This window comes from Manihot esculenta, chromosome 8 (genome assembly GCF_001659605.2).
Source record: "Manihot esculenta cultivar AM560-2 chromosome 8, M.esculenta_v8, whole genome shotgun sequence".
In the NCBI taxonomy this organism is placed as follows: Eukaryota; Viridiplantae; Streptophyta; class Magnoliopsida; order Malpighiales; family Euphorbiaceae; genus Manihot; species Manihot esculenta.
This window is the reverse complement of record NC_035168.2, coordinates 4,616,560-4,760,738: the sequence shown is the minus strand read 5'-3', so window position 1 is coordinate 4,760,738 and position 144,179 is coordinate 4,616,560. Positions and strand designations below refer to the sequence as shown.

General features: G+C 33.2%; 9 protein-coding genes and 2 long non-coding RNA genes across 14 annotated transcripts; 9 read left to right on the top strand and 2 right to left on the bottom strand.

The window, feature by feature from the left end:
- The first annotated feature begins 61,234 nt into the window (after window positions 1-61,234).
- LOC110620227 (receptor protein kinase-like protein ZAR1) lies at window positions 61,235-65,398 on the top strand. Its single transcript, XM_021763871.2, has 2 exons — window positions 61,235-62,804; window positions 64,499-65,398. The coding sequence occupies exons 1-2, from the start codon at window positions 61,487-61,489 to the stop codon at window positions 65,137-65,139; spliced, it is 1,959 nt and encodes a 652-aa protein (XP_021619563.1). The 5' UTR covers window positions 61,235-61,486; the 3' UTR covers window positions 65,140-65,398.
- A 6,192-nt stretch (window positions 65,399-71,590) lies between these two features.
- LOC110620023 (transcription factor bHLH130) lies at window positions 71,591-73,974 on the top strand. 2 transcript variants are annotated; one of them, XM_021763572.2, is made up of 6 exons: window positions 71,593-72,483; window positions 72,646-72,974; window positions 73,053-73,223; window positions 73,410-73,475; window positions 73,559-73,627; window positions 73,708-73,974. In XM_021763572.2, the coding sequence occupies exons 1-6, from the start codon at window positions 72,084-72,086 to the stop codon at window positions 73,777-73,779; spliced, it is 1,107 nt and encodes a 368-aa protein (XP_021619264.1). In that variant the 5' UTR covers window positions 71,593-72,083; the 3' UTR covers window positions 73,780-73,974. The 2 variants fall into 2 exon arrangements, 1 of the variants encoding a protein (XP_021619264.1); XR_006351742.1 differs by lacking the exon at window positions 73,708-73,974 and having other exon boundaries at window positions 71,591-72,483; window positions 73,053-73,247.
- A 1,610-nt stretch (window positions 73,975-75,584) lies between these two features.
- Window positions 75,585-78,330, top strand: LOC110620720 (ras-related protein RABA4d). Its single transcript, XM_021764546.2, has 2 exons — window positions 75,585-76,247; window positions 77,643-78,330. Exons 1-2 carry the CDS (start codon window positions 76,024-76,026, stop codon window positions 78,085-78,087), a joined length of 669 nt encoding a protein of 222 aa, XP_021620238.1. The 5' UTR covers window positions 75,585-76,023; the 3' UTR covers window positions 78,088-78,330.
- Window positions 78,331-88,169: 9,839 nt separating this feature from the next.
- On the top strand, window positions 88,170-90,271 carry LOC110621383 (3,9-dihydroxypterocarpan 6A-monooxygenase). Its single transcript, XM_021765660.2, has 2 exons — window positions 88,170-89,207; window positions 89,500-90,271. The coding sequence occupies exons 1-2, from the start codon at window positions 88,185-88,187 to the stop codon at window positions 90,127-90,129; spliced, it is 1,653 nt and encodes a 550-aa protein (XP_021621352.1). The 5' UTR covers window positions 88,170-88,184; the 3' UTR covers window positions 90,130-90,271.
- Window positions 90,272-94,469: 4,198 nt separating this feature from the next.
- On the top strand, window positions 94,470-96,349 carry LOC110621733 (cytochrome P450 705A12). Its single transcript, XM_021766019.1, has 2 exons — window positions 94,470-95,422; window positions 95,687-96,349. The coding sequence occupies exons 1-2, from the start codon at window positions 94,493-94,495 to the stop codon at window positions 96,317-96,319; spliced, it is 1,563 nt and encodes a 520-aa protein (XP_021621711.1). The 5' UTR covers window positions 94,470-94,492; the 3' UTR covers window positions 96,320-96,349.
- A 5,215-nt stretch (window positions 96,350-101,564) lies between these two features.
- LOC110620420 lies at window positions 101,565-107,374 on the bottom strand. 2 transcript variants are annotated; one of them, XR_006351592.1, is made up of 4 exons: window positions 107,110-107,374; window positions 106,759-106,909; window positions 104,630-104,735; window positions 101,565-102,109 (listed from the first exon to the last, which is right to left on the bottom strand). It is a non-coding gene; the product is annotated as an uncharacterized LOC110620420 (long non-coding RNA). The 2 variants fall into 2 exon arrangements; XR_006351591.1 differs by lacking the exons at window positions 104,630-104,735; window positions 106,759-106,909; window positions 107,110-107,374 and adding an exon at window positions 102,192-102,333.
- On the top strand, window positions 101,860-103,834 carry LOC110620419 (3,9-dihydroxypterocarpan 6A-monooxygenase). The gene is made up of 2 exons (XM_021764147.2): window positions 101,860-102,771; window positions 102,956-103,834. The coding sequence occupies exons 1-2, from the start codon at window positions 101,860-101,862 to the stop codon at window positions 103,598-103,600; spliced, it is 1,557 nt and encodes a 518-aa protein (XP_021619839.1). The 3' UTR covers window positions 103,601-103,834.
- Window positions 107,375-111,176: 3,802 nt separating the features above from the next.
- LOC122724456 lies at window positions 111,177-111,605 on the top strand. The gene is made up of 2 exons (XR_006351831.1): window positions 111,177-111,261; window positions 111,405-111,605. It is a non-coding gene; the product is annotated as an uncharacterized LOC122724456 (long non-coding RNA).
- Window positions 111,606-113,618: 2,013 nt separating this feature from the next.
- LOC122724385 lies at window positions 113,619-115,694 on the top strand. The gene is made up of 3 exons (XM_043959122.1): window positions 113,619-114,933; window positions 115,323-115,573; window positions 115,677-115,694. Exons 1-3 carry the CDS (start codon window positions 113,619-113,621, stop codon window positions 115,692-115,694), a joined length of 1,584 nt encoding a protein of 527 aa, XP_043815057.1.
- Window positions 115,695-115,719: 25 nt separating this feature from the next.
- On the top strand, window positions 115,720-117,445 carry LOC122724404. Its single transcript, XM_043959324.1, has 4 exons — window positions 115,720-115,911; window positions 115,999-116,313; window positions 116,394-116,493; window positions 116,564-117,445. Exons 1-4 carry the CDS (start codon window positions 115,751-115,753, stop codon window positions 117,206-117,208), a joined length of 1,221 nt encoding a protein of 406 aa, XP_043815259.1. The 5' UTR covers window positions 115,720-115,750; the 3' UTR covers window positions 117,209-117,445.
- Window positions 117,446-121,261: 3,816 nt separating this feature from the next.
- Window positions 121,262-128,127, bottom strand: LOC110620640 (bZIP transcription factor TGA10). 2 transcript variants are annotated; one of them, XM_021764447.2, is made up of 11 exons: window positions 127,674-128,127; window positions 127,412-127,512; window positions 126,806-126,882; window positions 126,584-126,697; window positions 126,336-126,407; window positions 126,164-126,223; window positions 125,970-126,047; window positions 125,642-125,720; window positions 125,289-125,560; window positions 123,856-124,095; window positions 121,262-121,615 (listed from the first exon to the last, which is right to left on the bottom strand). In XM_021764447.2, the coding sequence occupies exons 1-11, from the start codon at window positions 127,958-127,960 to the stop codon at window positions 121,466-121,468; spliced, it is 1,530 nt and encodes a 509-aa protein (XP_021620139.1). In that variant the 5' UTR covers window positions 127,961-128,127; the 3' UTR covers window positions 121,262-121,465. The 2 variants fall into 2 exon arrangements, with proteins under 2 accessions (XP_021620139.1, XP_021620140.1); XM_021764448.2 differs by having other exon boundaries at window positions 127,412-127,509; window positions 127,674-128,125.
- Window positions 128,128-144,179: the final 16,052 nt, after the last annotated feature.

The following is a 144,179-nucleotide window of genomic DNA, read 5'->3' as shown; positions in this document are numbered from 1 at the left end:
GTTTGCATTAGAATTCACGAATATGCTGCATTGCATAAATTGATGTTGATGTGGATGGTTGTTGGGTGATCCATAGTCCTCTGATGTTATGTTATGATGATATGTTATGGAAGACCAGCGAGGCCCATTCTACGCCCCTGGCACTATGTAAGAGAAAGACCAGCGAGGCCCATTCTACGCCCCTGGCACTTTAGAATGTTATGTTGTGTAAGAGAAAGACCAGTGAGGCCCATTCTACGCCCCTGGCATTTGGAGATGTTGAGGACTAATGGTGACAATACCATCCTTTATGTGATTAGCTGTGATGTGTTGCATTTCATGAAAGCAGAAAAAGAAAAAGAAAAAGTTAAATAATTTGATGATAAGAAATAAAATAAAATGAATAATAATAATAATAATAATAATAATAATAATAATAATAATAAAATGAATAATAATAATAATAATAATAATAATAATAATAATAAAATGAATAATAATAATAATAATAATAATGATAAAATGAATAATAATATACCTAAAAATGGAGGAACTAAAGCAAATGTTTTTATTTTCTGCTCACTGGGCTTTTTAGCTCACCCCCTCTCCCCTAACCCCAGTCTTGCAGGTGCGGAGTAGATAGAGAAGTCAAGAAGAGTAAGAGAAGTTTATGTAATAGCCTAGTGGTGGACATGGTTTAAATGTAATGTAAAGTATGTTATGTAATGTAATGAAAGTTTAGAAATGTGCTTGACTAGAGTTGTTTTAATCCCTGGTATACATGGTTTTCTTTATGAGATATAATGTTTTTATGATGTTCATGTAACCCAAGCCTGCCATATGTTATGTGCCCCATTGGAGTATTTGATGAGGACTCCAATGAGGGGTTTATGTTATGATGTGTATGCACAGGTTAGGCTTGGTAAAGAAAAGTTTTAATTTTTATGTATGTTGTTAATCATGTATGGGATTAAACAGGTTCACAGGATGTATGTTTGGCTTGCTACGGGTTCCGGCGGCCTTAAGCCGACCTGGATCCTAGCGCCGGTAGCGGTCCGGTTTCCGGGTCGTTACAATAAATCTATCCGAGCTGGGAGCTCGGCCCCCCCCTTTTTTTTTTTTTTTTTTTTTTTGGGCGCTTCTCTTTCCGAGGTCGGAATTGGATTTTATAAGTTGTTCCTGTGGAGAAATTTTTCCTTTCGGGAGGCTCTTAAGTCCTTCACCGACCTAGGAGATCTTACGGGATCCTGTTTTTCTTTGGATTTCCGGGACGACCTCGGGGCCTCGCCGGTTGTTTTTGACTTCAGGAGATCTTACGGGATCCTGTTTTTCTTTGAATTTCCGGGACGACCTCGGGGCCTCGCCGGTTGTTTTTGACTTCAGGAGATCTTACGGGATCCTGTTTTTCTTTGAATTTCCGGGACGACCTCGGGGCCTCGCCGGTTGTTTTTGACTTCAGGAGATCTTACGGGATCCTGTTTTTCTTTTGAATTTCCGGGACGACCTCGGGGCCTCGCCGGTTGTTTTTGACTTCAGGAGATCTTACGGGATCCTATTTTGAATTTCCGAGACGACCTCGGGGCCTCGCCGGTTGTTTTTGACTTCAGGAGATCTTACGGGATCCTGTTTTTCTTTGAATTTCCGGGACGACCTCGGGGCCTCGCCGGTTGTTTTTGACTTCAGGAGATCTTACGGGATCCTGTTTTTCTTTGAATTTCCGGGACGACCTCGGGGCCTCGCCGGTTGTTTTTGACTTCAGGAGATCTTACGGGATCCTATTTTTCTTTGAATTTCCGGGACGACCTCGGGGCCTCGCCGGTTGTTTTTGACTTCAGGAGATCTTACGGGATCCTGTTTTGAATTTTCGGGACGACCTCGGGGCCTCGCCGGTTGTTTGTACAGAATTCAGGCTTATTGGCCTTACTGTCGCTTCGTCATCTCAGCTGGTTTTGTGCCTGGCTGAGGCCTTGTTTCATGTAGGACGTTATTCATAAAGATAATCACATTGTATAAACGATCTTTATTTTCTCATGTCTGTCACAATACAACGTTTTTCTTTACGAATATTTCAAGGAAAATACCTTTTTAGGTGCTGGATGTTCCAAGCGTGGGGCTCGGGGTTTCCTTGCATATCTTCGATTCGGTATACCCCGGGCTTAACTACTTTTGTCACCTTGAATGGACCTTCCCAGGTCGGTGCTAGCTTGCCTGCGGCTGCTCTTTTTCCTGTAGCTTCCAGGTTTCTTAAAGTCAGGTCTCCCACCTTCAAGCTTCTTTCTCTGACCTTTTGATTGTAATATCTTGCCGCTCGTTGTTGATAAGCAGCAGTTCGGACTTGGGCTTCTTCCCTAACTTCCTCAAGAGCATCTAGGTTGCTTCTTAATTTGTCCCCATTAGCGCTCTCACTAACGAATTGAACTCGATGAGTGGGGATCTGCAACTCAACTGGGACTACAGCCTCTGTGCCATAAGCAAGTGCAAACGGGGTTTCTTGAGTGGGCGCTCTGGGAGTGGTTCGGAGTGCCCATAGAGTGCTATTGAGTTCTTCTGCCCAATTCTCCTTTGCGCCATCCAGCCGTTTCTTTAATCCTTGAAGGATAGCTCTATTAGTGACTTCCGTTTGGCCATTAGTCTGAGGGTGAGCCACGGAGGAGAACTTATGCCATATGCCCATGTTCGTCGTAAAGGCTCTGAAAGTGCTGCAGTTAAATTGTCTGCCGTTGTTTGAGATAAGTACTATTGGAATGCCAAATCTGCAGATGATATGTCCCCATACGAAATCTATCATCTTGCGAGCTGTGATTGTGGCTATTGCTTCTACCTCTGGCCATTTCGAGAAATATTCCACAGCCACCACTACGAATTTCCTTTGCCCCGTAGTCTTGGGGAAAGGTCCCAGGATGTCAATTCCCCATTGTGAGAAAGGCCATGGACTGGATATGCTTGCTTGAGGAGTGGCAGGGGTCCTGATGGCATTAGCAAATCTTTGACATACGTCACACCTCCGGACAAACTCCTCTGCTTCTTTTTTAACAGTGGGCCAGTAGTATCCTTGCCTGAATATTTTGTTAGCTAATGTCCCTGCTCCCTCGTGAGCCCCACATAGGCCTCTATGTATTTCCTCCATTACTTTTGCAGCTTCTTCCGGATTCACACACCGGAGCCATGGGCTGGACTTCCCTTTTCTGTATAAAGTTCCCCTTATTACTTGGTAATTGGCAGCTCGAGCTGCTATCTTTTTGGCTTCAACTGTATCTTCGGGGAGTTCGCCCTTTTCCAAGTATCTCAGGTATGGAGTCATCCAAGTTGGGCCCTGCTCCACCTGCAGTACTGTGTTTGTCTTCTTGAAAGCAGGTGTGCTGATATGCTGTATGTATACTTCATCAGGGAGCTGCTCTAACTCTTCTTTGGTTAGTCGACTAAGCAGGTCTGCCTCCTCATTTTCATCTCGAGGTATCTTCTGAAATCTCGTAGTAACTCCTCGGCTTGTGAGGTCGGCTTCCACAGTTTTTACTTTATCAAGATAACTCTGCATGATGGAATCTCTGGCCTGATATACTCCCGTCACCTGGTTGATTACCAGCTGAGAGTCACTATTTACTTCGAGGTCGGTTACCCCTATTTCCAAAGCTACCAACATTCCGTTCACCAAGGCTTCATATTCGGCCACATTATTAGAAGCTTTGAATTCTAGCCGTAAGGCATAACATACTTTAAAGCCCTCCGGCCCCTTAAGTATTATCCCAGCGCCACTGCCCTCAGAGCCTGATGCTCCGTCTACATATAGCTTCCAGCTGGACTCTTGGGAAAGCTCTTGTAAGACCCCGCTCGTTCAGACATCGGAATTCCTACCGTCCGGTGGAATCTCGGGTGTCGGATCCTCTTTGGGGGGTAGAGCAAGGGTAAAGGAAAGGTTTTCTAAAATGTTTTTAAGTGTTTTATGGTTTTAAATAGAAAAGAGTTTAGTTGTTGAAGAGAAAGACCAAGGAGGCGTTTGCCAGGTTCGGCCGCCGAAAGTGAAGTTCGGCCGCCGAACATGTGAAGGCTTCGGGAGCGCCTTTGGCCTCCGAAAGTCTTGTGGGAGCAAGCCAAGGTTCGGCCGCCGAAAGTGAGGTTCGGCCGCCGAACATGCATGAGTTTAGGGGGCACGTTAGGCTGCCGAAGGTTGATGACCAGGCCACCTATAAAGGGCCCTCAGATCGGAAATGGGCGAGTTTTCTCCCCATTCTCGAACTCAGGTGAGTTTCAGCCCTCCCTTGGTTGCTTGTGTGTCTTCTCTTCAAAATCCTTCAAGTTTTCATAAGATCTACCCTTGGTTTGAAGTTTTGAAGCTAAAATAGAAGTTTTGGGAGCTTGGAGCTTTTGGAGCTTGGATTCTCCACACCTCCGAGTTAGAGATCGCACCAACCCTCGATCTTCAAGAGGTAAGTGTAGATCTTGGTTCCCCTTGAGTTTTTAAGAAGTTTTAAGTAAGTTTTATGGAGGTTATATGGTTGAGTATGGGTAGATATGCATGTTTAGGCTTTTGTGGGTTTTATGCCCAATGTATGTTATGTGATGATGTGTTGAGGAGTTTAAGTTAGTTTCTTTGCTCTCTTTGCTTGTGGGAGTGTGTATGCATGCTTGGGAGAGAGTATGTGAGGTTTGGGGCTGTTACAGTTGGTATCAGAGCATCGGTTCCTCGAGAGTACGGTGTTTTGAGGCGAAGGTGCTCAGACATCGGAAAGAGGTTGTGCTAGATGTTAGGAGGGCAAGCACATTAAGAAAGATTGAGAGTAAGATCATGTCCACTAGGATAGGATGAGGAGTCCTGTCTTGCATGCTGATGTGTAATGCCATGTGTGATGCATGTGCATTTATGTTGTATTATGGATGTTGATAGTCCCTTAGCTACAAGATGGCATGATATGTACTGATATGAAATGAGCTGAGCGACCAAGAGTGTCCCTTGGCACAGTTGGTCATGGCATGTTCTGCTATGTTGTAGGCTGTAGGTGACAGGTTCATCCATGATATATGTTGCTTGAGGGGTCATGTGTTTATCACATGGACCATATGATATGATGACATGCTATGTGATGTGATGCTTATGTTTGCCTGTGTGCTTGTGTACCTGTTGTGTTTCAGATAAGCTGAGATGCAAGGTGCTAGGAGCTCTATGGAGTCAGATCCATCTGAGTGGGAAAGCGAGTCTTTTCCCCTTGCAAGGTCAGGTGGAGATGACAGAGCAAGCGACCCTGAAAGGTCTGTAGAAGTCTGCAGAGAAGTTATGGTACAGAGGAGGGATGTTAGTTTGCAAGTGAACATGGATGAGGAAAGTATGGAAAAGTCTAAGGATTCTAAGAGTTCAAGTTCAGGAGAAGTTGATCCCTCCATGCTGAGTACAGCTACCAAGAGAGGTAGAAAGTGGGGAAGAGCCAGAGCCCCTAAGCAATGGGGCAGGACTAGGAAGGGTAGGCTATGGAAGAGGTTTAGGCTTGATGCTGAAGATGGCTCGAGTTTTGACCGAGGTCCTACAAGATGTTTGAGGTGCGGAAGGTTGCACAGAGGGCCTTGTCGAGTTGGGACAACGGCATGCTTCAGGTGCGGACAGGAAGGGCACTTCGCACGTGATTGTCCTACTGCGCCCAGGAGGGTGTGGTCCCAGCAGCGAGCTTTAGGTGCTGTGGCTCAAGCCAGTGTTCCAGGAAGGGGAGCAGACACATCGAACGCAGTGATGCCAGGTACGCTCACTTGTTCATGTTCTGATGTGTGTGTTTGTGCTCTAGTGTGTTTCCCTTTTCTGTTGTTGCTCTAGGAGCCTTTGAGAGGTTGAGTTGATAGCTTCTGGGTGTAGAGTGTTCTCTTTGGGTTAGTAGACCCGGATAGGATCCATCTGTAGCTGAGATTCAGGCCAGTGTCCGATGAGGGTGGATGCCTTCCACCCGTGCATGAGGTCCTAGACTTGAGTGTCTGGATGTCAGCCGGGGGATGGATTGGTTTTCTACTTGTGGAGCTGGTAATACTTGCGTCTGCAGCGCAAGGTGGTCGGGATCGAAATGCAGAATGGGTCTGAGGTAGGCTTCAGAGGGGACCGTGTAGGATGCCTAGAAGTTTGATGTCAGCTGTCAGTGTAACACCCCTTACCCTATCAAAGAGTAGATAGAGCAAGGAATGTCACAAACTATACCTTTTTAGATATATCAGGACTAAACAATTTCTTTTATCTGTAAATACCAAGTTTCATCAAGATTAAAATAAGCGTGAGATTTTTAAACCAAAATTTTCGGCAGAGTTTTCTCTGTTTTATTAGCACTTTAACCTGTAATACATATGAACATCACACTTATAATAACACTAACAACTGTCACTTGATATCTTACTATTCTTTGATTTACATAACCTTCACAACTCACTCTATTTAATATGTACATGCCAAAATAAAACTGTACTATGACTCCGAGACTCAAAACAACCAGCTATGATGATGGCCTTGATATCTGATGTAGATCTCTGATAACTTCTGTTGCCCTATTTTATCTACAACCTGCGTGAGGTAAAAACCAACACGCTGAGCTAATGCTCAGTGGGTGATAGCAAACAAATAACAAAATAGAGCAAACAAGTTCACGTATACAGATAATCGGAATAAAAACATCTTCTTTTTCCGTTATTGCACATTTTCTATTTATAATAAATTACCACAGCTTAGGGCATGTAAGAGATGCAAACATATTAACACTCACTAATAAGTTCACAAAATCAAGTATCAATCTTAATTAAGATCTTAGCCCTTATAAACACATAGTAGGATCGACTAGGTAGATAAGGAGTTATAACGGTAGGCACAGAGTGCCGAACGGTAGGCTCAGAGGCCAGAACTGTGAGAGCAGGGCTCTGTGACCGTGCTTATGATGTCCCTGATAAAAATCATGTATCGGTAGCAGTACTGCGAACTCTGTATGTTTATATGGCATGCCATACCCTTAAGCTAACCTCGACTCCTATTACGTTTACCAGGGCCAAGTACCATTAATTCAATGTATCAATGTAAAATGCATGTCATTTGAAGCTATTTGAATTCATTTTCCAAAGTCCATATTTACAATATGGAAAACTCATGGCAAATAGTGCAAAACTTTATCAACATAGCATTCCAATTTAAGAAAACTACATTCTGCCATCTTTTGCATAAACTTTTCAAGTAGCTTAGAGTCACAATTTGACTTCAATTTCTTCATAAGAAATGTAAATTTATGTCTTATCTTTCCAACAAGATATGGTTCATGCAAATCTGATCATCCTATCTTAAGTTATGAATTTTTCTTTATAAGCTGCTCCATAAGGTCTTAATCAGTCCAGAATTAGTACCGGTTTATAGTATCACAAAACTTATCAGATTCATGAATTTCCATACTAATTCAAGCTAAAGTGTCTTCTACAAAGTTTTAGGTATACTTCTTAAGATTCAATTGGAACTGGTCTTAACAAATTTCACTGAGTACAAAATTAGTTATGGTATCATCAATAGACTCTGTTCCGGATGCACTACCACTGTATCCAGTTTAGGTTCACTTGCAATTTTCATCATCTTAAATACAGATTTCGAATTTGGTCAATTCATAAAAGTTTTAGATCTTTGTCTTATCTTTCATTTGGTATATCTTAAGACTAATTTAAATAAATACACAATAAGTTATAAGGCTTCCAACACTGACTGTCCTGTTAGAACCTATTCTGGCAGATTTGCACTTTTAGCTCTCATGTTAAATTTCTTTACTCTAAGCCTTTCAAACATCATTTTAACATTCATATAACATATTTATACAGTCAAAGCAACATTTCCAGCAAGTAAAATCAACCCCTAATTTCACTTATTCATGGCAGAATCCAAGGAAAACAGAAAATCATACAAACACCAAACCTTTCTTGAATTCCTCCTTTCTTTTCCTCTTCTAAGCTCTAGCTATCTCCTTTCCCTTTGATGTTCCTTCACCTAGGTCAATTTATGTCTTAGGAAAGGATTGAATAAACTATAAATTAAAGCTTTATAATTCAAATCCATGCATGAAGAAATGAGATGATGCTATTTCCTACTCATTTCTAAACTTACCTTTGATTTTCAAGCTTGGTGTATATGGAACCCTAAACTTTTCTTCTTCAATCCCTTCAATATATGGCTCTTCCTTTAGATCTTGATCTTAGGATGAATTTTGGTTAAAGAAAGAAGTTGATTTGGTGAGGTTTTGGCTTGGCTTTGGTGGGAGAAAGAAAAGAAATTCTTTGGTTTCCTATGGTGTGAGCTACGGCAAAGTGAAATGGAGAAGATGACAATCCCTTTTTCAAATTGCTTGGTCATTTCTTCATCCAATAGCTAGGTGACACATGGAAAGTAAAATTTGACTTTTATATTTTAACTTTCCATATTTATACTTTAACCCACTAAACTTTTTACCATATTTCAATTTAGTTTTTAAACTTTCAATAATCATAGATTGACCTACTAAAATATGCTTTTAGCCTTTAGAAGTCCTTTCCACTTAAGCAAGCATGACGGATTTAAAACAAACACCTCAAGCAAGCACGTCAGAAAACCCTAAGCACCTCCCAAAAGTGACTCGTTCCCGACTCGCTAATCACACTGTCTACTTTATTTCTGAATATGTCCGTTTCTATATTTGAGTTTTCTATAATTCAGTTATTAGCAGATTAGAGTTATGCTAGTACCTCCCCTAAGTAGCTCGGGGTAAGCTAGCACCTCCCCTAATGCCACTTACTTTAGTAGTGAAATAGCCTAACCCATACCTAGTGATGTCACTGCTCTAGCTATGGGTTTGAGGATGTTACAGTCAGGCTCGTAGAGTGTATAGGAATGGTTAGTAGAGAGTTTTAGTTGAGTTTGAGAGGGCAGCAGGCAGGTCTAGGAACCAGCCCTAGTGCCATAGATGGAGCGAGTGTTCAGAGGTTTCAGGCTAGTGTCAGGTTTACCATCGGTCAGGGAGGTAGAGTTTGGTTTAGAGGTGGTACTTGGTACCAGAACCGTTTCTCTCTTTCCTTACGGGATGGTACCTGCAGAGAGTAAGAGTATAGCAGAGAAGAGTAAGAGTAGAAGAGAAAGCAGAAGAGAAGAGTAAGAGCAGTGAGGAAAAAGAAGAGAAGGATCAGAGTAGCGCAGCAGAAGCTTGTGGCGTTCAAGCGCAAGTTTGAGGTTTTGTTTGTTTGTTTGTGTTTTTGTTTGAACATTCGGGGACGAATGTTCTGTAAGGGGGGAAGAATGTAAGACCCCGCTCGTTCAGACATCGGAATTCCTACCGTCCGGTGGAATCTCGGGTGTCGGATCCTCTTTGGGGGGTAGAGCAAGGGTAAAGGAAAGGTTTTCTAAAATGTTTTTAAGTGTTTTATGGTTTTAAATAGAAAAGAGTTTAGTTGTTGAAGAGAAAGACCAAGGAGGCGTTTGCCAGGTTCGGCCGCCGAAAGTGAAGTTCGGCCGCCGAACATGTGAAGGCTTCGGGAGCGCCTTTGGCCTCCGAAAGTCTTGTGGGAGCAAGCCAAGGTTCGGCCGCCGAAAGTGAGGTTCGGCCGCCGAACATGCATGAGTTTAGGGGGCACGTTAGGCTGCCGAAGGTTGATGACCAGGCCACCTATAAAGGGCCCTCAGATCGGAAATGGGCGAGTTTTCTCCCCATTCTCGAACTCAGGTGAGTTTCAGCCCTCCCTTGGTTGCTTGTGTGTCTTCTCTTCAAAATCCTTCAAGTTTTCATAAGATCTACCCTTGGTTTGAAGTTTTGAAGCTAAAATAGAAGTTTTGGGAGCTTGGAGCTTTTGGAGCTTGGATTCTCCACACCTCCGAGTTAGAGATCGCACCAACCCTCGATCTTCAAGAGGTAAATGTAGATCTTGGTTCCCCTTGAGTTTTTAAGAAGTTTTAAGTAAGTTTTATGGAGGTTATATGGTTGAGTATGGGTAGATATGCATGTTTAGGCTTTTGTGGGTTTTATGCCCAATGTATGTTATGTGATGATGTGTTGAGGAGTTTAAGTTAGTTTCTTTGCTCTCTTTGCTTGTGGGAGTGTGTATGCATGCTTGGGAGAGAGTATGTGAGGTTTGGGGCTGTTACAGCTCTCCCTCTCCTTCTTTTCTTGGTATCTCCGAGGACGATCCTTCCTTCTCCTCGTTGAATGAGCATTCTGCTATGAAGTCAGCCAGCGCTTGAGATTTTATAGCTGTCCGAGGTCGGTACTCCAGACAGTAAGGGCTGATTTCCACGGACCATGCTAACATCCGTCCTGAAGTTTCCGGCCTACGTATGATCTTCTTTAAAGGTTGGTCCGTCATCACAACTCCTTGGTGGCCTTCCAGATAAACTTTGAATTTCCGGACTGCTAACAACAAGGCATACGCCAATTTTTCGATGTTTGAGTATCTGACCTCAGTGTCTCTGAGTACCTTGCTGACGTAGAAAACAAGTTTCTGCTCCCCTTCTTCCACTCTTACTAGTACTGCGCTGACTGCTTGCTCTGAGGCTGCCAAGTATATCAGGAGTTCTTCCCCTTTTATGGGGCTGCTGAGCACGCGAGGCGAGCTGAGGTATTCCTTAAGCTCTGTGAAGGCTTTTTGGCAGTCTTCTGTCCATTCAAAATTCGGGACCTTCCTCAATTTTTTAAAGAATGGCAAAAACTTTTCTGCCGACCTTGACATAAATCGGTGAAGCGCCACCACTCTCCCGGTTAATCTCTGGACGTCCCTTACACAGGTCGGCTCTGGCATATTTAATATGGCTTCCACCTTCTCCGGATTGGGCTCAATGCCTTTTCCACTCACCATGTATCCCAAGAACTTTCCTCCCCGGATGAAGAAAGCACACTTTGCTGGATTCAACTTCATCCTGTATTGATCTAATACCCCAAATATCTCCTTTAAATCCGTTATGTGTTGTTGAAAAGTTGAACTTTTAACCACCATGTCATCCACATACACTTCTACATTCCTACCAATCCGGTTCTTAAAGATTTTATTCATTAATCGTTGGTAAGTTGCCCCGGCGTTTCTTAATCCGAAGGGCATAGCTCTGTAGCAGTAAGTCCCGTCTTCAGTTATAAATGAGGTCTTCTCCTCATCCGTCTTTTCCATTGGGATTTGGTGGTAACCGGACATAGCATCCAAAGAAGACATATAATCAAAGCCGGCCGTCGAGTCGACCATCTTATTAATATCGGGGAGGGGGTAACAATCTTTAGGGCAGGCCTTATTCAGGTCGGTAAAATCTATACACATCCTGTATTTGGCATTGGCTTTTTTGACCAACACAGGATTGGCCAACCACTGTGGGTACATAACTTCCCTAATAAAACCTGCCTCTTCTAGCTTCTGCACTTCCTCCCGGGTGGCTTGCTGCTTTTCTCTTCCCACTACTCTCTTCTTCTGCTTTACAGGCTTGGCCTCGGGGAGGACATTCAATCGGTGTGTCATCACTTTGGGGTCAATTCCCGGCATGTCTGAGGGCTTCCATGCGAAGGTCGGCGAGTGACTTCGGATCAGGGCCATGGCTTCACCTTTTTGTTCTTTGGTGAGGCCGGCATTGAGACTGAAGACCTTACTCGCTTCTTCTTCTGATAGAGAGAAGGTCTCCAGCTCTCCTACGGGTTCTGTCCGGGCTTCCTTTGTCTCATCCCTGACCTCCAAAACTTCCGAATCAAGCGCTTCTCCGGTTGAGTTCGGTTCCGTCACTGTGGCCAAGTATACTGCCCTTGCTTCTTCCTGGCTGCCCCGGACCATTCCCACTCCTCCTTCCGTTGGGAACTTGAGTGCCAGATACCTGATGCTAGTGACAGCTTCGAAGTTGAACAACGCCGGCCTCCCCAAAATCGCATTGTAGCTTAGTGGGAGTTTGACCACCAAAAACACCTTATGATGGGTGCGAGCCCTGGGTGCTTCTCCCAAGGTAAGGGCCAACTTCACCTTCCCTTCCACAAGTACCGGTGCTCCTCCTATCCCTTTGATGGGTGACTGGTCCCGAACCAGCTGTTCCTCTGGGATTCCCATCTGCTGGAAAACCCGATATGGCAATAAATTGACCTTACTCCCATCATCCACCAGAACCTTCTTCACCCGAAAATTATGAATGACTGCTTCAACGACAAGCGCGTCATCATGGGGCATCTGAATGCCCTGTGCATCCTCCGAAGAGAAAGCGATGGTCATGGGAGAGTGTTCAACGATCTGCATAACCTCGCCATTGCTGGTCTCCCCTTCCCGGTTTCTCTTCTTTCCTCGACGGTTCATCCGTCCTCCAGTTCCTCCAACAATCATATTAATAGTCCCACTGGACCCATCATTCACTGGTCCAGCTCCAGTTCTCCTGGGCATCTGGGCTGCCGGACCGGGTTGAGGCCTCTGCCCCTCTGGTTTCTTCACAAAATTTTTGAGATGCCCCCTTTTTATCAATCTTTCAATCTCCGCGATTAACTGAAAACAGTTATTAGTATCGTGGCCATGCGTCCGGTGGTATTGACAATACTTGTCAGGATTCCTCTGATCTGCTTCCGACTTCAAAGGTGTGGGCCACTGGAGAAACTCCTTATCCTGGACAGTCATGAGCACTTCGGCTCTGGACGCATTTAATGGAGTCGGTTTCTCCGGGACCCAAGGAGGGAGCACTCTTGGTTCGAGAACCCGAGGAGGAGGAGGCCTTTGATCCCTTCTTTCCCAGGCCTGCTTGTACGGCTCAGGCCTCTTTCCACGCTTCTTCTCGTGCTTCTCCGACCTCCCTTCCTCTGGGGCTTTCTCTTTTCCTTCCACCCCTTTGGCAAATCTACTCGTTACTAAGGCGTCATCCTGCCTTATATACTTTTCCGCCCTCATCATCAACTCGGCCAGTGAGGTCGGAGGTTTCCTGCTCAGAGAGCCAAAGAACTCGGCAGAGGTTGTTCCCTTTTGCATGGCCTCTACCGCCCTTCCTTCGTCAAGCTCGGGAATCTGCAGGGCCTCCGTATTGAAATGGGCGACATACTCTCTGAGGGATTCACCAGCTTTTTGTCTCACTGTTTCCAGATAGCTCGTCTTCCTATCTGCTGGCACCCCGGCTACAAACCGGCTAATGAAGCGAGTGGCCAGATCTCCGAAACATTGAATGCTTCCGGCCTCCAGGCTGTTGAACCATGCCCTCGCTGGTCCCAAGAGCGTTGTTGGGAACACCTTGCACATCAGAGCATCTGACAGAGTTTGCAACTCCATGAAGGTCTTATAGTTCATGACATGCTCTCTCGGGTTACCAGCCCCATTATAGGCTGCCATCGGCGGCATCATAAATTTTTTGGGAACGGTCTCCTGCTGCATTAACTTTGAGAAGGGAGAAGAAGTAGGCAAGGAGGTTTGACTCTGATCTTTCTTACCTAGCTCGGCTAGGAGCTGCTCCTTCAACCTTTTCAGCTTTTGGTTCATTTTCTCGTCTTCCGGGCTGGATCTTTTGCCCAAACTACATTCTTCCTCCTCTGTTTCAGTTCCCGTTTCCCTGGTTGTTTCAGCAGAATAGTCATTCACCTCTTCATTTTCTATCCACTCTCTTGCCCTTCTCCCATGGATTCGGGCCTCCGGTTCTTCCTCTTCTCTGGCATTGTGGTTGTTAGTTTGGAGGCGGGCAGAGGTAGGTTGGGGTTCATCGGTTCTGGGCTCCTCCACTACTGGGAGTGCGTTTACTGGGGTGCTAAGTCCCCTTTGTTGCATTATCTGCCCCAACCAGTGGGCAGTGGTTTGTAGCTGGAGAGCCATGGTTTGAATGTCGTGGTTAGACAGGGTCATGGTGGGAGTATTCCCTGCCAGGCTTGGCGAGGGATTAAGAGAGATAGGTGTTTGGTTATTCAACGTTGTAGGGCTAGAAAAGGAGAACTGCTGCCCATCTTGGGCAGAGCTCAGGTCATTTGGAATATTAAGGTTACTGTCTTGGTGGTTTGCCATCGTGGATCTCAGTGGGTTGTGAAAGTGAAAACTCCGGTGATGAAAAGATCTCCTTCGTTCCCATAGACGGCGCCAATTGATGATCTGAGATCCAATAGAATAGGGTTTTACCAGGGTTTTTCTATTACAGAATAAGGCTTAAACTTTCTGAGGAGGGGACTCCTCTTTTATACATTGTCTTGCTTGCTGGTGACGTGTAAAGGTCTCTCCAGGATTGGGTCACGCGTCTCTGCCATGCGGATTCGGAAGTACTGGGGTATCAGCCGCCTGCTCCATGCGTAACGGCCTCTGATTCTCCCCGTGCGTACGTTCGAGCGGATCTGCCAGGTTGTCTGGTGAATATTTTTCTGGATCCTGGGCTGGACCGAGAGTTGGGCCGGATGCTAAGCCTGAGTGGAGAGGGCCTGCTCCATGCGGACCGGGCCGGCTTGAGTGAGGAAGATGGGTCGAGCCCGGCCTTGAAGGTTGGATGAGCCAGGCTTGTTATGTATATCAGGTGTGTGGGCCTCTACGTCATGGGCCTTGGGCTGTGGTCAAGCCCCTGGTCCGGGGTGAAGGAATCCAGCAGTCATCATATATATATATATATATATATATATATAAATATATTGAATTGGAAATTGAAGATGGGATAATAAAATTTGAAATTCAGAGATCTATTTAGATATATTTATCACCAAATTAAGTTTGTGAATATATATTTTATATATTTTTTAAAATTTTTTTAAATTAATTATAAAATCAATTTAAAAAATAAAATTATTATCTATTTTAAAATTAAATTTTAAATAATAAAATTATGACATTCACATAATTAATTTAATAATAGAATTAATTTAGTAATAAGTGTATTTGTGAAATAAGTATATATCTAAGAAATCTCAAATTTTACCCTTTCAATCCCTAATCATCATTTTTAAAATAATAATAATAATAATAATAATAAAATTATCAACTAATTAAATTCTAATGTGAATAATTTAAAGTCTTAAAAACATTATGAAAAATCCTATTATTTTCTCTCAATCCACTTTTATATATATTAATTTTTTTCAACCGTATTGTGCACTTTGTTTTACTCATTATGAAGATTATTTATTTTTTATTAGTAAAATTTAATATTTTATTATTATTAATTTTTTTTATAAAAAAATATAATATTAATAAAAATAATACAATATTAATAAATTAAATTAAATTTATTATAAATTTATCTATAGAAGAGCTATTTAAAAATTTAATGATTAATATAATAATCAAAGAATTAACCCAAAATATCACTAAAATAACGAAATAAAATCTTAATAATATATTAGAATATTAGTATAAATAACTGTTAAGGATTTTAAAATTTGTAACTATTTTATAAAATTTTAATATTTAATGTCATTTTTATAAATTAAAAACAAATTATTAAAATTATTTAATATTTTATTAATATGTTTTAAAATATTAGATAATGTTGTTAATTATATTTAATAAAGATCAGATCATTAACCTAAAGTTTATAAATTTTATCTCAATCTATTAAAATTAATTGAGGAAAAAATAACCGCTTATTATGTAATTAAACTTAATAATTTTTTTTATATTGTAGAAAATTCAATTTATAAGAAAATTTTATTTATTTTTTAAACTGAAATTTTTATCTAATAATTTAATATTTTTAAAATTAAAACTTATTTTAATAAATTATCTCAAAAATTTAATTCTATTACTATTTATATATAATTTTCGGCTGCAAAATACCTAATAGCTACCAAAACTGTTAGTACTATGGAACATGCGCTTAGTTATTTAATCACAACCACACAGGCTTTTGGTTCTGATTCAGCTTTATGTAATTTTGATATGATTTTAATTTTTATTTCAATTCTATTTTAATTATAATTTCTATTTAAATATTAATTTTTATGCATAAAATTATAATATTCTTATATTCATTTAAAATATAAAATTTTCTTCCCTGACGCTCTGCTAAGTCTCGAACTTTTCCTCTGGTGATTCCGAAAAGCTCGTTCTAGGGTGAGCTGAGGGGGACAACGAGAGTGAGCGAATGTGTGTAAACCCAGTCAAACATGACTGTTAAAAAAATATTAATACTAAATCTAAAATAATATTAATGTAAACATTATATTATATATAATTCTTAGTAAAAATACATACATTGATATGACCGTAAATGAAGCTGAATTGCGATCGGTCAGTCTGCAAAAGAAAAAGAATGAGGTAATTGACGCCTATGCATAGCCATTTCAATAGTTAAATCGGTGAATTGTTAAATGGGCAAATGTAATAAATTGCTTTAAATAAGAATGTGTACCTTAAATTATGTATACCAAATGGACAAATGTAATAAATTGCTTTAAATTTAAAATGAGTGTATAAGAATGTGTACCTTAAATTATGTATACTTTTACTTTTATACGGTAACAAAATAGAGTTGGTTATTAAATCTCTTGAAAATCCGAGTGGTACCGACCAGTGAATAGGGAATCCCGTGATTATAGGTGTAATGGAAATCCACTAGATTATATCTGTTAACAGTAAATTTTCATGAACACTCGACCTACTCAGGAAAGGGCGAGTTTTGGTGAAGTATCGAGTATTACGGTATCCTGATCTTCCTTTCTATGGGTGAGACTTCTGCGACCGCGTGTCAATTTATTAGACTCTTACCACGTAGCCATGTCTTATGGTTATGTACAGCCATTCTGATACTCAAGTCAGTGAATTGTTAAATGAGCGAATGTAATAAATTGCTTTAAGTTTAGAATGAGTGTGTAAGAATGCGTACCTTAAACTATGTGCACATTTGCTTTTATACTATAAGAAGATGGAGTTGGTTATTGAATCTCCTAAAAATCTGATTAATACTGGTTTGTGAATAAGGAATCCAGCGATTATAGGTGTAATGGAGATCCACTAGATTATATCTTCTAACAGTAAATTTTCATGAACATTCGACCTGCTTAGAAAAAGGCGAGTCTTGGTAAAGTACCGAGTATTACGATATTTTGATCTTCCTTTCTATGGGTGAGACTTCTGCGACCGCGTGTCAATTTATTAGATTATTGCCATATAGCCCTGTCCTATGGTGACAACTCATGTCTTACCTTTGGTAATTATTATGTCGTATGAAAGGTTCTCTATTGGTCTCCGACTCTTCAAATTCAAAATTTACAAGTGTCTTTATGATCTTGGGCACGTGGCACGTCTAGTCTTCGTCTGTTCCTGGTCATAAATGATGATAGTTTGCTTCTCAAGCCACATTTAAAGCTGCTGTCGAAATCTCAGTATGAAATCTATTCTTCTCCTTCGATTACTACTTTTGCTCACAATTGACCTCTGCTCTTTAAAAAAAACTCAACCGCCTAGCCTTCTACTTCCACTTTTACTTAAGGTACTTCCTCGTTTCTTTTCAATATTTTCTGAGATAAATATCTCCTCTTCGTCGTCTCTTTTTGGTGGAACCTCCACTTAGGCTCTTCTTCTAGCGGCCCCATTTGTGCTCCGGCTCCTCTTGTCCTGCTGAGGGTGATTCACCACAATGATAGCCTCTTGGTGAACGACATCTCGTCTGTGTTAACAGAAAAAAGACATGGATCGTCTGTACAACCACTACCAGATATCTTGAGAACTCTTCTGGGGTCATGCTCCAAAACCGCGCATTTGTGTGGATGACAAAATCCCTGCAAAGGACACCATCATGATTTCTGAAGAGCAACTGAAGGAAGGTCTTTGGTTTCCTATGGACCCGTTCTTCATTGAAGTTCTCCACTTCCACAAGCTCGCAGTCACCCAACTGCATCCCAATAGCTAGCAGATTCTAGTGCCTTTTCGATTTCTTTGTTTCAACAACAATATCGAGCCGAGTGTTGGCACTTTTTTTCTAACTGTACCAGCTGGGTACCTGGAAGAATGAAGAATCCTAGTTTTTCAGCGAAAAAAAAAGCGTCACTCTCTTAGACCGGATACCCTCTTCCCTTAAGTACTGGAAGAATAAATTCTTTATCCTGCATCACGAGGTATCCGAGAGTTTTGGGCGTCTCCAAATTGATTGGAATATTCATATGGAGCTCAGGAAGAATGGAGTCCAGCCACAGTAGGATGAGAAAGAGGTCTTAGAGTTCCTCTAGAGAATTGCCTCGACCTAGAGGGTTGATATCAACGTTATGGTAAGGAACGCCATTTTTTCCTGGCAAAGTCATTTCCAGGCAGAACATGCTCGAGTCTCTCAACCATAGAGTCTTCAAAACCCTCGAGAAAACATTCTCTGTACTGTAAAATAAGGTATTTTTCTTTCTATCTTTCTTTGCATTTTAAACTGTCTGACTGACTCACCTTTTTCTCTATGCAGATATGGCTAGTAAAGGGAAGAACAAGTTCATCGAGGTGGTAAGTGCTACTCACAAGGGCAAAGCTGTTGCTGGATCATTCGACCCACCTCCTAAACAGGCTCGCCGATTGGAGGACATCATTATGCTGCCTCCTCCCCTTTCTCCACCTACAACTCAAGAAACAACCCCAAATCAACCCGAGTCTTCATCAAGGGGCACTCTGCATTAGTTCCCATCCAAACTGAGCATTCACAAGGAGAGGCTGGAGCTGAAGTCATGTGGCTTTGGAATGCAACACCTGGCGTTGGCGCTGACTCGAAAAACCTCTCTTCTCAAAAATCCCCGATTGTCTATTCTCATAGCCAAGAACATCCTGAAGCCTAGATATTATCATCATCTGAATGCTGGCGAGACAAACGATCTATACGACAACATCATCCACTCCACAATGGAAAGCGCCCTATGCACATACATGACCAAGAAGCGAGACAAGGCTCTAAAGCAAGAGTTCGAGGTACACAAGACAGATAAAAATCTCCTACAAGAGGAGTTCTCAAGGTTGAAAGCTTGGGTTGAAGAGATGGAGAACACCATGAAGGAGATGCTAGAGTCCGTGGACAAACTCCAGGCGGACCTGGACGAGATTAATACTTCAAAGCTCGCCTCTAAGAATCGGGCTAAAACTATCGAGGACTAGGTGGCTACCTTTTAACATTAAGTCCAGGAGCTGCAGTCTCAAGCACAAAAGGCGTAGCTGAAATGGAAGTTGAGTTTCAAGAGATAGACTCGGAACAGGGAGATGTTCATCCAAGGTCAGGACTTTATCAAGAAGGAGTTGGCCAAGTGCTTTCCTATTGAGGACTTCGCCTAGATTGACGATATCTTCCTAGAGGAGAACGAGAATAAGGACAAGGATGGGCAGGATGAGGAGAGGTCAACTAAAGACAATCCCTCCAACTCGACTTCTAATATAATATCTATAGATAAAAATTTAATAGAAGCTTGGGAGGAGACCACTGATGACGTTCATCCTGCCTTGTAATTATTTTCCTTTTAATCAAAACTTTTCTTTTCAACTTGTCTTTATTTTCACCAAGTAATATGGGATCGGTTCTCGACCATAACTCTCATCTAACTATCATCAAATAAGACTTAAACAAATTGGAAAAAATGATTAAATGGAGTTAACACCCGGTTAAATATCCGGAAGTACTTGCCTTTCGATGTAAAATGAATTAAATAAAATTATTAATGGGACTTAACATCCGGTCATCAGTCTGGCGGATATCCGCTTTGTGGTTTTGGTATAAAATAACTTGAAAAAATTAATAGAACTTAACACCTGTGAGCTTAGTAGATACTCGCATTGTGATATTGGCATAAAAATGCCTTAAATAATTTCAATAATTAAGACTAACACCCGGTCATGAGTCTGGCGGATCTCTGCCTTGTGACCTTAGCATAAAAATACCTTTAATAATTTCAATAATTGAGACTAACACCCGGTCATGTGCCTGGCGCATCCCCCTTGTGGCCTTAGCATAAAAATATCTTTAAATAATTTCAATAATTGGGACTAATACATGTTCATGAGCTTGACAGATATCCACATTGTGACTTTTCATACTAAGAAAACACTTGGATCAACGATCTTTAACTTTGGTAAACCATCGTTCCTCATAACTGAATAATACAATACATGAAAAAATATATCGTTAAATGTTATTGATAGAATTTGCATAAATTATAAATGTTCTAAGAATGAGGAATGATTCGGCTATCTAACTTGGCCAATGATTCGGCTATCTAACTTGGCCAACTTATAAGACTCAGGGCGAATAACTTTCGAGACCCTAAACTGTTATTTTTAGTTTTCACCCAACTTAATAGACCCGACAATACCACCTGTTATATCAGTTATTTTAAAGACTAAATATCCTATATTAAAGACATGTGGTTTGATCCTATTGTTGAATATTCAAGATATCTTGTTCCTGTAGACAGCCACTCTGATTGCAGTCTGTTCTCATAAAAACTTGGCTTGATTTAATGAATTGCATCTCCTCGGGATCTCTTGAAAACTCGGGATATTGTATCCTAAAACTATTTACTTGGACCTCCACGGAAATTATTGCCTCAGCTCCATATACAAGGAAGAATAAGATTTCCCCGCTATTCTTAGGGTTGTTTTGTATGCTCAGAGGATGTGAAGTAACTCCTTGGACCAGTTGTTCTTGACTTTATGTAGCATTTTATTTAATCCTTGTAAGATTGTCCTATTTATCACTTAAGTCATGTCATTAGTTTGAACTAATGATGGTATGCGAAGCTGAATTTTAAGTCAATCTCCAATTTCCTATGGAAATCTTTAAATTTGAAACTCGCGAATTAATTTTTAATTTTTTAATAATGTTTATTAAATATTAAATTCATTTTAAATTTTTATATAGTAATTAACTTTTAAAATTAAGGATGGAACTGATTAATAAATTTTTTAAAATTAAAAAATTAATTAATAAATTTTTACATATAGCTGAAATGTAGTAATTTTTCCTTTCATTTATTCTATTTCCTTTTTCTCTTTTTTATTTTTATTTTTTATTTTTTTATCTTTTTCCATTTTCTTTTTTATATTCACTTTTTTCCCTCTCATTTTATTCTTCTTTGCCATTTCTTCAATTTTTTCTCGTTTTACCTATTTTCTTATCTCATCACAATTTATTTTCTTTCTTCTCAAATTTTCTTTCACTTCAATTATTTTATCTAATTCCACTATAAAAAAAATAAAAAAAATAAAAAAAATAAAAATATACCAATAAAAATTTTCATGGATAGAAATTAAAATTTCATGGCTAAATAAAATTATCAACACATTAATGATGATATGTGAGTTGTTGATATTTTGCTCATAACTAAACTTTATTGTGAAATAGTTGATAACTACTCGCTAATAGTCGATAAACCACTAGCTAACATACTCATTTGTTCCATCACGAAGACTTGCATCTACTATATTAAATAGAATTTTAATTTATCTAACTCATTATTTATCTCATTTCTTATCTCATTCCTTATTTTATTTTAATTTTTTAACTATTTTCAAATTTATTTTTGAGTTTCTCATGTTTTTTACTCTTTTCAATTTCTTACGGTAAATCATTAATTTATTAGGTTAAAATAATGTTTTGTGCTCAACTTACAGTAAAGCTAACAGATGTAGAAGATGAAGATGAAGGGAGGTGAGGATAAAGCATTGAAAACTAAAAATCAAAACCATATACCTTTGACTTTTTGTTACCTCCGACTGCATCTATACATGATTATCATCAGTGTCATGATTGCATCATCTCCTAATTCTTAGAGAGAAAAGTTTTTACATACGTGTGTGTATATATACACGAGTATGATTGTAAACAAATAATTCAGTAGCTGTCACTATTTGATCCAGTTCTTTCTTCTAAATATATATATATAAAACATAATCAATGTAAATTTTTTTTAAAAAGATAGATATAAAAATGATATTCATCAATTTATTAAATATCTCTATATAATTAATTGATCCATAGATAATTTAGAAGCGTTTACAGTATCACAATAATTTTAAAAATTTTATTCTGAATAACGAATGAATAAAGAATAACCGTAAAATAATTCCAGTGTTGTTCCCATTTTCTCTATATTTCATCATTTATTAATATAGATTTTTTTCCTTTTAATTTATCAACTGATTTAATGATGGTATTGAATTTATTAGTAAATTTAATAATAAATTTAATCTTTTTATTTTTTTATTTTTATTATTTTTTAATAGATTTAAAATTTATTGATAAATTTATAAATATTCAATTTTTTATTTTTTTTATTTTAATTAATTTATCAATTAATTTTTTATTAGTAATTCATTGATAAATTACCAGTAATGTTTATAGTAATAGATTAAAAGTCTGTTGGTAAATTTATTGTCAATAAATTTTTATTAAATTATCAATAAAAATTGTTAATAATTCAAAAAAATCTCATATTATCAAATAAAATATAGAAATTTAATAGTGTTTCATTCGGGTTCTAATTGCCCATTACGAGTGATCACACTTTTTTTTTTTCTCTTATCAGGATTCAAAGTTTGAGTGATTAATGATTTATCAAAGTTTCCATAGTTTTTCTCTTCTTTTTAATTATAGTCATTAGATTAATAATAATAATTTAAAAATCTCTACATCTAAATGTAATACCGATTTAATTATTTTTTCACAATAAAAAAATATTGTTAAAATTATAATTTTATTAAATATAAAATAAATTTTTTATTAAAATATATTATTATATATAGTAAAAAGTAAATTTTTAAAATAATATTTTTATTGCTGCTAAACTGTTATTTTAATATAACAATTGTGTAAATATTGTGTAAATATTATCGTCTAACTTTATATTATAGTAGCATAAATAGTTATTTCCCAATGAAAATATTTTAAATTTTTTTCATTAAATTTTTTAAAATATTAAAAATATTAAATATATTTTTAAAAAATAAAAGAGTTATTTTTAAAAAATAAAAATACTAACAGAACAGAACTGTAAAAAGGATGGGTCATCGGCTGAAAGTGACTGTTTGGATCCCGTAGAGCGGGGACCGGGCGTGAACCGAAGCCCGACATGGCTTTTATTCAAGGAAGATGACCCGTCTTTTTCTTGCATTTATAGTCAACCAAATTCTATTTTTATTTTTATTTATTTTTATCCTTTTATTTCAGAAATTTCTTTTGTACAGATTACCTTTTTTTCTTTATTTATTTTTATTATTAGGGTATTCATTTTTTCCTGAAATTTATGATCCTCATGTAATTTTCTTTTATCTTGAGACCATGAGCCATACGTGTTTTCTCTTTAAAGAAAAGTGCTATTTTAAAATTGATTAAATAATCCATAATAGAGATGAAATCTCTATAAATTCAAACTTTTTGAATTTAGATTATTTTTTTACTTATTTGCCCTCACCTTTAAGTTTTTTCTTTATCTGTTGTCTATGTTTTTTGACTTGTTTGTCGACCTTTAAATCATTCATTTACCCTCCATTGTTGCATTCTGCCCTTTAAACGATGTCGTATGATGGCATGCTTTTTTGACTTTTTAATTCTTTATTTACTCCCTTCACCATCGCATTACTTTTGTATTTTGTTGCTTCTTTCCCTTACAATACGTTGTCGTATTGTATTGGTTTGGTACAATTTTGCAAGCTGGCTTTTTTACTTTCCTACATGTGTGGCTCTTTCTGTGCAGGAGAGTGAAAGAGAGAGTGTAAGAGAGAGACAGAGAGAGTATCATGCTTCTAAGACTTATTTTTGGTGATTCTTATCTCTGATTAGTGAGTTTTCAGTGGCTTTCAACTCTTTCAACTCCTTTTTATCTTTCAATAAATTCTACTGTTCACGTTAATTTTGCATACAGAATGGTGATATTGTATCATCTCTGTTCCATTGATGTCTCTCTCTTGCTTGGTGATCTTACAATCAATTCTACTGTTCTCATTAATTTTGCATACAGAGTGGTAATATTGCATTATCTCTGTTCAATTGATGTCTCTCTCTTGCTTGGCAATGACTATGTTTCTTTTACCATTTTCCTCCTTTTTTTAACATGCATGCTTAAATTTTCTTTAATTTTGCTTGATCAATTTTTTTCCCATTTCCATTGGTTTAGTTATATTAGTTGTGTACAGTAGGAGAAATTGTTGTTCATGCATATATATCCATTCTATGCATGCTCTACGATAGTACCTTACTCTTCTCTCGACTATAAGTAATGATGATTTTGGATTAATTTGATTTGACTTTTAATCGCTTCTTCTATTACACTGCCAGATCATGAGTAGATTTGGTAAATGGATCTGATAGTTAACAACTTATTTATTATGTAGGATAACCTTTCTATGCTTTCTTTGTCTCTTACCCAACTTTTCTTTGAGTTTCATGTGGATGTGTTAAATATATTCCCTTCATTAAATAACAGCTAGATTTTCCATCTGCTTTGGATTTTCTCACATACTCTTTAGCTCTTAGTTTGCCTATAAATTGCAAAGAAATCAAGTTATTCTGCACATCGATTTTCAAGCTTCATTTTTGGTAAATCCCATGTTTCTTATTTATTTAGCTTTCTTATTTATTTTTTATTACTTTGCAGCTGTTACTTTGTTGATTTGCCGAGGTTACTTAGTTCTTGCTGATTGCAAAAATATCAGTTTTAGTTTGCTGGTGGTGCATCAAGTTTCTTTGCAGTTTCTATTATTTGTTTTTGTGTTTTATTTGATGGTGTTGATCTTGCTCTTTATTTCTTTGGCTTGGAGAAGTGTTGGCCGAGAGAGCATATGTTGGTTAGAGTTTCACTTGAGGCTGTGCTCAAATAAATCCTTCAACATTTCAATTTACCTTATGCATGCTACCACGTACAGCCTTCACAGATCGTATTCACTCCATTAAACTGATATTCCCGCACACGGATGTTGATGGAAATAAATTTATATATGAGAGAATAGGTGTTAGTATTGTTAGCATTGATAATGCAAAACATCGTGCTATTATTTAGACTATAGATCACTTGAAAGCTTTGTATGACTTTGGATTAAAAGATTATAATTTTAGAGACATGGAATTATATCGAGATGCTTACACACAGTGCCCGAGTCAAATGAATGGAAGTGAGTTGAAAGCTCTGAAGCAAGAACATGATGCTTTGCAAGAGAAGTATCAAGCTTTGAAGAGATTATATCGTCAACTATCTAGAATGCTAAAAAGGGTTGGCTCATACTGAAATTAAAAAACCGAGAATCATGCTAAATTGAAAAAAAAAAAACAACAAAGAATTGAACTAGAATAGTATGAAAATTTCAGTTATGTTCCAATTTCAAGGTAAACTCCAATTCGATACCGAAACAAAAAAAATCCTTCCATACAATATTGAGATTTCAGATGGAATTACATATATTTCTTTCTTTTGCATACTGTACTAATATCTTTTAGCATACTTAACAATATCACTTCCTTCAAATTCTACCTTTAACTTCTTTTATACTTCCTTTGAATTTTAACATGCCATTATCCTAGTGAAAATAACTTCTGGCACTCTTAAAATTAATACAAGTGAATACCCTTGGTTTTCTTTCTATCATCTCTTTACAAATTCTAATCTAAGCCATGGTTGGATTTATTTTTAATGGAGGAGGATCATCATCAACTTCAACTACTTCCTATAAATTTAGAACCTTCAAGTATACCTTCATTTTTATCACCTCTATGTGATAGTTTTCAACTTTTTATCCCTAAACATTGGAGTTCTCGTTTTTGAAAAATTGTTTGCAAGACATTTTTATTTTATTTTCTTCTATATGAATGTTTGATTTCTTTTATTAAACACTCAGAAAAAACTATTTTTCGATAACTCACGTGTCTTTTAAAAAGAGAGATTTGTTACTGATTAAAATTTTTTCTTTTTTTATTAAGCGAATCTTACAACACACATTTTTAGAAGAGAATATAAGAGTACATTTATCTATATATTATGATTAGATATATAAAGTCAAAGAACAAAAATAAAAATAACACTATGTATACTCCTATTTAGTGAGAGGATGATAAGACTCATAATTAGATAGTAAAAGGAGACTCTCCTCTTTCTGATAGGGATAGAGAGACCGTATGCTAGAGACGGAAGTAGAGACAGCTTGAGAGGTCCTATGCCGGGATGGGAGTAGAGACAGAGAGGGGCCATATGTCGGTTACCGGAGAAGGGAGAAGTTATAAACGAGCAATCATAGACAAAATTGTACCTAAAAGAAATGGTAAAGTGTAGGTGAAATTATAGCCATGAAGCTGTTAATTGCATGGCCAAGGGGACCATTCTGCTGTTCAGCTACCCACCATAAGCTATTATTTGGGCATTAAAGCTCAGTAAAGACAACATATGTACTCACCATAATTATTCATGACTTGTAAATGAAGAAGTACCAACAAATAATACAATTAAAAGCAATAGGAACCATGGGATTCATTCATTGGAGATTACTTAAAAAAAAACTAGCTACCACATTTATTTGATTTTATAAGTAGTTGCATAGTTTCAATGATCTGAAATTAATTAACATCCTTTAAAAAAAAAGAAATTAATTAAAATCCAATAAATGAAGACAACCCATCAAGAATTGCAGGTCACAGTGTGGGTAGCTATGGCAAAATCAACCTATTTTTCAGCATCATACGAGGAGGGTATTCATAGGGTGGGACCAATAAATATTAAAGCATAATAAATAAATATTAGAGCATAATAAATAAATAAATTTAATGGGAGATAGAAGCAGCAGTGTTGTACTGCTTCTGTTTTTTAATCTTTACCAAGAAAATTGGGTACAGCTATTTTGGACTTTCCAATCAATTAAGCTGCAGAAGATAATTGAACCTACTGCTAGCTGGTAAATAATTCACAACTTCTTATAGAATATGGCAAATAAATATAAAAAAAATTTTAAAATTTTCAACTTTTAATAAATTTGCTCCATATTTTTTTAAGCAAATCTACTCTGTATTTTAATAATTAATTTATCACTGAAAGGATTCTAGATTTTAAGTGTCTATTGATGTGAATATTAGTGTTTTAATTATCATAAAAATTTTAAAAATATATAAATATAATAAATAATTTTTAAAATTATAAAAATAAAGTTTTATTATATAAAAATTATTTTTATTATTAAAAAATAATATTATATTATATGAGAGCTTATTTAACTATTGAATAACCGTATGAAATTTAATTAATTAAAAATTTTAAATTGAATTTATTTGACTCTTAAATAAAAGTACATAGATTTAATTAGACTTATATCAAAAAATAATTCAGTATATATGCAGGCATGACTCTTGAATTAAAATTCTCTCGAAATGCCTCATAAATTGATTTTTTGAGATTTTATATTAATTATAGATGGATGCATGTGTGAACTTTTACACCATTAAAGAATCTTGTAAAAATTTATATGGCTTTTAACTTGGATCAAATGGTTATAGTTGGTGAGTGTTCTAACTCTGATAAAAAGCCTCAATAATTTAAAGATGAATAAAATATGAGATCTCTCAGATTTATTTTAATGCACTTATCACCAGTATAATCTGTGAGCGCAATATATATATATATATATATATATATATATATATCAAAATCAACAGAAATTTTGATTCTTCACTTTACTTATTTATTAACTTAAGAGATCACCATTCTTATTCTATAAGAAATTACGGTTTAAGATATGAATTCTTTATTTTTTTTATTTTTTATAAACTTTGTGTTTTTTTCTCCATAAAAAAAAATCAATTGTTGAATCTCTTCCTCTTTAAATTCTAGTCCTTTTCTTCCTATTCTTTTTTAAAAAATTATGGACTTCTTCTTCCTCTCTTAAAATGTTTTCAAATTCGTGTATTTATTATTTTCTCTTCATGATTTGAGAGCTAAGAGTTGAAGCTTCTCACTCTTTTCTTATATATCCTTCATTAAGTTCAAGAATTGCAATCTCTAATTTGTTTTTCTTCCAAAAGGTTATGGATTTGAGTCTCAAAAGCTTTCATAAATCTTAGAAAATTAATGAAGATTTTATTTTAATCTATAACAAATTATAATTCAATCCTCTCTTAACTCGCCTCATAAATTAAAGAGTATAGTATTAATAGTCTTGGATTATATGCTTATAGTATTAATAGTCTTGGATTATATGCTTATTTGATACTAAATTTATTATGATCAAATAAATTTACACACAAATCACAATATAGAAAAAATAAAAAAAAATAAATTCAAAATTTTTGTTGAAAAAATACACAAGCGAAAAGTTTCAATATCTTTGAATTCTACAAACTCGTAGTAACTATTTTTTCAAAACAACTATATTTTTTTTATTCGAAGTAGACACAAAGATCAAATATAATTATTAAGTTACAAAATATAAAACAACATTTTTTATTTTTACCATGAAAGTAAATATCTTGGTGATACGGAGTAATTAGCTTTGAATTTTATGGTAGACTTAGACCAGTCTTAACTTTTATTATCGAGATTCGATAGAGATTCATGATAACTTTTCGGAAAGAGAATTTCGAAACGCACGACTTTTAAAAATGTGATGAGGCCCGAAAGTCTGTCACAAAGTTCGAGACAAAAATTTTACCGTTTAGAAGATCAATTTTATATTTTAATTATTTTTTTATATTGTTGTAATTTTACATATTCGAGTTTTTTTCTATTATAAATAGTTTTTCATTGTCTATTTGAAACACTTTTCAATCTTTCAAGAATTTCAATAAGCATTTTCGGCTTTTAGTCTCTCATTTCTATTATTTTGTCTTAACCAAACCTTATTAGTTAAAATTTCTAACGGAGTCTAATCAATCATATACCACTCAGAATAAAATACCCATAATTAGTTAAAACAAAATCATAATCTTTTGGTAATAGGTAAACTTTACTTAGGCCAATTCCCACACAAATCACAGAAACTTTTCAAATTGAATTGCATTTGAGCTAATAAATCCATCTTATCTAAATGTGAGCCAAATAATAACAACTTTCTTCTTTTATAAAGTCTGCTTTTCCGATTTAGTTGAAAATAGACTATTCACTCTATGAAAATATATTTGATTTAGATTTCATTTATTTATGAAAAAATATTTTAGTTTCTTGAAGCCCTAGAAAAAAAATTTTATACTCTTTATTATTTGGAATTAATGTATTAAACATTCAAATTAAAATAAAAATCTATTAAATACCTAAACTCATAAAAATCTTATCAACTAAATATAGATTAGTCATATGCCATTAATCACTTGCCAAAAAAGTCTAATATTTATTATTGCTTATTGATGTTGTTCACATCATAATTCTTCAGAAATGATATTGTTCACATCATAATTTTTCGAGTATAAACCTGCAAAGTGAACATTGGGTGGGTTAGTTTGGTAACCTCTCTGATACTTAAGTTAGTATATGTAATGCATAAATTATAGAATTGACTTTTGGAGAGAATAGCGTACCTGATTATGGAGGTTGTGAGCTCCTTATATAGTATGTAAGATAGAGTTTGGATATGATACAGAATCCTAGATAAGATAGGATATGAAGTATTTAGATAGGATATAAAATCCTATCAGATAAGGATAATATTCTAATATCAATAATATCCCGTTGTGATTAGAATTCTACCACCTTATTCGGAGTAATAGGATATTTGAATAATTGACGTGATTTGGGTTATTAAGACCCATATTAATACATTTTAATAATATTAATCTACATCAGTAGTCCCTCTACATTGGTCGAATCTTTAGGTTCGATATTGGATTATTCCCTTTGATGAACTTGTCGCTTTACGGAAAATTAATGACAAATCACTTTGGTGATTGTCTTGATTTTTTTCTTGGCGAACTTGTCACATTGTGGGAATCTAGTAATGATTTGCTTTGATTTTTTCCCTCATGAAATTGTCGACTTGTATTTTGACCTTGGAGGCCATAGTTTATTTGCTACTTGTATTTTGTGGTAAAGATGTTTTATGGGTGTATTTTAATCTAGATGAGAGGACTAAAGTTATCAATATGTAACTAAAAGATAAGTGTTTCAATATATGGACTTGTATGGTTAAAAATTTTACCTGACTTTTATTCCCATTTATTTTGATGATTTGACATTGATGAGATATAATATTATATTGCCATCATGAGAAGTTGCATACACATCAGTTGCTGATCAGGGCGTACAGATTGCCTAAAGGGGGCAATTAGTTCCTAAAATGGCGCTCTTATATTTCCTAAGTGGGCAATTAGTTGTTTGAAATAGCACTCTTATATCGTCTAAGTGGGCAATTAGTCGCTTAGGGCCGCTCTTACATCGTCTAGCCTATGTTGCCTAATGGGCAATTGGTTGGTTGAAAAGACGCTCTTACGTCGTCTAAATGGACAATTAATTGTCTAAAAGGGCACTCTTACGTCACCTAGGAGCGTTTTTACATCACTTAGGGGCGCTCCTACGTTATCTTGTGGTGCTCTTACATTACCTAAAGGCGCTCTTATGTCACCTAAGGGCGCACTTACGTCGCCTAAGGGCGCAATAGGTCGTTTAAATTTGAGGAAGAATCTTTTGATAAAAGGAGCGTACTATCACTTTAGAGTTGTGTACCTCTTTTATAAGTGACATCTTTTGATAAAGGAGCGTACTATCACTTTAGAGTTATAAGTGACATAACTTGTTATTGTACAAGATATAAAAGTAAAAAAATTGAATTTGCATAAGATGACCTATAATAACATGTGGTCCTAAAGTTAATGCAAAATTCAAATAGAGGCATAAAATAAATACAAAAGTGAAAAGTAATTCTTGTTTAGCCCTGGTTGTTAAGTACATAGGATTACTTGATTGATGTGCATAATATCACCATATTGCAATAAGATAATTGCTAGCTTTTATTTATCTCTTTTTTTTTTACAATTAAAGTCTCTGTTTAAGTCATGTTACTTGTAAAAAAAAACTTAATGAATGACTAATACTAATGGATTTTCATGCTTAACAAGAGTTTGAGAAATAATTAGAGTAACAATGCATATCATTTAGCGACGGCGAAGTTTCGTTGCTAATTACAATGGTGATATTATTAATTTCATCACAAATCTGTCACATAAGTTTTTTGCAATAGAAAAAATCCTTTAGCGACAAAAATTATTCGATGTAGGAATTCAAATTTCTAATTGTTTGATCATGATCTCCTTTAAAGAATAATAATAAAAAAATTTAAGAGAAATACATAGCTTTTCGTATCGGTTCCCACAGACAGCGCCAATAATATTGTTCACATCATAATTTTTCAAGAATAATGTTGTCCACATCATAATTTTTCGGGTATGAATATGCAGAGAGAACGCTAGATGAGTTGGCTTGTCAACTTTTCCCATACTTAAGTCAGCATGTGATGAGTAAATTATAGAATTGACTATTAGAGAGAACAGTGTACCTAATTATGGAGGTTGTGAGCTATTTATATAGTGTGTAAAATAGAGTTTGGATATAATATGCAATTTAGATAAAGATAATATTCTCATATACATAATGTCCCATTATAATTAAGATTCTATCACCTCATTTGGAGTTATAAAATATTTGAATAGTTGACATGATTTAAATTATTGAAATTAGAATTAATATATTTTAATATTGATTTAGATCCCTTATGTCGTATGTTTTAATAATTAACTTTAAAGCTTAAGTTCTAATTCTAAAATGATAAATTTACTCCCCATCTTACTTGAGAGCTACTTTAATTTTATGAAAATCTACAGAATAATAAATAAAATTTAAAGTATAAACCGTGAAATAAAATTTTCTTATTTTATATTTTTTAATAAATTTTCTTAACATAATTCAGGTCCTGTAGAATAATACTAAATAATGTTTTCGAAAACTTTCTTTTATTTTATATATCATGATTTTTTATAAGCAAAAACTTAACAATGAGTCTTTTATGGTTTAATGGTGCATAAAATTCAAGCCTTTTCGAGTTTTTACATTTTAATTTATTAGTTTTAATTTTCTTTAAATTTTGAATAAATTTTATTCAAATTAAAATTTTAATTTAGGTAAAGTGTATTCCATCGTAAGTGATATACTATACTTTTTTTTAATCGTTAAAGATGTCATTTTAAATATCAAGAAGCAATTTTTGATTTAATTTTTGATTTAATTTTATTTTTTTAATAAAACCAAAATAATCAAACCAAACTAATTTTTAAAATTATATTATTTTGTTATGTTTTATACATACAAAAATATCTTAATCTTAATTCATCACTCATCTAATTTTCTTCTACTGTCGCTGCCTCTCATTCTTGGTGATGTTGATTTGAGTGCAAGCAAAATTTCTTCACTCCATGCATGCCTCCTTCGAGAAACAATCAAAGGAGGAGATGTTTTGGTGAGCAGCCAAAGGAGGAAGAGTAACGGTGAGAACAAACTCCATTCATAAATAAGGAACTTTGGAGGAGAGAGAGTTTCAAACCTCCGCAATGACTAGATGATTATTAGTAATATTTGAAAAAGGATTATCGTTAGATGAGTATGGCTTCTTCTGGAGATTGTCAAAGAAATATCAAATCTCCAAACATGACGATGTTACTTTGCAGCCACGTAAAAGAAGTGAACAGTAATTGGAAAAAAAATTGAAGTTTTAGAATTTATGACAGCTACCTATAGACTACAGTCCCTCCTAGTAATTGAGATAAAAAACATATTTTACCCGTAGATTAATAATTACATAAACTTTTTTTAGTCCAAATAAATCCTTTCAAATTAAATAACCACTTTAAATTTCAAATAAGTAATTTTAAGGTATAAATTATTTAAATTTTAAGGTACGTATAATAAGTAATTTAGCTTTTAAAATAAAATAAATTATACTGATTTATAACTTGCTTTTGATTTAGATTCGATCAATATTATGCATAAAATATTTTGGTATATGAAGTCGTCATAATCTATTGATATAGGACTTATTAGAGTCTGTTAGAAATTTTAACCAATGATGTTTTGCTAAGATAAAATAATAGAGAAGAGAGGTTAGAACCGAAAAATCTTATTAAAATTCTTGAAAGATTGAAAAGTATTTTAAATAGTTAAGGAAAAATTATTTATAATAGGAAAAATCTTAATATGAAAAATTATAAAAAAATATCTAAAAAATAATTAAATTGCAAAATTGACCCTCTAAACGGTAGAATTTTCGTTTTAAACCTTGTAACTAGACTTTCAGCTCTCGTCACATTTTTAAAAATCATGCATCTCGAAAATCTTTTTTTAAAAAATTATCGTAGGTCTCTATCGGATGTCAACAATAAAAACTAGACCCGGTCTAAATCTGCTGTAAAATTCAAGACTAATTGTTCCGTATCATTTATATATGTATTTTATTTGTAATAATAAGATGTGATATTTATTGTATCCTAAAAAATATAAATAAATTCTTTTTTATTAAATGATTAAAAAGATTTTTTGTGATTTCATTATTTTTATTATAATCATCATCACCAATTTAATTATGATATTATGAGATTTAATTTTAATTATCTTGAGATAGAAAATTCAAAAATTGAGGGAATAGAATGTGAGATCTCTCAGATTTACTCAAATGAACTGCTAAGGCTTTGAGTGCAATTAATTTTAAAATTTAAATGGTTTATTTAATATATTTTTAGAATTTGAAACACTTATGTATCTCTCTACGGCTAATTTGAACTATTTTTAAAAATTAAATGATTTTTTTATCTATTTTAATAATTAAAATAGATAATGAAATTAAAAAAAAGATATATATGATTATAACTTCATACTTTAAAGTTCAAAACATGCCTTTTATCTAGTAATTAATTGGCCAATTTATCCAAAAAGCTCAATATTTGATATATTTGTATTTTAATCTAAATTTTTTAATTTTAATTTAATTTAATTAGTTTAACCTTTTCATTTTGGACTAATTTTAAGCGATTTATAAATTTTTAAATTTGATAATTTATGTGATAATTTAATAGTTTAACTGACATATCACATATATTATTATTATTAATTTTATATATAAATTAATAATCAAATGATTGAAAGGGATCCTAACATTTAAATTATTGTGCATTTTAATCTAAATATTTAAATTTTGATTTAATTAGTTCAACGTTTGCATTTAGGTGTAATTTTAATTAATTTTTAAAAATTGAAATATTTTTTTTCTTTTTTTTTCTATTTGTAATTGAGTTATTTCACACCTATTTTCAAGAAAGTTTGATGAAATTATTAAACTGAAAGTGGATTTTAGAGTGCTGTTATAATCGATTCCAAACTGAAATTAGTTAAGGAGGGGATGAATTGAAAATGCAGAATTTTAATTAAGCACAGTTCTTTAATATCAATTTCGATCTTTTTAAATTGAACCAAATAATTTTTTTAGATTTGCTTTGGTCCTTCTCTAGTTTAATTTGATTTCGAGTAGAATTTTATATAACCAATTCTTTATAAGAAAGATAGGACTCATCTCTAATAATAAAAAAGATAAGTGATATGTGATATGACATAATATTCGTTCAAAGTGTCATAAGTTGTCACCATAAGAGAGAGTCATGTAGTAAGAGTCTAATAAGTTAATACGCGGTCTCACTCTTGGAAAGGAAGACCCGGACACCGTAGTCCTTGGTCCTCGCCCTCTCAACTACAAGGCAAGATCTCACAGAAAGTTATCGTTATAGAGCAATCTAGCAAATCTCCATCACACCTATAATTACGAGATCCCGTATCCACTAGCCAAGGCTAGTCGGATTTTCAGGAGATTCGATAATCATCTCCATCTTCTTACAATATAAAAAATGATGAACACAGAGATTAATTTACACATTCTTACACAATTACACTTGAGTTCAAAGCATCTCATTACTGTAACGATCCGGAAACTAGACCGCTACCGGCGCTAGGATCCAGATCGACATAAGGTCGCCAGGACCCGTAGCAAGCCAAACATACATCCTGAATACCTGTCAAATCCCATACATGATCACACATATACATAAACATGAGAACTTTTTCTTTTCTTTTACCAAGCTCAACCTGTGCATGCACATAAACATAAACATAAACCACACACTGGAGTCTCATCACATGCTCCAATGGGGTATCTCATCAAACATCAAGTTTGGTTGAACATAAACATCATAAAACATAGATCATGTATATACATGGGATTATTCAAACATACTATGGTCAAGCGCAATTCTAATCCTCAATATCAATATTACATAACATGACTGATCATAACCTTACATCATTTTACAAATCATCATGTCCACATCTAACTATTACAAATCACAAGACTTTACTCTTCTTGACTCCCTAAACTAGCCCGTACCTGCAAACCTAGGGGATATAGGGAAAGGGGTGAGCTACTAGAGCTCAGTGAGCAGAATACTAAAATATTTAAAACATATGCCATCATGTAATGCATCATATCACAGAAAAATCACATCAAGGGTGAACCTGTCACCAAATAGTCCCAGCATCATATCCGTGCCAGGCCGTAGAATGGGGTCCTAGTCTTCCTGTCATATCATAGCATTACTTACCATTGCCCCAGGGCCTCATCTGGGCACCTGGTCTTCGCGTTCCATACCGTGCCAGGCCGTAGAATGGGGTCCTGATCTTTCATACCGTGCCAGGCCGTAGAATAGGGTCCTGGTCTTTCCTCAGGGACTAATTGGATCATACAGCATTCACCCACATCCATAACAAAGAATGCAGTGCAACATATTCGTGGATTCTAATGAAACAACCTATTATATCACATGGCATTCGTGATGCATGATTCATGCTAAAACTTGCATTAATTTAAAACATAAGGTTTATTCTACTCACCTCAGGCTAACTCTGACAATGAACTGAAGCAGCTGACTCACTGCTGGGGTCCTCGGTTTCTTGGGTCCGAACCTACACAGGTGGACTCAAATAAGGGACCAAACATACTAGAACATGACTCTAAAAATATCCCCCAAAAATCCCCTAAAACACCTCAAAACAATAAAAGAATTCATGCAAAGGAGGGCTGAACAGGGCACTTTCGGCGGCAGGTTCGGCGGCCGAAAGTCCCTCCAGAGCCGAAAGTCATGCACCTTCGGCGGCACTTTCGGCGGCCGAAGGTTCTCTCCAGAGGCGAAACTCATGCATGTTCGGCGGCACCTTCGGCGGCTGAAAGTCCCCTCCAGAGACGAAAGTCCACTTTCGGGGGCAGGCTTCGGCAGCCGAAAGCTTGCCTCCACAGGCAGGTTCGGCGGCCGAAAGTCCCTTCGGCTGCCGAACCTGAGTTTCTCCCAAAGTGGCAGAAACTTGGCTCTTATGCACATTTGCCTCCCAAACCTTCAATCATGCATACAACTTAACCAAAACATGCATAAACACATACATAAGCTCCTAGGGGCTTCAAACTATCCTAAACCCTAACTACAACACATCAAAAGTAACTCAGCAACCTACATTATCCATAAATACAACACAAAACCTAACAAAGCTCAACTAACCTAAGCATGCATTTCTACCCCAAGAATCAACTTGAAACTTGTTTAAAACATATAATGAGCTCAAGATCGACTCTTACCTCTTGAAGATCGAGAGGAAAAACGATCCTAGCTCGGAGATGGGAGAGATCGAGTTCCTTAAACCTCCAAGCTCCAAAACTTGCTATTTGCTTAAAAATCTTCAAAACAAAGGTGAAAACTCATAAAAATCATGGAAGATTTGAAGGAAGAACTCAAGATCGGCATGAGAGCGGCGGAGACTCACCTTGGCCGAAAATGGGAAGAAAAAGCTCACCCGTTCGGACATGGGGACCCCTTTATAGGTGGCTGGCCAGGCCACTTTCGGGGGCCTAACGTGCCTCCGCATGCATGCCATGTTCGGCGGCCGAACCTGGACTTCCCTCAATTATGCCTTCGGGGGCCTAAAGCACTCCCGAAGCACATGCATGTTCGGCGGCCGAACTTGAGGTTCGGCGGCCGAACCCGAGTTTTCCTCCAATGCTATCTTCATGCAAAAACTCATTTTCTTTCTTGCTTAAAAACATAAATTACATTAAAACATTTTATAAAAACATGATTTTACCCTTCTAGAAGTCTCCGACCCCGAGATTCCACCGGACGGTAGGAATTCCGATACCGGAGTCTAGTCGGGTATTACATTCTCCCCCCTTAAGAACATTCGTCCCCGAATGTTCCTCAACTAGCACACACAAGGCATATACACATCAACAAGGGCACAATCATTTCCTCCACTTCTGATAGTGGATAAAACACTCCATCAATGGTCAATGAGGCTGATCTGAGCAATCTAAATAATAAGCAAATGTTTTAATACATAAAAAGATTATAAGCCACTCTCGAGAAGTATAAAACTAGGGACGAGACCTCCTTCAGCTTCCATCGACACCCTAAGGACTCGGACAGAGGCAATCCAAACACAGTCCAAAGGGAAGGCCAAGCTGGAGAAAGAAGAGTCGTCGAACGAGACTCTAAAGGATGTCGACTAGAAGCTGATATGAGCTGTGCAGAGGTACCAGAAGGAATGGGAAGAGGACTATGGCTTGGACAATGCCTCGCCCCTGTCAGAAAAAATCTCAACAGAGACTTTTTTTGCCAAGTTTAAACTCTCAAGTTTGGAGAAATACAATGGAACAGTAGATCTTAGGAGTCACATGGCGATCTTTAGAACAACTATGTAGCTCCAAGATGTCAACGACTTTGTATTCTCTCAAGTATTTCCATCAACACTCAGGTTTAGCTAAAAAATAGTAATAACATTTGAGTCCAGGTTCAATTCAGAACTTTACACAATTCGTTATGTTATTTAAACCCAGGTTTATCACTTGTATACCTCCTAAAAAATTCTCCTCTGACTTGCAAAAGATCCGCCAAGGAGAGAGCGAGTCTTTAAGATGTTTTATCTCACAGTTTAATGCAAAAGCAATATAGGTGAAAGAATTAAATTATGAAATAGCATGTGAAGCGTTGAAGAAAGGAATACGAAATATCAAGTTTATGGATTTGTTGATTAAGAATCTCGGCGCTACCTATCAACAGCTAATCGATAAAGCTCAGAAGTATATAAGGCTGGATGATAAAGTCCAGACATTGAGGATAGATAAGAGGACAAATCAAAATAAGACTCAGAAATTAGATAAGCAAAGCTACGAAAGTAAAAGGAGTTATCCAGTGTTACACAGTAAAAATGACCGAGGTAAGTTTAGAAACTATACTCTATTAAATGATTCACGAACACACATACTTATGTGGATCAGGAAAAATGGCAAAGAAGTGAAATGACCCGCTAAGCTTAACTCGGACAAATCAGGCATGCAAGACAAAACAAAACATTATCGATTTCGTGAGGATCATGGGCACACGACATAAGAATTGTAATACCCGGCTAGACTCCGGTATCGGAATTCCTACCGTCCGGTGGAATCTCGGATGTCGGAGATCTCTAGAAGGGTAGAATCATGTTTTATAAAATGCTTTCATGTTTTTAATGGTTTTAAAGTATGAAACTAAATGAGCTTTTGCCTGAAAAGTCCTTGGAGGAAAACCCAGGTTCGGCCGCCGAAAGTCAAGTTCGGCTGCCGAACATGCATGCGTTTTGGAGGCACGTTAGGCCCCCGAAAGCATGAGTTGGGGAAGTCCAATTTCGGCCGCCGAAAGTCAAGTTCGGCCGCCGAAAGTCAAGTTCGGCCGCCGAACATTGCATGGATGCGGGAGCGCATTCGGCCCCCGAACGTGGCCTGGCCAGCCACCTATAAAAGGGGCACTTAGCCGAAATGGGTGAGTTTTCTCCCATTTTCGGCCACAGCAAGCTTCCGACCTTCCCTTTGCAAATCTAGTGTTTTTCCTCCAAATCCCCACCATTTTTCTTGAGTTTTAAGCTTGCATTGAAGGTTTTGGACTTTTGAAACAAGTTTTGGAGCTTTGGGAACTCAGGAGCTCATTTTCTTGGATCTCCAAGTTTAGGTCGCCTCTCTCTCGATCTTCAAGAGGTAAGAGCCGATCTTAAGCTCAATGCATGTTTTAAGTACGCTTTAAGTGATTTTATGGGGTAGAATGGCATGTATAGGGTTGTATGAGTTTTTAAGCAAATGTTAGGTTTTATGTGATTTTTGGACAATGTGGCTTGTTTGAGTATGCTTGAAGTGTTGTAGTTGGGGTATTTGATGTTTTGAGGCCCCTAGGAACTTGTATGCTTGTTTTGGTTGAGATATATGCATGATTGGTGAGTTTGGAGGCAAAAATGCACAAAGGAACCGAGTTTCTGTCCTTTGGCAGAAACCAGGTTCGGCAGCCGAAGGCACTTTCGGCCGCCGAACATGGCTGGGGAGGCAGGCCTTTCGGCTGCCGAAGTTGCCCCTGAAAAGAGACTTTCGTCTCTGTCTGGGACTTTCGGCCGCCGAAGGTGCCGCCGAACCTACCCGAGTTTCGTCTCTGTCTGGGACTTTCGGCCGCCGAAGGTGCCGCCGAAAGTGCCTGACTTTCGGATCTGTCCAGGACTTTCGGCCGCCGAAGGTGCCGCCGAAAGTGCCCTGTTCAGCCACTTCATGCATATCTCTATGTGATATTTTCAGGATGTTTTAGGGGGTTTTCGGGGAATATATTAGAGTTATGTTTATGTGTGTTTGGTCCCTCATTGGAGTCCACCTGTGTAGGTTCGGACCCGAGGAACCAAGGACCCCAGCAGTGAGCCAGCTGCTACAGAGTTTGTCAGAGTCAGCCAGAGGTGAGTGGAACTAAACTTAACCTTTTTAAATTGAGAAATGAAATGCTTTTATCATGCTTCATGCATCATGATCATATTATAGGATGTTTGCATTAGAATTCACGACTATGCCGCATTGTATTGTTGTGATAGATGATAGTGGATGGACATTAGGATGATTCATTAGCCTTCTATATACGAAGTCCTGTGGTGCCCATAATAGGGCCGGGCAATACGAAGTCCTGTGGTGCCCATAATAGGGCCGGGCAATACGAAGTCCTGTGGTGCCCATAATAGGGCCGGGCATGGAGTTGAGGGATTTTTTTTGAATCAGTCCATCCGTGATGTGATTTGTTTGTGCAGTGACGCATTTCATGATAGCATGTTTTAAATATTCTTTTTATAGTTCTACTCACTGGGCGTCTAGCTCACCCCTCTCCCCTAACCCCCAGGTTTGCAGGTACGGGATAGATAGAGAAGGCGAGACGAGAAAAAGTCATATGTATGTAATAGTTAGTTGTGGACATGACAATTGTATTATGATGAAATGTAAAAATATTCAGGATGTTATGTAATGAGGTCATTGAGGATAGAGTTGTGCTTGACCATAATATATTGTTAATCCCTTTTGTATATACATGGTCTTATATTATGATGTTTATGTAAACTAACTCAACACAGGTTGTTTTGCCTTTAAGGCTTGATGAGATCCCACAGAGGGACTATGTTATGTTTATGATCAGAGTATGTACAGGTTGAGTTAGTTGATGACAGTATGTATGAAGAAAAGTTTTAATTTTTATGCATGTTGTTGATCATGTATGGGATTATACAGGTTTACAGGTTATATGTCAGGCTTGCTACGGGTCCCGGCGGCCTTAAGTCGACCCGGATCCTAGCGCCGGTAGCGGTCCGATCTTCGGGTCGTTATAGAAATGGTATCAGAGCCCTAGGTTCATAGGATCGGACCTAGAGTGTCGAGCTCATAGATGTTATAGAAGGTCAAGCACAATAGGAAGGGTCATGTCCACTAGGATAGGATGTGGAGTCCTGTCTTACATGATGATGTGAAATGCCATGATTTTGTGCATGTACATTAATGATATGCTATGCTATGTGATGTATGAGATGAGGGTTCATGTGTGCCCACATGAACCATATGATGCTAATGTTTGCTTGTTCTGAGCTGTTTTTCAGAAAACAGGATGAGGGGAACTCGTCGATCTGCGCGATTGACTGGAGTGCCACCTGAGGATGAGGGCACGAGCGCCCGTCCTCCTACATTGCCTAGGGCAATGTCTTGTAGAGCCAACAGAGAGAGAGTGTCAAGGGACCCTAGAAGGTCTTTTGATGCTAGCAGAAGGGGGACAAATAGAGGAGGAAGTTCTTCAGATGTGAGGGAGGTTATGGAAGAGGATCAAAGGAGGGATGTGAACCTGGATGTGAGCATGGAAGAAGAAGGGACAGGGGAGTCTCAGGGAGGCGTTCAGGCCTCGGGGTATGGTTTTCCACCCCATTATCCACCCTTCCCACAGGGTTCAGGGTATCCGATGGGAGGTACATCGGATTACTCCAGCTTTAACCCCTACCCTACCTACATGCCTTATCCACCTTTCTATCCACCTTACACACAGTACCCAGCTTATCCACCCTCACCTTTCTATCCAAACCCGGCAAACCCCACCTCGGGGAATGCTGCACCTCCACCTCCACCACCTACAGAACCAGCAGCCCCAGTTACTCAACCTCCTAGACCTAGCTCAGTCGATGGGAGCAAGGTAAAGATGACGGATTACCTTAAGCTAGATGCTCCCAAATACAAGTCAGGGGATGACCCCTTTGAGTATCTGAGAGTGGTGAAGACAATAACTGATGAGCTAGGGGCAAGTGACAGCAGGGCCATCCAGATGGCAGGGTTCACTTTAAAGTGCAAGAAGGCACGGGAATGGTTCAAGTGTTATGTGGACCCGAGACTAGACGGTATGACATGGGAGGAATTTGCGAATGAGTTCGCTGGATGGGCTTTTCCAGACAGTTCTAGAGAACTGAAGATGATTGAGTTTGAACAACTGAGGCAGTCAGAGCACATGGGTGTAGAGGAGTTCACAGATAAATTCTTGGAGCTATTGCCTTTTTCAGGGCAAGCTCTAGATTCAGATACGAAGAAAGCCAAGAAATATGTTATGAAGCTGCATTCCAGGTACTCCTCGTTGGTTCAGTCAGCTGAGAGAGAAAGTTTCCACACTGTGGTGGATATGGCTCGAAGAATGGAGGCAAGTGCTATAGTTGAGGGGTCAGTGAAGCAGTCAGTGACCCAGTCTTCAGGGGTTAAGACCCCAAGCAGAGGAGGACCAGGTTTCTCTTCTCAGAGCTCAGGTAAGAAGAGGTGGGATAGTACCACCAAGAAGCCGAAGAATAATAAGTTTTGGAACAAGTTGAAATCCGGTCTGGGATTTGGCGGTGGCTCGAGCTCAGGCTCAGATGGTACAGAATGCCAGAGATGTGGAAGACCGCACAGGGGAGTGTGTCGAGCTGGGACTAATGCATGTTTCAGATGTGGACAGGAGGGACACATAGCTCGGGATTGTCCTAGAGCGCCTTTTATGGGCCAGCCCCAGCAGACAGCTTCTGGTAGTGTGGCACAGCCAGCAGTTCCAGCCACAACTCAGGGCAGTGGCAGAGGTAGAGGGAGAGGGGCAGCCTCTTCTTCTGGTTTCCGAGGTGAAGGTCCATCAGCTCCAGCCAGGATCTTCACCATGACTCAGCAGGAGGCTAACACATCCAACACCGTGGTGTCAGGTAATCTCGTCATTGGGTGTTCTGATGTGTATGCATTAATGGACCCGGGTGCATCTCATTCATTTATTGCTCCGAGAGCCGTTGAGAGGTTAGGTCTGATAGTCTCTGGGTTAGAGTGTCCCCTATGGGTCAGTGGACCCAAGTGTGACCCGTCAGTGGCAGTGTCAGTCTGCCAGTACAGTCCAGTTTTTATTGAGGGAAGATGCCTCTCCGCCGACCTTGTGGTTCTAGATTTGACAGACTTTGACGTCATTCTAGGGATGGATTGGCTATCTACCCATGGTGCTACCTTGGACTGCAGGGACAAGGTAGTCAGGTTCAGAGATCAGAACGGGTCAGAGGTCGTCTTCAGAGGAGACAAGAGGGGTACACCTAGAGGTCTGATATCAGCTCTTCAGGCTCGTAGGTTGCTTAGGAAGGGATGTCAGGGGTACTTAGCTCATGTGAGAGAGCTAGACAGTCAGGTCAGGGAGCCGGCCTCGGTGCCAGTTGTCAGAGAGTTTCAGGATGTCTTTCCTGATGAGCTTCCAGGTTTACCACCTGCTAGGGAGATAGAGTTCGAGATAGAGTTGGTGCCTGGCACTAGACCGATCTCTATCCCTCCCTACAGGATGGCTCCAGCCGAGTTAAAGGAGTTGAAAGAGCAATTGCAAGAGCTGGTAGAAAAGGGTTTCATCCGACAGAGTACCTCACCTTGGGGTGCTCCGGTCTTGTTTGTAAGAAAGAAGGATGGATCCCTTAGACTTTGTATCGACTACAGGCAGTTGAACAAAGTCACTACCAAGAATAGGTACCCTCTGCCAAGGATCGATGATCTATTCGACCAGCTAGCAGGAGCGGGTTGTTTCTCCAAAATAGATCTAAGATCGGGGTACCATCAGCTAAGGATAAGGGAAGAGGATGTGCCAAAGACGGCTTTCAGGACCAGATATGGGCATTTTGAGTTCCTTGTGATGTCGTTCGGGTTAACTAACGCCCCTGCAGCATTCATGGATCTCATGAACAGAGTGTTTAGCCAGTACCTGGATCACTTTGTTATTGTCTTCATAGATGATATCTTGGTGTATTCCAGGAATGCAGAGGAGCATGCCCATCATCTGCGGTTGGTCTTGCAGACTTTGAGGGAACATGGCTTGTATGCCAAATTCTCTAAATGTGAGTTCTGGCTGAGGAGCATTTCGTTCTTGGGACATGTAGTGTCAGAGAATGGTATTGAGGTAGATCCCAAGAAGACAGAAACTGTGGCTAACTGGCCTAGACCCACTTCAGTGACGGAGATCAGGAGTGTCCTGGGTTTGGCAGGTTACTACAGGAGGTTCGTTCAGGACTTCTCGAAAATAGCAGCTCCTCTGACCAGACTGACCAGGAAGAATCAGAAGTTTCTGTGGACCGACCAGTGCGAAGAGAGTTTTGAAGAGCTTAAGAAGAGGTTGACTTCAGCACCAGTGTTAGCTCTACCATCTAGTGGAGAGGACTTTACAGTCTTTTGTGATGCGTCCCGTGTGGGACTGGGTTGTGTGCTTATGCAGAATGAGAGGGTGATTGCTTATGCTTCTAGGCAGCTAAAGAAGCATGAGTTGAATTACCCCACACATGACCTTGAGATGGCAGCAGTAATCTTTGCACTCAAGATGTGGAGGCACTACCTCTATGGGGTAAAATGTGAGATCTTTACAGATCATAAGAGCCTACAGTACATCCTGAGTCAAAGAGATTTGAATTTGAGACAGAGGAGATGGGTGGAGCTGCTGAGTGACTACGATTGCAAGATTCAGTATCATCCGGGTAAGGCGAATGTCGTGGCAGACGCCCTAAGCCGGAAGTCACTAGGCAGTCTATCCCACATCGCGGCAGAGAGGAGACCAGTGGTGAAGGAGTTCTACAAGCTTATTGAGGAAGGTCTACAGTTGGAGTTGTCTGGTACAGGTGCCTTAGTGGCCCAGATGAGAGTAGCACCCGTGTTTCTGGAGCAGGTGGCTCAGAAACAGCATGAGGACCCGGAGTTAGTGAAGGTTGCCAGGACTGTTCAGTCAGGCAATGATAGCGAGTACAGATTCGACAGTAAGGGGATCCTCCGCTATGGGAGCAGACTATGTGTACCAGATGACATTGGGCTAAAAGGAGACATTATGAGAGAAGCTCATAGTGCAAGATACAGCATTCACCCCGGAGCCACCAAGATGTATCGAGATCTAAAGAAGGTTTATTGGTGGCCAGCTATGAAGAAAGAAGTGGCACAGTTTGTGTCAGCCTGCGAAGTATGTCAAAGGGTGAAGCTGGAACATCAGAAGCCGGCTGGAATGCTTAACCCGCTACCTATTCCAGAGTGGAAATGGGAGAATATAGCTATGGACTTCGTAGTGGGGCTACCGGCGACGTCCAACAGATTGGACTCCATATGGGTGATTGTGGACAGACTCACCAAATCTGCTCACTTCATTCCTGTCAGGAGTGGCTACTCTGTGGACAAGTTGGCGCAGGTGTATGTGGATGAGATAGTCAGACTGCATGGGGTTCCTGTTTCTATAGTGTCAGATAGAGGGCCCCAGTTCACCTCCAGATTTTGACGGAGTCTGCAGAATGCCATGGGTACTAGGTTGGATTTCAGTACTGCCTTCCACCCCCAGACTGATGGACAGTCAGAAAGGACCATCCAGACTATCGAGGATATGCTCAGAATGTGTGCACTAGACTTTGGCGGTTCTTGGAGGCAGCATCTACCTTTGGTGGAGTTTGCCTACAACAACAGCCATCATGCTAGCATCGGGATGGCTCCATATGAAGCTTTGTACGGAAGGAAGTGCAGATCACCTGTTTGCTGGGAGGAAGTTGGAGAAAAGGCCTTGGCAGGGCCTGAGTTAGTAGAGATCACTAGCAGGGTGGTACCCATAATCAGAGAAAGAATCAAGACTGCTGCAAGCAGACAGAAGAGCTATGCAGACGTCCGCAGAAGACAGTTAGAGTTTCAGGAGGGGGATCTGGTATTGCTCAAGGTGTCTCCAATGAAGGGAGTGGTTCGCTTCGGGAAGAAGGGTAAACTAGCCCCACGATACATCGGACCCTTTGAAATCTTGCAAAAGATTGGGAATGTGTCGTACAAGCTGGATTTACCTGCTTCAATGGAAAGAATCCATCCGGTTTTCCATGTTTCAATGTTGAGGAAGTTTGTGTCAGATCCAAGCAAGGTTCTTAGTGAGCCTGATGTGGAGGTCCAAGAGGATCTCACCTATGTTGAACAGCCAGTACGGATCATAGACACCCAGATCAGAAAGTTAAGAAACAAGGAAATCACGATGGTGAAAGTCCTGTGGAACCACCACAATTTAGAGGAATGCACTTGGGAGACACGGGAGTCTATGCTCCAGCAGTACCCTCATCTCTTTTAAGGTTAGATCCCTATGTGTTTATATGCCTTGTATATGTGTTATGTTCCTTGCCATGCTATGTGTGCTAGTGAGGAACATTCGGGGACAAATGTTCTTAAGGGGGGGAGAATGTAATACCCGGCTAGACTCTGGTATCGGAATTCCTACCGTCCGGTGGAATCTCGGATGTCGGAGATCTCTAGAAGGGTAGAATCATGTTTTATAAAATGCTTTCATGTTTTTAATGGTTTTAAAGTATGAAACTAAATGAGCTTTTGCCTGAAAAGTCCTTGGAGGAAAACCCAGGTTCGGCCGCCGAAAGTCAAGTTCGGCTGCCGAACATGCATGCGTTTTGGAGGCACGTTAGGCCCCCGAAAGCATGAGTTGGGGAAGTCCAGTTTCGGCCGCCGAAAGTCAAGTTCGGCCGCCGAACATTGCATGGATGCGGGAGCGCATTCGGCCCCCGAACGTGGCCTGGCCAGCCACCTATAAAAGGGGCACTTAGCCGAAATGGGTGAGTTTTCTCCCATTTTCGGCCACAGCAAGCTTCCGACCTTCCCTTTGCAAATCTAGTGTTTTTCCTCCAAATCCCCACCATTTTTCTTGAGTTTTAAGCTTGCATTGAAGGTTTTGGACTTTTGAAACAAGTTTTGGAGCTTTGGGAACTCAGGAGCTCATTTTCTTGGATCTCCAAGTTTAGGTCGCCTCTCTCTCGATCTTCAAGAGGTAAGAGCCGATCTTAAGCTCAATGCATGTTTTAAGTACGTTTTAAGTGATTTTATGGGGTAGAATGGCATGTATAGGGTTGTATGAGTTTTTAAGCAAATGTTAGGTTTTATGTGATTTTTGGACAATGTGGCTTGTTTGAGTATGCTTGAAGTGTTGTAGTTGGGGTATTTGATGTTTTGAGGCCCCTAGGAACTTGTATGCTTGTTTTGGTTGAGATATATGCATGATTGGTGAGTTTGGAGGCAAAAATGCACAAAGGAACCGAGTTTCTGCCCTTTGGCAGAAACCAAGTTCGGCAGCCGAAGGCACTTTCGGCCGCCGAACATGGCTGGGGAGGCAGGCCTTTCGGCTGCCGAAGTTGCCCCCGAAAAGAGACTTTCGTCTCTGTCTGGGACTTTCGGCCGCCGAAGGTGCCGCCGAACCTACCCGAGTTTCGTCTCTGTCTGGGACTTTCGGCCGCCGAAGGTGCCGCCGAAAGTGCCTGACTTTCGGATCTGTCCAGGACTTTCGGCCGCCGAAGGTGCCGCCGAAAGTGCCCTGTTCAGCCACTTCATGCATATCTCTATGTGATATTTTCAGGATGTTTTAGGGGGTTTTCGGGGAATATATTAGAGTTATGTTTATGTGTGTTTGGTCCCTCATTGGAGTCCACCTGTGTAGGTTCGGACCCGAGGAACCAAGGACCCCAGCAGTGAGCCAGCTGCTACAGAGTTTGTCAGAGTCAGCCAGAGGTGAGTGGAACTAAACTTAACCTTTTTAAATTGAGAAATGAAATGCTTTTATCATGCTTCATGCATCATGATCATATTATAGGATGTTTGCATTAGAATTCACGACTATGCCGCATTGTATTGTTGTGATAGATGATAGTGGATGGACATTAGGATGATTCATTAGCCTTCTATATACGAAGTCCTGTGGTGCCCATAATAGGGCCGGGCAATACGAAGTCCTGTGGTGCCCATAATAGGGCCGGGCAATACGAAGTCCTGTGGTGCCCATAATAGGGCCGGGCATGGAGTTGAGGGATTTTTTTTGAATCAGTCCATCCGTGATGTGATTTGTTTGTGCAGTGACGCATTTCATGATAGCATGTTTTAAATATTCTTTTTATAGTTCTACTCACTGGGCGTCTAGCTCACCCCTCTCCCCTAACCCCCAGGTTTGCAGGTACGGGATAGATAGAGAAGGCGAGACGAGAAAAAGTCATATGTATGTAATAGTTAGTTGTGGACATGACAATTGTATTATGATGAAATGTAAAAATATTCAGGATGTTATGTAATGAGGTCATTGAGGATAGAGTTGTGCTTGACCATAATATATTGTTAATCCCTTTTGTATATACATGGTCTTATATTATGATGTTTATGTAAACTAACTCAACACAGGTTGTTTTGCCTTTAAGGCTTGATGAGATCCCACAGAGGGACTATGTTATGTTTATGATCAGAGTATGTACAGGTTGAGTTAGTTGATGACAGTATGTATGAAGAAAAGTTTTAATTTTTATGCATGTTGTTGATCATGTATGGGATTATACAGGTTTACAGGTTATATGTCAGGCTTGCTACGGGTCCCGGCGGCCTTAAGTCGACCCGGATCCTAGCGCCGGTAGCGGTCCGATCTTCGCGTCGTTACAAGAATGTTGACAACTAAAAGATGAAATTGAGAGATTGATAAGGGACGACACGCCCCAAAAGTTTGCTATAAAAGACAACAGCCAATTCTGATGAAAATGAACTCGTGGAGGTTATTCACGTAATTACCGGAGAACCGAGTGGTAATAAGGGCCTATAGAAGTAGAATATTATAAATATTCAGCTCCTAACTCAAATCTCGAGTTTTAAAATTAATCAAGTTAGATGACCAAGTCTTTTAATTATTCTTAAAAGAATACTTATAATTTATGAAAATGCTATAAATGAAACTATGATGTATTCTTCAAACCCTTTTGGATATCAGAAATGCTAGATGAATGAAAGTATGGAGACAAGAACAACGCCACAAGGTGGATAATTGCTAGGCAAGGGCACAAGGCAAATATCCGCTAGGTCCATAACTAGGTGTTAGTCTCGTTAAGGCGGGTATCCGCTGTAATACCCGGCTCGAGTCCGGCCTCGGAATTCCTGTCGTCTGGTGGAATCTCGGGTGTCGGAACCCTCGAGAAGGGTAAGACATATGTTTTCATGTGTGTTTTAAGAGTTTTGAATGTTTTCAAGTGTGAAAGAAATTGAGTTTTGAAAGAAAAGCAATAAGGGAGAAATGCAAAGGTTCGGCCGCCGAAGGTCACTTTCGGCCGTCGAACATTGCATGGTTTCGGATTCACGTTCGGCTGCCGAAGGTGGTCTGGCCAGCCACCTATAAAAGGGCCAAAGGTCGGTGGAAGGAGGATATTTCTCCTCCACTTGCAGCCAGAGGTGAGCCAAAACCTTCTCACGTTGACTTTGATGATTTTCATGTTTTTCACCAAATCCTTCAAAGTTTTTAAGAGTTTTGTTGTTGTTTTGAAGATTTGAGCAAAATAACCAAGTTTTGAAGCTTGGAGCTGTGAGAGAGGATTTCTCCATATCTCCACGTTAGGATCCTTCATCCTCAAGTTCCTTAAGAGGTAAGTGAAGATCCTGAGCTTCTTTGAGGATTTTTGAAGGTTTTATGCAGGTTGTGTGGGTAGTATGCATGTTTAGGTTTAGGTGAGGTTTTTGGTGATCTTTGGTGTTCAAGCATGTTTGAGTGTTATGTGCTATGTTTGTTTGGGGTTTTAGGTTAGTTTTAGACCCCTTTGTGCATATATATGTGTATATGCTAGTTGGGAGTAGTTGATATGCATGTTGAGAGGAGTTGGGGAAAAGGTTGCATGAAACAGAGCAGGGTTCTGCCCAACGGGCAAAACCAGGTTCGGCCGCCGAAGGAAGGTTCGGCCGCCGAACCCCTTGTGGAGGCAGTTTCGGCTGCCAAAGCTTGCCCCCGAAACTTGGGACTTTCATCTCTGGAGGCAAGGTTCGGCCGCCGAAAGTGCCGCCGAAGGTTGAGTTTCGTCTCTGGACGAGACTTTCGGCTGCCGAAGGTGCCGCCGAACATGCATGAGTTTCGTCTCTGGAGAGGGGTTTCGGCGGCCGAACCTGCCGCCGAACGTGCCCTGTCCAGCTTTCTTTTGCATGTTTTATGTTATTGTTTGGGGATCTGTTAGAGGGTTTTTAGGGAGTTTCGTAGAGATGTTCTTGAGTTAGTTTGGTCCCTCTTTGAGTCCACCTGTGTAGGAATGGACCAGAGGAATCAGGGAAGTTAGCAGTGAGCACTGTTTTAGAACCTGCAGAGTTAGTACAGAGTCAGCCAGAGGTGAGTGGAACTTCTCTTTTCAGACTTAAACTGCTTTGAGCATTATCATGCATCATAATGAGTCTAGTAGGATGAGTGCATTAGTTTCACGAATATGATGCATTGCATAATACGATGCGTATGAGGCTGTGGATAGACCAAGGCGACTCCAATAGCCCAAACTCTGTTATAAGACCTGGCCGGGCCAGGCAGCCATCTGTAGGTAAGACCTGATTCGATCAGGCAGCAGAGATAGTAAGACCTGGCTGGGCCAGGCAGGCAGAGTGTAAGACCTGGCCGGGCCAGGCAGACGGAGGTTGTAAGACCTGGCTAGGTCAGGCATCCTTGAGTGGGATTGTTGGTGGTCATGTCTGATCCCTGAGATGTCTGATCCCTGAGATGATGTGATGTATAAGACCTGGCCGGGCCAGGCAGCCATCTGTAGGTAAGACCTGATTAGATCAGGCAGCAGAGATAGTAAGACCTGGCTGGGCCAGGCAGGCAGAGTGTAAGACCTGGCCGGGCCAGGCAGACGGAGGTTGTAAGACCTGGCTAAGTCAGGCATCCTTGAGTGGGATTGTTGGTGGTCATGTCTGATCCCTGAGATGATGTGATGTAGTGCATTCCATGAGATCATGTTTTTAACTCATGTTTTATAGTTCTGCTCATTGGGCTTGTATAGCTCATTCCTCTCCCCTATCCCCCAGGTTTGCAGGTTCAGAGTCCAGAGGGAGTCCAGCAGGGTTTGCAAGAAGAAAAGTTATGTAATAGCTAATATGGACATGTAATTGTAAAGAGATAGTGTACAGTGTATAGACTTGTGCTTGACTTAGAGAGTTGTAATCCCTTGTTGTAGATACATGGTCAGTTTATGTATGTATGTTTCCTTTATTGATGATGTCTATGAGAAAACCAGGCTTAACACTATGAGTTGATAGACCAGATATAGTGCTTGCACAGGTTAAGCCCTGGAGGAAAGACAAGCTTTAATGGTTTGACAGAAAATGTATGATCATGTATGGGATTTCACAGGTACACAGACAGTATAACAGGCTTACTACGGGTCCCGGCGACCTTAAGTCGATCTGGATCCTAGTGCCGGTAGCAGTTCGGTTTCCGGGCTGTTACATCCGCCATGCCCATGTCTGGATGTTAGTCCCGCTAAACAAAATTTGTCCAAAGCATTTTATGCCAAGGCCACGATGCGGGTATCTGCTAGACCCATGACCGGGTGTTTGTCTCATTAAATAAAAATTTCCAACGTATTTTACACCGATGCCACAAGCGGGAAACCGCTAGGTACATTATCGCATGTTAGTTCTAAAATCATGAAAAACAATTGTAAGCTTCAAATCTGAAGAATCGAAGACTGATGGGAGACTTCTGATATGATAATATTCACCCAAAGTGTGTCATGAGCTGTGACCATAAGATAAGATTATATGGTAAGAATCTGATAAGCTGATACGTGGTCCCACTTATGGAAAGAAAGACCCGAACACCGTAGTCCTTGATCCTTCACTGAGAGTCACCCTCTCAATTATAGGACAAGGCCTCACAGAAAGTTACCGTTATAGAGCAATCTAGCAGATTATCATCACAACTATAATCGCGGGATCTCGTATCCACTAGCTGGTGCTAGTAAGATTTTCAAGATATTCAATAACCATTTTCATCTTCTTACAGTATAAAAGCTGATGAACACAGATACCAAGGTACGCATTTTTTCACAACTACTCTTGAACTTAAAATATCTCATTACACTTGCTATTTTCTTCCGTTTATTAACTTGAGCGTTTGAGTGGCTGCTATAATCAGTTCGCTTTTCTTTTTTTCCAGATTGACCAATTGCAAAACAATCTCATTTTAACCACATCAATATGCCACTTCAGATGGAATAATCTTCTCTCAAATTGCATTATTAATCTTGATAAATTTTCTTTAAAATTTAAAATGTTGATTAATTATGTCAAAATTAAAACTAGTAAATTAAAATATAAAAGTAAAAAATAATTGAATTTTATATGTTATTAGCTTTCTTTATCAATTTAATGTTATTTTTATAAAAAAATAAAATAATATAAAATAATCATTATTATTATTAGTATCTTAGAAAATATATATTTTTCTTCTATCATTGAACAACGGTCTCTATTACCAGTCACATCATTTGGACATTAAAGGGGTAGTAGGGAGAGCAAAAAGTTTTAAAAAAATGGGCATGATTTTATTCCACATAAATTCTACAAATGAATTAGCTAAAAATGGTCATAAAGTTTTTTTAAAAGAAAAAGCAAAAACTTTTATTACATAATCGGACCACAAAAGATTTTCCCCAAATCCCCAAAATCCAAATGATGAGGACTACAAGAATATCCACTTGTGTGAGCAAAGGCAGCGTGCCAACCACGTGATCATGACCCATATTTATATTGATATTTATTTTCTTAGTAAATAAAACACACAAATGAGACCTACCCATTTTTCATAATATTATAATAAAGGGAAATGAAGTTATGAAATTTGACATTTGTGCCATTGAAAGATCAAGGTATTTCAATGTATATGCAGGGGTGCGCAGTATTCGGTTCAAATTGAAAAAACTGATCGAATTGAATCAATTTAAAAATTTAATTCGGTTTTTTATACATTTTGATTCGGTTTAATTTTTAATTTTAGAAATTTCGATTATTTCGGTTCGGTTCGATTTTGATCAGAAAAAATTAAAAAAACCAAACCGAATCGATTAGTGATAATAATATGTTTTTCAATAATATAGAGAAATTAAATCATATTAAGATTAAAATATTTTAATTAAATTTTAAAATATTAAAAATAAAGTATAAAAAATAAAAAAATTATTAAAAATCAAAACCGATCAAACCGAACCGAATCGAACCGAATCAGACCGATTTGGTTCGATTCGGTTTCTGACCAAAATCGATTCGGTTCGATTTTCATAAACACTAAAATTTCGGTTTTTAATTCATTCGGTTCAGTTTGATTTTAAACCGAACCGACCGAATGCTCACTCCTAGCTATATGAAGTAGGGGTAAGTGTCTTGTTAATAGATGAGGTCCACCAAAGAGGTCATTTTCCAACCATCCCAAGTTGGGAATAGGAAGCTAACTCTTTCCACAGCCGTAAGGATTGGCTGCTCTTAAATGGTCATTTTGTATTAGAGGCGTGTACTCGGTTAATTTAATTTTCTAATTATTTAAATTATAAAAAAAATTAAATTGAATTGATATTATAAAAAAAAATCAAATTGATAATTTCAATTTAATTTATCAATTTTATATAAAATATTAAAAACTATATTATAATAAAATGATACTCCATTCACTTTCTTGTTTATTCTATTCGATTTTTAATTTCTAAATCCGAATATCTTTTTATTAATCGTGATATAAGATTTATTAGATTCCGTTAAGAGTTTTAATTAATAATATTTAGCTAAAACAAAATAATATAACGAGAGACTAAAATCTAAAAAAAAAAATTTGAAATTTTTAAAAAATTAAAAAGTATCTCAAATAATTAAAGAAATATTATTTATAATAAAAAAAATTCTAATATGCAAAATTATAAAAGTGGCTAAGAAAAATAAAATGTAAAATTTATCTCGAACTTTGTGATTAGACTCTCGTTATACATTTGAAAGTTATACGTTTCGAAATTTTCTTTTCGAAAAGATATCATGGATTTTCATAAAATGTTGACAGTAAAAATTAAACTCAATCTAATTCTGCTATAAAATTTAAAATTAATTATTCCGTATCATATCGTTTAAGCAAATAAGCAATATTGAATAATAAAATTAATCAAAGAATAAGATGAATCAAGAAGTAGGCATGGTCGAGAAATGCAAATAAGTAGGAACTAAGGAGTGGCAAAGGTGTCATCCAGATGGGGTATGTCTCATGTGAGGGTGAAGAGAAGAAAAGAAAAGGATTCGTGAGACAAGTGGTACGCGGCGTTTGAGGTAGGTAGATGACTAATACTATATTTAAGGTGAGATTTTTGAAGGTAAGATATGATGTTTTAAAGTAAGTATTTCGTTTGAAAAGATGGTTATTTAAGAAGAGTACTCTAAAACTCCTAAATTTTTTGATTCATGAAAATTGATAAATTGAAAAGATTTTTTAAACCTTACCTTCCATTATCTTATTTCATCTCAGTTAAAAAAAAAAAAAAAAAAAAACTTTTTTCATCCTCAGATATATTATAATTTATATTTATTGTAATTTTTTTCTATAAAAGTTTTCTTTTGAAAAAAAATTCAATTTTACCGACTTCTCCTTAAATTCAACTTAGTCTTTTTATTTAAAAAAAAACTATTTTTTTTAATTTTTAATATTTGAATCACTCATAAATTTTTATCAAATAGATCCATTAAAAAATAAAACGTTCTTTTTTAAAATTTAAAAGTATTATTTATTTAAAATTTAAATTTAAAATATTTAATTGATAAATAAAGTTGGAGTAAGATATTTTATATTTGAGTAAACTGTAATTTAGTCCCTCTGGTTTAGTGAAATGCAATCTTTTGTCCATCTGTTTTAAAAAACTTCAATTTAGTCACTGTGATTTTTAAAAACTATGACATTAGTCAATCCCGTTAGATTTTCAGTTAAATCACCGTTAATTTTAGTTAAAAAGATTAAAATACCCATTCTTTCTCCTTCCTCTTCCTCTTCTTCTTCTTCTTCTTCTTCTTCTTCTCTTTTCCGATCTCCTTCTTCTTCCTCTTCTTCTTCTTCTTCTTCTCCTCCTTCCCAATCTCCTTCTTCTGCTTCTTCTCCTTCTTCTTCTTCTTCTTCTTCTTCTTCTCTTTTCTGATCTCCTTCTTCTGCATCTGTGTTTTCCTCTGATTGATGAAAATTTGTGGGAAATGGAATGCAGTCATTAGATTTTAGTCCTATAGTCTTGATAGGATGTTTTCTGATTCCTTTTTGGTGTCAATGGGCTATTTGCCAAACTGCAGTCTCTAATCCTTGGTGGATTTTGTATGATTTTGGCAAATGCTGCTAATAATAAGATCCACCACCACCACCACCCCACCCCACCTCAAAACTTTCTATCTCTTTCTCAGCTTAGCAAAGTAATTTGTAATTGTAGGATGGCAAGTTGGTGCAGAAAATGTATATATTTGAAACCGAAATTGGAAAAGTTAGCAGCTGATTACTGTCCAAGGTACTCTCCTTATTTTCCTTTTTTTTTTTTTCATTTTTTCATCTCTAGCATCATTAAGAGATTTTGGTTAATTGAACATTTGGAAACTTAATGTCAAATTCTTTTAAAGAGTTGAAATTTGTAACTAATTGTATGTTCTACCAAGTATAGATAGGGCTTTTAACTCAGAGGATTCTTAGTTTTTTCCCCTCTCTTTCATAGACTTGGAATTTCATATACTAGCTTGAAGGCATCAAATGAACTGGTGTTATAGAATTCTAGTAACATTTGCTACAAAAATGGAAGTCTGTCTTAGGAAAATTTGATCCCTTCTGGCATTAGTAGCAGGCAAAACTGGTATGTTGAAAGTGTTTATCATAGGTGTTCTTGTGTTTTGGTATCTTTATACATGACGCATTTCTTCAAATAAGCAGATCTCGTTCTCACACCATTCCATGAGTCAGAAATTCAAGCAGCTGTTCTTTGAAGCAAAAAAAAAGGGTTTACAAGTTCGAGTCAGAAGCGGTGGCCATAACTATGAAGGCTTAGCTTATCTATGTCAGACTTCCCCCATTCATTATCATTAATCTCAGGAATTTCCGAGCTGTAGAGGTTGATATTGCAGATGAATCAGCATGGGTTCAGTCTGGTGCGACACTTGGTGAGCTTTACTATGAACTTAAGAAGAAAGGAGATCGGAAAAGAGAAGAAGAAGAAGAAGAAGAAGAAGAAGAAGAAGAAGAAGAAGAAGAAGAAGAAGATCGGGAAGGAGAAGAAGAAGAAGAAGAGGAAGAGGAAGGAGAGAGAATAGGTATTTTAGTTTTTTTAACTAAAATTAACGGTGATTTAACTGAAAATCTAACGGGAGGGACTAATGTCATAGTTTTTAAAAATTACAGTAACTAAATTAAAAATTTTTTAAAACAGAGGGACAAAAGGTTGCATTTCACTAAATCAGAGGGATTAAATTACAGTTTACCCTTTATATTTTTAAGACACTAAACAAGAAGTTAAATTTGTTGAAGAGAAGCTAAAATAGGAAATATTTATTGTGGACAGCATTTGAGAAAGATAAAAAGTAAAGGCAACATTGGTTTTTCCGGCATATCTTAAATGTTATGTATATATAGATGGCGACATTGTAAGAGAAGCCCATACTATAACATGCGAGTCTGAGGCAATGTCTATCGCAATGGATTGGAGGAGGGCTCACAACAACTTTCCCAAACACCAAAAGAGACAAGATACTAAAGTGGGCTCCACCTCTTATCCTTTTCTTCACTTTCCCAAAATAGCCCTCCACACTAATTATCTGGTGCTGGAGCAAACGGGTACTTCTTTATGCCAAATTTAATATCAGTATTATTATTTCCATCCTATAATATATATTATTTAAAATTTATTCACCAATAATTTTAGATGTTAATTTTTTTTTTCACATTTTAATATTAAAGACTAGTAAGAATATATATAAAAAATATTAATAAATTTTTTCTAAATTTATACCATCTAAAATTGAGAAATAATCAGTGAAAATGGAGAGGGTAAGTAAGAATATGTAGAATTTAGTAGGGGCAGGCATTGAGATTGAGCTAAACAAGAATAAAAGAGGCAGTCGGTGTAGGGAAGAGCAAGAGATTGATAATGTTGGGTCCACAAAAGGGGAAATACAGAAGACAATTGCAGTGAAGTCGAAAATGACTCAACAGTAGCCACTAAAGGCCACAGACCGATTGGTTATTTGACGTAGTAGTGTCAGACCACATCAAGTGGTTAAAAATTTCACATCAAACACCTCAACTTAGAAATCTGAAATAAGTGGACCCCATGGGCCTCCATTATGTTCTCATTTAAGGCCCAAAAAAAGGCAATGCTGTTGTCAAGCTGCCTACGCTATGTCGGGTCTGGCAAGCTGTCGGGCATATGACATTTGTTGCTTTGGGAGATGAAGTGGGCCCAGTTTTTTTATGGCCTCGGTCATTTTCCAGCCCAACTGTAAGTTAAAAAGTTTTTTTTTTTAAATTACTGTTTAACCTGAGAAAATTTATATATAGAAGAAAAAAAATTAACAAACTCTCACTGTATCTTCGTAGGTGTATGACGAGGCCCAACTACACCAGGCCCATCAAACTCCAACCTGATGACCCAATTGGACCATGTTCTCTCAAGTCTTTTCGACTGATTTTCCCACACAGAAACTCAATTTTAGGTGTTATTTTAATATTATCACTCACTTTTAATTTTCTTAAAACTACCTCAATTTTTTAAGATATCATAGATTTTCAGATTATCATGAGTCAATTAATCACTCAAATTTTAATGGTTTCGATATTATCATTCAGTTTTAATTTTTTAAAGTTGATCAATTTTAGTAAATTTAAAGTATCTATTCTATGTAGTTATAAGTTTATAAAATATGTCCATTCATAAATTTAGTCGTTTAGTATGATAATATGTGTATACAAGTAAATTTGACAGATTTTATATTTTACTCTTATAATTTTTAATTTTTATTTTAAAAATAATTTTAAAATATTTTTTTTTCACATTTCGTGATTATAAAATATTATAATTTTAACTTATTGTAATTTATAAATATATAATTACATATAATAAAAAATTTATATTAAAATTGAGAGAAAAGAAATTGAGTGACAATATTGAAAAGAAAACCAAAATTGAATAATTTTAAATGAAAATTAGCTTAAATTGACATGGAAATCTGCGATATCTGATCATAGTGATAAGTATAATCAAAATGAAATTATTAGAACTTTAAGAAAGAATTAAACTGAAAAAACACAAAATTGAGCGGTCATTTTCAGAAAAACTTATACTCTGTTGGGTGTTTCTGAAAACTCGATGAAACTGTCGTTTCCAGACCAAAGTCGAGCTGTAGCGCGTGGATTGTCCTACTTCTCTGCTTGGGTTTCTGTTAATGGGTCAAGGCCTGAATTGTTTTTGTTTTGGACTTGGTTTTTCTTTTGTTGTAGTCCAAGCTTAAAACCCACTTACAAGCAGCTAACATACCCCTGAAGCCACAGTCGGAGTGGTCAAACACATGAACGTCATCACTCCTCGTCTTCATTTCTTATAATGTAGAAACTGATCAATGTAATCCTGTAAGCTAGGATCGTAACATCAGGGAACAGAGAGAGAATAGCTTAGGACCCTCGTCAGGGAGGTTGATGATCAATATCATAGATAAGTGGACACAAAATAGTAACCCCATCACCCCAAAAGAACCAGGACATTTCGCTCTTCTTGCAAAAAATTGAATTGGCACAAGCACAATCTACTACTAACCTAACTTGGTTTATCATTAACAATGCAAGTTGACATTTTAGGCTGAGAAAGAATTCCAAGTTTCAAACAAAACAGCCTGAATTATTACACCTGTACAGACATACACATCTGCAAAGCTGCACCAGAGAAAAAGCAATAAATTGAATAATATGATTGGAATGATACTAGCAACCTACATAAACCTTTTTTGTGTTTTAGTGATGGAGGATAATATAGAGATAGATGCTCTTCTAAAATGTCAATTTCTACCAAATCTCTTTAGAGATCAGCATGATTATTTTTTTTTTATCTAAATACAAATATTCCAACATTCCTAACTTATTACAAATTTCAAATGTCAATTAATGGTAGGTAAAATTCACAAGTCATATGAATCCACTCTCTTCCTTGGCCTCTTCTAATCACAAGACAATTTTTTAAATTTGTTTTTAGCAAAATGCTAGTCCACATTAATTATTTTTTAATTAAAATTTAAGCATATATTCTCTCAAGGAAATAAACAGAAATGACTTTGGAGGATGACAAATTTTTTATTTTTATGTTTTTTTTTTTTTTTCAGTTGTCTTTTTCCTACGAGTTTTCTTTTGAATCTTTTAACTCAAGTGGGGTGAAACGAGACCAAAAGTGTCGTTGGTAGTGGAAACTGAAAAAGCCAAACTCACAAAGCATGTCTGCATGTGGTCTGTGGTTCAATGATATTCTGACACAAAAGACATCCAAACAACAAATTTACATCTCCATCCCCACCTACCTCGCAAAACCTTTGCAGTCTTGCTTTTAAGAGAGGTTGAAAAATAACTGAGTTAAATATTATTTAATTATATTAAAATAAATAGCATTTTTATTATTTTTAGCATTATAATTTTTAACAAGATTAAGATTATAAATACACTTAATTAATTAATTTTAACTCGAATTTAAACTCGATAGATAACATCTTTAAAAAAAAGTTGTTTCTTTTTCTTAGTGCATGAAAGGATTTTTTGCTGCTATATTCTTTCAGTTAATTTCAGAAAGCTACTAATAACTACCTAAGACTTTGCCCTAAAAAATTGAAAGGCATCATCGTCATCATCGATTTGTAATCATAGTTCATCCACCTAACACATGCCACCACTCATCTTCTTTTGAACTATTTCCCTAATCTGGACAATCATTTTTTTTTTATTTTCTTGGTAGATCATTCAATTTCTTATCAAATTCCAGAAAATATAATAATAAATATAATTTTCTTGATACATCATTCAATTTATTATCAAAATCAAAGAAATATAATGATAAATATAATTTTTTTAATAAATCATTCAATTTCTTATCAAAATCAAAGAAATATAATGATAAATATAATTTTAATTGATACGAAATAATTAGATTTTATAATAGATTTAGATAATACTTAATTTTTATTATCAATGTCTATTAAAACTTCACAATAACTTTTCAAAAAAAAAATTTTGAAACACACGACTTTAAAAAATATAATGAAACATCGTAAAACTGTCATTTAAGGTGAAAATTCTATGATTTATATTAATTTTATATTTTTATTATTTTTTTAAATTTTTTTCATATTAAAATTTTTATTATTATAAATAGCTATTTTTTTTAGTATTTTGAAACACTTTTTAATTTTTAAAAATTTAATAAAAAAATTTTCGCTTTTAATTTTTCATTTTCTAAATTTCTCTTATACAAATATTATTTATTAAAATATCTGATAAAATCTATTAAATAATATCAACCCATAAAAAAAAAAAAATATCATGCATTCCAATGTAAATGCAAATAAATTTAATAACTATTTAATTAAATAATTATTTTAAAATTTATGTATAGTGAGTCTAAATATATTCAATAAATGTGTGAATTTATATATAAATATTTAATATTTAAGAACTTTAATATTTGTAATTAGAAATTCTAAATTTATTTCTCATATTTATCCTTATTTTTATGATTCAGTAATTATCATCATTTATTCATACAAAATTTTGACATTTTATTTAAAATTCTTTTATAATGTGTAATATCAAAAGTTGATAACCTGTTTATTTAAAAAATTCAAAATATAAAAACCATTTAAAATCTTACACTCTATAAATATTTATTGTTTCTATATTTTATTAGTTTAATTTTGTCTGAAAAAAAATGAATTTAATTTTATACAAAAATGGAAACTGTTTGTTTTAATTATAGGTCCATAATCAAATAAATCTTATTTTTTTAAATCTAAACAAGCACTTTAATCAATGATTAGTAATATTTTAGGAAGTCAATATTTACAGTTAATAAAATAAAATATATATTTAATAAGTTTAACTTCCATAAAATTATATTAAATTAATTATAATTTAACTCAAATTAGATTTAATAAAAATATAATACTAATTTGTTAAATTTAAATTGATTAAATTTTTATTTAATTAAATCAATAAAAAGAAAATTCTTTTTTTTTTGAAATGGTAAAAAGAAAATTCTTAAATTTTTTTTAAAAAATGGAATAAATATAAAAATATCTTAAAAATAAATTTACATTTAACCCACTTCTATTTATAAATTAAAATTTCAGGGGCTACAACTCCGCCTACCCCTTAACCCTTAAGTCCATCGTTGCCTTCAATTATTAAAATAAATCAATTAAGAACTTTAAATTTTAATAATAGATAATATTGCTACATATAAACTTTTCAAATTCTAAAAAAATTAAATAAAATTTTCTAATTTTTTTAAATATATTAAATTAGAAGGTACATGTAAATTTAATAAAAAAATATTTTATAAATTTTATTAAAAGGTACATGTAAATTACCTTTTATTCTAATAGTTAAAGAGAAAAAGAATTTAAGTTTCTATTTAAATATTTGCTAGTAGGGCTAAAATTAGCCAAAATTTAATATTTGAAAAGTAAATAAAAAAAAAATGATAGCAGGATTAAGAATTCAAATTTGCAGTCGCAGTGTTCCTCGCCACCTCGATATCCTCAAAAAAACAAACTTCAAACCCAGAAACCTGCTCCTCGTCGTCTCCTCTTCCCATTCTACTTCTTCTTTGCTTAGTACTCGTCTTCTTCGCCGTTAGCCACACACACACATCGTTCAATAATCTGCAACTCCTCGTTGCTTTCTTCCATTCTCTCAAATTACCAAACCATGACTCTGATTATTTCCTAATAAAAAACCCCCTTATTACACTAGAAAATGCTAATCAACTCGTTTCCAGTACTCACAGCATTTCTTGTTCTTCTCCTGTCTACACTCTCTTCCTCTCTTACCACAGATGGCCTCGCCCTCTTGGCTCTCAAAGCTGCAATCACTACCGACCCAACTCAAGTTCTTGCCTCTTGGTCCGATTCTGACTTAACCCCATGCCACTGGCATGGAGTTACTTGCATCAATCACCGAGTCACTTCTCTCATTCTCCCTAACAGAAGCTTTACTGGTTATCTTCCCTCCGAACTCGGTCTACTCGACTCTTTAACTCGACTAACTCTTTCTCACAATAACTTCTCCAAGCCCGTCCCTTCCCATCTCTTCAATGCCATCAGTCTACGCTCTCTTGATTTGTCTCATAATTCTCTCTCCGGATCCATCTCACCCCAGATAAAATCCTTAAAGGCTCTAACCCACTTGGATTTATCTTCAAATTTCCTTAATGGTTCTCTTCCTGAATTTCTCGTTGAGCTCAAAAACCTCACTGGAACTCTTAATTTGTCTTATAATGCATTTTCTGGCGAGATTCCGGAATCATACGGGAATTTTCCGGTGATGGTCAGCTTGGATTTAAGGCACAATAATCTTAGCGGCAAAGTACCTCAGGTGGGGTCATTGGTGAACCAGGGTCCTACTGCATTTGCAGGAAACCCCAGTCTCTGTGGGTTTCCATTGCAGACTCCATGTCCAGAGGCTTTCAACATCACAAGCAGCGGGAACAATGAAAAACCTGAAAACCCTAGGGACGCTAACCCCAATGTTGTTACTGAAACCGAAGACAAACAGAATGCGAGAAATGGGTCGGTGGCAATTCCTTTAATTTCGGGTGTTTCGGTGGTTATCGGTGCCGTCTCGGTCACATTGTGGCTTTACCGGAGGAGATGGGGTTCTGCTGCGGAGAAGGGCAAGATAGAAAGGGAGAATAACATGGGTAGCACCAGTGACAAAAACGATGGGGGGCAAAAGGGTAAATTCGTAGTGATCGACGAGGGGTTTAATTTGGAGTTGGAAGATTTGTTGAGGGCATCGGCGTACGTGGTGGGGAAGAGCCGGAGCGGGATAGTGTACAAGGTGGTGGCGGGCGGAAGAGGATCTGGGGCGGTGGTGCCTGCGGTAGTTACTGTAAGGAGGTTGAATGAGGGAGATGCCACGTGGAGTTTCAAGGAGTTTGAGTCTGAGGTGGAGGCAATCGGGAGGGTCCAACATCCTAATATCTTGCGGCTGAGAGCTTATTTCTATGCTAATGATGAGAAGTTGCTGATCTCTGATTTCATACGCAATGGGAGCTTATACACAGCGCTGCATGGTAATATTCCTCTGAACTTTATTTATTTATTTTTATCAGAATTTATTTCTTTTCGTAGGATAGAAATAAGGTTGATAATGCCCAAGGACCAGGGCTTTCCCCTCTGTTACCTCTAGCTCACAACCATTTCTCCCTCGCACACCATACTCGAAACTAACAAGCCTCCACTTAGCACTTGCCAGCGCTGAGGCAAAGTCTCCAAACCTAAAGCAAAACTTATGGCCATCAGGAATTTTCATGAACTTATTTTCCAGGCAGTGAATGAGTCCAGTTTAGGTGGGATTACTTTGAGATTAATCTTTTTAAGTAAGGGATGGAAGTTTCGAGGATTTTGAAATGGTCGTGCTCGGTTTTGCTTCAAGTTCATCCTGATTTTGCCAGTGACCATAATTTTATTATTATTATTATTATGGTTGTTAGGCATTTTGATATTCTTAGGTTTTTTCTGTGATAAAGATTGCATAAGAACAAATTAGGTTTGTTGAAGCTCACTATAGGGTGTCACAATTACAAGTCATACATCTAGCACTTGAGGTCTTTGGATAGGGGTTGGACTATGTATGCAAGAAGGATGATTGTGAATCCCTGGAACTTCTTGATTTGTAATTTTGTGGGTTGTAGTTTTCATTCCTTAAATTCTTGGAACTTGTTGATTTGTTGTTTATTAGGCTTGTTGATTTTGCATTTGTTGAGAGTGAGAGAAATATGCAAGGGACAGAGAAGTAGAGGGACTCGGGAGAGGGAGAGAAAGAGACAAAAGTGGAGGGAGAGAGAGAGGTGAGAGATTGGAGAGTGATGTAACTGTTTGTGAGATGGAAGTAAAGTTGAAATTGCTAACTTCTCTCTTTTTGTACCACATTCCACATGCATCCATCGATCATGAACCCAAGACACAGATAAGTAGGTTCTTTCATATAAAAAATTAGGTGCACCCATTTTCTTATACCTTGGGTCCACGATGGACCGGGTCCAAGTAATAATTTCCCCATTAAATAATGATAAAAGCATGAAAATTTGGACATAGTAGACAGAATAGAAAGTTAGGTGCTTACTAATATAATTATAAAAATTCACAAACCAATTAGTGAAATAAAAGAAGAATCTGAGGACTTCTAAATAATTCACCCAACTTTATTTTTTTATAGCAAATGCTATGCTCAGTATTGGTGAGTTGATTGTGGAGGACTACCTTATTTTTTTCCTTTCCTTTTTACTAAGTCCTTTATTTGGTTATAGCTCTGGAAAATTAGTAAGGCCTTTCTGAATACAAGTTTTGTCTTTGTTTGGTAGTCACTCTCCTATTTTGCCCAGTACTAGGTTCTACAAATGTGTGGTACCCTTCTCTTTGTTTTCTTCACCACTGTGAAATTTATAGTCCATGTCCTACATGGATTTATGATTCAAATTTAATGGAGGAAGAATGTTCACTAGTTTCAGAACTCAATACAGAACCATGTGGTCCGCTCTCCCCCCACTGACTCTTCTTTAAGAAATAAATACTGAAACCTAATCAATATTGAATGCAAAAAAAAACTGTGTTTTCCTTGAAGTTGCCAAAAAAAAAAAGGACCACTTTGCAGAATAGTGCTTCACATGCATTTGTTTTTGCTGTCTTCCCTCTTTTGATATCTTTTTTATCTGTCAGATTAAAATCTAAATGCTGCTTTTCTTCTATGATGTTATAATCGCTGCAGGAGGACCCTCGATTACATTGCCAACGCTCTCGTGGGCAGCAAGATTGAAAATTGCTCAAGGAACTGCAAGGGGTTTAATGTACATTCATGAATACAGCCCTAGAAAATATGTTCATGGCAACTTAAAATCCACAAAGATCCTCCTTGACGATGAACTCCAGCCCTACATCTCAGGTTTCGGACTCACCCGTCTCGTCCCCTGCACCTCCAAGTTTACAACTTCAGCATCCAAAAAGCAGTTTCTGAACCCACCCATTGTATCCTCCACAATGAACTCCAGAGTTTCAACACCCTCAAATTTTTACTTAGCACCGGAGGCTCGAGCATTTGGCACCAAGTTCTGTCAGAAAAATGATGTGTACTCTTTTGGTATCATCCTGATGGAACTTTTAACGGGTAGGCTGCCTAATGCAGGACCAGAAAATGATGGGAAAGGACTAGAAAGTCTAGTGAGGAAGGTGTTTCGAGAAGAACGTTTATTATCTGAGATTATAGATTCAGCATTGTTGAGTGAGGTTGATGCAAAGAAACAAGTTGTTTCAGTGTTTCATATTGCACTCAATTGCACTGAACTAGACCCTGAAGTTCGTCCCAGGATGAAAACCGTGTCAGAGAGTCTCGATCGGATCAAATTGCAATGAGAAACGAAAGATGGTTCTTGTAAAATTTTGTGTGCAGTTGCTTAGACTTCCTAATGCAGATTTTGTTCCTTTTCTTTCGGTCGTTTGACAAGTTTGGTGGGATAAATGTGTAAGTTTTAGTTTTATCACTAGCTCCTGCGTGGACTTCTCAGGGAGTAGATGTATGTCTTGCAACGTGTAGATACCTTATCTACAGGTTTTCTCCTGTAAACTTGTGTGATAGTTATGTTTGGATGAAGGAAAGTTGCATAAAAGAAAACAATCGGATAAAAGAAAATAAAATAATATTATTGGTATTGCACCAACTATCATGAAAAACATTTTTTAAATATAAATTATTTAAAAAAATGAGCTAAATTTTAAAAAATTATAAAAATAGTTATTATGTTAATAGAGATAAAAATAAAATTGAAAAAAAATAATGCTTCTTAACTTTTTAAACGTCACAAATAATTTTGAATAAAATAATTTCTGAAACGTTATGGATAAAAATAGACAAAAAATAATAATCAGTCAGCTAATAATTATTTTCTTTAAAAATATAATTTGGCCGATTTAAACTGAAATGGAATCTAAATTAGAGGTAGAATGATAATTGAAATTGCATAGTTGAAGAAAATTGGAATCCCAAATGAAATGGAAAATGGATTGAAGCAAACATGAAATCAAAAATTATAAATTGTTTTGAATTAGAATTAAAAGGAAAAAAGAAAAGAAAAAGAAAAGGTGGGAATCAAAAGCAAAATTAAAATCTGAGCAAAAGCTTAAAATTCCGTTGAATCGAAATCGAAAACGAAAATAAAAATTGAAATAGAAGAATCCGTATCAAATCAAAATTGAATTAAATTAAAATTAAAAGTTTAAAAATAAAAAATAAAATTGAAAGTGGAAACTGAAAATCAAAATTAACTAAATCAAAATCAACACCGAAATATCAACTAAAAAAATTAAAAACAAAATTAAATTAGAGCAATTTTAAATGTAAAGAAATAAATTTTGCTCAACTAACATTCTATAACTTTTTTTAGAGAAATATTCTTTAATCTCTGTAATTTAATAAAATTAACTATTTAATCCCTTTATTTTTAAAAACATGTCAAATAATCCTTTTTTTAGATAGTTAACTATTTAGGTCCTCTCATTAATTGTAGGGACTAGATAGTTATTATTTTGAAAATATAAGGACTATATAGTTATACTTTAAAATTATGTATTCTAATTAAAAATAAAGATATTTTACTCATTTTATAAATTATTAATTATTTACATAGATATAAAGATTAAATATTTTTTTTGAATCAAATAAAGATTAAATATTTAACTGTTTGAAATGAAATACACTAAGTAGTTAATAATTTAAAAGACCAAAGTACTAAATAACTAATTTAATTAAACTAAAGGGACTAAATAGTTAATTTATTTCCCTTCCTTATAAAATTTATTATTAGATTCTGAAAATAATGAGAGAATAATTATAAAAAGGATGATTTTAGAGTCCACAGAGACTTTTTTTTTTCTTAAAAAAAGATAAAAAGGGAATGTCATGTGTTGCACCACACAAACACTCCCAAGAGATCTTTGATCACTCTTTTTCTTTTTTTGGTGATGAAAAAAAGCCCAAAAGAAGTATTGTGTTCACAAAAAAGGGAAAAAAAAAAAAAAAAAAAAAAGAAAAAGCACAAACACATTGAATCAGTGGCTACCTCACATGTCCTTGTTTCCTTCCTTTCTTTATTAACTTTTCTATGTGAAGTATTATTTTTATTTTGACCCTTTTTGTTTGCATTTTTACAACTTTTCACAAGCACCATGAGAGGATCTGTGGGACCACACCCCTCTTGTGATGATGAGTATGCTCTTATTCAACTTTATATCATATATTTGTAAAAAATAATTTATATTTAAATTTTTTTTAAAAAATATTTTCCTTAAAATCAATAGAGCCTAAGATTGATGATGGGTTTAGATTCGATCATGATTTTAGCCAATATTAAAAACTTATCATCACTAATATCTCATTATAAGAGATACTATTATTATAGGTATAAAAATATGTTCTATAATATCATTTAACGAATAATTAAGATATTTAAAATAAATTTTTTATTATTCTGAATATTGACTATAATGTTAAATGGATTTTTTTTTATAGGTGAAACTTAAATCACATGAGCTCACAAAGTATTAGCATTTATCACATGATTCAATCGTTTAATCACAACATATAACACACTTTTTAAAAATATTGTATGATATCATATAATTCATATTTACATTCAAACTTTTTTCTCTTCGAGGTATATATATTTCAATAAATATTATATAGTTTAAACTTTTATTAACTAAATATTAATATAAAATAAGAAAGATTTTTGTGCTAATTTTATTATTTTTTAAAAATATTGTTTGACAAAATAAATGTAATGTATTCTTGCATTAACTAATAAATATTAAGTGTAGTGAAGAAAAAAAATACTATTTAATTTTTATATAATTTAAAAATTTATTAGTTAATTCATCAATTTTAAAAATATATTAAAATAGTTTTTATATTTTAAAAATTTATTTACTTTTATTACAATTAACTGTTAAATATTATAAAAAGGTTTAAAATATTTTTAGAGATCAATCGGTAAACTTTTAACAATATTGAGAGATCAATAAATAAATTCTTCTAAAATATAAAAACTAAATAGTAAAATAGTTAGCCGTTAAAATTAATGTAATGATTAATTAATAAATTTTTTTAAAATATTAGAGAATAATTAATATATGTTTTAAAATTAAAAATTTAATTGATAAGTTTTTATTAAGTAGTAAATTTTTTTTAAATATAAAAATTTAAATTTAACATGGTATTATTAAAAATTATTAATTTTTATAAAGTAGAAAAATAAATATACAAGAATATCTGATAAACCTAAAAAAGCATGACTTTTGCATTATTTTTTAAATGGAAATCTATCTTCATCAACAGAATAATCAAACTTTCTTCAAGCATGGGAATAAATTGATACTTGTCTTTCATTCTTCACTTATTTTTATATAAAATATTTTTAAAATATATCTTTGATTCATCTGAAGCTTTTGAATTATTCTTAATAATAATTATGATTCATTTAAAATTATAAAATTATTTTCATAACATTTCGCTTTTAAACTTGAGAAAATTAAAAAAATTCTTTTATAAATTTAACGCAAATTTTCTTTTGTGTTTTCTTTTGTGATTTCTTTATAATTCGATACTCTCACTTTTTCCTCTTTTTTAAACTTAACTTCTTCTTTTCCTTTTTCATGGAAGACAATCTGCATCAATTGACTATCGATAAAAAAGAAAATATTGTTGTCCCTATTAAAAGTTCAAGAGATATTCTGATCATCATTTATGAATTCTGTATGGTAGGAATATTTTTTCACATATAATCCAATCAATTTTCAGAATATGTAGATCTGTTTAGCAGATTTATGATATTTTTTAGAGGGGGATGTTGTTATCCCTGATAAATTTAATGAGAAGATTGCAGACCGAATAAATGATGATGCTAAAAATGGCCAAGAAACACTAAATATAACATTGTTACAGATTTTCCTTCATCTCAACAGTATACCTCTAACAACACCCTTGCAAATATTAATTTGACAGATAATAATGAAGTGGTTCATCCTGTCAAAGGTCAGGATAGCCGAAAGCAATGATCGTCCTGTGTTGGAACTGCCGAGGACTCAGCAATTCTCGGACAGTTAATGCATTGAAGGATTTGATTACTAGTTACAAACCAGACATTTTATTTTTGATGGAAACAAAAACTATTAGTTCTCGTATAGAATTTTTTTGTAATTTTTTACATTTTGATGATTGTTTCTCAGTCAATAGACAATGATTGGGAGGAGACTTTTCGTTAATGTGGAAGAATCATGTGTCTGTTTCTGTGGTTGATTTTTTTTTAAATTTTATTGATTCAGTTGTTTCGAAAGGTAATATTCAATAGAGGTTTACTAGTTATTATGGATTTTCAAAATCGCAACGACGACATCAGTCTTGAAACCTTATTCGAGATTTATCTCGTAGAAGTTCTCTTTCGTGAGTTTGTTCGGGAGACTTTAATGATTTATACTCGAGAGATAAGAAAGGAGGAACAACTTTATTAAATTCTCTTATGAAGGGGTTTAAACAGATACTTGAGGAGCATATTTGCCAAATTATCTTATATAGAAATTTTATTTTGAATGATTATAAATTTTTGTTAGATTTAAAACTTATATTTTTGTTAGATGAATTCTTTATAATACTACTCTAATCGCTCATATTTCGATTAAAGAATCTATTAAATATAATTATTCATTTATTAATACAGTTTCTAGTTTTACTTAAAAAACAATTGGAGAAACTTAGTTCAGAAGTACTTATTTAAAAAATATTTAAAAATTAAAATTATTATGTATTTAATTAAAGCAAATGTAATTTAGAATGGCAAAGTTGTAAATACCAAGAAACCAAGGGGTGCATTACTGAAATGGAAAGACGGCGCCCGTGATATCTCAACAGTGAAGGGGGGAAAAGTTGAAAACGACGGAGATAATCGGTTGCGGCACGAATCGGGTGCTAAAGGGATTTAACGGTGACGTCAAAGCATTTAACTGCCCAATTGTTATTAGGCTGTTTGCGTTTTCCAGTGGTTGATTATCTCACCCGCGCATCGATTCGAGGGGCTCGTTTGGCTCTGCCTCTACCAGTCTGCGACTTTGATGGATACTATTCCCGAGGTTTAACGCCGTCTAACATCACTTTTTTAATTCTCCCTTTCAATCTCACTTCACGTCTTATTTATTTTTTATTATACAAAGTGAAATGAATATTAATTTTAGTTTATTAAATAATAAAATACTAATTTTACTTATTTAAATTAAAATTAATCAGTTGGTTATAATCTAAAAAAAACTTATAAGATTAATTTATTTTAAAATTAAAAAATATTTTATTTAATTCCTTAATTTAAAAAAAAAAAGTTTTTATTGAATAAATTGTATTTAAATTTAAGTTTTTTTAATTAAATTTAAACTAAAATAATTAAACCCAGACTAAATTGAACTTTCGGATAAAAGATTAAGCCAAAAAATTACCATTTCCCTTTTCTATTAATAGAACTATTTTATTTTTAATTTATATAAATACATTCATAAAAACATAAACTATTAAATTTAAATATTTTATTTTTTTATAGTTTACATTAAAAATATAAAACTATTGAAAAATATGTCATCAAACTGTAGAAAATAAAAGAATTTACAGTTTACATTAATTTTTTATAGTTGTAAACTATAGAAAATATTAAAAAAATAATTAATTTTTATATTTCACATTATTTTTATAATTGTAAACTATATAAAACATTAAAAATAATATTAAAATAATAAAACAATTTCTTCAAACTATTTTTTTAACATCTAAAATAATATGTTTTTCTCAAAGGTGTTCTTTAGAATTAAAATGTCAATTTTGCCTTGAAATTATACGAATGTTAAAAATAATTTTTTCTATTAATTTTTTAATTATATTTATTTTTACGATATTAAATTTTATTAAATATTAAAAAATATTTTAATAATTAATAAAAAATTATTTTGAAAATTAAATAGAATTATAATAATTAATTTATATATTAATTATATATAAAAACTAATAATTAATAATTTTAAAATAAAAAAATAAATGAAATATAATTTAATCGGATGAAATATTTAAATATTAAGAAATATTTAAAAAAATTTTTTAAAAATAAAATAAAATAAAATAAAATTATAATGATAATTTTTACATTGTAGCTCCGGGGATATTGTAACTCGAGATGTAAATAGAAAAGGTGAATAAAAATTTTGAGATAATTAAAAAATTTTATTTGAAAATAAATTATATTTAAAAATATTTAAGAAATAAAATATATTAATAAATTTATGTAAGGAGGTTTTTCAAAATGAAAAAAATAGTTTCAGCAATCTAACTATTTTTCTTTTGATAAAAATTTTTTTCATTAATTAAATTTTTTACTTGTTGCAAATAATATTCGTGATATTATTTATTTTATAGATTTATAAATTGATTTGTGAATATTCATATTTAATTAAAATTATTTAATACTAAATTTAAATTATTTGAAATTGACCTTAAATAAAAATTGAGCTTGATTCAACGTATTAACATTCAAAATTTTATTAAATTTAAATTGAATTTAATCTGAATTTTTTTTAAAAAAAATAAATGGCTTGAGGCTCTGAACCTAACTGAATCTGACGTGAGATTATTTAATTAGAATTGAAAAATCTAAAACTAATTATTTACCATTTTTGCAAAACATCGAAGGGCATTTTCGTACAAAAATGGAAAAAAAACACGAAACTTAGGTGGAGTAGAAGAAATTGATTGCTCTTTGTATTTTGTTATCGGCTGCATCTTATTGCTCAAAAGAAAGAAGATAAAATCTTCTCTGTCTCTCTTTCTCGTTTCTAAGCTTCATGATCTTCCTTGCTTTCGCTGCTCTGAAAAGCACATCTCACCTTCTCTGTCTACCCTTTACTCTGTTTTTGCGAAATCTCTTCTCTTTCAATCTTTTCACTTGCTGCAATCTTTCTCAACGCAACAGCAAAGTCTCCAAGTTTCATTTATTTACGATTTTCAGTTCCCGTTAATCTTTATATACTCCCCCAAAAGTTCTTGAGCTTTTTGTTGGATTGCTTCCTCTTCAAGATCTTATCTTACTCTGCTTAAAAAATAAGCTGAAATGAAAATTTTCTCCTCTTGATAAAGTGATGCGAAAATATTCCCAGAATTTTCCAGGAAATAAATTGGGATTAACGTATGTGTAATAGTTCCCTCGCATCATATCTCTTCACTGAAGCTTGCGTTTTTAGGTAATAAACAACGTAGAGCAAAACGGAGCATTTTGTTCATGGATTCGAATAGCAATCACAGTTATCATCACCAGAACAGCCAACCCGGTTCTGGGTTATTGCGGTTTCGTTCAGCTCCAAGCTCCCTTCTTGCAAATTTCAATGATAATGGAGTTACTAATGATTCTGTTTTGAATTTCCAAGAACTCGAGGATAAATCTGCAGTAAGAGTGAGAGAGGCACCTCTAAGTTACGCAAATTCGCAGCAAACTTACTTTGGTTTGCCTCCTCATTACCCAAGACAAAGTTCAGCCACCACCACAACTATGGATAGCTCTTACGGTTTGATTGGTTCAATGGCAATGGGCCATTCAGAGCAAGCCAAACGGGTTGATTCAAATCTTGCTAGGCAGAACAGCACCCCTGCTGGACTTTTTTCGAACCTCTCTGTTCAAAATGGTACTTTTTGTTGCTCTCTTTTTCAAACGAGTCCATTTTTGCTCACTGTTATGATTAGTATTAGTGTATATATAATTTTTAAAGTTTTGTATGGTTCAAATAAAATAGCAGAAGCGTTATGAAGGTAGAAGGAAATACTGAAGATCTCTCAGAATATTGCAGGCTATGCCGCCATGAAAGGTATCGGGAACTTTGCCGGGGCGAAAGCTACTAATGGAGAAGCAAGTCCAAGACTGAAGAGCCAACTTAGCTTCCCAGCAAGAATACCTTCTTCCTTAGGCACGTTGTTGCAGATATCAGAAACTGAGAGTGAAGCCATTGATGCAACCGATCCTCACAGCGGAAAGCTTGGAGATAGCAACTGTGACAGCCAATTTTACAGCAGTTCTGGGTTTCCATATGGTTCTTGGAATGATTCACATTTTGCAGAAAATTATATTGGCATGAAAAGAGATCCAGATGATAATGGAAAGCTATATTCTAATATTCAGGTATTTGTTAGTGCATTAGATGTGAAGTTGTCTGTTTTACTTGTTCAAATTCTAATATGAATGTTGATTTTGAATTAGAATGGAGAGCTTGGAAATCGAATTCATGTATTATCACATCACTTAAGTTTGCCAAAGGCATCAGTGGATATGGTTGCCATGGAAAAGTTCCTTCATTTCCAAGATTCTGTTCCTTGTAAAATTCGGGCAAAGCGTGGATGCGCGACGCATCCCCGAAGTATTGCAGAAAGAGTGAGTTTCTGTAACTGATATCATGTATGTTCTCTTCTGAAATTAGCATCTCACTGCTGTGATAGTCTTAGTACCATTTAATCTGTGAACATCATTTGTTTTCAACTACAAAGTGCTTTAGACAAGAGATTCGTGCTGTCCCATGGGACACCTCTTGAGGCTTAAGTTATACATTTTTCTTTCCAGGTGAGAAGAACCCGGATCAGCGAAAGAATGAGAAAACTGCAAGAGCTTGTTCCAAACATGGACAAGGTAGAATTTCTCCGCGCATATGCTCTTAAGCATTGCAAGCATCAGCTTTGAAAACTCATGATGTTTATTTTTCTTCTTGGCAGCAAACAAACACGGCAGACATGTTAGATTTGGCTGTTGAGTACATTAAAGATCTTCAGAAGCAATACAAGGTATTTAAGATAAGAGAAAACCGAACAATATAGCAAAAATGTTTGATCATTTTTCGCTCATAGTTGTCTGTTGTATGCAGACTCTCGTTGACAACCGAGCCAACTGCAAGTGTTTGAGTAAGCAGCAGGCAGTGCCAAACCCAATTTTATGACTTGCTTCTGTACAGAAAATAAGAGAAGTGGATAGGAACCAGTTCTTAATCTAGAAAGCAATGTGTTTTTTTCTTTTCACTGAGCAAGACATAGTAGGTTGGCTAGAATTTTCTCTGCAAAATTATGATAAGGAAACTACAAAGGTTTCATTTACATGATACCTAAAATAAAGAGAGAAACTTTCTTTCCTTTCATACGTATGTAGTTATTTGGAAATTGCTCGGGTGTCTGATCATGGTGATGCATTATGAGGGTTGAACACAAAGCAGAAATTTTCTTAAAAGTTATCTGTGACACGTATTCTCTCATTCATTATACATAGTACGATTATCATTGTCCTCCGGTTTAGTCATGTCCTTATCTTATCTTAGGCTCATGATTCGGCTCATTTAATGGTAGGCGGTTCATGCTTAATCGGCTTACCATTCAAAGACTACTCCGTCTTAGTGCCACACGTGTATCAAGTGGTGTGTTGATGGCGCAAGCGCATTAATGAATGCTGTACAAAATGGGTTCAAATCCTACGGGTGATTATACACGTGGTAAATCTTTAAGGGCAGGACATATTTTACACGTATCATCTTCCGAGCTAACCATTCAGAAAACCCAGCTAACCCTCTTTGTTTCTTTCTCATTCCCACTGTATAAAAGACATGTTGTGGTTTAGGCCCTAGCAGGCAGGTAGGATCCACACGTGACATCTTGGTTGGTGGGGAGACACTGAAATCTGAAATCTTGTTGTCTTCACATTTCCTAGTACTACTACTAGGAGATATGTGAGTGCCTAATCTTACTGTTGGCTGTATTAAGGACGGTTTTTACTCAAATTATAAAATTAAAGGCCGATATTGATCTGTTCATTTTCGAATTGAATTAAAAAATAAAAAATTAAAATTTTATAATTTTATTTAAATTAAATTAAATTAAATATAAATATTTAATTGAACTGAAATTTTTTAATTCAGTTTACACCAAATCAAAATCTTGTAACATGCTTTAATCAACCGTCATGGTCTTATTATCAACCACATAACCCCCAAAGCAAAAACTTGCAGCAATAATGAACATCCCAAATCTAAAAGCATTCAAACACTAAAATCCCTAACTTCTCATAAAATAATAACATAAAAAATTATTAACAATGGAATCTCAACAACAAATCCAACAACTTAAAAGATATTAATAAAATCCAATCAATAATGAAACCTATAACTTAATTGAAAACTTATAACTTAAGCAATATATACAAGCAAACTCAATTAATTTATAAAGAAATTTGAATTTTTTAATCACCTAAAATCCTAATCAAAGCACTAAAGTTTGCTTGCAGATCTAGAAGAAGAAGAACACGAGATCGTTGCTTCGTGGAAAGAAGTGGCAGCCTAAGGATCTCGTTTATGGGAAGAAGCCGCAGCCATTTGCTTCATTTGAGGGGAGAAGAAGCCAAGAGAATAAGAGCGTGAGAGAGAGCATATACACTTACCAGCAGGTTCATAAAATTTTAAACAGTAAATTTTTTAATATTTAAATAATTAAAAAAAATTTGGTCTCTTCTATCTTGTATAAATTTATGATTTATTTTTTTCTACAAAAATTATATAAAATTTTTGGTGTATAGATATATCAAAAGACTACTTTAGAAAAAAAACACGACTATATTAAGATTAAATATAGAATACATTAAAAATTTTATTTAATATACATTCCAAATTATTATTATTATTCCCATAAACAAATTATGATTTTTTTTTTAATTTTCTGGAAAAATAAAATTAAATAATCATTGGCATATTCTCAAAAAAGAAAACGATAAAATAATGATGAAAATAAATCCATAGAAAAGACTAAAGGCAATTGTGCCTCGGGTAATTTCATCTTCACATATCACCATAACCGTTACATAACAAATTTTTCAGTAAGCTCTCTCCATCCATCTCCCAATCACTTCTCTGCAAAAACAAAAACAAACAAACAAACAAAAAAAGAATTCCAATAATTTATTGTCTTCCCTCTCAAATTCTTGCCTTAATCTGTCATTAATTATTCACATTGAATCCAAATCTTTGCCTTTTTCAAGCTTTTGTTTCAAACCCATGTTGCAGCCTGCGTGTTCTTGTTCATTTCGTGGCAAGATTGATAGATCTTGACATGTTTTTCCTGTAAAATTTTCTCATTGTATTATATATGTTAGAAATTTTAGGTTTGGGAGAAAATTTATTGGCAGGATTTAATTTGTTTTGAAGATGACCAATTATGTAGATTTCAATCAGAGGATTGATTACGTTTTCAAGGTTGTATTGATTGGAGATTCAGCGGTCGGAAAATCCCAGCTTCTGGCAAGATTTGCGAGAAATGAATTTTGTGTGGAATCAAAAGCCACCATTGGGGTCGAATTTCAGACCAAAACTCTTTCTATGGATAATAAAACTGTCAAGGCTCAAATTTGGGACACTGCTGGGCAAGAAAGGTATGCTTCTTATTCTTCTTCTTCTTGCAATGAATTTAACTGTCAAATTGTGCATTAATTTACATTTTGAATATAAATTTTGACACCAATAAGATTATATATATCATCAGAACTTGATAATTTTTCTATGTAGGAGTTGATTCTAGATGATCTTAATCAATTTCTTGAGTTTGTGAGATGGCAATGAGGAAAAAAAAATGGAACAACGGTTATTTAAAGGATTTAACTGGAGTTGGAGGGTTGAGGAATTAGGTTTTCAGTTTTTCCTTGTCAGGATTTTGCTTGTTTATTTAGTTTACAATGGAAGGAGATAGGGATTGAGATTTTGGTATTTGCTCAAGTTGATAGATGAACTTACTAATATACTAAGCTTATGGTGCAATATTATTGATCGTTTTATAGCTTTCCCATGTTTAGATGAGTTTTAGATGCCTCAGCAAGACATTGTTGCTTATTCTTTGTGGAAGAAGAAATTACAGAGGAAATCTTTGTATGTGTAACAGTTATATTAAGACCGATATTCAGGATAGGTCTCATATAGGTACCATTATAATCAATAATCAAAATGTAATCATTGTCTATAGATTGCACTGAATAAATTCTCTGGTGGAGGATGTTTTTGTTGTTCCCGTTAGAGGAAACCAGAGAGTAGGGGGAAAATAATTAGTATTTAAACAAGGAAAAACAAAAGGATTTCAAACCCATTATGGGCAGAGGTGGAAAAAGATCAGATTGTATTTGGCATGATTAAACACTTGTCCTTTTTCAGAATAATTAGTAGACTCTCCTAGTCATTTTGGAAGTGACCAAAGTTTCCTATCTCTCTGTTATTTTTCCTCTCGTTTTCTTTATTTGACTGATTGAAAACTTGGAATTTATGTTAGATGCTTCATATTCTAAATAATTCCTTCCACATTGTTTATAGGAATCAAAATATATCTGGGTTATTTTAGTTGGCTTTCTGCATATCTTGACCCAGATATACACTTTTTTTATTGATTATGTATGCAATATTTATATGTGTTTCAAACATTTTCCTTAGAACAACAACCTTGACATGCATTTGTTAGGTGCTTAGACACAACTCATCAATACTATTAAGCTCCCCAGTTTCGTATACTTTTTTATTTTTTGGGTTATCAAGATTGACACAAATCACACATCAGAAAGGGCTAAAACTCACTGCTTGATTAGCCAAATGATTACCTTTCTTGGTGAAATTTAGTGACCTCAACTTTGATATAACTAATAACTAAATTTAAACATGCAAACAAGGTCTATTATGCAAGGTCTCTAATGTTGAAAAATCTTCTTTTATTAAGAGCTAGCAGAAACAAACAAGATTGAGATGTACTCTACTCTCTACAATTTTCATATGATATTTGTTTCCCTCAGGTATAGGGCAGTGACAAGCGCATACTATCGAGGCGCAGTAGGCGCAATGCTAGTTTATGACATGACCAAGCGCCAATCATTCGATCATATGGCAAGGTGGCTAGAGGAATTGAGGGGCCATGCAGACAAGAACATCGTAGTAATGCTCATCGGAAACAAGTGTGACTTAGAAAGTCTTCGAGCAGTGCCAGTGGAAGATGCCCAGGAGTTTGCTCAAAGAGAAAATCTTTTCTTTATGGAGACATCAGCTCTTGAAGCAACCAATGTTGAAACTGCTTTCTTGACAGTACTAACAGAGATATATCGAGTTATTAGCAAGAAACATCTTGCAGCTAATGATGAGCTTGATGCTCATGGGACTTCAGGACTTTTAAAGGGAACTAGGATCATAGTTCCAAATCAGGATCATCAAAATATTGGAAAGCAAGGTGGTTGTTGCACGTAATTTTAACTTGCATATTATTATCTTTTTTTGTGGAGTTATTGTTCATTTATTAGGATCTGTTGTTTTTGAACAAATTCAATTTTGTTTAGAAAGTGGGTATTGATGTTGGTGGATGATAGGGTAAGATTTGTCTATACATTATTGCTTACATTCAATTAGTGGAAAGTAATGGAAATTTTTATTAGATGAATATCAAGTAGGAAGGATAATTTGGTGTTCTCAACTAATAAATGTATAGGATTATTAAAGCTCAATTTTATTTTATTTTTTACTTATTGAGAAAGTTTAATTTAATTAGTATATTTTAACTTATAAATAAAATCTTTTTATTTAAATTTCTTAATTTGTTCGATCAAATATCAAAAAGCTCAATTTCATGATTTTTGAAAATTTTCTTTGACATAGTTCAAAAATTTAAAAAGCCCAATTTCTTTGATATATGGACTCACACGTATATTTTTTAAATTCATAATAAATTAAATTTAAATAAATTTTTTAATCATGTATTTAAAATTATAATTAATTTTATTCAAAATATAATAGAATTTGCATATAACTATGACAAGTTTATGGAGCTGAGATTGGTTATCTAGTAGCTGGTGGGGTTGATCACCAATATTATCTGGTGTTTTAATCTGCCTAGTCAGACAAATTATTCATGCAACTGTTAAATATTAATTAAGCTAAATATATATTTTATGTTTGATCTTTATAAAAAAATTAGTTAATATTTTAATTTTTTATTATTAATTTTTAATTTTTATAAAATATAATTATTTAATATTTAAATTTCATAAATGTAATTATTTAACTAGATAAAAAAAAAGTCCTACATGATATAATATTTATTTATAAAGATAAAAAATGTCAATTTACATCAAAGGCATGGTGACTCATTTGCTTTTAACTAGAATATGTATCATCCCAATAATGGAGGAGGACCAAAGTCCAAATCACAAGACCTAGGGCAATTGGATTTTGGCTTATTCTATGTCTATTTACATTGATATTGCTGTTTATTAATGCTGTTCATCATAATCCTAGCTAATTTAATTACACAATGTGAATTTATTTTGATTCTTGCTTTTTGTAACCACTAACTTATTAAATTGTTTTTATTCTAATAGATTTATTATAAAATATAGAAAAATAAAAAAAAAAATTAAAATACTATCAACAAGTATCAAATTTATTACTCTTAAAGGGATAACTCACATTTATTTTTTTAGGTAATACTTGGATTTACAAATAATTCTACAAACATTAACTTTTTTTTGTTCTGTAAAATGAATATGGTGTGATATCTAATAAATTAATATATATATATATAAACACAATAAAAAATTAATAAAAATAGTATAAATTACTTAATTAATAAAATATTATAAATATTTAATTATTAAAGTGAAATGTGAATTGTAATGGTCAACCCGCTTTAAGCGGTTGGGCGTATATAGTTTATGGAATTATCGAGAGATGAGTGAATTTCTTAAGTGGATATTGTTCATCGTGAATCTAGGAGATAATAAAGCGGATTTTATTTTTTTAATAGTGAAATCTACCTATTTTTATCTTTAAAATTTATTGGTCTTGCACAAAATAGAATGATGATTTGTGTTGAGATTGATTGAAAGTCTCCAAAAAACAAGAAAGTAAGGTGATAGTGGGTACTCACAACAGTTATTCCGACACTCAAGTCAGTATATTAGCGAGTAGAGAGAAAACACAATGAATTGTTTAGAGCATTTATGTGAGAGAATATCGTACCTTTATCCTTGTGATTATTCTCTTTTATACTGTAAAGAGATGGAAATTATTATAGTATTTTCTCAGAATCCGGTGATGATGTGGCTGGCTACTCGCTCAGGAATATCGCCGGTTAATAGGTTAGTGATTCCACGATTATAGGCAAGATAGAAGCGTGTCTGGTAATGGTAATTCTGTAACAAGTCTCGCCCTATCGTGAAAGGGCGAGTCTTGACGGTAAACCGATTGTTTAAAGTGTCTAGATCTTCCTTTCTTTGGGCGGGACTCTATTTCCTTTCTTGTCAGATCCTTTACTACGTGATAGCTCCTAGCATGTGGTGACAACTCATAACTTACTTTAGGTGGATATTATGTAACTTCAGACGTCCCACATTAGTCTTCGATTCCTTAGGCTTGAAGGTGGCAATTAGCCTTCCTTGCTTAGGACACGTGGCGTGAATTTAGTTGATTTTCACCATGGGCGTCTTTTCGCTCATCTTTGGCTATGTTAGTTGCCTTATTTTTCGTGCCATATTCAAAGCTTCATTGGCTACTCCATTATATAAGAACTCTTTTTTTTCTTCTTTGGTTTACAATAATTTCCAGTGGAAGAGATGGATGAGGATCCTTCCTTTCTTGTCCCTAAAGGGAATCAGATCTATATGAAGGATATCATCATAGTCTTTGAAGAGCAATTGAAGGCAGATCCTCATGAGGGTGGAAGTATATGGTTTTGCCTTGTGGACTGCAAATAGTTAGTCCAATGGTGCCAAACCAGTCTCAAGCCTGACGCTACCCTTACTGTGTTATGACCTCGGGAGCAAGAGTTGAATTGTGCAAGATTGATTCCAAAGGCAAGGACAGGAAGGTAGTTGGAGAGAGTAGTACAAAGATGGGTGACCTTCCATAGGATAAGATAGGTTCTGATGTAATCGAGACTTTATTCGAGTCCCTTTTCATCACCTTGTAATCTTTTGTAATGAAGATATGTATTTCGTATGCTTTTATCTATTCCCCTTGTTACCATCACTTTTGTCAAAGAAGGGCTAAAGTATATATTCTTTGCAGGGTTTTAAAGCCCGATTTAATAAATATACAATAATTTAGAAAATTTTTTGAAAAATAGAATTAATACATGGATCTGTGGCCTGGCGAATTGTCGCCTTTTTGTGAAATGCCTTGAAGAGATTTAGTAATAAGGGACTTTCACCCAATGATTGACTTCAGTCATTAACCTCTAGTTTGACGCCTTTATCCTTTGTCCTTTGGAGGTTGGTACACCCGCCTTTTCGGAGGTCTAATATAGACGTCTTAATTGGTGGGACCAGTGCCTAAATTTCGTTGATTTGGTGGACCCCGTCTTGTAACCTTGATTAATGGGTCCCACACTCGAACGGTCTGGCAGAAATTGCCTTGTGACCTGATCGGGCTAATATTGCCTTGTGGTTTTGTTTAACGGGTCCAGAACCCGAGTGATTTGGCAAAAACTGTATTATGACCTTGGGAGTAGGAGTTGAATTGTGCAAGATTGATTCCGAAGGTAAGGCCAGGAAGGTAGTTGGAGAGAGTAGTACAAAGATGGGTGACCTTCCATAGGATAAGATAGGTTCTAATGTAATAGAGACTTTATTCGAGTTCCTTTTTGTCACCTTGTAATCTTTTGAAATGAAGAGATGTATTTCGTATGTTTTTATCTATTCCCCTTGTTACCATCATTTTTGCCAAAGAAGGGCTAAAGTATATCCTTTTTGTAGGGTTTTAAAGCCCGGTTTAATAAATGTAAAATAATTTAGAAAATTTTTTGAAAAATAGAATTAATACCTGGGTCTGTGGCCTGGCGAAGTGCCGTTTTTTGTGAAATGCCTTGAAGAGATTTAGTAATAAGGGACTTTCACCCAATGATTGACTTCAGTCATTAACCTCTAGTTTGACGCCTTTATCCTTTGTCCTTCGGAGGTTGGTACACCCGCCTTTTCAGAGATCTAGTGTAGACGTCTTAATTGGTGGGACCAGTACTTGGATTTCGTTGGTTTGGCGGACCCCATCTTGCAACCTTGATTAATGGGTCCCACACTTGAATGGTCTAGCAAAAATTGCCTTGTGACCTGGTCGGGCTAATATTGCCTTGTGATTTTGTTTAGCGAGTCCAGAACCTGAATGATTTGGCAAAAACTGTCTTGTGACATGGCTTAGCGAATACTGCATTGTGACCTTTTACTAGGTCCATCGCTCGAGTGGTCTCGCAAAAATTGCCTTGTGACCTAGTTTAGCAAATACTATCTTGCGACCTTTTAGTGGGTCCAACGCTCAAATGGTCTGGCAAAAATTACCTTGCAACTTGGTCTGGCAAATACTGTCTTGTGGCCTTTTAGTGGGTCCAATGCCCGAGTGGTCTGGTAAAAACTAGGGTTGTAAATGAACCAAATCGTTCGTGAGCTACTCAAAGTTCGGTTCGATAAAAGCTTGACCGATCTCAACTCGATTTCTAAATGAGCCAAACTCAAACTTAAATTTTAGACTCGTTTGGTAAACGAGCCAAGCTTGAACTCCATAATATTCGGCTCGTTAAGGCTTGTGAGCTCGGCTCGTTTCTGAATTTATGAGCAGGCTCGCGAATAGGCTCGTGACAGTTTCGTTAAGTAAGCTGAGATTATTATCATAAGGGAAATAAACTTAAACTCTGTATATACTTTCATGAGCCAAACCTAAATTTTCTAAAATTTAGCACTATGTAGATTAGTTACACTTTTAAACTTGCATATATTTGGATCATTAAGATTTAAAAGCTCATCTTTATAAGTTTATGAGCTAATTTGTAGATATACTTATTTAATTAAAATTATTTTAGTTTTAAACTTATTAGTTTTAAATTAAAACTCATTATACATGTAAATAAATTGAACTACTCGTGAACTATTTGAGACTAAACTCGATAAAAGCTCAACTCATCTAAGCTTGTTTGCTAAACGAGCCAAGTTTGAACTTCTTAATACTCGGCTTGAGTTTGAAATGAGTAAAACTCAAATTTGGTTCGAGCTCAAAAAAATTTTAACGAACCAAGCTTGAGCTCTTCAAAGCTGGGCTCGGCTCAACTCATTTACACTCCTAGCAAAAACTACCATACGATCTGGCTTGGCGAATATTGTCTTGCGGCCTTTTAGTGGGTCCAACGCCCGAGTGGTTTGATAAAAACTACCTTGCAATCTGGCCTGGTAAATACTGCCTTGTGGCCTTTTAGTGGGTCCAACGCCTGAGTGACTGAAAAAAAACTTCCTTGTAACCTGGCTTGGCGAATACTATCTTATGGCCTTTTAGTGGGTCCAACGCCTGAGTGGTCTGGTAAAAACAGCTTTGCAACTTAACCTTGCGAATACTGCCTTATGGCCTTTTAATAGAGCCAGCGCCCTATTGGTCTGGCAAAAACTACCTTGTGACCTGGCCTGGCAAATACTGTCTTGTGGCTTTTTAATGGGTCAACGCCTAAGTGGTCTAATAAAAACTGCTTTATGACCTGGCCTAACAAACATTGCCTTATGGCCTTTTAGTGTCCCTTTTCGAAAAAGGTAATCCCATCGTTCCTTGTCACTAAAGAAAACAATATATGGAAGTACTTTGTCAATTTATTATTGATAAAACTTTCTCAGATTACAGATATTCCACGAATGGGGGATGACTCAACCATCTAACTTGGTTAGCTTATATGAACCCGGCGAATAACCTTCGAGACCTTAAAAAAGATCTTTGATGATCCTTAAGGCCATTATTATAGCTTTGTATTCGGCCACATTGTTGGTAGCGTTGAAAGCGAGCTTTGCCGTATATCGAAACTTTATTCCGGTTTGAGAGTACAACAGGATCCTTATTCTTGAACCTCCAGCCCTGCAGGCTCCATCTGTCCAAACTTTTCGTTCCTCTATGGTTGATTCAGGAGATTCCGAAGGTTCTATTGGTGGAGTCATTTTCGCAATAAAATCAGCTAGCACTTGAGCCTTCATTGCGTTTCTTGGAATGTACCTGATATCGTAAGCTGACAATACTACTGTCCACATGGATAGCCGCCCTAACAACTCTGGCCTGTGTAGAACCTTCCGCAAAGGATAATTTATTCTGACTTCTATGGTGTGTGACTCGAAGTATGGTCGCAACTTTGTAGTTGATATTAAAACTGCAAATGCCAACTTTTCTAGAAGAGGGTAATTCAACTTTACTCCCTTCAATACTTGGCTGGCATAATATACAGGACTTTGCTCCCTATTATTTTCATAAACGATTATCGAGCACACTGTATTCTGTGTCACAGACAAGCATAGAAATAAAACCTCACCTTTCACGAGCAGGCTAAGCGATGGAGGAGATGACAAAAATGTTTTTAGACTTTCAAATGCCTCTGCACACTCCTCTCTCCATTCAAACTTACCCTTGCCTTTTAGGGGTTTGAAGAACGAGAGGCACTCTTGGCCAAGCATGATATAAAACGAACCAGGACAGTGACTCGCCCATTCAACCGCTATACGCCATTAATAGTTTTGGGTACTTCCATGTTTTGGATGAGATGCCTTTTTCTGAGATTATATACCCCAGGAACTTCCTAACTTTTACTCCGAAAGTACACTTTTTGGGATTCAGCTTCATACCTGCTCTATCCAGGACATCAAAACTTTTCGGATATCTTTTGTATAGTCTTCCATGGATAGACTCTTTTGAAATAGCCGGGCCCAAACTGACCCAAATAACTTTTAGGCCCACTTTTCACTTGGCCCAAAATGGTTAACCCAAGTTATTTAGTAGTTGCGTACTAGCTATTATATACAATTCTGATTTCCTATCATCTCCCGATGTGGGACGGCTTCCGCAGCGGAAGCAGGCAGCTGACCGTTACACTTGGTCCTGCTAAATTTGCGATGTCATCGTCGCAATTGAATCGATTATAATTGCTAACCAGGACCGGACCCTCGAGTATTGTGGTTCGCTAGTACCTCGGGCGACTCCACCTCGTCTCTCATGGGTAGCCCTTTCCTTGCAGGCCCACTAGCTCCGCACAATTTGTCTGACCTAAGGTGGCTCTGATACTAATTGAAACAGCCGAGCCCAAACTGACCCAAATAACTTTTGGGCCCACTTTCCATTTAGCCCAAAATGGTTAACCCAAGTTATTTAGTAGTTTCGTGCTAGCTATTATATACAATTCTGATTTCCTATCATCTCCCGATATGGGACGGCTTCCGCAGTGGAAGCAGGCAGCTGACCGTTATATCTTTACTACCATATCGTCTACATATACTTCGACTACCGAGCCCACCATTTCTTTGAAGATTCCTGACACTAGCCATTGGTATGTCATCCCTGCATTTTTTAAACCGAAAGACATCACCTTGTAGTAGTAAACTCCTTCATCTGTTATGAACATAGTCTTTTATGTGTCCTCAGTATCCATCATGATTTGGTGGTATTCTGAAATAGCATCAAGGAAGGAAGTCATTGCGTGGCCTGAGGTCGAGTCCACCAATCTGTCGATGGATGGTAACGGGTAATGATCTTTCAAACATGCTTTATTTAGGTCCATGAAATCCACGCATAGCCTCCACTTTCCGTTAGCTTTCTTTACTTGGACCGCATTGGCTAGCCACGTGGGATACTGGACTTCCTTTATTAACCCTACACTTAAAAGCTTATCCACCTCTTCTTTGATCACCTCTCGCCTCTTTGGTGCGAACTTTCTCTTCTTTTGTTAGACTGGTTTGACAGTCTTGTTAATAGATAGCTTATGTGATGAGAGTCGGGTCTACACCTGGTACATCTTTTAGAAACCATGCAAAAGTGGTCACCCCCGGCAGTTCAGCAATTCTATTAGACCAGCCATTATTTTCCCTGTTAACGTAATTCTGAACCACACCTTTTGCTCCTTACTTATTTGGACCTCCTCTACCAGGTCTGAAAGCTCTAGCATTATATGAGATTTCGGTTTTTCCAGCAAGTCGATGGGCATGGTTACTTTTTCAAGACTTTTTGCTGGGTGTCCGTAATCTTCTTTTGTTAGCCTCAGATTGCCTCGTACCATTGTTATTCCTCCCAGAGCTGGAAGTTTAAGACACATAGCACCCATATTAATAACGATACTGTGGCAGCTCAGGATGGGACGACCGAATATCACATTATATGCAAATGGAATGTCTACCATCACAAACTCTACATACAACTCTCGTTTATACTTCTCGTCACCTAGTACTAGGGAAAGGTTGATAGTGTCCAGTACTGCTACGATCTTATCTCCTAATCCTACTAAAGGATATGAGACTCAGACAATACTGTTTTTATCCAGGCCTAACTTGTTAAAATTATTTAGGATGAGAATGTTAATAGAACTATCTGTATTCACCAATACTCTCCTTACCTCGTATCGGTTTAGGAGGATCTTAATGACCAACGGGTCATTTTGGAGGAAACCAATCGCTTCGTCTGCAGGACCGAACCTTACCTCTTGCTTAACTCATGATCCTTGACGGACAGATAGGACATCCTCTACTACATGCTTATTTTTTTTGTATATTTGTCAGGTCCTCCTGTGATAACATGTACACTTTTGACCATTTTCAGAGATAAAGAAGAAAATCCTCTCCCTCTTTTTTTTTTAGAGAGAGGGAATGAAATAAGAGTCCGGTGTGAATCCAAATGAATAGGAAAAATATAAAGGATCTCCCAGCAACGGAACCAAATGATATTGCACAAAATAAAATAATGACGTGGCCGGAAGGGAGCTTATGCTGTGATTTATTGAAGCCTACAAGGAAGAGAAAGTGAGGTGGGGGTGGCTGCCCACGGCAACCACTCCGACGCTTAAGTCAGTATATCGACGAGTAGAGAGAGAACACAATGAATTGCTTAGAGTTTTTATGTGAGAGAATAACATAATTTTGCCTTTGCGATTATTCCCCTTTTATACTATAAGGAGATGGAGATTAGTATAGTATTTTCTGATAATTCAGTGATGATGTGGCCGCTGCTCGCTAAGGAATATATATCATCGGCTAATAGGTTTGTAATTCCGCAATTACAGGTGAGATGAAAGTGTGCTTGATAATAGTAATTTTGTGTCAAGTCTCGCCCTACTGAGGAAGGGCGAGCCTTGATGGCAAATCAGGTGTTTAAAGTGTTTGGTCTTTCCCTTCTTGTCAGATCCATTGCCACGTGACTTTTCCTAACATGTGATGACAATTCACGACTTACTTTGAGTAGATGTTATGTAACATCAATTCTATATAATTAACCGGATTTAGATAAGTCTTTCCATTAAGATGATTCCCCTCACCTCCGATTAAAAAAATGTAAATGGTAATGAAATGTGAAAAGGGAATCTATGTATGCAAATATATAGCTGAAAAGGTACAACCAAGCGTTGATGGTATTTGATTCAATTATGATTTTCAAACATTTAAGTATATCGATTCAAATTTTTGGCTAAAATTTTTTTAATAAAATCAAAACTGAATCAAATAGTTATTTTTAAATGATGATTTTATATGCATAAATATATATATTTTTTTTAAATAGGGGTTGGAGGAGTCGAACCTTAGACCTTTCAAGGCTACAGGATGCATTTCCACCAGGTTAAGTCTTGGAGTGCATATGCATAAATATATAAATTATGAAATTTTTATATTTTTTAATTTAAAGTTTATTATTATCTTTTTGTTTATATTATTTAATAGTTATTATTAAATAAAAATTAAAATTAAAATATTTTAATTAAATTTTAAAATATTAAAAATAAAATCTAAAAAAAAAATCACTAAAAAACTCAATCGTTATTCGATTGAAATTAATTGAGGATGGACCATTGTAATGAAATTATTATTATATAGCCAACATATATAATACAAGTAATTATTGGAAAAAGAAATAATGATGAGAGATAGTTATTCAACCTTCAATAATACACCAAGGACCACATCATTACAATAATAATTACCATGTGGTCCTTGAAATTTTGATGATGACTTCTTATATATGCATGTCATTCAATATAAAATTATTTTTATATTAAAATTTATTTTATCAAGAGATAACTGCTATTTTGTATTTATTGATCCTTTTTATAATATTATTAATTGTATTTTATCTCAATAAACTTTCTTGAAAAACTAATTCTAATTAATAGGGAGAAAATTTGACTTTCATGCCTTTTTTTTAACATTTTTTATTCATTATTTATTCATTATTCTTTAGATGATAAAGATATCATCAGTATCAAATGAACTAATCCTAATATTTTATAGCATCGATTTTTTTTTTTTTTTAAATAGTTTAGGAAAGAGAAAGATTGAAAGGATTTTTTCTAACATGTATGTACAAAAATGCTACATATGCCTAAATTGGCACTTTCCCATTCAAATTCAGTATATAAGCAATCAATATCTTTCATCTCCTACAACCCAAAACCTAATAGACAACGAAACCTCGTCGGACGTTTGCCCTTACCGACAATGTTCTACTACCCTCTCTTCCTCGTATGGTTCTTCACTGCCCTTGTTGTCCACTACCTCATCAAGACATTCTTGAAACCTCCTAACCAAATCTACGCACTGCCCAGCCCTCCAGCTCTACCTCTCATCGGCCACCTCCATCTCATCGGCTCCGTCTTACCCAAGTCTTTCCAAGACCTAGCTCGCCGGTATGGTCCTCTAATGAAGATCCGTCTAGGAGCATCAACATGTGTTGTTGTCTCCAATGCTGATGTAGCTAAAGAAATCTTCAAAACCCAAGAACTGAACTTCTCTTCTCGACCTGAATTTGGCTCCTCTGAATATTTCATATACAGAGGATCGAGATTTGTCACTGCTCAATATGGTGATTACTGGAGGTTCATGAAGAAGCTTTGCATGACAAGGCTTCTTGCTGTTCCTCAACTCGATAAGTTCACTGATATACGCGATCAAGAAAAAGTAAAGCTGGTGGAATCGGTGATGGGTTGTGCTAGAGAAGGGAGACCCTGCGATTTAAGTAGCGAGTTCACCACTTTAACAAATAACACCATTTGCAGGATGGCAATGAGCACGAGATGCTCAGGGACTGATAATGATGCAAAGGAGATTAAGGAATTGGTTAAGACTTGTTTGCAGCTTGCAGGGAAGCTTAGTGTAGGAGATATTTTAGGTCCTCTGAAGATTTTTGATTTCTCTTCGACAGGGAAGAAGCTAGTTGGTGCTTTGAAGAAGTATGATCGGTTGGTTGAGAGGATAATAAAGGAACATGAAGAGAAGGCCATGGAAGGTGCTGTTGGCGAAAGGAAGGATTTGATGGACATTTTATTGGAGATATACAATGATCCTACTGCTGAAATTAGGTTATCCAAAAATGACATCAAGTCTTTCTTGCTTGTGAGTCCACTCTTCTTCACTTTTTCACATAAATCATATATTACTAAGTACAAGCTTGATTAGTTTGAAAAGTCTTCATTATTGGAGGTTGGATCATCATTAAATTTTTATTATCTGCAGACCCACATGAATCTTTTTCAATCTACATTGAAAAATAAACCAAAATAAATTTATAATATAATATTTTTATAATTCATGTGTGTAATATTCTATAAAGTAATGAACTCTATCCCATTATTTTTAAGGTACTAGTGCTGATTAAACAATAATAATGGATGGATTATGTGGCCAGGACATATTCTTTGCCGGCACAGACACGTCATCGGCGGCCATGCAATGGGCCATGGGAGAGCTCATCAACTGTCCAAGAGCATTCAACAAGCTAAGAGAAGAGATCAACACAGTCGTAGGACAAAAAAGATTAATCAAAGAATCAGACGTCCAAAATCTCCCCTATCTTCGAGCAGTCATAAGAGAAACCCTAAGGCTTCACCCATCAGCACCATTAATCATCAGAGAATGTGCAGAAGACTGCAAAGTAAACGATTCCACAATCAAAGCCAAAACTAGGGTTCTTGTAAATGTGTACGCAGTGATGAGAGACCCAGAAATGTGGACAAACCCAGATGAGTTCATGCCTGAAAGATTCATGGAGAGCTCTGAGGAGAAAATTGGAGAGCATCAAATGGAATATAAAGGACAGAATTTTCGTTATCTTCCATTTGGGAGTGGAAGAAGAGGATGCCCTGGAGCTTCACTGGCTATGTTGGTGATGCATGCAGCAGTTGGAGCTCTAGTTCAGTGCTTTGATTGGGAAGTTGAGGATGGTGACAAGGTTGATTTGAGCCCTGGGTCTGGTTTTGCAGCTGAAATGGCTCGTCCACTTGTGTGTTTCCCTGTTAAACATATGAATCCTTTTTAATTAGTTGAAGAAGTCAATTTCATGCAATTTCCAGTAATAAGCAAAGGCTGATTAACTGGCCAGTAGTTCTTAAAAGTGTGTTGTTTAGATGCTTTTATGTTTATGTTGCTGTTAATATAATAGAATTTGAGAATTCAGACAATTGTGTTTTGAGCTTTTTTTTTTTAGTTTCACTTAAATCTTGAAATATTAAACTGCTAAACAAATTGTTTAGAGTGTGTTTGGTTTCTGTTTTTTTTTTTTTCTCAAAACTAAAACAGTTTTTTAATTTTTATTATTTATTTTTTAAATTTTATATAAAAATAAGTCTAATTTTTTATATAAAAGTAAGAAATAAAATATTTTTTAAATATGATATTTAATAATAAAATAAGAATATAAATAATTTTATAAATGATTATACATAAAAATAATAATAAATTATATTGATATAATATATAATATTACAATAAAAAAATTATTATTTAATTTGTATGATATAGAAAAATTTATTATTTAATCTTTTAATTTTAAAAAATACATTAAAATATTTCTGAAATTTTAAAAAGTCTATCGGTTAATCTTTTTTTTAATTTAATTGTTAAGTATTATAAAAATAAAAATTATTATTTAATTCATATGATATAGAAAAACTCACTAATTAATCTATTAAATTTAAAAAATTCATTGAAATTTATTTGAAATTTTAAAAAATCTATTGATTAATCGCTGCATCAATTTTAGCAGTTAAGTATCACAAAAAAATTTTAAATATTCTCGGTATGAAATAACTAATTAGTAGATATTTTTATAAAATTAAGGGACCAATTAATAAATTTTTTCTTACTGCAAGAATTAAATAGTAAATGAAATGACTAATTATTATATTTTTAATATCTTAAAAATGTATTTTTCAAAATAAAGAGACCAACTAATGAATTTTTCTATATAATAGAGACTAAATAATAAATTTTTCTTATAAAAAAGTCTAAAATACTTTTAATATAGATAAAATATAGATAAATTGATTAGTAGATATTTTTATAAAACCGAACGCCTAATTAGTATATTTTTTAAAATTTAAATCACATTTTAATTTATTTTTTAAAATTGATAAATCAATTAATGACTAAATAGTAAATTTTTTTATAATAATAAAATAAAAATATATTTTATAAATTAATTAATTAAATATATATTTAAAAATATAAATTTGATTGATGAAATAAAATTTTAAAATTTTTAATAATAATTTAATAAAATTTATAAAAAAATAATGATTTGATACGACATGTAATAAGAAAATCAACATTCGTAGTTTTCGGTTTTTAGTTTTTTGTTTTTTTTTTTATTTTAAAATCATTTTTTAATGAATAGTAAAATAAAAATGCAACAGTAGTAAATGAATAAATTTTATATTTTTATAAAATAAAAAATAAAAAATCACAACGATAATAAATGGTTATTATCACCATGTAGGAACAGAAATCAATTCAAATCAAAATAACTGATCGAATAGAACCGAATTAAAATTTTGATCGATTAATTAAGAAATTTAGTTCGATTCAGTTTTAAATTTTTAAAAAATTAATTAAATTGATTCAATTCAATTTTTGAGAATTAAAAAATTAAACTTACCAAACCAACTCGAATTTATGTAATTAGAATTTACAATTTGCATTATCAAGCATGTAGCGTGGTGGAACTCTAGTATTCATGACCTTTAAAGGTCTTGTGTTTTTCCTGCAGGTATGTTTCAATTTTTTTTTAAGCCCTCCATTTTAGTTTACAAAATTTAAACCCTTGAAAATAGTAATATAAATTCGTAATTTTAAGGCATCAAACTCTAACTTTATTTTTATTTAATGCCAATTAAATTTTAGCCGTCCATTTCAGTTGAGAAGATCCAAACTCTTAAAAAGAATATTATAAATTCGTAATTTTAAGATATCAAACCCTAGTTTCCTTCTCATCTTTTTCTCTCAATCGGCTGCCTCTTTTCTTTATTTTTTTCCCCAGTCTTCTTCTGTTACTATAGACACGTACTGGTGCGATTTTCGAGTCTTCTTGCTAACTTCGCTCTCTCCTCTATTACTTATTTACACTCGCTTTCGTCACGTGCCGCTCTCTCGCTCGCAATAGTCGCTGCTCTGCCCTCTTAGTGGTTTTGTCCAGAGACCATTATACCTTTAAAGGCTCACGCTCAGCTCTCTTCTCTCGTTTGCTTCGAATTTTCCATTTCGAAAGTGTTTGAAATATTTAAATAATTAAGATTTTGAAAATGTTTTGTGATTTATGGATCTGAGTTGTGAATTGATTTATAATTTGATTAGTTATGAGTGTGATTTATAACTATATTTTATAATTTTTTGGATTTTTATGGGATTGTAACAAAAATAGTAGATTTTGCATTTTTTTATTTGTAAGTTAGATTTTACAATTTCTTAACTTGCTTTATGGTTAATGATATATTTTTAAAAAAAATAAAATTTTTTTTATAAATTTATATACCGTCATCTTAAATTTCTGAAAAACATATCAGTGAAAAGAAAGAAATTAAAAAATTAAATAGAATTGATTTATAAAAAAATTAAATAATAATTTTAGAATAATAAAAAAATAAAAGATGAATAAAAAGTATAAGATTAACTTTAATTTTTAAAAAAATTATTATAATAATTTATCTAAAAACTATTTAAATTTTCATATTTATTTTACATATTAATATTAAATAATTTAAAGGAAGTAAAAGAATATATACAAAATTAAAATAAATATTATTTTTTTTAAAATAAAAATCGGAAATCGGAAAAGTAGAATTGAAATCTCTCAGATTTTCTTAAATGAATTTACTATTAAACTAAGTCTGTGAGTGCTGTTATCTTAAAATTTTTAAAATAATAAATGGTTTGATTTTTTTTTAATCGAAAGGAGGCTAGCTTTTTAGTATTCTGATTGAGTTTTCTTTTTATATTTCTAGGCTTTTCCTTTTAGTTATGATATTGTGATCGAGAGTTTTGATCTTGCATGTCCATTTTTCTCTAATTGGAGCAATGATTTAGTTTTGTGTTTTGCAAAAGGCTTCCTAAAACAAGTGAATAGACATTTTCAAAGTTTCTTTGGATTAGGGTTTTGAATGTACTTTTTGAGCTTTTTATTTTTCTTTTTCAAGTCTCTGTTCAAATTTTCTATTTGTGAAGCCCTTTTGTAAGAAACAAAATGTCTTCCAACTCCCCGACACTTAACGCTTTAAACGGATCTTCCTCACAGTTTTCAACAACCTATTAGATTCATTGACTTTCCCAATAATTATAAAATATATATCTAACGTAGAAAAGAATCAGAAATAAAAAGAATTATATAATTAGCATGGTAAATTTCATTGTGATATTCTCAAAATTATTTTTTTATTTAAATATTTCCCACCATATTTTTCTCGATAAATAAGCTCTGATTCCTTGTACTTGTGAACATGAGTTGACTTCCCTGAAACCAATGCCCTCAATTTGTTGATCATGCATGTGCTTCCCAAATCTTAAACCTTTTTTCTCAACCTTGATATTAAATAAAGAGAAAATTATGATATAAAGTCTCTCATATCAAATTTACTGTATTTAATTTGAAAAGATAAATGTAATATTTGTGATGAATGAAAAAAAAAAAAAAGCATTTATGTAACGTTCACCGCTAGTTTGTGAGAAGCCATGCACGTCCGTAGAAGTCGATAATTTTGAATTAATATAATATTAGTATAGAATTATTAAATAATTTAGATTAACCATTTTGAATCAAATGAAAAATAGATTCAAAAGTTATTTGTATCGGTTTGGCCAAACTGTTTCAATTGGTATCAGAGTTCATCCTGCATCAGACAAATTGTGTAGAGTTAGTGGACTCCGAGAAAAAGACTACCTATATGAAATGAGATGAAACCGTCCAAAATACTAACGAACCACAATACCTGAGAATCCGATCCTAATTTAGTAATTGTATCCGTTCAATTATGAGAACATCGCAAATTTAGCTGGAAAGAGTGTGACGTTCACCTGCTAGTGTGTGAGATGTCGGCAGAATTCGGTAATTTCGAATTGAATATAGCGAAATTTGATAATTTCGAATTCAATATAATAGTTAGTATAAAACTACTAAATAGTTTGGATTAATATTTTAGATAAGTACAAAATAAATCTAAAATTTATTTGGGTAATTTTCACAGGTTTCAATTTATTTGTTAGATTGAGAGAATAATTTACTTTTCATATTTTTTTTATTTTTAAAGTTAATTAATAACTTTGGCTAGAAGAATATTATAAATATGTGATGCCAGTGTTCAGGCCTAGTCTATAAGAGCAAATCTTCCCTTCCCAACTAGCTTAGCTAAGCTATGTCTTCCATTTCCATGGCCAACAATGATAATGCCATTTACTACTGCCTTCTCTTCTTCATGTCTCTAATTTCCATATTTCTGATGCGTTTGCTCATCAAGACCTGTACAAACTTCGGCAGCTCGATCCGCCACCCACCAAGTCCGCTGGCTCTTCCCATCATCGGCCACCTTCATCTTGTTGGCACTGCATTTCCAAAATCCTTTCAAACCCTAGCTCGCCGCTATGGACCCCTCATGCAGTTACGTATAGGTTCTTCAACCTTTGTTGTTGCTTCAAGTGCCTCCATTGCTAAAGAAATCTTCAAAACTCATGATCTCAAATTTGCCTCTAAGTTTGAAATGGGTCCTAAAGATTACAATATTTATCAAGGAACAGGGTTTATTACTGCTCCTTATGGCGCTTACTGGAAGTTCATGCGAAGGCTTTGCATCACCGAGCTCTTTGCTGGCTCCCAGTTCGATCGGTTTAATCGTATTCGGGAACAAGAGATCATAAATCTACTAAAATCGCTAATGGGTTGTGCGAAAAAGGGAGAAGTATGCGATTTGAATTTGGAGTTAGAAACCTTGACGAACAACTCCATATGTAAAATGGCAATGAGTAGGAGATTTTCCGACAAGGATGATGAAGCTAAGAAGATGAGGAAGATGGTGTCTGAAATTATGGAGGCTGGAGCTAAGCTAGGTATTCATCAAGTGTTTGGAGTTCTGAAGAAATTTGATATATTTGGACATGGGAAAAAGCTTCAAGAGGCAACTATGGCGTTTGATGGAGTAATGGAGCAGATCATGAAGGATTATGAAGAAAGCTTGGTGGATGGTGGAGAAAATGAAGAGAAAGATGTTATGCATGTTTTGATGCAGACTTACAAAAACACAGAGGCTGAAGTGAAGCTAACAAGGACCCAGATCAAGCATTTCATTCTAGTAAGTGCATGCATGAATTTTTCTTCTTTTCATGCAGATTAAATAATTGAATATGTGATTTTCACCTAATTTCTATCTGATTTTTCTACAATTATAGAATCAAATATCCATTTGGTTGGAATTTTAATCTTTTATTTCCCATTGAAATAAACCTGCAATAGTAGCTAAAGATTTATTTAGCACGAATAATTTATTTTTTAATGAATCTGTTTAAGAATGGTGCATATTAAAAAAATATTCAAGCTTCTAATTATTTGTATGTAGGAGCTGTTTATGGCAAGCGTTGACACAGAATCAGCAGCAATACAATGGGCAATGGCAGAGCTAATCAACCACCCCAGTGTTTTCAAAAAGCTAAGAGATGAGATTCACTCAGTTGTTGGTTCCTGCAACAGACTCATCAACGTATCAGACTTCCCAAATCTTCCATACCTACAAGCCATCGTCAAAGAATCCCTCAGACTCCACACTCCAGGGCCAATCATCCACAGAGAATGCACCAAAGATTGCCAGATCAACGGCTTTGATATTAAAGCCAACACTAAAATTCTCATCAATGCATATGCTATAATGAGGGATCCAGACACATGGCACGATCCTGACGTGTACATTCCTGAGAGGTTTTTGGTGGGACCCAGGGGAGAGTTTGATAAAAGTGAGATGGAAATGAAAAGGCATGATTTTAGTTACCTTCCATTTGGTGGTGGGAGGAGAATTTGCCCTGGCTCACCTCATGCTTATGCATTGATGCATTCAGTAATTGGAGCTTTGGTTCAATGCTTTGATTGGAAAGTGAAGGATGGAGAGAATATTGACATAAACATTGCCAATGGATTCTCAGGAACTATGGCTCCTCCTCTTCTATGTTATCCCATCACCCACTTTAATCCATTTTAAATATGGAAGATTTATTATTTAGTTATCGAACATCGTCATTATTAACAACTTAATTCCTATATTTCTAGAAATCTATTAAAACATTTTTTTTTCGTTTCTTTCCGTTCTCTTTTCCTTTAAAAATAGATAAAAAATGCAATTTTACCCTAAAATAAAACTCCTTATTTAGTATTTATACATTACTATTATTAACAAACCAGTTCCAACATTTTCAGAAATCTATTAAAACGTTCAATCTTTTTTTATATCTATTTAAACGTTCTTATCATTTTTTTAGTCAACGAAATAGTCCCGAAAAAAAAGGGAATACTCTAAAATTATTTAAATATTTTTATAGTAATTATTTTAAATTAATTTAAAATTTATTATATAAACAAATTTTAGAGTTAGTTAAGTTTTTATATTTGTATTTAATATTTTTTACTATAAATTTAAATAAATTATATAAACAGATAAGTTTGTTAATTATTTATAATTTATTATTTTTATAGGATAGAATAAATATTTTAAATATCATAAATTATATTTAAAATATTTGTTTATCCTATAAAAATAATTAAAATAAATTTTAAAAAAAGATTTTTAAAGTAATTTATAATTTTTGAAAATTATAATTTTAAAATTTAAAAAATAAATATAGATTCTAATGGATTTTATATAAAAATAAATAAATTTCATTTAATTTTTATATAAAATTTATTATATTAATATATATTAGATTATATATATATCTAATATATATAAACTTATTAGGTAGATAGTTAATATGAGTTAAAATTGATAATTTTATTTAAAATTTTATGTGGATTGAAATTACTAAGAGATGATGATTTTTATTTGAAAATTATAAATATGATAAAATTTAACAAGATTTATATGGTTCAAGTGGTAGTTCAGTCCAACCAAATCATTTATCTATATATATATTTAAATAATTATTCAACAATAAAATAATTTTATATTATATGAATAAAATTATTTTAATTTTAAAAATTATTAATTTTAATATTATATTAATACTTTAAAAATAAAATACTTAATTTATATGTACTATATATATATATATAAGTGGAAAGAGCAAGAGTAATGAGATTTTTCATAGTCTACTTAAAATTTAAACTATTTATAATAATATTTAATTATTTAAATGGTTGATAATTTTATTTTTTAAAATTTCATTTTTAAATTAGATGATAACTTTATCTCTTAAATTAATTTTAATTAGTTAAAAAAATTGTTATAAATAATGAGGATAATTATTTATTTTAAAATAATCATCGTTATAAATAATGAGAATAATTATTTATTTTAAAATAGTTATAAATAATAAGGGATAATTATGTTTTTAAATGATAATTATTTTTTAAAAATTTGATAACAAAGAATTATCTTTTTATAAAAATAAGATTTTATAAATTAAATTTAAAAATTTTTAAATAATAAATTTAATTTAATTTAACTAATAAAATTATAGTTTAAATGCATCGGAACTCATTCTCCACTTCTTATGAAGAAATTATAAAATTATTTTTATATGCTTAATTTTATTTTTATTTTTTATTAAAATTCAGATTAGTCATTGTTGGCTTTGGTGTTACAATATTTTAGATATTGATAATATTACAACTTAATTAATCAAGTTAATATAGATTGTTTAGTAATTTTGTATAATTATTTTATTTTTTATTATTATTTTAAGAAATTATTGTAAATATAAATAAATATTATTGTTTAAAATTTAATATTTTAATAGTATTATAATGCCTCATATTTTAATCATTATCATTTGAATTTTATTTTATTCTTTTAGTAATATGTAGAAATTTTTACCCATTTTATTGGGTGCTTTATTTATAAATTTATAATAAAAATTAAATTTATTAATATTTTATTTTTTAAAAAAGAATTAATAATAATTTATTACAATAATAAAATATTAAATTTTAATATTTATCAAATTAATATATTATATAAAAATAATAAAAATAATATTTTTCAATGAGTGTTGATGCAAAAGTGAATAATATTTAAAGAATATCTATAAAGTTAAAAAGTGAGATAAATTTCCGAGACTTAATCTGATGGAAAGTGCATCCTTGTAGTCTTGAGAGGTAGGTTCGACTCCCCAATCTCCTATTTCAAAAAAAAAAAAACAAAGTGAGATAAATTTCTTATATTATTAATTTTAATACCTTATAATTAAATTTATATTATGATTTTATGATAAAATATAAACATTAAAGTGTTTTTCATAATATAATTTTATATTTTATTTAAAATATTTTTTTATTTTAGTATATATTTTTTAAAAATTTTATTGTTATAATTGAGTTAATTATATGTTTAAAATTTTATAATATTATAATTTTAATATCTTATTGTAAAATTAATTATAAAACACATTAAATAGTATTAATAAATTTAGAGTGTATTATTTTTTTTATTTTATAAAAAAGTAAAAATTTGTTTAATTTTTATTTTTACTACATGTTAAAAAACGTTTTTAAATCTCAAGAGTAACTTTATTGGGTGTTTACTCTACAGCCTCTAATCATAATCGAAGATAAAGGAATCAGAAAAACAAATATTCGTTAGGGAAAAAGAACAAGAGAATAATAATTGGTGGGTTAAAAAAAAAAAAGAAAAAATAATAAAAAAACAAAAAGGAAACCTCCACCATTTTCATATAAGAAATGGCTTTGTTTATATCGGCGGGACCTCATGGACCACCGGAGAAGATGCTCCATCCCAATCATCTCTTTCATGGACTATTTTAGAATAGTAATATCTTCTTAAATTAAATAAATTACTACGAAATCTTTTACAATTATTCAATATTTTATATTTCAATTTTGATAATGATATTATTAATTAAGTTTTTAACTTTTTTTTATATATTTTGTCGACCAAATAAATTTATATATTATGATAATATTAATAAAATTTTTAATTTACAGAAAATAATTTTCTATTTAAAAAATTATTTATTTAAAAATAGCTTCATTTTCCTTTTGATTATGTAAATTATCTTAGATATAAGGATTTATCTGACGAGCGAAATTAAAATTCGGTTATTTTTAATGTAATTATGAAATTTCGGAGACAGAATAGTGAATTATAACAAATTCTAATAATCTTATGATATTAATTTTATCATCGAATTATAATTATAAGTAATTAAAAATCAAAATTTTATTATACAAAATTAAAAAATCATACTATAAATGTGAAAAAATGCTAAATATTAGGCCAAATTATAACAAGTTTTTAACTGAATTAGACTTAAAAAATCGAACCCTTCAACCTGTTTAAGGGTTACCTTGACCACAAACCAAAATCAATCTTGAACTGCAAATTTAGCTTACTGGTACTGGATGAGAATTGGATTAGAAACCTGATTGAATCATGGTAAAAACCTGACTGAATCAGAACTAATACCTAGATCAAAATCAAGTGAAAGCGTCTATTTTGGATCTTATAAGATCTTTGATCCAAATCCTGTAATTATGCTACCAATTGATATTCAAAATTTATTGATTCGATTAATTTAAATTTATGTGAAGTATAATTATTAGAAAAGATAAAAAAAAATATTTTTTAATTTTTAAAAATACATCATATACAAAGTTTAAATTTAAAAACTTTCTGAAAAAAAGAAAAAACTCGTGCTATCCTAAAATGCATCTTAAATTTCAATAGCTTCCTCCATTCATTTGAAATTTATATAAATAAAATTCAAATTCATGCAATTTTGAATCGTCCAAAATCCAATTATTTCAGCATAAACAACCTTACCCTATCCGAAACCCTTAAATAATTAATTGAGAAATTTTGAAATGCTAACCCAATCAATGATTAAAAAACTCAAATGGCTCCAATTTACCAATTATCAAATCAATGATTAAACCAACTGCTTTATCAACACCAACTTGCTTGAACCAATTTGTTGTGAAAGAGATTGATTTAAAAAAAAAAATATTACTCAATCTTCATGATACAACAAGCTCACTGGTTCACTCGATTCTGAAAAATGTATTAAAATATTTTTAATATTTTAAAAAGTCTAATAATTAATTTTTTCATTAGTTTTAATCATTAAGTATTGCAAAAAAAAATCTAAATTACTCCTAATATAAAGAGACTCGTTAATAAATTTTTTAAAAATTTAAAAGATCAACTAATAAATTTTTTAAAATTATAAAAACTAAATAGTAAAATATTTTATAAAAATTAATGAAAAAACTAATTAATAAACTTTTTAAAAAGTTAGACACATCTCAATATATTTTTTAAAATTAAAGAACTATATTTTTCAAAATTAAAAAATTAATTAATGAATTCCTTCATATTATGGAGACTAAATAGTAATTTAAAAAACATTCATAGCTACATCAAGGGAGTCCACTTCATCCATAAATTAACAAATTAATAAAATTTCATCTCAATCATTAAGCTGCCAATTCAATTTATTTGTAGCCCATAGCTTTTGTCTCATTAACAAAGCCCAACCCAAGCTCATCAATATTGGTTTAGAAATTGAAATTAAAAAAAAAAAAAAGAAAAATTACTATTAGATCCTTGTAATATATAAAAACTTATTAATTAATCTATTAACTGAAATTTTAAAAAATTAACTAATTAATTTCTCCATTAATTTCAACCATTAAGTGTTAAAAAAAACAAAGTCTAAAATGTCATCAATACATAATGACTAATTAGCATATATTTTCATAAAACTCAGACCAACTAATGAATTTTTTTCATATTATAAAGACTAAATAATATAATATTTAATGGCTATAACTAATAGAATGACTAATTAATAGATTTTTTAAAATTTTAAAGATGTTTTAATTTATTTTTTAAAATTAAAAGACCAACTAATAAGTTTATTAAATAGTAAAATTTCCAAAAAAAGGAACTGAATTACTCCATATGAGCTATTTAACAACAGAAATCTTGGTTCTTGAATATACCCAGCTCCACTAACAGCGACAATGGTGATATCCTCTAATGCAAACCACAATATCATCTTCTTTTTTATTTTTCAGAGAACAAAAAGTTCTCCTTCAAAGGTATGAAAGTGTAATTTAATGATAAAAATAATGCGCAGATGCTGCTAAACTTTCAAAGATTATTTAATTAACTTTTTTTGAAAAACAAAACTCAGCATATTAGAATAATTTCTGCAATTTTCTTGATAATATAAATATATATTATGAAAAGGATGAGGCAGGACAAAAATAAAGAAAACCCAAATATTATAAACTGGATTATTAACAAGCTTCATGGATCACACCTAGGAAAGTGGTCCTGAGTCTAATTTGTCTCTAACTTAATGCTGTCTTTAAATATTTGATCTCGACTTTAGATAAATAATTAAATATGCACTAATCACAGTGTTGTGGAGTATTTTCTGATCTGAGCTCTCTTCATCATCCTACCAAATGCATGATCAGAAGAAAGAAAAATATGAACCACTGTTAACTCTTATTTAAGCATCTCCATAGAGCTTTCTTTATTGAACCAGCATTTCAACAATGGCAGATATGCAAGATTATGCCATACAAATCCTTACCTTCCTAGCTTCCTTCTTCTTTATCCTGATCATCTTTGTCAAATGTAGGAACAAAGTTCGCCTTCCACCGAGCCCCAGAGCCCTGCCAATTATAGGACATATGCACCTTCTGGGTCCTATTCCTCACCAAGCTTTTCACAAACTCTCAATCCGTTATGGACCTTTAGTTTACTTCTTCATTGGCTCAAAGCCTTGTGTTCTTGCTTCCACACCTGAAATGGCAAAAGAGATACTTAAAAACAATGAATCTAATTTCATGAACCGCCCTAAAGTAGCAAACCTTGATTATCTTACCTATGGCTCAGCTGATTTTGCTACCATACCTTATGGACCCCATTGGAAGTTCATGAAGAAACTTTGCATGACCGAATTGTTAGGCAGTCGAACACTAGACCAGTTCCTCCCGATTAGACAGGAAGAGACAAAGCGGTTCTTGAAGCTAGTACTCAAGAAAGCAGAAGCAAAAGAAGCAGTCAATGTTGGAGGAGAGTTGATGAGATTGACAAATAATATAATATCAAGAATGCTGCTGAGAACAAGGTGTTCTGATAAAAAAGATGAAGCTGATGAGGTGAGAAAGCTGGTGAAAGAGTTGAATGAGTTGGGTGCCAAGTTTAATCTGTCAGATACGATTTGGTTCTGCAAGAATTTTGATTTGCAGGGTTTTGAGAAAAGGCTGAAGGATGCTCGAGACAGGTATAACAATATGATGGAAAGGATCATGAAGGAGCATGAAGATGCGAGGAAAAAGAAAAAGGAAGTGGGTGAGGAAGGTGATACAGTGAAGGATTTGCTTGATCTTTTACTTGATATATATGAAGATGAAAATGCAGAGAGGAGATTAACCAGAGAAAACATTAAAGCATTCATAATGGTAAGTTACTGATCTAGAAAACGCATCCTGACCAACAAATTCTAGATATTGCATCAACAAATTCAACACAATCTTCATTCATAACCCATCAAGTAATCAACACACAACATCTTTATATTACTTGTATATAACATAATACTGGAATCGACAATGACATAATTTTTCAAATTTCTCAATTTCACAGAACATATTTGGTGCTGGAACCGATACATCTTCTATTACAGTAGAGTGGGGACTAGCAGAGCTCATCAACCACCCACATGTGATGGAGAAAGCAAAACTGGAGATTGACTCTGTTGTTGGAAAGACCAGACTCGTACAGGAATCAGACATACCTAATCTTCCCTATCTCCAAGCTATAGTAAAAGAAATATTAAGGCTTCACCCCACAGGTCCATTAATCGTGAGAGAATCATCTGAAGATTGTGTAATTGCAGGCTATACAATTCCAGCAAAGACCAGACTATTTGTTAATGTCTGGTCACTTGGTAGGGATCCAAACTACTGGGAAAATCCACTTGAATTTAGGCCACAGAGGTTCACTAGTGAAGAGTGGTGTGCAAAGAGTAACATGCTGGATGTGAGGGGGCAGTATTTTCATCTATTGCCATTTGGTACAGGAAGAAGAAGCTGCCCTGGTGCTTCTCTTGCACTGCAATTTGTTCCAACAACTCTAGCTGCTATGATTCAGTGCTTTGAATGGAAAGTTGGTGATGGAGAGATTAATGGTACTGTTGATATGGAAGAGGGACCAGGGCTAACTCTCCCCAGAGCTCATTCCCTAGTTTGTTTCCCAGTGGCTAGGCTTCGTCCAATTTTGTCAATCTGACAACGGTTTCATGAAGAGGCTAGTATTGTTTAACTTGTGAAATTGGGGCATTAAACAGTTGAAATTGGAAACGTTAATTCTCTGGGGACTTTTGTGGGTGCAAGTGCTATTTTCTTTGAAGTAATTGTACAGTGGGGTTGAAGTAATTGTACAGCGGGGGGATTTGAACCTCCTGTATGTTCTGTTCTTATTTCAGTCCCTACTGAGGTACTGTGGTATGCAACAATGCTTTTCTATTTGTGTGATCAATTAAGGAAGAAAAATAATGCCAATTAATGAGAGAATAGGGTAGCAACAGGCACTGCAAATTCTAAGCTTCTGAGCATGTCTATAAACTTAAGACTGTCATAACAGGGGAGTGGAGGGAAGGGAAGGGAAGGGGAGGGGAGGGGAGGGGATATGCAGTGAGGCAACATCTTTATTTCTGGTTATCTTATGCAGGCCCTTTTATCCTTTTTTTTTTTTTTTTCCCTCTCTAGCTTTCCATACAATTTCGCAAAATATTTTGCATTACATCCCTTAGAAATAAATAAGGTAAGGACCAAAGCATAAAAGAGTTCTCCAGTGACCAAAAGGTTTCTAAACTACCTTTGCAACAGGGTTGATAACGCCAATCTACCACTGGTCGGTGTCCCTGGTCATTGTCATTGAAGATCATAAAATTATCTGTTTGGGGTACAGGAAACACCATGACCATTTTAATTTAATTTCCCTCTTTGCATATTGTAAACCTTCCACAAAATAAGCTCCAAAAGTAGAAGATAATTTTGCAGAACAGCAGACGACATTTCTAGCAATTTCATTCAATAAGATTATTCATAACATATGGACTCCATCTATTGGGCCTAATTCATTAATAGATTATTAAAATTGGTAAACAAAACTCTTTGTAAGAAAAGCTTGAAAACAAAATTTAGGGATAGCTGATCATGACCACTAAACCAAAAATGAAAATTTTCATATTATAACAATTGAGGATTTCTCTAAAAGACAAGCACATGAGGTTTCATGCCTGAGTTGAGAGTGAACCTTGCAGCCGAGTAGCTCTTCAAATTAGGGACTCCTCCAACTGACTTCATCAAAACAGCATCCACAATCGTCCGATATTCCTTCTTCACAGAGGGGAGCTCCTGCACTACAGTTGGTTGGAGTCCATACAAGAACATTTCCATGTTAAAAAACAACGAACAAAGGTGGAAAACAAAGTCCACCAAAGTATAATGCTTCTGGGACACCACACACATCTCTCATTCTCAGAGATGATTGAAAAGATAAAATGAAGTGGCAACATAACGCAGAATTTCAGATTTTATGTGCTTTATCATCAAAAAGTTGAAAAAAAAAAGGAGGTTGTGATTGCAAATCCAAGTAAAAATGAAGAGATATCCTTTTGCAATTAAGTTGCTGAAGAAAATATTTTTCATGCAACTGAACATATTGTTTTCATGCATTATATCTTGGCATCCTTGGCAACAGGCATGTTTATGATGCATTAAGCTTCAAATCTCTGTTTATGCCAACTCAAATGGCGTTGACCAAAGAAAATTATGAGGTAAATAAGTTAAAACTAACTTTTTGGCCTCAAAAAATCCTCCCTCCCCTTCTTTTTCTTCCTTTGAATCTCCTTAGCAAAGTATCCGTCACCAAACTTGTCCATATTGAACCCAAAGATGTCAAGTTTGGTGGAGGTTGGAAATAACACAGGATTGGTTCACACATCTTAGTGGCACACCATTTATCTTAAATGGATTAGCATGGCATGAGAAATCAACATCTAAGCGATAACAGTGTTTAAAACTGTAGAGAAATAACAAAAAGATGCGCTGGAAATTGTAAACAACATTAATCAAAGAGGAGAAGGAATAGATTAATATAAAGATATGTTGGACATGACATCCAAAAGATATGCAAGAAAATAGATAGATATAAGGAGAAAAAGGGGAAGGCGGAGATGCAAGGGAGATTCGCATGTATAAAACAAATTTCAATAAGCAACATAGACAACATGTATTTCCTAATGTTACAACTCCCAATGAGATTCCAATGGGGAAGAAGAAACATCTTTTCCGATATCATTCTATCATGATGATTACATCAAAAGGTAAAGCATCTACAAGATAGAAATTAACCTTCGATTTCAAGTTCTACCATTAGTTTGTAACCATTACTCGAATGATATCCATATCCAAGAAAGATTCAATTCTATAGTAATAGGACCCTTCCTCTCCCATCGTTTATGAAGTAAAACAATGATATAACTCAAAAACAACATATACGCATAACTTGTATTTCTTAAATCATACTGTTAGAAGTGTGTTTAGCAATAACAGCAACAGCAACAGAATAAGCCATCCTGTGCAGAAAAAGGTGGGCAGCTGACCCAGAAAGTCGAGTATCAGAACTTTTATTAGGCAACTATAGTAACACAGCCACTTAAATTATTTTCTGCTAACAACAAATAACATAAATTAATTTTATCCTCTGCCAATGAATTATTGCTAAAGTCAACCTAATCATTAAACTTCAATCTATATTAGAAAAGTCACTAAGAAAACACTAAGAAATAACACAATAGCATTTCAAAACGTGCTCTTCTGAAGGAGTTGTTTCAACCTCAATGTCAAGCAAACACTAAAAAAAAGCATATTTTTATTGTCAAACTACAATAGGAAAAATTTTATTTGGTTATAGGACAATAAATTTGGATGAATTTCTATTTCAAAAGAAAACTAGCAACATTATCATTCTGGAAACAAAGTTAAACTCAATGATTTTAACAACACAATAACTACACCAAAATCGATGAAAAGTTTAATAAACATGTTAAATTGAGTTCAATATCCTTGTATTATCTAGGAAGGCCTAAAGACTTGACATCCTCACCATCCTGAAGTATTATTAACAAGGGGAATTCAAGACAAATCACAAATGAACCAATAAATCAAGAAGCACCAAATAGAAAACCAGAAACAAGTAATTGCCCCGCATCCAGGTCTTATACTAGCTTAACACACAAGAAAACTGATGCATCATAATACGTTTAACTGACAAACCTATAGAAATTGAACTTAATTCATTTGAAAATTGAAATTTAATGGTCCAAGATGATTTTTTTTTCCATTCCCATACACAATTAAGCACTCTAATAAACCCATTACCTGTTCTTACACGAGATAACGGAAACTGGTAGACCAAAATATTCTGAAGCAACAATGAATAACGCCCATACACCATGACTGGAACAATCTTAAATCCAACATTGTACGCATACTTCTCTCTTTCAAACAAAATTCAGATCATCTCAGCCACCTGAAAACGGAACCGGTCATCAAAAGCAAACCAGAAAGGATTGCTTCAAGAAAACAACTCTTCCCCATAAACTCCCCGCCAACAAAATCAACACTGTCCCTGGCGTATACTCTTCCTACATCAAATTAAACACAAAAACTAGGGGGGAAACGCAATTCAAAACCTCATTTCAAAAAGTAAGAAGCTGGCATTGCGCTTACAAGTGACTTCTTCACGTCTTCAACTGGGTAGAGAACTTAGGGGGCCTCTCAGTCGGTTTCTTAGAAGCTGACTTGCGATAGTGAATGGAGAAAATGCCACCATTTTTGGCCTTGATGCCCCAGACAAGAAGCCGCGCTTGCCGTAAATCATCGATCTTGAGTACTTTCCCTCGCCGGGAATCAGATCGTAGGTACGGCTCCTCCTCGGCATCTTCGATTTCAAAGCCATTTTCGGTTGAAGCCCGTGTCTCCTCCGGAGCAACGCTAATATTGGCGCGAAAATGCTATCCTAAAGGACACGTGGTTTGTTGGATAGAAAACTGAATGCGGGTTCGGGTCAACAAGTATGGACCATATGGTCCTGGGCTTTGATTTTCTGCCTTCATCCAATTTAATCCTTCTTATTAAAATAATTAATTTTTATACTATTGAAAAATATAATAACGCTTGCTGCTGAATTTAAATAAATTATAATATAATTTTATTACATTCATTTATCCCCAACAAGGTTAAAGTAATTAATTTAATAAATTTTAAAAATTATTTTAGACTCCGTTATTTACAAAAAATAATTTATATTTAAAAAATATTATTATAAATTTTTTTTAACAAAATAATTTATTTTTTATTATTTAATTTTAATTTAAAAACATGCAAGAAAATATTTTTAAAAAAATATATCAACAAACCATTTATAAATAAATTGCATTACAAATTTTGCTCTAAATAAATTAAATTTTATTATTCATTAGTGGCAATGGCATACGTTGATATTAGAAAAACCAAAATATGTAATATATATATATATATATATATACAAGGATTACCTAGCTTCTATTAGATTTTATTGAGGAAATTCTTAAAATTTAGGTATTAAAAAATTGGTAAGAAGACAAAAAAAAAATTACGTTGAAAATAGGCTGAAAAAATCAAAAACCGAATTGTGATTGAAAAAATTGAAAATTAAATTGTAAAAATATTAAAAATAAAAAAATAATTATAAAAATATAATCAAACCGAATCGAATCGATAAAAATCAGTTCGGCTCGATTATTTCAAACCGAAATTTGTAAATTTGTAAATTTTCTACTTCTAATTGCAGTAGAATAATTCAATAAATATTTCATATAAATTTACTGATAAATATTATCTAAATACATAAAGATAATTCTTAAAAAATCCATATAAATCCATGTAAAATTTAAAAATATGTATAAAATCAGTGTTTCATGTAATAAAAGTATGGGAAAATTACTTCTTAGTCCCTGAGGTTTAACGTAATTAACACTTCTGTCCCTCTATTTTGGCGACCCAACACTTAAGTCCCTCACTTTCTCTTCCGTCCAAATTCGCAGTCCTTCCGTCCATTTAAACCGTTTGGTCAAAGAGTCAAAAGTGAGAGGTGATAATTTTTTCCAGAAATACCCTTCTCTTAATGTGAAATTCCTTTTTTTTTTTTTTCTCTTTCATGCTTTCTCTCTCCAGTTGCAGAAGAAGAAGAAGAAGAAGAAGAAGAAGAAGAAGAAGAAGAAGAAGAAGAAGAAGAAGAAGAAGAAGAAGAAGCTGCTGCAGAAAGAGTAGGAAGAAGAAGAAGAAGAAGAAAGAAGAAAGAAGAAGAAGAAAGAAGAAAGAAGAGGAAGAAAGAAGAAAGAAGAAGAAGAAGAAGCTGCTGCAGAAAGAGTAGGAAGAAGAAGAAGAAGAAGAAAGAAGAAGAAAGAAGAAGAAGAAGAAGAAAGAAGAAGAAGAAGAAGAAGTTGCAGAAAGGGGAAGAAGAAGAAGAAGAAGAAGAAAGAAGAAGAAAGAAGAAGAAGAAGAAGAAAGAAGAAGAAGAAGAAGAAGTTGCAGAGAGGGGAAGAAGAAGAAGAAGAAGAAGAAGAAGAAGAAGAAGAAGAAGAAGAAGAAGAAGAAGAAGAAGAGGGTTAATTTTGTCAATTCACGTGTTCTAAACGGCTATTTTGGACGGAAGGACTACGAAGTTGGACAGAAAAGAAAGTGAGGGACTTAAGTGTTGGATCGCCAAAATAGAGGGACAGAAGTGTTAATTACGTTAAACCTCAGGGACTACAAAATAATTTTCCCTAAAAGTATATATAAAATCGATTATTCGATTTGTCAGTTATTTAACACGTTTAAACCGAACCGAACCGAAAACCAAATAAGCTGGAAAATACTAACCCAACCGAACTGAATATTACGATTAACCAAACCATTAAATCGAAATTGATCGATTCGGTTCGATTTTTCAGTTCAAACCGATTTATGCTCTCCCATACTTGAAAATTGAAAAAGGGAAGATTTAAATTTGAGTCTAAATATAAAACTTTAACGGTTTCAATAATTGTACTTAAATATTTTTTGTTTAACCATTATACCTTAAATTATAGCAATTTGAAATAAATATACCATGTTATTGTAAATTTGCAATGGACTCTCCCCAACAAAAGTGTATTGTTAAAAAATAAAATAAAAATTTAAGATGTAACTATAAAATGTGAAATTTTGAGTTTTTTCTTTTTTAAAAAAAATCTAAATTTATTTTAAATTTTTGTTTTTCACTTATTTTCATTCTTTTTCTTTAAAATATAACTGTCTTAGGTAGTTTTAAACAGTTTTGTGGTGGGTCGTGTAATACTCAGCTAAATCAATCTTCAAGTTTGGCCGCCAAACATAACTCCACTGGCCATCTATAAAAGGGCTCCAGCCGAAAAGGAGAGGGCTCTTTCTCCATTTGCAGGCACAGATAAGTCTATGCATCCTCTTTGATGATTTTGAATTTGTTCCTTCATTTTTTCTTCAAAGGATTCTCAATTTTTTTCTCGGTTTTGAAGTTTTAAGTTTTGGGTAAAGATTTTAAAGTCAAAAGCAGTCAAACCTCTTTCTCCTCTCTCAAAATCCTTGCTGCAGTTGTAAATTAGTCTCTAGAAGGTAAACTATCCTTGCCTCTCTTCTGTCATTTGAGTTTTTAAAAGATTCATGAGTTGTTTCAAGAGTTTAGCTATGAATGCAAAATCTTTTAGACATTTTAGATTTTAAGTTTGAATGTTGCGCCTTGATCCATGTTTTTTGAATGTATCTTGAAGTTTGGGTTAGCTTTAAGTGCTTCTTATATGTTGAGTTGTGTATGGTTGCTTTTAAGCTTCTGCATAAATGTTTGGAAACATTTTGGTGGTTGTTAGCTGAGGCAGAATCAGGTTCTGCCTTGCAGAAGAACCCAGATTCGGCAGCTAAAGCCAAGTTGAGCCGCTGAACCAGCCTGTGAAGGCTGCCTTTTGGCCGCCTAACTTACTTCCGAAAGTTTGACTTTGGGATCTGTAAGGAGACTTTAGGCCATTGAACCTACCACTGAAAGTCCCCTGCCTAGCCGTTTCCAACTCGTTTTCCTACATGTTCTCTTATATATTTTTAGGTGTTTCTTGGGGGTAGTTTTAAGTGTTGTAAAAGTTATGTTTGGTCCCTCATTTAAGTTCATATGTGTTAGATCGGACTTGAGAGACCGTAGAGGCTTGCAGTGAGATAATTGCTTCAGAGCTAGGTTTGTATCAGCCAGAGGTGAGTAAAACTAAACTAAACTGAACTATTATTTTAAAGAAATTAAACGTTTTAAGCATGTTCATACATAGGGATGGCAGGCGGGCGGATTTTTACGGGTACCCGATCCGTCCAAACCCTATTAGGACGGATTTGGGTTCTTACAAAACGGATTTGGGCGGATTCGGATTTAAAAATTTTTACCCGTCTCGGATTCGGGTAGGGTTCGGACTTAAGTGATCGGATACCCGTTACCCGAACCCGGATACCTATACTAATAACACTAACCCTAATCCCTAATATTTATTTTTTCATTTTACTCGGTCATACACAACTCTCTCTCTCCGTCGGCGCTTCTGCTTCCCTTCCCATAATTTCCAATCGCATTTCTCCCCCATTTCACTGACGACTGCCGGCAGTCCAGTGAGCACCGACGGCGTCTCGTTTATCTCTTAAGCGATGATAAATCTTCTCTCTCAATTCTAGTCCAATAGCGGACTAACAGCATAAAGGCGCCACACGCCAAACGTCGACGTAGGGAGAGAGAGAGGGAGAGGAAGCTGTGAGAGTGAGAAAGCGAGAAGAAAGCCATTTCTCAGTTCTCACCACCTCGCCGGAGAAAGAGTACGTCTCAACTCTCTACTAGCTTAATGCCGGTTCTTTTACCTCTCTTTTCTTATAAATATCACGCTATTCTTGGTCGATATATATTAATATTATCTCTATCTCTCGATCCGCTCATTTCACCTTTCTCTCATTTTCCCCAGATAATTTTGCTTCTTGTTCATGCGGTACCACACGTTTTCACATTTTCTTTTCTTTTGTATCTTTAATCACTTAACCTGTTTTCGAGATCAATTTATTCTCTTTGATCCTGTAATTACCATCTTCGTTTCTGGTTATCGTCTTCTAGTTTCTATGCTTCTGTTGTAAATTTAGCTATATTTTTAATTTGTTTCAAGATTTTAGATGTCTTGAGCTAAATTTGTTTATTGTGTAATTTGATTTCTCATTTTCTGTTTGGCAAGAAAGAAAATTATTGTGATGGTTATTTTTTACCCACAGCTTCTTGTACTTTCGTGTTTATGGTTACTTTGTGGCTGATTTGCACTCCACTGTTTCTTTGCAGAAACGGTGGATAATTAGTAAAAAAATCGGATTCGGTCGGGTTCGGGTATTGTGCGGGTATTGTTAAACGGATTTAGGATGGGTACGGGTATTAAAATTAAAATACTAAACGGGTTTGGAACGGGTTCGGGAATTTTATATATATTCGGGTTCGGATTTGGGTACTCTCAATTTCGCGGGTACCCTACCCGTTGCCATTCCTATTCATACATCACGAATGTCATGTATATATGCACCACAAAAAAATAGGCTATCAGCGACGGATTTAGCGACGGAAATTACTTCCGTCGGAAAAGAAAATTTTAGCGACGGAATTAGCGACGGATCAGCGACGAATACTAAATGTGTATATTTCTGACGGATTAGCGACGGATTTTTAAAATTTTAGCGACGGAATTTATTCTGTCGCTAATCCGTCAGAAAATATGAAAAATATAAAAAAAAACCTAATCCATCTCTTTCATCCCCCCTTTAATTTCAGCCGTCCTCTCTCCTCTCCTCTCCTCTCCTCTCCTCTCCTTGACGCCCCACTAGGGGTGAGCAGAATCCGGTTCAAACCGAAAAAACCGACCGAATCGAACCGATTTGAAAATTTAGTTCGGTTTTTTATACATTTCGGTTCGGTTCGGTTTTAAATTTCAGAAATTTTAGTTATTTCGGTTCGGTTTGATTTTGATCAGAAAAAAACCGAAAAAACCGAACCGAACCGATTAGGGATAATAATATGTTTTTTCAATAATATAGAGAAATTAAATTATATTAAAATTAAAATATTTTAATTAAATTTTAAAATACTAAAAATAAAGTGTAAAAAATTAAAAAAATATTAAAAATCGAAACTGATCAAACCGAACCGAATCGAACCGAATCAGACCGGTTCGGTTCGATTCGGTTTCTGACCAAAATCGGTTCGGTTCGGTTTTTATAAAAACTAAAATTTCGGTTTTCGGTTTATTCGGTTCGGTTCGGTTTTGAACCGAACCGACCGAATGCTCACCCCTACGCCCCACCCTTGTCCGTGCCGCAATCACCGTCGCCGCTGCCGTCGCTGCTAATCCCGCTAGTGTCGCCGCTACTGGACGCTCCTCTCGCCACCACAACCGTTGCCGCTCCCGCTGCCGCTCCAGCTGCCGCTCCCGCTGCCGCTCGCCACTGCCTATCAGGTGAGTGTCTAGTTTGAGTTTTAGTTTCTTTTTTATTATATCATTAGAATTTTGAGTTGTGCTTTCTAAATATGTTATGATATAATGAAAATATAATTTATTTAGTTATAAATTTATATTAATCAAAATATATCTTTAGTTTTACTAATTATATTTTAAAAAAATTATTGAAATTGGTCAAGATTTGAGCTAGCTGAACTCAAAAGAAACAATGATATGGCAATAAAGGTTCCATGGAAATTTTATATGATAATTAATTGCCTTCATTTCTTTCAATTTTTTTTTTAAAAAAAAATAATAATGGAATTGAAGGTGAGCTACTGCTGTGCACAGCAGCACCTGATGTGCAGCATGCTGTGCAGCAGTTGGTGCTGCTGCACACAGCAGCACCTGCTGCTACTGTGCAGCAGCACCTGCTGCGCGCTGCTGCACCTTTCTTTTGTAATTTTTTTGTAATTTTTTTAATTATTGTGCAGCAGCAGATACACCTTTATTTTGTAATTTTTTTTAATTATTGTAAACATTTATATGAAAAATTATTCAGTTTTTTTATAACTCATTTTTATAACTTTTGATATGTATAGTTCGGCTCTATTTTGATATGTATTGTTAAATTGATTAGTGTGTTTTATTTGTTAAATTAGTATATAATTAGAGTTGAATTTGTTTATATTTCAGAATATATTTATCATGTCGGTAGATCGTAGTTGGATGTATGAGCGACTAGATCAAAATGGCTTCCTTAATTCTGAATTTGAGATTGGAGTAGAGACATTTCTAAATTTTGCCTATTCACAAGTACAGTTTATATGCCAAGATAAAATTCGTTGTCCATGTTCTAAGTGTCAGAATAGAAAATTTCAAAATAGGCAATATGTTACTTATCATCTTTGCAAAAATGGATTTGTTGGAGGGTACACTAAGTGGATTGCGCATGGTGAATCTATCACTCATGAAATAAATTCTGAACAACTTGAGGAACAGTCTACTGATTATCTTGCTACAACCAACAATGTCAATGATTATAGAAGCATGGTCACAGAAGCAATGGATATAAATTGTGGTACATTTGGAGTTGGTAATTCTGAAATGGACAATCAAACCATGGAACAGAATTTAGAAGTTTCAAAATTCTATGAATTGTTACATGATGCGGATGTGCCGTTATGGGAAGGCTGCAATAATCATACCAAGTTATCTGCTGTATCTCAATTACTGAACTTAATGTTAGAATTTCACATCAGTCATAGTTGTTTTGATAAGTTTATGGGAACAGTAAAAAGTATGCTACCAGAAGGAAACCTCTTACCGGATAATTTTTATAATACGAAGAAGATGATGTCCACTCTAGGCCTTGGTTATACAAAAATCGATGTTTGTGTAAACAATTGTATGTTGTACTTTCAAGAAAACATCGACAGAACATCATGTACAATATGTGGTCACCCTCGATATAAACCAATACAATCATTTGTGGGGCGACGGAAAAAGAGACCATTTAAAGTGTTGCGATATCTGCCTTTAATTCCCAGACTCCAAAGACTTTTTATGTCATCCAAAACTGCTCAGCATATGGTTTGGCATGCTTCTAACCAACATGTAGATGGTAGTATGGTGCATCCTGTTGATAGTGAGGCATGGAAACATTTTGATCGCACCCACTCTTGGTTTGCATCTGATCCAAGAAATGTTCGGCTTGGATTATGTACTGATGGATTCAACCCTTTTGGACAACGGTCTAAGCCGTATTCTTGTTGGCCCGTAATTGTTGTAGTTTACAATTTACCTCCATGGATGGCAATGAAAAAACCTTACATGTTTCTGAATATGGTAATTCCAGGTCCTAAAAGCCCTGGAAAAAGCTTGGATATTTTTTTGAGGCCTTTGATTGATGAGTTGAAAATATTGTGGCATGAAGGAGTTTGGACTCATGATGCTAATTCTAACCAAAACTTTCAAATGAAAGCAGCACTGTTATGGACAATAAGTGATTTTCCTGCATATGGTATGTTATCTGGATGGAGCACACATGGTAGAATGTCATGTCCATATTGTATGGAAAATAGTAAGGCCTTTGTACTTCAGCACGGTGGGAAGCCATCTTTTTTTATTGTCATCGTCAATTCCTTCCTATTAACCATCCATATCAAAGACAGAAAGATAAATTTAAAAAAGGTTTCATAGAAAAAACTCCTCCTCCTCCTCGTATGACAGGTGATATTATACAACATCGAGTTAATTTGTTGAGTGATGTTGTGTTTGGAACAACTACTGGCAAGCAAACTATACCGGGGTTTGGAGTACAGCATAACTGGGTAAAAAAGAGTATATTTTGGGAGCTTCCATATTGGCAATCAAATTTACTTCGACATAATTTGGATGTTATGCATATAGAAAAGAATGTGTTTGATAATATATTCTACACAGTTATGGATGTGAATGGAAAATCAAAGGACAATATCAAGGCACGACAAGATTTAAAAGTCTATTGCAATCGTCCTGAGTTAGAATTGTTGTATAATAATGGTAAAGTATACAAACCTAAAGCCACTTATTCTTTGAATAAAGAACAGAAACGGTCAATTTGTCAGTGGCTTAAGGATTTGAGGTTACCTGACGGCTATGCTTCGAACATTGCTCAGTCTGTTAGTGTGAATGATTGTAAATTTTATGGATTAAAAAGTCATGATTGCCACATATTGATGCAAAGACTGATACCAATTGCATTTCGTGACATATTGCCTGAAGCGGTTTGGAATGCTTTGACTGAGTTGAGTCATTTTTTTAGAGACATAACTGCAACCACACTCACAGAAGAAAATATGAATATCTTAGAGAAAAATATTGTTGAGAGCATTTGCAAGTTGGAGAAGATATTCCCACCTGGTTTCTTTGACTCAATGGAGCATTTACCTATTCACTTGGCATACGAGGCAAAAGTAGGTGGACCTGTGCAATATCGTTGGATGTATCCCTTTGAACGGTAAATACAACACTAAATCTTTACATATGGTGTATTGTAAATAAATGTCAAATAAATCAACTAACAGTCTAATTATTCTTTTACTAGATACCTCTTTGACTTGAAGAAAAAAGTCAAAAATAAAGCTTCTGTTGAGGGTTCAATTGTTGAGGCATATCTTATTGAGGAAATTTCATCTTTTTGCTCACACTACTTTGAGCCATCTATCTCGACAAGGCTAAATAGAGTTCCAAGAAATGATGATGGTGGACATGTAGAACCTATGGGACGCCTTTCGATTTTCACTCATGCAGGTCGACCTTTTGGGCAGTTGGAACATGGCAGAATGTTGTCAAATGAAGAGTACTGTGCAGCACATTTATATGTGTTATTGAATTGTCCTGAAATTGATCCGTTTATTGAGTAAGTGATTTAAATTAAGTATTAACATTTTACTCATATAAAATAAAATATGATACAAAAAAATTAATTTGTTTGTGTAGGATTTTTTATTCTCATTTTCGAGAAACAATACCAAATATCAGCGATCAACAAATTGAGCAAATGCGAGAGCGAGAACTGGCTAATTGGTTAAAAGACTATGTAAGTATTGCAATTGATGATTTGAGCATTTGCATTATTATTGACTTCTAACTTAATATTTCAACATTAGGTGGGAAGGAACGAAGTTGATAACTGCATTTATCAAATAGCTCAAGGGCCCAGCCGAAAAGTACAATCATATAAAGGATATTTTGTGAATGGATTTAAATTTCATCGACATGATTATGGCAGAGAGCGAAAAACATTAAATAGTGGTGTATGGGTCAAAGGAAGTTATTATAATGAATATGAAAGTGATTACTATGGCTTGCTGAATGAGGTATTAGAATTAGAGTACTTTGGAGAGAAAAACAAGATAATCCTTTTCAAGTGTGAATGGTTTGACACTAATAGAGGGGTAAGGGTCCATCCTCAACATGGTCTTGTGGAAATCAATGTCAAATTAAGGCTAGCATCATCTGATCCATTTATTTTAGCTCAACAAGCTCATCAAGTTTGTTATATTAAATATCCTAAAATCAATAAAGTCAGAGTTGACTGGTGTGCGGTTTTCAAAACCAAAGCTAGGAGCACTTACAATATTGGACCTTCCATGGTTAACAACAATTCAAATGAGCAAAACTCCAATGATGTTGCTTATCAAGAGGATGATGTCTCAAGACCTCAAGAAATTGTACCAACAACCGAACTTGATGATCCCACAATGTTACTTGATTCAAGTAGTATGGTTGAGGTGGATGTTAATGAATTGTAACAAGTGCAACAACCACTTGAAGTGGTGGAAGATGAAGATGAGGATGTAGAGGAAGAGGAAGAGGGAGAGGATGAGGAAGAGGAAGAAGACACTGAAGAGTCAGATGACGATTTAGAAGTTGATGGTATTGATAGTGATGATGATGTCAACTTAGAAGATGATTCTGAATGATACATTGTAAAGTATATCATATTTTTATATATATTCATAGACTTAATATTTGATTATTATTTTTTCTATTGTTTGTCTTTATTGTTAATTAAAACTAATGGACAATTATTTTTTCAGATGCCTCGAAGAGCAGTATCATCTAGAGATAGAGGACATAGCCAGCAGCTCTCTATGAATGAAACAGATAATCCAACTGCAGATTGTACTTCTCTATCAGATGATTCAACAAATTCATAGATTAGTTTTTAGTTTTATGAACATTGTTAAGTATTATTGATTTATTTTAAATTTTATGACGATTGTTAAGTATTATGAACATTACTTATAATTATTATGAATGATATTTGATTTATATTTAATATGATTCTTACTTATAAATTATTTGATTATACAGGGAATATCTAAATAAAAACAGGGAATTATTTTTTGTGATTGAATTTTAACATATTAGCGACGGATTAGCGATGGATTTGTGAGAAAATTTTTTTAAAATGTGTTAATATTTCCGACGGAAAATTTCCGTCGCTAATTATTTCCGACGGATTAGCGACAGAATGTTCATCGGATGAATTGGAATTTCCGACGGATTTAGCGACAAACGTTTTTCGTCGCTAAATTTTTCCGACTGAATTTTCTATCGGAAAACCGTCGTAAATTTTTCCGACGGAGTTTAAATCCGTCGGAAATCCGTCGCTACTATTTCCGACGGAATTGTAATCTGTCGGAAAAAATTAGCGACATGACTTTAAGCGACGGACTTGAGTCCGTCGCAAATCCGTCGCTGAAAGTTTCAGCGACGGATTTTTTGCTTTCAGCGACGGAAAAATCCGTCACTGATACCCTATTTTTCTGTAGTGATGATTAGGTTGTTTTGCATTAGAATTCACGAATATGATGTATTGCATAATTAATTGTTGTTGTGGATGGATGTTGGATGACCCACTAGCCCTCGACCATGCTATGATATGCTATGATGGACATGGAAAGACCAGGACTTGCCCATTCTACGCCCTTAATACTATGTAAGGGAAAAATCAAGGTTGCCCATTCTACGCCCCTGGTACTATGGATATGTTATATTATGTTTAAGAGGAAGTCCTGAGCAGCACCCATTGTGGGTTGGAGACTTTTGAAATTATAGAGGGTTACTGGTAATAAGTCCATCTTAATGTAAATTATTTGTATTGTGACACATTCATACCATTATATGTTTTATTAAACTACTTTTGTTTATGTTTCTGCTCACTAAACTCTTATAACTTATTTTTTTCCCCTAACCCCAGATTTATAGAGGTCAGCAAAGTTGTTTGGTATAGTTCTGTTATAATAGTATAGCTGTGGACATGTAATTTCATATTGTGGATGAGAATTGTGTTTTGTCCGAGTTTCCTTTTATAATCCTTTGTTTATGATCTTTTTATGTAAAAATTTTAAAATATAAGTTATGTTTGAACCAAACTTGAGACATGTAATATTGATCATACTAGAGCATTTGATGAGGACTCTAGTATGAGTTTTATGTTTTTCAGTTGTGATACATGCACATGTCGAGTTTCGATTCATGAAATGAAAATATTTTATATGCTTGTGTAATCATATATGGGATTATATCATTATATCAGGTATAAAATGATGTATATAGGCTTGTTATGGGCTCCGGTGACTTTAAGTCGATCTGAACTCTAGCGCCGGTAACGGTCTTATTTTTGGAACGTTATAGAGTAGTATCAAAGTCTTAGGTTTATATAGTCGGACATAGAGTGTTGAGCTACTAAATATTATAAAGGGCAAACACAATTAGGAAAAGTTATGTCCACTAGGAATAGGATGTAGAGTTTTGTCTTGATGCATGTATGATGATGTGAAATGTCATGACTATATGCATGTGCATTGATGATATGATATGTATGATGTGGGTTGATATGTATGATGTGGGCTCATGTGTACCCACATGAACCATAAGATACTAATGTTTATGTATTTAATGTTGTTTTCCAGTTTGGTTCATCGGTATCCTACCTGAAAATGAGGGTATGAATACCCTTTTCCCTGCCGCTCCATCAAGACCACGGACAAGTAAAAATAACAAGAGAAAAGCGTCAAGGGATCCTAGAAGGTCTTTTGATGTAAACAAAAAAAAGAATAGATCTGAGTAGAATGTCTGCAAATGTCAAAGAGTCAGTGGGTAATGATCAGATGAGAGATAAAATTTTGGGCATGAGTTTCGAAGGAGAAGATGTGGGAAAGCCTGAAGGAGGAACAAAAGGTGCTTGGATCTCAGGATCTACCTATCCACCTCAGTACCAACTTTACTCACAGGGACTCAAGTATTTATTGGGAGATTTATCGAAACACTTCAGCTACCGTCCATACCTTCGAAAATACCTTAATTCAATAAGATTATTAATGATTGTGAGTCTGACTGGACTTTATTATAGGTTCTAAATCAAGCTACTATAGTTGTCCATCTTATGTCACAGGTAGTTATATGTTATGTTTATCTTTAAGTTTGATATGTTTCTCCAAAAAATTTTGTAGTTCTCTTCTGTCTCATGAGATTTCTGATTTTGAAACTTAATTTCAGCGTAATGTTTTTAGATTTAAAAAATAACAATTTAGAAAAAAATTATAAGCAGAAATTCTAATAATAATAATAATAATATATAAATTACTTATTGCTGCTATAAAATTGTGAATACAATTTTTTTCAATAAAATTACAATTACACCGTTAAAATTTATTTATAATAATAAATATTATTGTTTATATTAATTAATACAAATTTTATTGTTATTATATTTTCTTATATACCAATACTGGTATTATATATTAATTTTTATTGGAAGTAAAATTAATATTACTATAAAAAAAATTTATTAATTTTAATATTTGAGCTTAGTAAATTATTTCAAATTAAGTTTTATGATTGGTGAAGCAATCTTGTGCAATACCCTAATGATAATTGCCTAGTATGTGAATTAAGACTTTAATTTATAATAAAATTCAGTTTAAACATGCTATTAATTAACAATTCTGGAACTTTACAACATCAATTTATAAATTTAAAAACCATTCAAAATGGGATTGAATCTGTATTTAAGTTCAACGAAAATTTTTGTTTTTTAAATTTCATTTTTATTCTTTTTCTAATTTATTATCAAATTTACCAAACAAATTTAATTTTTATATCATTGTAGCTCTGTTGTAAATTAGACAGATTCAACCTTTTCCAATTTCATTTCTATTAAGTAATTTCCTATTGAAATACTAAATTAATTATAAATTGATAAATAAAAATAATATAATTCTAAAAAATAGTAATTATCCTTAAAATATAAATGAAAATTAAGTTTTATGAGAATCCCATTAATGTTTATTTAATTATCATTTTATAATTGATTTATGTCAATATAATTTAATTACTTTACTTTTATGTTTAAAATAATTAAAGAAAATACTTATTTATTTTTTAAAATTTTTTAATACAATTAAAATTATATAATATCTTTTAATTGGAAAAATAATTAAACAGATAAAATAAGAAAATAATTTATTTTAAAACAAATAAATATATTATGAAGTATAATTATGACTAATGACCTCTAAAACCCCAAAATCTCAAATGGAAAATGCCAAAAACTGGAAACTGAAAAGCTTAGAAAATTGTCAGTTTTCTCTCGGAAGCCAATGACCTAATTAGAATCAATGCATGGAGAGAGCTACACTGCCACACCTAACAGCCTTCTTCTCTCTTCTCCATCTCCACATAAACCCTTTTGTCTTCACTCTCCCAAACCTCCACCACCACCCCCTCCTCCTCCACCACCTCCTCCACCTCCTTCTATCCTGTTGTTACAAATCATGTTAAGAGGAAAAGAGAGGAAGAAAGTTCTACTTCTTTAAATTTAACCTACCCTTTTGTCTATGATCTATACATAATCTCTGTAGAAAGTAAGCAAAAGAAACATCATCAAAAGAAAATATCTATATTTTTAATAATGATTGAGAGAGAGAAGAGATAGAGATATATAGATATACTAAATTTAAGATATAAAAGTAGTTGCTATTGTTTCTTTCTAGGGTTTATCACTCTTGCCGGGGACGAGCTAACCACAGAGTGCTCAGAGCTCGGAGACGATGGAAGTACTCGGCGATTGACAAAAAACACCTTGCTGCTTGCCGAGCTGTCAACAGCTGATGCAGTCGATGAAGGGTTTGATGTCTAAGATTATCTGCCTGTGAGTATAAAATTCCATCAACTTTTATTAACAGAAAAAAAAAAATCTATATTTATAATATTTTAAAAACATAAAATATTGCTTACACTTAATTTAATTGACTTTGAGAGCAATATTAAGAATAATTAGGTTGAATTATTCAATTTTTAAGACTAAAATGGGTATCTACCATGACTTTATGATATTAATTTAATGTCAAATGGGATGAAATAGAAGAAAATTGGGTTGTTTTGTTCTAAGTAAAATAGTTTGTGGGTATATTCTTAATTTTGATAATTGATAGGGAAAAAACTACAAAATAAAATAATTAATTTGGAATTTATGGTAATGGGTCAATTTCAATCAATCCTATTCTTTGATTCTAAGTTTCCACAGCTGATTATGTTAAAAATTCCATAGATTTTAATGATGTTCATGCATTAATTTAGACCAAATTAATTGAAAAAATAAATTCAAAGCACAACAAAATTCAAGATAAATTATTTCATGCAAATATTTTACATACAATTAATAAATTTTAATTATTAATAAATGATTAATAATGAGTTATATAACTAATCAACAACTATTTCAAAATTTCCACACCATGATTTCATAGATTTCTTTATCAAAATTCTACTCCCCTTAATTTTATTTTTTAATGGAAATTGAAGATTAAAGGAATAGAATCTAAAATCTATCAGATTTAGTCAGATGCACTTACCATCAGACTAAATCTGTGAGTGCTCTACTCCCCTTAATTGTTATTTTTTTTTATTTCACCTAATTAACTATTTCAATTAAAATAATGTTGAAAAAGAAAGAAAAATACTAATATAGATTTTAATAAATTATAAAAAAAATTAGTGGAAATAAGGGTACAATTTTGAAAAAAAAAATATTTCTTAAAGAGAAAGAATTTTAGATAAAGCAATTTTTAAAAAGAACATTGACATTGAGTAAATATCAATGCATTTAAATTCTAATATTTATAAGGGAAAAGGGTTGATTAGCTGAATTTAGCAAATATTTTTGTGAATTTGTTATTGAAAATTAAAAAAAAAAAAAAAAAAAAAAAAAAAAAACCTAAATGATATCTAATTAGACCATTTAAAAATTGCTTTTTCAACTTAGATATTTTCATGAATCAATTGTTATGTATAATAAATAAATTTTATTTAATAAAATTCACATAAATTTTATTTAAAAATTCACATAAATTCTATTATCATTTGTAATTAAAATAAAATTATCATTCTAAAATTTATCATATGAGAAAGGATTTGGATTTTTTTCCCAAGGTAAATCAAAACTCAGTGGAGAATAAACTGCATTTGTCCTCTTCAAGTCAGACGGTTACGACCATTACATCATCAAAACATGGGCTTATTATTATTAGGGACTTGTTGATTTAATGTTTTATTTGTGGGGATACAACCTTCTGTCTGATGCCATGTCGTACACATTTGCCATTAGGTTTTATGGAAAAAAAATTTTTGTAGACCTAGCTGTATGTATTGATAATGTAAAACGATAGTGAATGTCGGCTTAAAATTTTATATATTTGTATTATAAATACATATAGATAGATAAAAATTATCTTAAGTAATTCTCTGAATAAAATTCATTACTCTCATATATTTTAATTAATAATTTATATAAATTTTTTTATTAATAATTTTCATTTAAAAATTTAATATTTTAAAAAAATTTAAATTTTAAATTTTAAATAAAAACATATAAATTTTTTTATAAATATTATTATAAAATATATATTTTTATATTAAATTAATTATTTATATAAACAAATTCGGATAATAAATACCTATAAATAAAATATAAATTTCTTATGAATATTATTTTTAAATTTGAATTTATTTCAAACCTAACTGTAATTATCTAAATCTATTTTATTAAAATTTAATCGAATTAAGTACTAAAAAATATTCGACTTGTACCTATCCCATAAACAACCACTACAAAAGGGTGAAACATGGGGCAGTTTCATGTGTTTGGGGCAGATTTTCCCAACCCAAAATAGCAACAGATTCTTGTTGGAATGGACCATTCAGTAAAATGGTATCAAAAAAAAAAAAATTATGTGCATCCTTAATTAATTATATTTTTTTCTTTGAAATTTAATAATTTAATTATAAAATTTATTTATTTATTTATTCAATTTTCATTAATTTATTAATATTACTCAATAATTTTCCGTGCCAAAAATTGATTAAGGAAGTGAGAGAGAGATATATATACCTGTCTAACAAAACCTTCAAGTGTAGATAGCTTGTTCATGGCCACAGCCATTTGTCCCATATAGTTACCCATATTAGGAGGGCAGCTCAATGAATCAGAAGCTATAGTATCTGACAGAGATTGATTCAAAGCTTCAAGTCCTTGTGAGAGAGCTTCTTCAGCCTCCTGTGTGGATTGCTGCAACCCACATATCCCTAATATTTGCTGCTCTGTTAATGGCTCTACTTGGTTCAAAATAATCTGAAAAAATAATTAATATTAAAATTTTTATTTATATGAGACAATTAAAAAAATAACTATTAATTCACTAAAATATCTTTATTCACATGTCATAATTCTTCTGGCGTAGAGATCAATAAAAAAGATGGAATATCAATCCGTAGTAAATTATTTACTAGAGACCAAAAGGAGAGAAGAAAATAAAAACAAAAACATCGTAACTATCAACAAGACAAGGAGAGGAGATCAGACAGACAGGGATTAGAAAAACCGTACGCAATTCTTGCCTTCCTTTTTTTCTATGGCAGTGTAATCGTTAAGTTTTATTACCAGACAATAGCTTTATGGGATTGGCACCTAACTCTACCCTTTAGTAGAAACCATCACGGTACCTTTCGTCATTCTTTGATTTTGATCTTCTTGTTTGTTTTTTAGCTGCCCATCTATTCTCATTTCCAACGCTACCAACAACTTGCACCATGCAATGATAACGTCTTGTATATGCATATGTGCTTCACTAGTAAATTTTCCATTTTGGTCTGTACACTCCACTAATTTATAAATTTTATATAAAATAAAACAAAAGAATTATCTAAATTGAATCTATATAAAATTGTAGTGTAAAATAATAATAAAATTTACGTAAAATTCTATATATTTATACAATCAAATACATATAAATTTAATTTAGATAAAAATTATTTATAAAATAAAATCATGAAAGATCCTATCTATAAAGAAAAATTCTATTTATAAACACATTTTAATATATTATTCAAAAGTTTATCTAATGAATTTTCGTATTAAAAGACTAAATAAAAAAAAATTTTCATTTTATTATAATTGTTGAAGGTAGTAGGTCATCCTCGATCAACCGATATCATAAATCTATATAGCAGCTTCACCATATAAGAATTTCTTCTAGGGTAGAGATGGGATTATTGAATTATTAAATCTGGTAATATAAATTTTTCCTTTGATTATTAAATATAAATCTCAAAAAAATTGGATTTATATTGTAATTACATGAAATCATGAGTTACGTAAAGCCTGTCTAGTAAAATCTTGACCTAATTTTCCGTTAATCAATGCATGTCATTTTCTTGTCACTGATCACGTTATCAATGTCATATTCTGCTTGTAATTTGCTAAGAATTTGGAGAATATCTCATTCAAATTTATATATAAAAAAAAAAGGATGGGGTTTGAGTAACCTTGATGAGATCTGAAGGCCGGAAATCTCCAATCCAAATGAAGCAACGCTCGGCAGGAGTCTTCCACATACCAGAAACAAGATGGAAGACGTCGGATTTGGCAACCATGGCTTTGAGGCTCATCACCTCATCATACTGAGCTAAGCAGTTGTCCACAAAGAGCCTGAGTTCGTTTTCAGGTAGATGTTCCTGCACCGCCGCTCGAAGCTCACATGTGAGACGATGGTGCTCCTCTAGCCATCTTGTATACTCCACGTCGAACACCGCAGCATCTACAATGCTCAAGAACGAACGTTTTACTCCCTGAGAAATGTAAAAACTTGAAAGAAAATTAAAGAGATAGAATATTTTACCTGAGCTAATAGTGCTGATACCTGCAGGAAGGCCTTGATCTCCACCAAGAAGACCTCCTCCTCCACCAAAGAATATACCCTAATAGTTAAGCAGATAAGGGTTTCAGATCTTCAGAAGATTAGTAGCTATATACTACAAGAAATTAGAGTTATAATGGAGATAAAAGTCACACTAAATATGTAAATTCGCCATTAAATCTTCACAAAAACTGCAACGATTAAAAATTTTAGTGGCTATCGAAATTTTATTTTATTTTATTTTCCACTAAAACTTTGTCACAAGGTTCAATTTGTCGTGGTGTATTTGACCTGGCTAAGACAAACTTACTTGACCTCTGGCTCTTTGTAGCTCTTGTTCAAGTTGGGTTAGTCTAATTCTACTCGACTCTAGTTGCTGAACGTAAGCCTGTAATCATGAAATAAGAAATAGAAGCAGAACTCGTGATTTTATGGGTTGAAGACGCCATTTTTAATAATTACAGGAATAATATACATATATTATTATTCAGTGGATACACCGACCTTTTTTCTTAGCCTGCTTTTCCTTGCTGCTTCTCTATTCTGAGCAAGTCTTCTCAATGTCTGCACAGAAAATTATCAATGCAAAAAGTTCAAATTTGGTGCAAAAGCACAAAAACAATTATATATATATATATAATACTGTAAAAAGTGGACCAAGATAAAAAGTAATCACCTTAGGGTCTGGAGTCTTGGGTCCTTCCTGCTCTGAACTAGAAGTTGTCGGACCTTTACGGTTCCCTTCCCGCTGCCATGACAAGAATCCAACATTTTATAATACAAATTGCAAACAAGAAAATCTCAGTTTTCAATAAGTTATAATATATAGAGAGGGAGACTTGGGTGGTTCACCATTTAAATATTTGTAAGTCTTTTTACAATATTTTTTAAAGACTATAATGAAAATCTTCCTAATCTAGCTACCTTGATAGCTTTGGCTGGTTCAGGCCCAGATGCAGCATCATTTCTTGCATTGGCCAACTCCATGGACGGCTGATTTGATGGTCTCTTTGAACCACTAGTTACTGGAGTATTAGCCTACCAAATCCAAACAAACCCATTAGAGATTATTATTATTATGATTAGGTATCAGCCAAAAGAAAACAAGCAAATGATTAAGCTATTAACGATTTTGTTAGATTATACCTTTGCTGATGATGGTTCAACATGCATAGGCTGAGAAGGGAAGATGTTCAGAGTTGGAGGCCTCATCCCAGAAGTCTCTGCAAAAGTCTCACAAATGTTAGTTCTCTTTATAGGTAAATTTCAAAGTGTGTGAAAGAGAGTCATTGAAGGATGAGAAGACAAAGCAAGAGAGGTGTGAGCCATGACTAGAAGTACAGGAACTCGTCATGCCTCATGCGATTTAGCTCTTTGCCATTAAAACAGAAAAAGCAGGAAGCCAAGTGAAAAAGGCGAAGGAAACCCTTACCCTATTCGTACTCTTTGCAGTACATGTAGAAATTAGCGAGGAATTAAATATTTCAATTTGTTTGTGAGTCTGAAATTCTTGTTAAATAAAAAAGAAGTAAAAGAAAAGGAAAATTTTTCTTTATCTTTCTTGCAGGTACAAGGATCTGGTCAAAGAGAAAGTACTGGCAGATTTAATCTGTCGAACACGCTTTCTCTGTGACCCAAACAGCCCTTTACTAAGAGAATCTCCGCAACTGTAACACAAAAGCAAAAAGAAAACGAAAGGAAACGAAAAATGAAATCTTGAAGGTGAGGGAGAGAGAGAGAGAGAGCGCTCACGTCTTTGGTCTTGAACAGTAGAAGGGTCTTGTCCATCGAGATAAAGAAAAAGAGCTTGATCGAATTCTCCCAAGTCATAAGCTCCTGCATCTTTGCTTCTGCTGACACCAAAAGTACATAAATAATAATAATAAAAGAAAATATTTGCAGTATTATAAACCTTGCATTAATTGGACTTGAAAGTGATGATGATGCTACAACAGAAGAAAAAGATCAATATAAGAAGAGAATCTAAATGGGTTTTGATGAAGTAGAGAAATACATGAAGCTTCCTGGGACTGAGGATGATGACGACGATTGCATCATTCCATAAGGAATCTGATGATGGTGGTGATGCTCTTGTATCTGATGATGATGATGCTGTTGTTGCTGTTGCTGCTGTTGTTGATGTTGATGATGATTTTGCTGGTGCTGTTCTATCTGAGTTGAGTAATTGATGACTTTATTAGTAGCCATGAAAGAGCTCTGTAAAAGCTTTGCTTCCAATTGCTCTTCTTCTTCTTCTTCTTCTTCAAAAACTCCTCCTCCAAGAACTCTTGAAAACCCCATTAATGGCGTAACCGCCTTGTTATTACTCCTTTAAAGATCATCTGTAGCTTGCATACAGAGAGGAGGAGAGAGAGAGAAGAAACAAAGAATGATGGAGAAAAAAAGGAAGGAAAGAATTGAATGCATAGAAATAAAAAGACAAACTTTTTTGTATTTAATTCTCTCTCTCTCTCTAATCTTTAAAAATATACTGACTTTGAGAGCGCCCAAAATTATTCAGATAAAGCGGTCTTAGCATATCTTGTTCAACTTTTTTCTCTTTTTTCTCTCTTTTCTCTTGAGTAAGAGAAATACCAGCAAGACCTAGAGAAAACCGCTCTTCAAAACCGCTTTTGGTTTTTTGTCTGAATTTCTTTGAGAATGAAATGACCACAATGCCCTCAGCTGTTTTAGAAGTTCACTGTTTGACATTTCCATGCAAACTTACACGTAGACACTGAGGCGGCTGTTTTCCATTTTTCCTTCCATTGTACAGATGAATTTTTATTCATCTCCTCTTAAAACCTGCAATTGCTTTTGAATTTTACTTTTATTTTCTTTTTTGTCCTTTTCATTAGTCAATGGTGATCTAGAATCTAGCTAATAACCTCAATGGGTTTTCTCGTAATTTTCTTATTTTCAGTATGTGAACTGAAAATTTTCTTTTATAAAATTTTAGAATGAAACTCGAAGCATTGCCCAGTAGATCAAGCAATGGCAAAATATTTAATTTTCTAAATAGATACGTTGGTTTTAGCATGGAGTAAATATTGAGCAAAGACTTTGTTAAAATTAATATAATTTTAATTTAAAAATTTGTAATTTTAAAAAATAACAAATTAGTCCTGTATATCAGAATTATATAATTTGTTTTCATAATTTAATTACTGTAATTTCATATATTTAAATATATGATGTATATTTTCTATTATAATTTACGTAAAAATGATTTCTTAAGTAATTATTTTGCAGAAAATATATGAAATTTACTAAAATTGATGTTTTAAATATATAAATATATTTTTATACAAATTAATATAGTAAAAATTACATTAATTAAAATAATATTTCATTATATTATTTATAAAATAATATTATTATCTTTATATTTTAAAATATTCATATTTTTTATATTTTTGAAAATCTCGTTATATTTTATTAATTTAATATTGTTTCATAAAATTATTATTTTACAGAAATGTATATTATTGTATATAAATTTATAAAATATGTCATATAAATATTACAGATTTAAATTTTAATAAATATTTTTAAAAAATATTGTGTTTTATAATTATTTTTTATTTTCCCTTAACAACAAATAATTTCAATAATACTGTTAATTGCCAAAAAAACCAATTTACTTTAAAAAAAATTGAAAGTAAAATATAAAATTTCCAATTGTTACCTTACGCATATTATCAAGTTTTCTTTCTCTTTTTATTAATTTTTTTTCACTAGTTTAGTTATATATTAAAAAAATATTCAAATTAAATAATTAGATGAAATAAAAAATAATTTAATTACATTAAAAAAAATTTTATCACATACAATTTAGTCACGTACAGTTAAGAATATTATTAATAAGAGTGTTATAAAAATGTTAAAATTAAAAAATAAAAATAAATTATTTTATTAAAATTTATAAATACAAATTATTTTCGATAAATAAAACGGGCGTGAATCTGAAAAATTCCTTTTATTTTTTCTGTGGAACAAGTATTCAAATTGAAGAGGGCGTTACAGGTAGAAGAGAGGGGTAGAACGGTCAATGAAGTAACGATCAGAGTTATTACCGTAGGCAGCTGTCGACCAAGGAATACAAGCAGGACCGTTGACCATAAAACACGTGTAACGTTTGTGTTCCCACTTCTATCAGAGGGAGCGTTGTAGACGGGACCCATCAGATCAACCATCGGACGGCTGCAGATTTCAGAGTTTTTTTGTGATAGAGATTGATGGGACCCATGTACACCGGCCCCACTCCCACCCTTCCCAAGATTTTTAACTCCCATTATCCAACCACTCCTAAAACAAGAATTGTCTTCTAACTGCATAGAAAATGATACAAACTCTCTTTTTTCTTATTTTTATTTTTATTTTTATTTATTCATTTTTATTTTATCCTTGCACTCACATTGTTGAATTAAATTAATTCAAAATTTTATTTTAATTTAATTCTATTTTTAAAAAAATCATAACTTGATTTAATAATGGGTAGAGATTGAAATCAATCTACTTCTTAATATTTGGTTTTTGCCTTTTTATCGACTTAATTTAGTAGAATCAAATAATAATTTAGCTCATCATTATTGCAACACTTTGTTAAATTGTGGCAAAATGTTGTGATTTGTCAATAAATAAATCACATATATAGTTCATTTATCTGCTAAAATAATTTAATTAATTAATTTTTTTTACTTTTAGAATATAAAAAGTGAGAAGAAAATTTCAATTTAAGTCTCTATTTATTTATATATTTAAAACATTACCACTTTTGTGATTAAGAAAAAAAAAAATTACTTATCACTAATTTTGCTACATTAATTAAAAAAAATAGTTAATATTTGATTTTTCATTTTGTCCCACTTGATTTAATGATACGATGTGATAATCACTGAGCCGTTGAAACTCAGGTTGAAGTCGAGTTTTAATTTAGACTCAAAGTCCAATAGAGTCTACTGCATAAGCTGACCTATCAGCACACCACTCAATCTGTAGTTGAAGCAGGCCAGACTTATCAAAGGGGCTGAGTTCATTATAGAGGAATCCAGCTCTGACGTGATAAGAAGTAGGATATAAAGTCCAGCTATACCACGACCTTATCAGTACGAGCGCTGGAGGAAAATTAAATGATTGTCTGACGATGGTGGACAAACATGTACAGCGACATGTCCTAAACCTTAAATCTTAAATCCTAAACTAAGGAACTATATTTGAACCGGTGACACGAGAACCGCAACTTCTATATTTATTATCGTTTTCATTGCTGTCTCTCCGATAGATATTGCTAAAATATCGATATTAAACCCGAAACTTCCAACGGATGGCCGGATCTGGTGTATCATAAAAAATTTATCTTTTTTATTGATTTTTATGGATTAATAAGCGTTGTTTGAAGAGGCTCATATACAGAACGTCTCAAAATAATATCTGAAGCAGGCTATTCAATAATATTATATATTAATTAAAATATTATATAATTATACTAAATATATTATAAATTAATATATAATAAGATAAAAAAATAAAAAAAATAAAAAAGAAAGCACGATCCGTTCATATTAAATTTTTCGTACATAAAAAAAACCCTACTTATTTTTAAATCTCAGCCCATCATGATGTACTGTGATATTATAATTTGTTTTAGAAATTTTAGATAAATTAAACCCTTAGTATAATATTAATCAAAATAACACAAAACTAAATTATTTATTTGAAATAGAAAATTTTATTTTTTTTTATTAAAATTTTTCATTTTAAAAAATTAAATTTTTTATGATTTTATAAAAATTTATTAATATTTTTATAAATAAAAAAATAAACGAAGTAAAAATTTCTCATAATTTAAGTTTTTTTTTAGAAAAATGTTATATTTTGAAATCATTTTATTTTCTTTTTATATTACAATTTGAATAACCTAGATTGATATTAAGAGCACACTCTCTTGTATTAACATGATGCTTTCAAAATTAATTTTGAAGTAATTTTAGACTACTCTATAATAAAAGTAATTAAACTATAATATCAACTAAACTAACCATGAATAAATAATATTATTTTATAATTTTTTAATTGGTTTCATCTAATTTCTTAAATTAATCAGTATTTTTTTTTTCAATATTCACGTGATAAAAACAAGTCAACTAGATTTTAGAAATCAAACAAGATTGTTAGCCAATTTCCCAATTTAAAATTAGTTAGTCCAACCTGATTATCAAAATAATTGATTGCAGAGAAATTTTTATTCCATTATTTGACCTTGTTTTGCATTATCAGTTTTTTTTTCTCCTATAATTTGCATGTTTTTCTTTTGTGTCCTTTTAAATTTATTAAAATAATTTTTTTTTTACTTTTTCGGAAAATTAAGCTCCCATTTTCTTCGTTCAGTACAATTAACTTATTTTTTAAATTTAATTAAATTATTTTCTGAAAAATCCTTTGAACTCCTAGATATTATCATTATTAATAAGTAAGAAATAGACGAAAAAACTATTTAGTTAACGGAGAGAAAATATAAGAACATTTTAATAGATTTTTAAAAATATAAGGACTGACTTATTAATAATAGCAATATTCAAGTATTAAATAAATAGTTTTATTTGAGAATAAAATTGAATTTTAAAAATTTTCTCACTCATCTTTTATATATATTTAACGAAAAAAATAATGGAATGACTATTTTATTGACGGACATAAAATATAATGATATTTTAATAGACTTTTAAAAATATACAAACTGACTTATTAATAATGGCAATATTTAGAGATTAAATTATAAATTTCTCTTAAAAATTAAGAGTTTAAATTGAATTGGTGGATGAAAAATGGTGGCTTCAACAGTAGATTTTCTATGCCATTGACCATATGGATGAAATTCTTAATTTTATGTTTGCTTCTCAGAAACTATATATTAAAACATTTGTTGGTTAGTTGTAATAATTTCTTAATCAAAATTGTCATTGTCATAATTTTTTTTTCTTAAATTATTAATAAGAAATAGGAAAGAAATATTATTTTAATCCACTTAATTATATATATTTTTTTATTCACCCTAAATCCCACTTCATCAAACCTTTCTCTTGTGAAAGAAATCAACTCTTATATTATATAAATAAATTCAAAGGAAGAAAACAGAATATTTGGATTAGGTATATCACAACACAAAGTAAAATTTTTTTATATTATCCAACTATTTGTAAAATCCATCATGCTTTTCATTCAGCGCAATGAAAATAAATAAATAAATTCTTTTACATAGTAAAATTTTAATTTCTTTCAAAATGATAATATTTTTAAATTATAAAAAAATAGATTAAATAAATCTTAAAATTTTATGTTTTACCTAATTTTTTATTAAAAAAATCATACTCAGCTGTTAAAAGATCATAATCAAGTTAATGATAGTAACTTTGATGAAGATAATCCTTCAAAGAAATATTTTAATATGTTTGATAAAAAAAAAAAAAAAAAACAATTTAAAGCATATTGAGTTGCTGTAAATATCAGCCATTATGTTGAGAAAACCGATGATTAAAGGCTCATGCGCTAGCTAAATGATTTTTATGCAAGAAGTGGCTAAATTAGAATTGGGTTAGTCTAACTTGATTTAGTTAAATTATATTGTGTAATTGACAAATTTGATTTTGAATCAAATCGAACTAAAAAATTTAAAAATTGAATTTTAAAAATATTAGAAATCGAACTAAACTGATTATTAATATATAATTGAATTGAATCAAACCGATAAAAATCAATTCAGTTTGGTTATATCGAAATTAAAATTTATAAATTTAATACGTTTGGACTTGGACTGCTCAGTGGATTGAAAAAGGGAGAGGAAGAAAGAGATTGGAATTAAGTTGCTGATTAGGTTAAGTAAGGGTTAATATAATAATATACAGTAAAATCGGTTAATTCAGTTAATAAGTTATTTAATATATTTAAATCAAATCAAATTGAAAATTGAATAATTTGAAAATTACTAATAAAATCAAACCAAATATTCTAATTAATCAAACTGTTAAATTGAAATTAATCGATTTAATTCGATTTTTCGATTTATACTGAAATACAGTGGCTATGAATAGTTGAAAACATATATAAAAATTTACATTCAAGTGTCATTATTTACCTTATTTTTTTATTTAAAAAAATGTAAGTTGTGGTTTTTTAAATTTATTTTTAAAAGAGGAAAGATATATTTGTCTTATTTTCAAATTTAAATTTTTTAACTTATTTTTAAAATTTTTAAATTTATTTGATCTATTAAAATAATTTAAGTGGTTTTTTAAATAAAAAAGAAAAAACACTTATATATATATATATATATTATTTACACATAATTTAAGAGTTAAAACCTTTTTCTCCATTGTTTTTTTTTTTTTTCTAGTCACAGTCCAAAGTAGGTCACCAATTTTAGTATCCTTAAAATTGTTTATTAGAAGAATAGAGGTAGAAAGTCTACATATACACAAAGAAATTGAAAAAATGGTATAGTAGAATAAACATGTGGGTGATCTATTGGGAGTTTGGACTATTTTTTTAAATGAAAGCTTTTTAAATTTAAAATATTAGATTATATTTAAAATTTAAAATTTTTTAAAATTAAAAAATTTTAATCTTTTCACTTTGTCTAATTAAATTGAGTTATTATTTAATAGACTTTTATAAGAAAAAAAAGTTAAATATTAAACATTTCTTTTTCTTTTTTTACTTGATGAGGTGAGTGACTCATCAAAGCATTTGATTTAAAAAAAGAAATTCTTCAAATGAGTTTGATGATATGTACAGCTCAACTGTACACATCCTCATCAAAAGAACTTAATATTTCAAGAAGATATTGAAATTAAAAAAAAAAATGTTTACATCTCTAATTATTTGCAGTAATTATATATAGACATTGATGATCAGATCAGATTCAATGTATAGTAATCTTTTGAATATATTCAGAATTGTTATTAATCATTGACTCTCTCAACTATGGATGCAGCCCATGCTATTACCTTTTAAGTTGACTTTTTTAAATTGAACATTTGGTCAACTAAGCATATACCTTATTAATTAGTCTAAAAAGCTTCTAAATAATTAGTTGTTAGTTAATCAGACGATGTAAGTTGCTGGCATGGAAATTGTTGCAGTTCATGCCAATAACCAGTCCTTAACGTATAAAAAAATTTTTAATTTATGAGATTTAATTTCATCAAAGTTTGAAGTATTTTTTTTAAATTTTTGATGACCTCTGGGCTCACCTCACCCCAGTCTAGGGTCAGACCCATGAAAATAGCCCATTACTTAGAAATCTTCAAGCCACTCACGCGAACTGGGTCCAGTCCGCTCAGCCTCACAACCGGGCTTCATCTGGCTTTCTCCATCAGGCCGGCCTCGTCTTCACTGCACCTCGAGCCGATCTCATTCGGGCCCAGCTTTGTTTCTATCCTCCGGCCCAGCCCAGAACCAGAAGAAGGATTCATCCATCCGCCTCGTAGACCCGCCTACACGCGCACAGAGAGAATCAGAGGCCGTTACGCATGGGGCAGAGATCTGATTCCCTCGTACGTCCGTATCAGCGTAGCAGGAATAGGTGGTCTAACGATACTCGTTCTGTTGGCACGTCACTAGCAGACAAAAGGAAACATATAAAAGGAGAAATACTACTCTCTATGTTTAAGCTTTCTCTAAGTTTTACATAGCCCATTGTAAAAAACCCTATTTTTTCTGGATCTCAGATCATCAATTTTTATTAAATCAATAATTTATATCTAGTAAAAAAAGATGGAATATTCTTATCAAATGATAAGAATTCTCTCTATTTTTTATATTCTTAAATTTCTTTAATTTACTTTTCATACTTTCTTCATTATTCATATCTAATTCATATCAAAATCTACAAAATTTGTATTTAAAAAATTCATTTTGTAATAATTAAGGAGGAGATGGAGGATCGGCCAGTGACACGGGTGGCCGATGGCGCAAGCAGCAAGTGTGCGAGTGGTCGGAGATGTAAGCAATGAGCAGTGAGTGATGCAAGCAGCTGGAGATGTGAGTAGTGAGTAATGTGAGTGGCTGAAGACGCAAACAATGAGCGACACTGTAACGACTCAGAAACCGAACCGTTATTGGCACTAGGATTCAAATCAATTTAAGGTCGCCGGAGCTCATAGCAAGCCTACTATACATCATGCTACACTTGATATAATCACATATATGATCACACAATCATATAAAAATATTTTCATTTCATTAACCAAAACTCGACCTGCGCATGCATTATAACTGAAAACATAAACCCATACTAGTACCCTTATCAAATGCTCTAGTATGGTCAATATTACATGCCTCAAATTTGGTTAAACATAACTTATACTTAAAAACTTTTATATAAAAGGATCATAAAATAAGGATTATAAAGAAAACTCGGGCAATACACAATTTTAATCTACAAATTTATACATGTCCACAGCTATACTGTTACAATAGACTATACCAACAATGATGACCTCCCGTGCTAACTCCACTCCTGCAAACCTTAGGTTAGGGGAAAGGGATAAACTATAAGAACCTAGTGAGCAGAATTATAAATAAAAGCAGTTTAATAAAATTTATGATCCTATGAATGCATCACTACACAAACAATTCACATCAAGGTGGACTTATCACCAGTAACTCTCTATATATTTCAATAGTGTCTGGCCTACGACGAGAGCTCCTCAGGACTTCCTCTTAAACATAACATAACATATCCAAAATGTCAGGGGTATAGAATAGACAACCATGCTCTTTCTCTTACATAGTATCAGGGGCGTAGAATAGACAATTTTGGTTTTTCCATTAAATAGTGTTAGGGGCGTAAAATGGGCAATCATGGTCTTTCCATATCCGTCATAGCATATCATAGTATACTCAAGGACTAGTGGGTAATCCAACATCTATCCACAACAACAACAAATTATGCAATGCATCATATTCGTGATTTTTAAAGCAAAGCACCCTAGTCATATACATACATGGCATTCATGATGCATGAGCATATTTAAAATATTTAATTTCTTTAAAATAATACCTCAGTTTAATTCTACTTACCTCTAACCGATGCACGCCTAACTCTGAAACAGTTATCTCACTACAAGTCTCCCAAGTCCGATCCTACACAGATGGACTTAAATGAGGGACCAAACATAGATTTTATAATACTTAAAACTATTCCAAGAAATCCCTATAAACATACAAGAACACACATAGAAAACAAGCTGGAAAAGGCTGGACACGGAACTTTTGGTGGCAAGTTCGGCTGCCGAAGGTCCCTTCATAGATCTAAAGGTCAATCTTTCGGGGGTAGATTTTATGGCCTAAAGGCTGCCTCCACAAGCAGGTTCGGCGGTCGGACATGGGTTTTCCAACAAAGCAGAACCTGATTTTGCCCTATACTCATAGCTACCAAAACGCTCTGACCCCATATGCAACGGCCTATAAACAATCGTACACACTCAACACGCATAAGGGACATCTAAAGTTAGCCTAATTCTCATCATGCACCAACAACACAAGAAGAATCCTCCATTAACCAAACATAGCTTTTATAATACTTAAAACTATTCCAAGAAATCCCTATAAACATACAAAAACACACATAGAAAACAAGCTGGAAAAGGCTGAACACGGAACTTTTGGTGGCAAGTTCGGCTGCCGAAGGTCCCTTCATAGATCTAAAGGTCAATCTTTCGGGGGTAGATTTTATGGCCTAAAGGCTGCCTCCACAAGCAGGTTCGGCGGCCGGACATGGGTTCTCCAACAAAGCAGAACCTGATTCTGCCCTATACTCATAGCTACCAAAACGCTCTGACCCCATATGCAACGGCCTATAAACAATCGTACACACTCAACGCGCATAAGGGACATCTAAAGTTAGCCTAATTCTCATCATGCATCAACAACACAAGAAGAATCCTCCATTAACCAAAAAAAGGATTTTAAACTCAAAAACAAAAAGGGGTCTTGCATGCAACATTAAGTCATAGAAAATAACTTTTACTTCCTTTAAGAATCTCAATAGAAGAAGAGAGGCAATGATCAAACTTACCTCTTGAAGAACATAAAAATCACAGCGAGCAAGGGAAGGATTTAGGAGATGGAGAGATGAGCTATGAAGATCCCACAAAAAACTTCAAAACAACATATAAAATTCATGAGAAAAACTGATTTAAAGCAGGATTTGAGAAGAAGAGGGACAGGAGGCTCACCTCTACTTGAAATGGAGAAAAAACTTTCTCCATTTCGGACAGAGTCTCTTTTATAGATGGCTCGAGAAACCACCTTCAGCGGTCGAATTTTAAAACTTTTACAATTTCTTTTTAAAAATGTGCCAAAAAAACTTCAAATTCATTTTATAGAAATCCTATTCTTTTCTTTCTAAAAATTTCAACTTCGAAATTTCATATTTTAACGGAGATTCTGTCAGAAATTTAAAATCCCGACACTAAAGTTTAACCGAGTATTACAGACACAAGTGACTAGAGACAATATGGGCTTTTCAATTTTTATTTGTTTATAGAGATTGAGTTTCAGATTTTCAGTTTGTTGTTTTGATTTCTAAATGGAAATTTGTTGATTCGATTTTTTGAAATAGAGATCTATAATTTTACAAAAAATAAATTTTAAGGGCTAAAATGTTGGATTTTAAAAATGATAATTCAGTTATTTTTTTTTCACTAACAATATTTTTTATGGAAGAGTATCATATTTTGACGAAATTAAATTTTAAAGATTAAAGCGTTGGATTCAAAAAATAGAAAGACAAATTCATTAATTATACTATATTTTAAAAATAAAAAAATTAATTTTTTCTAATTATAAATAAAAGAGTATTCTCCTTATCTAAAATGGGGGCACTTGCTCCCACTGCCCTATTGATTTCTTTTTGCATGTAATTGAATTATTTCAATATTATTTTAAATAATTTATCAATTTTCTCCTATAGTTCATTAAATATATCAAATTTACTCTCATAGTTTATTTAATTAAGTTGCTTATTTTACTTGCATTAAATAGAAATCATAATTTTAATTTTAAATAATATATATGTTATTGTTTAAGCTTTAACTTTAAGTGTATGATTGGATTTAAATGAAATATATTAATATAATTAATAGTTATAATAAAATCATTTTATTAACTATTCCTGCATTAATTTGAGAAAATTATTTTTCAAAGGTCTAAAAAATGCAAACTCTTACAATAATCTATATTTATATCTAAAAGTTTAAATTTTAGATAATAAAATTATCTAAAATTAAATATTTTCAGTTTATTATAATTATATATAGTTAAAATATTAAATTAAATATGAAAAATTAATAGTAAATTATAATATAATCTTAAAATTTTATATTAATAATAAAATTGATAAGAAAAAACATTATTAAATAAAAATATATATTTTAAAAAATATTTTATTACTCAAATAAAATTTTAGTGAATTATATTATAATTTATTAGTAATTTATTAAATATAGTGATAAATTAAAAATTATTTTTTTTTTGTAATGAAGATGAAGATTGGGGGAGTAAAACTTGAAACATTTTAGATTTACTCAAATGCACTTATTACACCAGATTAAAGCTGTTAGTCCAAATTAAAAATTAACTTTATTATTAAATATTTGAAATTTTAGATATAAATGTAAATAAACACAAGCATTTGGTTGTTTTGGCTATTTAAGTTAGGCCTTGTGGATAAGGGAGGATGGTGGAGACAAGTTTTTGCTATTTATAGTATCATAGTTGAAAAAAAAAAAAAAGCATTTGGGTTTGTTTTAATCAAATAGGACAGATCCTTAATTTCAGGGACAATATGGGCCTCACAAAATTAATTGTAATGAATATAATCCTGAGAATTAGATAAAATTTACAATTTAATTTCTATTTTTAAATAAAAAATAATTTGTTTCTTGAGATTTTATAACGTTAAGAAAATAATATATATATATATTAAAATTCACTGTTAAATTCTTTTGAAGTTTACTTTTAATAGCAATTTATTAATTATAATTTTAATATTTATAATAATTTAGTATGTTTAATTTGAGATGATTATTTTAAGTTGAGGGACTAACGATAAATTTGATATATTATTTTGTTAATAAAATAAAATTTAGATATTAAATTATTTTTATTAAAAAATAAATTATAAATTTTATTATAAATTATATTATAAATTAAAAAAATTACTAATTAATTCTTATAGTATAAGAAAACTCACTAATTACACTTTCCATTTTAAAAAATATATTAAAACATTCTTAATATTTTAAAAAATTTATTAATTAATTCTTTCATTAATTTTTTCATTAAATATTTTACTATTTAATCTCTATAAATTTAAAAAATTTATAAATTAGTCCCTTTATATTATGAATATTTTAAATTTTTTATAATTATATAATAAATAAAATTAACAAGAAAAATTAATTAATATATTTTTTAAAATTAATAAATTTTTCATAGAAATCAAGTAGTAATTCTCTTCTTAAATTATTTTTTATTATAATAATAATTTAAAAATATATAAAATTTTGAAGTGGGGTCCATGGACATTAAAATCCATTTCCCAGTTGCTAAAAATAGTAAACATTGGGATGGAAGAAGGGCTTCTTTCTAGGGTTTCTGTTTCAGGTGTCAGTCCTTTCCTTCCTCTTCTGGCTTATTATACATGGTGGATGAATGAAACTAGATACAAACTTCTCCTGCTTAATTTAACCATTTTTATTTATTTCAATTCAAATATTCAATTGTTTCTGACATTTGAATTCAACTTTATTCGTCCCTTCATGTATTCTTGTGTTGGAATCTCAACACAGTTCCACCTCTTGAATTTTCCTGTTCAAAACAGGCTTTATTACTATAAAAAATATATTTAAAACAACGATTATAAATTATTATATTATATATTTAAATTATAATTATAAATAAAATATAAGTTTGAAAATTATTATACTTTTATTATTATATAAAATAGTAATTTATTTATTTTTTTATAATATCAAGTTTCTCTATGTATACTTTTGCATTTTTCCTAATTTCTTTTTTCTCCTTCCATGAAGAACGATCTGCGTCAATTAATTATCGATAAAAAAAAAATTATTATCCTTATTAAGAGTTTCAGAGATATTCCGATCGTCACTTATAATTTCTGTATGGTGAGAATATTTCTCATATATAATCCAATCAATTTTCAGAATATACAAAATTTTATTGATTCAGTTGTTTCGTAAGGTAATGTTCAATTGAGTTTTACTAATTATTATGGGTTTCGGAATCGCAATGACGACGTCAGTTTTTGAACCTTATTCGAGGTTTATCTCATAGAAACTCTTTTCCGTAGTTTTGTTCGGAAAACTTTAATTATTTATACTCGAGAGATGAGAAAGAAATAGGAGTATTTTTGTCAAATTATTTTATGCAGGATTTGATTTTGAATGATTGTAAATCATTATTAGACTCTAAAACTTATATTTCTGTTAGATGAGTTCATTGTAATACTATTCTAACTGCTCATATTTTGACTACAAAATCTATCAGGCATAATCGTTTTTTTATTTGGGGTGATATCCCTTTTTATTTCATGAAATTTTATTAATACAATCAATAATTTTATTTTAAAAAATATTAATAAAATTATAATCTCAGTAATATATATATTTAAAAATAAAATAAATTTATCGATACTAAAAACTTTGATTTCACAAAGTATATGGATATTTTAATTAATTGATTAAGAAATAAAAATTAAATTGTTAATCTTGACAAACTACATGCAATTGATTGTAATTTATTCTAAATTTTTTAAAATAATAAAGCCTAAATCATATAAATATTAAAAAACTAATTTTCTTTTTTTTTTTTAATCCAAAAATGATAGCTAGAAAATTGGAATTCAAATTCTATACCCAGCTGGGGAAAGGGACAGAATTTTTGAACAAAAAATTGGAATCGGAATTATTATAAAAGCCAGGGCTTTAGAAGAAGAGCATGGCTTCCAAAATCACTCTTCAAATCCAGAATGGGCAATCAAGCCCCAACGCTTGGGTTTCGTTTCATTAAAATTACCCCTATATCTTTAAAATATGTCAAAATTTAAATTTAAATTTATCATGTGATATCTTAATTTTAATTATTTAATATTTAAATATTATTTTTTAAAAAATTAAATAAATTTATTATTAAAATTATTTAATATTTTATTATTATATTTAATTAGTTAGATGATATTATAATTTTTCTTTAATAAACATTAGATTATGATTCTAATATTTACAAATTTTATTTAAATTTATTAAAATCAATTGAGAGGTAGCACTCACATGCTTAGTTTGATAGTAAATGCACATGAATAAATTTAAAAGTTCTCAAATTCTACACTTCAATCCCCGATTCTCATTTCAAAAAAAAAAAAAATCAATTAAGAGATAATATAAATCATTTATTACATAAATTAATAAGTTTTTTTTTGTGTTGAAATTTTATTATTTTTTAAATTGAAAATGCTATCTCATGGTCTAATATTATCAAAATTAAAATTTATTTTAATAATATTATCTTTAAAATTTGATTTTTTATTATTTATTTGTATATAAATATTCATTTACTAATTTCAAAATTCAAATAGGTATAGATTATATATTATAAATTTCATTAAATTTTTAAATATTAATTTTATTTACATATAAAGTGGCCAATAGAATACAAAAAAAATTATTATATATATCACTAAAAAATAAAATTTTAATAATAATAATAATTAGAATACCAAAACTTATAATACTATTAAAATATCAAATATTAAATAAATAATATTTATTTATGAGTACAATAAATTTTTTAAATAAGAATTGACATTCCTAAAAACAATTAGTAAACAATCAAATACAACGAAATTTTATTCTCAATTGTCAGTTGATATCATACTACTTTTTAATTTAGCACACATTTTATAATAATTTTATTTTTTTATTTTTTCATGACTATTATCACATGTAAATGTTTAATTTTTTTTATTCATACATACATGATTATATTATTTTAACTTATATAACTTTTATAATTCATTCTATTTAATATGTACATACTAAAATATAATTGTACAATGACTCAAAAGCTCAAAACAACCGATTATGATAAAAGTTTTGATATATGATGTTGATCTCTGACTACAACTGCAATAATTACTTTATTTACAACTTACGTGAGATAAAAGCCAATATGTTGAGTTAGTTCAATGGGTGATTGCAAATAAATAATAAAATAGAGCAAGTTCATGTACGTAAACAATTATAAATATGTAAAGTGTAGTTAATATGATATAAAATATATTTGTCAAACTTCTTGGTATAAAATAGAAATGTAATATATATATTGTGCACGTCAAAAATTTACTTTAGATTCAATAAAATATTTTATTTTGCCACTATTACACATTTTATATTTATAGCAAATCACCATAATTTTGTGCATGGAATAGATGCAAACATGTTAACTTCTATTGATAATTTTACAAAAATTGAGTTTCAACCTTTATTAGATTTTTAGCCCTTATAAAACACATAATGAAATCGACTCCATAGTTATAAAGGTGTGCCACGATAGTTATAACGGTGGGCACAGAGTGCCAAAAGATAGACTGAAAAATAAAATTATAATAGCAGGATTACATGCCATACTTATGAGGAACTACCTGATATGTAATCTCAAATATAAATTATATTAGATGAAATATATATTAACACCTTTAAATTTTATTAAAAACATTACGTGACAATTTAAAATTTAAATTTTTTTTATTACACTTAAACTATTTAAAAATAATATTAAAATAATATCGTAATCTCAATTAATAAGTAATGTAAATATTTTATAATATTTTTAAATCAATTTAAATTTAAAGATAATATTTATTTAGTGAAAATAAGGTCAATTTCAATTTCAAAATTTAGATATTTTATATGATTAAAATTATATAATAATTTGAATTTTGTTGACATATGCAAATGCATTCATAGTTGATACTAACTCCTACTAAAATTATAAAATTATTTTAATTATACTTTTTAATAATTAAATGTATAATAAAATATTTTTAAAATTTAGGGGGTGATAAAATATTATCAATAAAATTAAAGGTGGTGAATATTTATTTCGCCTATTTTGTTATGCACCATCTCCTCATTATATTTAATCCATAATTTCTTTCAGCTCTCTCTTTTTTTTTTTTTTTTTTTTTTTTTTATCCAAATGCTTATAGAAAGCATAATCACTCTCTTAATTATCAGAGATTAAATTAAAATACCTCAACAAAATTCCTTTCAATTCTTTAGTCTATATATTCTATATTAAACATATTTTTTTATTAATCAATATATTTAATGAAAAGCCTTAAGTTATTATTTTATTTAATTAATAAATTTATAATTCATAATAATATAAAATAAGAGTATAGTAAATTCTTCCCTAACACATTCACTATATT

Excerpts from the sequence above, each read along its gene's own strand:
- LOC110620227 (XM_021763871.2), top strand. The coding sequence starts at position 61,487 with ATGCTAATCAACTCGTTTCCAGTACTCACAGCATTTCTTGTTCTTCTC. Across the intron at positions 62,805-64,498 it reads CTTATACACAGCGCTGCATG|GAGGACCCTCGATTACATTG; the intron begins GTAATATTCCTC and ends TAATCGCTGCAG.
- LOC110620023 (XM_021763572.2), top strand. The coding sequence starts at position 72,084 with ATGGATTCGAATAGCAATCACAGTTATCATCACCAGAACAGCCAACCC. Across the intron at positions 72,975-73,052 it reads AGCTATATTCTAATATTCAG|AATGGAGAGCTTGGAAATCG; the intron begins GTATTTGTTAGT and ends ATTTTGAATTAG. Across the intron at positions 73,628-73,707 it reads ATCTTCAGAAGCAATACAAG|ACTCTCGTTGACAACCGAGC; the intron begins GTATTTAAGATA and ends TGTTGTATGCAG.
- LOC110620720 (XM_021764546.2), top strand. The coding sequence starts at position 76,024 with ATGACCAATTATGTAGATTTCAATCAGAGGATTGATTACGTTTTCAAG. Across the intron at positions 76,248-77,642 it reads GACACTGCTGGGCAAGAAAG|GTATAGGGCAGTGACAAGCG; the intron begins GTATGCTTCTTA and ends TGTTTCCCTCAG.
- LOC110621383 (XM_021765660.2), top strand. The coding sequence starts at position 88,185 with ATGCTACATATGCCTAAATTGGCACTTTCCCATTCAAATTCAGTATAT. Across the intron at positions 89,208-89,499 it reads ACATCAAGTCTTTCTTGCTT|GACATATTCTTTGCCGGCAC; the intron begins GTGAGTCCACTC and ends TTATGTGGCCAG.
- LOC110621733 (XM_021766019.1), top strand. The coding sequence starts at position 94,493 with ATGTCTTCCATTTCCATGGCCAACAATGATAATGCCATTTACTACTGC. Across the intron at positions 95,423-95,686 it reads AGATCAAGCATTTCATTCTA|GAGCTGTTTATGGCAAGCGT; the intron begins GTAAGTGCATGC and ends ATTTGTATGTAG.
- LOC110620419 (XM_021764147.2), top strand. The coding sequence starts at position 101,860 with ATGGCAGATATGCAAGATTATGCCATACAAATCCTTACCTTCCTAGCT. Across the intron at positions 102,772-102,955 it reads ACATTAAAGCATTCATAATG|AACATATTTGGTGCTGGAAC; the intron begins GTAAGTTACTGA and ends TCAATTTCACAG.
- LOC122724385 (XM_043959122.1), top strand. The coding sequence starts at position 113,619 with ATGTCGGTAGATCGTAGTTGGATGTATGAGCGACTAGATCAAAATGGC. Across the intron at positions 114,934-115,322 it reads AAGTGATTTTCCTGCATATG|AAAAGAATGTGTTTGATAAT; the intron begins GTATGTTATCTG and ends TTATGCATATAG.
- LOC122724404 (XM_043959324.1), top strand. The coding sequence starts at position 115,751 with ATGAATATCTTAGAGAAAAATATTGTTGAGAGCATTTGCAAGTTGGAG. Across the intron at positions 116,314-116,393 it reads GAAATTGATCCGTTTATTGA|GATTTTTTATTCTCATTTTC; the intron begins GTAAGTGATTTA and ends TTGTTTGTGTAG. Across the intron at positions 116,494-116,563 it reads CTAATTGGTTAAAAGACTAT|GTGGGAAGGAACGAAGTTGA; the intron begins GTAAGTATTGCA and ends TTTCAACATTAG.
- LOC110620640 (XM_021764447.2), bottom strand. The coding sequence starts at position 127,960 with ATGGGGTTTTCAAGAGTTCTTGGAGGAGGAGTTTTTGAAGAAGAAGAA. Across the intron at positions 126,698-126,805 it reads TTGAACCATCATCAGCAAAG|GCTAATACTCCAGTAACTAG; the intron begins GTATAATCTAAC and ends TGGATTTGGTAG. Across the intron at positions 126,224-126,335 it reads CCAAGACTCCAGACCCTAAG|ACATTGAGAAGACTTGCTCA; the intron begins GTGATTACTTTT and ends TTTTCTGTGCAG.